At 43.1% G+C, this 144,179-nt stretch overlaps 1 protein-coding gene across 1 annotated transcript; it reads left to right on the plus strand.

The window, feature by feature from the left end:
* Nucleotides 1-5,370: 5,370 nt before the first annotated feature.
* LOC106604622 (protocadherin Fat 4) lies at nt 5,371-103,561 on the plus strand. Its single transcript, XM_014199440.3, has 17 exons — nt 5,371-11,038; nt 62,283-62,414; nt 67,065-67,326; nt 68,049-68,399; nt 70,021-70,943; nt 73,865-74,039; nt 84,513-84,693; nt 85,578-85,828; nt 85,956-90,302; nt 91,777-91,881; nt 92,165-92,472; nt 94,707-94,792; nt 95,462-95,641; nt 95,980-96,104; nt 96,254-96,471; nt 98,435-98,696; nt 100,428-103,561. Exons 1-17 carry the CDS (start codon nt 5,933-5,935, stop codon nt 102,329-102,331), a joined length of 14,916 nt encoding a protein of 4,971 aa, XP_014054915.3. The 5' UTR covers nt 5,371-5,932; the 3' UTR covers nt 102,332-103,561.
* The last annotated feature ends 40,618 nt before the right edge of the window (nt 103,562-144,179 follow it).

The following is a 144,179-nucleotide window of genomic DNA, read 5'->3' on the forward strand; positions in this document are numbered from 1 at the left end:
CAGATTGAAAATAATACATTTAAAAATGTATTTATACGTCTTTCGCAATCGCTCAATCTCCAAGAACTGATTCAATTTGAAGATACTATCTTCAAACAAAGTGAATACATAAAAGAGAGCGTGATCGTGCTCTTAAATTGATTGTGAATACTGGGAATACAATGTCTTCTTCATGTTCCATATGAATGCATAACTGTGGCAGTAAACTTTATACACTATCTACTCTACGAGCATTATATAGCGTGCAGTCCTCTGTTTCTCTATGCACCGTTTCTCTTTTATAGCATCTACTGTGAGGTTCCTTTTGAAATGTCACTTTCTTCTTCTTTTCTGTCACAAAGACTTTGTAATAATATGCCTATCCATCTCAAGTCCCTTTGCATGGTCACAGGAGCTGCATGCATGAGATACTTGAATATGACCGTGGTTAAAGCTACCGTCACACTGCATCTCATGGATTTTAACTGAAGTTCTACTCAGGGTCTGAAGTTTGAAAGGACATCTAAGGAATCCATATTATCCACCCCCAACGCGAGTGTGAAATGGATACGGACCTAATGAACAGAACCACACTCCACTTGCTGCAATTTGTCACTGTCCTCCTAACTCCTCTGCGCTGGGTTTAAGGTTTCAGATTGTTTTCAAAGGGATAAACGAATGTGATCTGTCTAATTGCCGTCATTATCTTATCTTGAAATATGATAATTCTTGTCAATGGAACAATTGTAAATGCATGTAATAGGATGGTTTAAATTACATTTCTGTGCATGGATGGAGGCCTGGTAAAGATGGAAAAAAACCATGACAAGCACTCCTCTTCTCCAGTGATACAATGGCGACATCTGGTGGGCAAATGCCGACATAGGGACAGGTTTTGGTGCTGCGTGGATTTAATGAATAACATTTATTTCTGGATGGACACTAAGGTTCATGCAAAACACTCTGTAGTGCTATCCACATCTCCTCACGCCCAGTCACTTCCAGTCCAAATATAAAATGTCTATGTAATGTTAGACTCTACACAAGTGGGATATTTCAAGAAAATGTGACCACAATACTCTGGTTTTCCTCCAAAAAAGACAAATGATCTCTTGTACCTGCAACACAGATGTATTCTAACGAGTTGGTTGATTGATATTTATATCCCGGTGCTGAGACCTGCTAAGCACAACTGGCCAGGGAGATGGAAATTCATAGTTGTACGCCACGGGAAAAACAGAGCATGTTGGGTAACAGGAGGCCCTTACATCTTACTGAGCAATAAGGGGTCCAGGGAAAATCCCTGAGAAAGCAGGGACGATAATTTAAAACCTGGAGGCATGTTAAACAAATACAGACACGCAATAGATCCACTGTCAGCGTTAATGCCTGGCCGTTCACACACTGGTTATTTGAAAAGGGGGACTGTTGTTTCACTGGCTCGTGCTTCCTGGTTGTACAATAACCTTTTGTGACTTTCACTTGAACTTATTCTGCCCTTGCTTGAACACTCAAATAAATTATTTGACTGTACAACGACGGATTTACCCTCTGTTTACTTGAACATTGAGGTGAAAGGAAGCCCTGAAACTATGTTCCACTCATTTGAATTAAAATAATGACTATACTTTTATTAACAGTATGTTCCTACCATATGCGTCCTTCTCCCATTGAGTTAACGCTTCACCTTTCAGTCCCATTCTGTCGGCTGATGACAGTAAAACTTTTCAATGAGGCACATCATGTCTGTTTTGGATTATGGCACTCCTTCATCCTCTCATTGACTGCTGAATTTGATCTTTATTACTGGGCCTTGACTTTACTGTATGTTGACAGATTTTACGAGTACATGTCCTGCAGGGTTTTGCTCATGTGTTTTTAAAAGGAAACTGGCTACAATGTTCCAGTCCTTGAGGGGGTCCAACAAGGTAATCAGATCAAGGGATTTCACTTGTGATTCTGAGACGATAGGTAGAGAAACATCTGTTTTCAGAAGTCTATAAGTGTGGTGGTGATGTGCTTAGATGCAATAGCCATAGCTATCAAACAAATGATCACTGTGATAAGGTTATATTGTCCCTGCTTAAAAAAAATACATACTGTGCACATTGAGATGTAAAAAGTTAAAGAACCCAAATTCACTGCTCAATAACAGAAACCTCATGACTCCAGTGACTGAGGGCAAAAGAGTGTGACACTGCCACAAAGGTGAGATGATAGGCACATACACACATATACAAGGCAAGATTAAACTTCTCCATGTGATGTTTGATTTTCATACTGTTTATGTGATGTACTGTACTGTATCTGCCTGCATGCATTATTTGCACTGACAAATCAAAGATGGCCATAGTCTAAAAATATAGACAATTAGGAATATATATTGCACATTTTTGTGGATTATTTTTATCCATCAAAGGAGTACATTTTTGTTGGTTTTGTGATGATGAACGCTAAGCCTTCTGAAGCATCTCTGCTCTCTGAACTCAGATTGATTGAATTTTGGACTTCCTTATTTAGTTGGACATTAGGATGGGACTTTTGGTTGGGATTGTATTTGTGATAATAACTTTTATTTTATTTGAAACTATGATTTTGTGACACTATGCTTATTTTGCTCACTTCATAACAGTTTGTCTGTTTTGTTTTTGTTGCGCTCTTATTAACAAAGTATTTCCTTGAACTTTAAATCTTTGTTAGTTTGAGATCCAAGCTGATTGTTACAAGAGGTAAGACTTGGGGAAAATATTCATCTGAGCCGGGGTTCGACTCCCCATATGAATTGAAAACCGTCAACTTTGAAATAGCTCATGAAGACATCAGTCCAAGTTCTTAAATAAATAGCACAAACACAATAACAAGATGGTTTTTGATTTTTAAAGCATCCTGCAAGCTTCAGGCTTAGCATAATCAGTTTAACTGACTGGCTGTCAGGCAGGAAAGACAGTGTGGGAAGCTAATCTGCTTTGATACGTTCTGTCTCTGTCTGGTAGGCTACTGGAACACTGAATGGGTGCGTGCATTGGCTGTCAGTCCAGGCAGTCTGTGCCAACTATCCCGTTTGTAATTCAATTAGTATGGTTGAGTCATGTCCTCGTTGATTCTCCAGCACATCTATGTACTGATCAAGACCTCACTGCGCAAATGGTCACATATGACTGCTACAATTAAACAGACACTGTTATGGTTCAAAGGTTTGGACACACCTACTCATTCCAGGGTTTTGCTTTATTTTTACTATATTCTACATTGTAGAATAATAGTGAAGACATCAAAACTATGAAATCACTCATATCTAATCATGTAGTAGCCAAAAAAGTGTTTAACAAATCAAAATCTATTTTATATTTGAGATTCGTCATTGCCACTCTTTGCCTTGATGACAGCTTTGCACACGCTTAGCATTCTCTCAACCATCTTCACCTGGAATGCTTTTCCAACAGTCTTGAAAGAGTTCCCACATATGCTGAGCACTTGTTGGCTGCTTTTCCTTCACTCTGCGGTCCAACTCATCCCAAACCATCTCAATTGTGTTGAGGTCAGATGATTGTGGAGGCCAGGTCATCTGATGCAGCACTCCATTACTCTCCTTTTTGGTCAAATAGCGCTTACACAGCCTGGAGGTGTGTTGGGTCACATTGCCCTGTTGAAAAACAAATGATAGTCCCACTAAGCGCAAACCAGATGGGATGGCAGATAGCTGCAGAATGCTGTGGTAGCCATGCTTGCTAAGTGTGCCTTGAATTCCAAATAAATCATCGACAGTGTCACCAGCAAAGCACTCCCACACCATCACACCTCCTCCTCCATGCTTCACGGTCGGGACCACACATGCGGAGATCATCCGTTCACCTCCCCTGCCCTCACAAAGACATGGTGGTTGGAACCAAAAATCTCAAATTTAGACTCATAAGACCAAAGGACAGATTTCCAGCAGTCTAATGTCTATTGCTCGTGTTTCTTGGCCCAAGCAAATCTCTTCCTATTATTGGTGTCCTTTAGTAGTGGTTTCTTTGCAGCCATTCAACCATGGCCTGATTCACACAGTCTCCTCTGAACAGTTGATTTTGAGATGTGTCTGTTACTTGAACTCTGTGAAGCATTTATTTGGGCTGCAATTTCTGAGGCTGGTAACTCTAATGAAGTTATCCTCTGCAACAGAGGTAACTCTGGGTCTTCCTTTCCTGTGGCAGTCCTCATGAGAGCCAGTTTCATCATGGCGCTTGATGGTTTATGCGAATACACTTGAAGAAACTTTCAAAGTTCTTGAAATTCGGTATTTTACCAATTAGGGCTATCTTCTGCATACCACCCTACCTTGTCACAACACAACTGATTGTCGTAAGCGCATTAAGAAGGAAAGAAATTCCACAAATGAACTTTTAATAAGACAGACCTGTTAATTGAAATGCATTCCAAGTCACTACCTCATGAAGCTGGTTGAGAGAATGACAAGAGTGTGCAAAGCTGTCATCAAGGAAAAGGGTGGCAACTTTGAAGAATCTCAAATATAAAATATATTTTGATTTGTTTAACGCTTTTTTGGTTACTACAGTACATAATTCCTTATGTGTTGTTTCATAGTGTTGATGTCTTCACTATTATTCTACAACATAGAAAATAGTAAAAAATAACGACCCTTGAATGAGTAGGTGTGTCCAAACTTTGACTGGGACTGTATATATTTAAAGTCACATGACAAACCAATTGAAAGTGAAAATGTTTAATGTTACATACTATTAACATATTGGAGTCATTTAGGTATTTGGAGTCATCTATTCAGTCACTTAAGAATATTATTGGAACGTTAGTAAACTACAGTATGTGTGATATTTTCGCTGCATATTGCCTTTTATCAATAGGTGGAATATAATTGTACCTTCTTGCTGCTTGATGATTTAATTAAGACACTAGATGGAGGTACATACCTATATGTAAACTCTACCTCATAAGAAGACGCATGATACTCTCTGTATATTAATAAATTTCCAAATTGCAATCTTGTTTTTCATTTTTACATTAGGAGTAACAAGATGCATTGGGTAACATATTTTTTTAAAATGTGTGACTATATGATAAATGCAATTGGTAGACTTCCTATTGAGTTTAAACTAGATACTTTTCTAATCAACCTGGCTAACTATGTGGTTTAGGTAGAACAGTGCATTCCATATTGTAACCTAATAAGCTGCATTTGTTACAAACTAACGGTGCAGTCATTACCTGTCTCTCATACCATAAAGATCTTTCTTTAATTTGATTGACGTTGTCCTCCACAAGCCACGAAAAGGGCTCCGGTTTACAATAGAAAGGAAAGGCAAGGAGGGCGAGCAGGAGCAGTTATCCAATGGGATCACAGGTGGGAGGGAGTTTGTCTAACTCGAGTTTTGTTCTAAGTTAGTAGGGACCTAAACGTGTATGATGTCTGAAACTTCTGCACCGTTATTCCACGGGACATTGTATTGGTACCACTGAGAGTATTTGTGCCTGGCTTTCCGTATTCTATATTCCGTATTCTATATTCTATTATTTAACCACTTTTAAGTTTTGGATACACTTTTGACAACGGAGAGGAATTAATATTGGCATGTATTTTTCACTTTTGTAGTTCCTATTCATCAGTAACTGTATTGCGCATATAAACCATAATGCATTGCCGCTCTCATACGATGCGTTTTGCTACAGGGGAGTAGTGGCGAAACTTAATTGACAAGCAAGGGACGTCTTAGCACCACGGATTCATTGCATCCCAAGGATTCAATTACTACATCTAGATACTGGAGAAAATACTTCAGGGTACTCAAACAGTGGAAATATCCGTATAATTTCTGGAATTGCCACGGTGAGTCGCGCACTTTTGGAATACAATGCTTTAGTGTTGGCCAAACTCGAATAAAGTTGATGCATCTTCGGCATGGACTTTTTCTAATAAAAGTGGACTTGGATTTTGACCATGGCGCTCACAGGTAGGGACTTAGGCCGGTTCCATTTGATTTTATTGATGCTATGGACTCTGTCGCAATATTCTTCATCCAGCCAAGTCCGTCAAGAGTTTCAGGTATTGGAGGAGCAACCGATTGGTACCTATGTGGGGACGATAGAGACGAGACCCAGCTTCACTTATCGCTTCAGTGAAAACCACAAACTTTTTGCAATTAATGGCACCACTGGAGCCATTTACACCTCCTCTGTGATTGACAGGGAGATTTTGCAAAGTAATGTCATCAATGTGGTGGTCCTCTCCAGCCAACCTACCTATCCTACCGAAGTTAGGATTGTTGTACTGGATATAAATGATAATTCGCCAGTGTTTCCCGACGCATCAATTGTAGTTTCGTTTAAAGAAGACGCCAGCAGTGGCAGACAAGTGATTCTGGACACCGCTACAGATTCTGACATTGGGAGTAATGGAGTGGATCACACCACCTACAGAATAGTGAATGGCAACGAGCAAAGGAAATTCCGTTTGGATATTACAGTCAATCCTAGTGGAGAGGGGGCATTCTTGCACCTCGTTTCAACTGGAGGCTTGGACAGGGAAATAACTCCCTTCTACCAACTCTTGATTGAAGTGGAGGACAAAGGAGACCCTAAAAAGTTTGGGTACCTGCAAGTAAATGTAACTATTCAAGATATCAATGACAACCCCCCTATGTTTGATCATGACCAATATCAAACTAATGTTTTTGAAGATGCAGCAGTGGGTTCTAGTGTTCTGCAAATAACAGCATCAGACCAAGACGAGGGAGCTAATGCAGACATCAGGTACTTTTTAGATGAGGGAACACCTTTTCAAATCGATCCTAAAGCAGGTACCATCATTATAAAAGAACGTTTGGATTATGAGAGTAAGAAAGAATACTCTATGACTATTCATGCTATGGACAACGGGGTACCTTCTCTGTCAGGTAGGTCAGAGGCCACTATCAAACTACTGGATGTAAATGATAATGACCCAGTTGTGAAGTTTAGATATTTCCCCACCACATCTAAGTTTGCCTCTGTTGATGAAAATGCTCAGATTGGTACAGTGGTAGCCTTATTGACAGTCTCCGATTCAGACTCACCCACAGCTAATGGTAATATATCTGTCTCAATATTGGGGGGCAATGAGCAGAGACACTTTGAAGTGCACACTTCCCCAGTTCCCAACCTAAGCTTGATCAAAGTGGCTAGTGTTCTAGATAGAGAGCGCATTTCCTCCTACAACCTGACTGTGTCGGTATCAGACAATGGCAAACCCATGGCCAGGTCCTCTTTTGCCAGCCTGGTTATTTTCGTGAATGATATCAATGACCACCCACCCATATTCCAGGAAGCCATGTACAGAGTAGATATCAGTGAAGACATTCCAAAAGGCAGCTACATTAAAGGGGTCTCTGCAACAGATGGCGACTCCGGGCAAAATGCCAACCTTCGCTACTCCCTGGTGTCTGGAAACGGTTTGGGCTGGTTTGCCATCAGTGAAAACAGTGGTCTGGTTACCAGCGCTGCTTTGTTGGATAGGGAGGTAGCATCTGAAATAGTGCTCAACATCAGTGCCAAAGACCAGGGGTTGCAACCCAAAATCTCCTACACTAAATTGATAGTCAACATAACTGACGTGAATGACCAAGTGCCCACATTTACACAGAGCATGTATCATGTGTCCCTGGTGGAGCACTCTCCGGCTGGTAGTGAGCTCCTAGTGCTGTCAGCCTCAGATGATGACCTTGGGGCCAATGGAACTATCCGGTTCTCTTTTGACCCGGAGACCCCGTCTAGTGTACAAGAGTTGTTCCGCCTGGAAGTTGTATCAGGCAGGTTAAGCACAGCCACAGAACTGGACAGGGAGGACCGAGGGAGTTATTTACTGTACATCCAGGCTACAGACTCCGGCTGCCCCCCTCTCCACTCCATTGGTAAAGTAAACGTAACTCTGAGTGATATCAATGACAATAGGCCAGTCTTCTACCCAGTCCAGTACTTTGCCAATGTCAAAGAGAATGAACCTTCTGGCTCGTTCATAACCACTGCATTGGCCACGGACCCTGACCTGGGGAGAAATGGCACAGTGAAGTATATCATAACTGCTGGAGACACATCTAAATTTCACATTAATAGTAACTCGGGCAAAATCACCACCCTGGTGCCACTGGATAGAGAGGAGAAGACCGCCTACCAGCTGCAGGTGACAGCAGCAGATGGTAGTGGGCTCCGTTCACACACCCAGGCCATCGTCACCATTAATGTCATAGACACACAGGACAACCCCCCTACCTTTAGTCAGAACGCCTACAGTTTTGTCATGTTTGAAAATGTGGGCATTGGCACAGTTATTGGTACTGTATCTGCCACCACTGTTGATTTGAATACAAATATCACATATTTAATCACCTCAGGGGACCAAAGGGGGCTATTTACTGTCAGTAGTGCAACAGGTCAAATCAAAGCATCCAGTCAGATAGACAGAGAGGAGCAGTCTTTCTATCAACTCAAAGTCATAGCCAGAGGTGGTGAGGTAACAGGCGAGGCCCTCGTCAACATCACAGTGAAGGATTTAAATGATAACGCGCCCCATTTTATTCACTCCACCGAGCATGTCAGTGCAGTGGAGAACTGGCGCACAGGGCATCTGATATTCCAAGCTAAAGCTGCCGACCCTGACGAGGGCACCAATGGCATGGTGGTCTATAGCCTCAAGCAGAACCCCAAAGGCCTGTTCCACATCCATGAGAAACATGGGCTTATCACGCTGACCGGGCCACTGGAGCTCACCACCAGCTCCTACCAGGTGGAGGTCCTGGCCTCTGATATGGGGGTCCCCCTGCTCACATCCACTCTAATGTTAACAGTCAGCGTGTACGACGTCAATGACAACTCTCCCATGTTTGATCAGCTCTCATACGAGGTCATTATTTTAGAGTCTGAACCTGTCAACAGTCGCTTTTTTAAGGTGGAAGCCATCGACAAAGACTCAGGCCTGAATGGGGAGGTTATGTATGACATAGTTGACGGGAACACAGCCGACGTATTTGGGATCTTTCCAGACGGGCAGTTGTATATTAAGGCTGAGCTAGACAGAGAAGTCCAGGACAGATATAACTTAGTGCTGGTGGCCACAGACAGGGCAGTGGAGCCACTAAGTGCCAGTGTCAATGTCAGTGTAATTCTGGACGACGTGAACGACAATCGCCCCCTCTTTAACAGCACTAATTATGTGTTCCACTTTGAGGAAGAGCAGAAGAGAGGGTCGCTGGTAGGGCGAGTGTTTGCAGTGGATAAGGACTTTGGCCCCAATAGTGAGGTCAGGTACGCGTTTGAGACTCAGCAGCCCAACTTTGAGCTGAACGCCATCACGGGGGAGTTGACCAGTACTCTGCAGTTGGACCGTGAGTCACTAATGAGACAGAGAGGCGCCGCGGTGTTCAGCTTTACAGTAGTTTCCTCAGACCAGGGGCTCCCCAAGCCTCTAAGAGACCAGGCTAAAGTGCAGGTATACATCCAAGACATCAATGACAACCCGCCCAAGTTCACCAAAGACATTTACCAGGCCTCCATCTCCGAGTCGGCCCAGAACATGACGCAGCTGCTGAGGGTGTCTGCCGTCGATGTGGATGAGAGCAAAAACGGACTGGTCCGCTATCACATAAAGGAGGGCAATGAGGAGAGCCAGTTCACCATCGACGGCAGCTCTGGACAGGTCACACTAGTGGGAAAGCTAGACTATGAGGCGACATCCTCCTACTCGTTAAAAATGATTGCTGTTGATTCTGGAACCGTGCCCCTCTCCTCCTCCTGTATGCTCAGCATTAGCATCCAGGATGAGAATGATAACTCTCCCTCCTTCCCCAAATCTGCCATATCTGTGGATGTTCTGGAGAACATGAGGATTGGAGAGCTGGTGGCCTCAGTGACAGCCACAGACTCCGATTCGGGTCATAACACAGACATAACATACAGCATCACAGCCACAAACAACCACGGGACATTTAGCATTAGCCCCAACACAGGTAGCATCTTCCTAGTAAAAAAGCTGGATTTTGAAACTCAGTCTTTTTACAAACTGAATATCACTGCAAAGGACAATGGGAGACCACCAAGGTCCTCAACAATTCCTGTGGTCATTCATGTCAGAGATTTCAATGACAATCCTCCTATATTTACCCCTGGTGACATTTTTAAATCCATTCCTGAAAATATGCCCCTCTCTGCATCAGTAATGACAATCACTGCTCATGACACAGATGCAGACATCAACGGACAGCTGGAATACTCCATAGTTCAACAGACACCCAGGGGAGGTCACTTCAGCATTGACTCCAGCAGTGGGCTCATATTCACAAACAAGGAGATTGACAGAGAGTTCTCCAATCTCTTTGAGTTGACAGTTAAAGCCACTGACCAGGCAGTTCCAGTGGAATTCCGGCGCTTTGCCTTGAAAAATGTCACAATATGGGTGACGGATCTGAATGACAATGTCCCCACGTTTGTTTCCCAGAATGCTCTGGTCGCAGAGTCCACCATAGTCATTGGCTCCATCCTCACGACGGTGGTGGCGTTCGATCCCGACGAGGGCTCCAACGGCGAGGTGGAGTACGAGTTGGTGAAGGGGGACTCGGACACGTTCATCATGGACCGCTACAGCGGGGATATCCGCTTGGCCTCACAGCTGGTGCCGTCTCGCCTCATCTACAGCCTGACCGTGTCGGCCACCGACCATGGCTCGGACAGGAAGACCTCCAGGACCGAGCTCGCCATAATCCTCCAGGGCGCCGATGGGCCTGTCTTCTCCCAGCCCAAATACATCACCATCCTGAAGGAGGGCCAACCACCGGGCACCAACGTCATCTCCCTGGATGCCTCCAGCCCCAGAGGCTCAGCCACCAAGGTGGAATTTTTCATCGTGTCAGTCCGCAGCGGCAGCAAGGCCATGGGACGCCTGTTCACCATAGGCCGCCATACTGGAGTGATCCAGACCGCAGCCGAGCTGGACCGGGAACAGGGCTCTGACCTCTACCTGGTGGATGTGTACGCCATCGAGACGGACGCCAGTCATCCCAGGACACAGAGAGCTGAGGTTAGTAGTGCGTTTATTTCTCTTCTCTTTTTGGAGGGCAATGGCTTCTTCACATTGTGGTCGATGGCTTCCAGACAGCATAATTGGAACCCGTACAGCCGTTGAAGTCGTTTAGTGGGATTAAATGAAATGAGATCAAGGTTTCGACTGGAAAACCTGGGAGTGAAAGGAAAATATCCAAGTCGCACATAAAACAGGTATACCTAGTGCATTCGTATGCACATTAATTACATTCCTTTTTTAAAATATATTGCTAAAAGTTCTGTGTTACATAAAATCTAAATTGCCTTGGACATGAGTAAGTAGGCCTTGGTTTTTGGCAAGATAATTGTATTGTTCCAGTTCCCAAAAAGGACTGGCCATAACAATCCTTCTAGCATTTGTCTGTGTTTTCTGGGAAGGGGAAATGAGTGCCTCGTATCCTGTGTTTCTGCTGTGCTCATGCTGTTATGAACTTGGATATTCTTATCAGTGAATAAGAACTACACAAATCAAAACTTAGCACTTTTTCTCTTTGCAGGCATTAATCATCATGGGTTGCTTCATATGATAAAGATCCATGATGAATTGTTCTAGGTTTCTATAGGTAGTAATGGAACACACAATGAAAATATCATGATGAGTTAGTGCAGGTAGACTATATCAGGCCAATATCACAGAGTTTTAAGCCTGAGGCTGTTTTGGTTTAAGGGTATTCCTGTGGTACTCTCCTCCACCACTGGGCCGGGCTCTGCAGGCAATATGTGACCATTAAAATTGCATGACCTCCTAAGACTGTGAAAAGATTTTTGGGGAGAGGAGAAGGGGAAGAAATCTCGGAAGACTGAAACCTAAGCTCTCTATTCAGTTTGCATTATGTGATGCACCTCTTCCCTTGGGGGTGGAGTTAAATCCTCTGAAGTTGAGTGCTGAAACTGTAAACCCAGCTTTGGGTGGTTAAGCCCTAGCCACTCCTCAAATTTGAAACATGTGATTCTATATGCTATATATGTGTTTTGGAAATTTCAACTGGAACCTAGAATTTCATGTTATTACAGGCTTGATGATACGCATTTATAAATTGGAGTTTTCTGAGCGCAACCAGAAAAGATTTTACTGCTGCTACCTTCAAGAAAATGTGTTTTTTATTATTGGAAGTTGCTTGCAAAGGGCCTATCCTGAAACGCTCTAACAGTATGACAGTAATCGGATGCTTTGACAGTTTTTGTGGATAACACTTCAACCATTACAAATATTGAAATTGAAATCCAATACAATAATCGGTTATTTGGAGGCAAACTCAAATATGATTAAAATCACAGATTTGGCAAAATGGCGTTAAGTCATTTAACTTAATGTTAGTATGGTCAAATAGGGATATCAAATGCTCTCCCGTTTTGCCTGCACCACCACAGATACTAATCTCTTCGTTTGAAAACTCTGCAGTCGATCAGAGAAATAATGCTTAACATATTTCTTAGGTTTTCCATGTACAAACCCTGTTCTCAAAGTCCAGTGACGTTTTATACTTTTTCTGTCCTCTGAGAGATGACTTAAACATACCCCGTGAATGTATAGACACTCTCTTTATTGTTCGTTCTGAAGTGTAATAGCTCTTTGATGGTTTTAAACGACCTTTCCTGTGGGTGATAATGGCCTTTTAGATATGCCCTACTTTACAGTAGTCTCAGGTACTGTACTGCTCAGCGGTGGGACATGCGACAGGCTAAGGTTTTGGGCTTAGACTGATACATTTCAAATAAAAACGTCACTTTTAAGGTCCCTAAAGAGGGAAACGGTTTCACTTTCTCAGCTTTAAATCCATTAGCCTTTTATAAGTAGTCATATTGATTATTGAAAAAACTTTGACAGCTGCTTTTCTTGTGCTTTGCACTGTGCACAATGTTTTGGATAGACTAGAAGAAAGAATTCAGTTGAGTATGCCGTATCAATGATTGGTATCATAAACAACCTGACATAGCGCTGAGCTTGCTATGAAACAGAAGTTGCTGCTGACTTGTTTTGAAAATGCCTCTTGGTATCAGATTAAGTGAGTATAATTGCCATTGATTGTTGATTTGTTTTTTTTCCGTCTTTTGGCATTCAGAGTTTGCTTTGATAGCAGAACATGTTGTAACAACCTGCTTAAGAACATGTTGTAACAACCTGCTTAAGAACATGTTGTAACAACCTGCTTAAGAACATGTTGTAACAACCTGCTTTAGAACATGTTGTAACAACCTGCTTAAGAACATGTTGTAACAACCTGCTTAAGAACATGTTGTAACAACCTGCTTTAGAACATGTTGTAACAACCTGCTTAAGAACATGTTGTAACAACCTGCTTAAGAACATGTTGTAACAACCTGCTTTAGAACATGTTGTAACAACCTGCTTTAGAACATGTTGTAACAACCTGCTTTAGAACATGTTGTAACAACCTGCTTTAGAACATGCTGTAACAACCTGCTTTAGAACATGCTGTAACAACCTGCTTTAGAACATGTTGTAACAACCTGCTTAAGAACATGTTGTAACAACCTGCTTTAGAACATGTTGTAACAACCTGCTTTAGAACATGTTGTAACAACCTGCTTTAGAACATGTTGTAACAACCTGCTTTAGAACATGTTGTAACAACCTGCTTTAGAACATGTTGTAACAACCTGCTTTAGAACATGCTGTAACAACCTGCTTTAGAACATGTTGTAACAACCTGCTTTAGAACATGTTGTAACAAACTGCTTAAGAACATGTTGTAACAACCTGCTTAAGAACATGTTGTATAACCTGCTTTAGAACATGCTGTAACAACCTGCATTAGAACATGCTGTAACAACCTGCTTTAGAACATGCTGTAACAACCTGCTTTAGAACATGCTGTAACAACCTGCTTTAGAACATGCTGTAACAACCTGCTTAAGAACATGTTGTAACAACCTGCTTAAGAACATGCTGTAACAATCTGCTTTAGAACATGTTGTCACAACCTGCTTTAGAACATGTTGTCACAACCTGCTTTAGAACATGTTGTAACAACCTGCTTTAGAACATGCTGTAACAACCTGCTTTAGAACATGCTGTAACAACCTGCTTTAGAACATGCTGTAACAATCTGCTTTAGAACATGTTGTAACAACCTGCTTTAGAACATGTTGTAACAACCTGCTTTAGAACATGTTGTAACAACCTGCTTTAGAACATGTTGTAACAACCTGCTTTAGAACATGTTGTAACAACCTGCTTTAGAACATGTTGTAACAACCTGCTTTATAGAACATGTTGTAACAACCTTGCTTTATAGAACATGTTGTAACAACCTTGCTTTAGAACATGTTGTAACAACCTTGCTTTAGAACATGTTGTAACAACCTGCTTTAGAACATGTTGTAACAATCTGTTTCAGAACACGTTGTAACAACCTGGTTTATCGCTTGACCTTTCAGTCAATATTGGTCAGGGTGTCTGGCCGTCTCTCTGTCTCTCTGTCTCTCTCTGTCTCTCTCTGTCTCTCTCTGTCTCTCTGTCTCTCTGTCTGTCTCTGTCTCTGTCTTTCTGTTATTTTCATTCTCTGCCCTTCTCGCTCTCTCTCCACTCTCACACTCTCAAGCCCACTCCCTTCAGCTCCAGCCTTAATTGTTTTCTTTTGCTCATTGTGAAAATGAATAAAGGATCTTTTAGGAGAGAGCTTGAAGTGCTACATCACTTCTTGCCCCGCCGAAAGCATTGTTCCTTCTGGAAATAAACACTGCCGACCGCAACAGTCCTTCCTTTGTTTTGCCTTCACAGATATAGTGTTGCTCCGCTCTGGCACTGGTTCAGTGGGCTTTGTTATTTTTTGTCTGTGCCAGCGTCATTCACTGACAGATTTAGGGTTGTGTATGGGACCCCCTCCTCCCTGACGGAGGAATAGGGAAGTGGGAGTTGGAGTGGAGAAAAAAAAGACTTGGGATACGTTTCGGATCATCTCACAAACTGTGGAGGGGGGCATCAGCATTCTGCCTGGTGGCATGGTGCTCCGGTGGCCTGGTGTTCCGGTGGCCTGGTGCTCCGGTGGCCTGGTGCTCCGGTGGCCTGGTGCTCCGGTGGCCTGGTGCTCCGGTGGCCTGGTGCTCCGGTGGCCTGGTGCTCCGGTGGCCTGGTGCTCCGGTGGCCTGGTGCTCCGGTGGCCTGGTGTTCTGGACATCGCAACAGGGGAATGCAGATGGCTAGGCTAGATAGACAGCTCTTATTAGTGTTTATTTTACTCAGGACAGTGGAGTTGACCCCCTTTCTTCATTATCTCTCTCCCATCTTTCTCTTCCTCACACATTCTTTTTCTTTATTCCCCCTCTCCTCTGCAAGGAACATTTTGTCCAGACAATAACCCTCTACCGTCTTGTATACTTCGAAACAGTTGGAAAAACAGACTGTTTATTAATGTAACCCCGCAGTTAGAAGCATGCTTACTGGACATGAATAGACTGCGAATCAACCTTGAATGTCTTGACATGCATGGTGTCAGTGCAGCACACTTAAACCAGACCTGGGTTCTAATAGTCTTTATTTCATTTGAAATACTGTAGCTGTGCTTGATGAAATGCTCGAAGTATTTGAAAGAAAACAACTACTGTTTGAACCCAGGTCCGATAAACTCCTCAGACTTGAACCGTGAGGAAATGTGATTAGGGCATTAGTAGCGGGTGGAGTGCTTAATGTAGTGTAGATAGAAAAGCACTATGAAACGTAAAACCTCTACAGGCAGGTCAACAAGGTAGAGCAAAGGGCTGCGCTGCCCTGGTACCATATGATATGATATAGAGCAAGGGCTGCGCTGCCCTGGTACCATATGATATGATATAGAGCAAGGGCTGCGCTGCCCTGGTACCATATGATATGATATAGAGCAAGGGCTGCGCTGCCCTGGTACCATATGATATGATATAGAGCAAGGGCTGCGCTGCCCTGGTACCATATGATATGATATAGAGTAAGGGCTGCGCTGCCCTGGTACCATATGATATGATATAGAGCAAGGGCTGCGCTGCCCTGGTACCATATGATATGATATAGAGCAAGGGCTGCGCTGCCCTGGTACCATATGATATGATATAGAGTAAGGGCTGCGCTGCCCTGGTACCATATGATATGGTTGTTGGTATGGGGGATGAAGCGTTTCTGAGGCAAGCGAGACAGTAAATTCACCGGGTAAATTGGCTGGATATGTGTTTTGTTACGGTCATCGCCAGGGTTGTCACAGCCTTCATGGAGTTGATGCGTATGCTGGTCCTCCCATGTAGGTGGTCCTCTCTGAGGTCAAAGTTGAGACAAACAGGAGGCTGTCTCTAAGTGCCTGTCTTTTACGAGACACAAACTATAAACCCCTCCTCACAGGCATGCAGGGAGAAACACACACACACACACACACACACACACACACACACACACACACACACACACACACACACACACACACACACACACACACACACACACACACACACACACATATATATACACACACACACACACACACACACACACACAGCTGCCCTATTCTTTTGTTTTCAGTGTTTTATTTAATAGGTGGATTACAGGGCTAGAGGTCAAGTAGCGTGTTCAAGTTCATACATATTATCTTCCATGCCAAGAAATCAACACTCCAGTTGTCATGCTACCACTTTAAAGCATTCCCCCTGGAAGAATTACTGTAACTATTCCAATAGCAATGCTGTTCCAGTGATAGCATTGTGGGGCATGTCCCCACAACACAGAAGCCACACTAAGCCGTCTCTGTTTACTTGTTAAACTTTCTCTTTATCTCCCCTGGTTTCAAAGCTAGGGGCAATCGTCCCTCACAATGAGCGTTTGTTTAGCAACGATGATACACTCAGGGCTCATGTTGAAAACAAGGCTGTAGGTCCTTATCCAGGCCATGTGTTGCTAAGTCTCTCTCTCCCCCCCGTACTGTATATACACCATAAAATGTGCTGACAAAATAGCAGATGAAACGTATATTTAGCACACATCAATTCAGTAGTTTTATTCATAGAATAGAAATGTCACTGAACATACATGCTATAAGCACTACATTAGGGCAACTAATGTCAACAAAGGGTCAACCTCAGACCACAGACTGACCATATGTTTTAAAACGGTCTTTAAACTCTCTGTCTGCTGCCTCATTCTGCTCCTCCGTTTGACTCGGTCGTCTTCCAAAGAGAGCACAGGTTTTCAGTTAGAATAATAAATGAATGTGGCGAGAGATGTGCACGCTCCAAAGAGCTTGCATGGACTTTATTTTGACTTCTGTGAATTTGGTTGTTTCGCCTCATTTGCAGGTCATTCCTCGTCTTTTCAGCACACATGGTCCGAGCACAGAGGCTGATCTAGTATCAGGTCCACTGGGAATGTCCTGCTGTGTTGGTCTATGGAACAAATGATCAAACAACAACAGGGCCATAGGCTTACTGGGTAACTTTGAATAGGATTGTCTTGATTGTCTAACTGGTGTAGGTGTAAGCTGTTGTTAGCATCCAGCCGATATAGAAACTGGTTCAAGCTGATAAACTGTGTCTTCAGGTGTTGTTTACGTTCTGTTATTAACATTACACTCACATTATTATTGTGTAGTAACAGGATAGTAATGTAGTCACCTACAATGTGGTTATTGTAATAGCTATGCTGCTCAAGTCCACTAAGCTTGACTGGTCTGTAAAGGAACTGTTACTGTAAATCTTGTCCAATTCCAGCAAAAAAGATTCCACTACTTGGACTAGTAAAAATTTAGTAGTCCGAGAAAGAGAGTGTGCAAGGGAGATTGGGGAGAGGTGGTGGGGCGGTGGGAGGGGTGGATTTTGGCTAATTTTCAATGCAGTAATAATTGATCCCAGCTACGGAATGATTTGTTCTACACGTGACTGACACTGCCCCCCCCCCCCCCACACACACACACACACACACACACACACACCCACACACACACACACACACACACACACACACACACACACACACACACACACACCTCCCCCTAGGCCTCCATTGTTTTCTCTGGACAAAACTACACTGCATCTCCATTTCATATTGAAAGAAAAACGCTCCTGTACTTTTAGAGATCTCGATTCCCAGACCCAGTATCATCAGCACCTTCCAGGTGCCATTAAGTCACGCCACCACCCCTGTGACATCAAACGAGTTGGGGGAAAGAGGATGTGAGTTTTTTTCAAAGTCTAAACCCCCTCCTCTTTTCTTTCAGCCTGCAGTTGATAGCCTTCCTGTCCCAGGAAGGCTATCTCCCGCAGGCAGACAGATAATTTAGGAGCGGAGAGAGAGATGGAAAGGAGGGAGGTAGAGAGGAGGGGGGGGGGGGATTGAGGTTTGAGCTGTGGGAGAGGGCCAGAGTGAGCTTCAGCAGCGTCAGGCCTGGAGACAAGGAGAGAGAGACTGGTTCCAGAGAAGAAAGTTCATGTTATTGTTGTCTTCCCTCTTATTTTAGGAGTTTTCCATCAAGAGGGGAAAAAGGTGCAGAGCAGTCTACTGTATCCTGGCTGTGTCAGAAGGTTTTGACGGTGAAGGGTGATTTAAGCTTTACCTGTTTTTACAGTGTTGGCAGGTGTTTATTTAAAAATTATGTATGGAGTAGTGTGTGTGTGGTGTGTGGGGGGGGGGGGGGGGGGGGGTGCATGTGTGCTTTGAAGCATCTCTCTAAATTCACTTTTTATTACCTTTCATTATACATGCACACCAGCGTGTAACTGAATAGTTATGGCATGTTTGGCAATTGATAAAAGAGGAACTACTCTTGAAAATATGTTGGCCTTTTCATATGACAGAAGTAATGCTCACTAAAGATAGAACATATTATGCTATATTAAAAGTGAGCTGAATCAAGCAGACAACTTTGGCTCATGAGATATTTTTCAAAAGCTATTCTCCCAAAACAAGTTTGTAGTCTCCCAAGAGTTTCTAAAGAAGATTTTAGAGGATGGCCAAATGATTTACATTGAAAAATGGAGTTAAGACTATTTAAGACTCAAAACAAATGGATTGAATTCGCACGGCAACAAATAAACCTTGCCTTAATAACAAAACAACACTTTTGTTTACACAATTCTAACTGACATCTCCAGTTTGAGTGAGAAACAGAGCTCTCCTCTCGGCCATTTTGGTGAGTGCAGCCTTTTTCTCCCCCCTCTGGTAAGGCTGCCTAATTGAAAACATCTGGGTGAAGCACTTTTTTCGGGGCAGCAATGTTGGGGCCAGCCAACGTGACTCAGGCTCTCATTCCTGATTGGGTACCTAAGCAGCTCTCTCTGAGCTTTGTTGTCAGGCAAAAGTTATGCTTTTATTAAACCAGACGATATCACAAGGAGCAAAGGGAAACTTTTTACTGTTTGTGCTCCGTATGTTAGGACACAGAAACAGTTCCTCTGTTTTCGATTACACACGTTGACATTGTGCTATTTCTTTTCCCTCTTCAACTTTTCCTATTGCTGGAGTGGCCTAGTTAGACCAGCTGTATTGTATCTGATTCCTGTGCGTGTGTGCGTGTGTGTGTGCGAAAGCGTGCGAATGCAGGTATGTTTATCACACTTAACAGAGGTTGTTAACTCAAGAATGCCTTATTTTTTGGCCAAAGGAGCATGCAATGTCCAACAGACGAAATATGCTGGCTGAAGCATTGTGTTCTGATATCGCCCCTGTTGATATGAACTTCCTAATGAAGTTTGCTCTTAATGGAATTAGTTTCCCTGGACATCATGCACTGTAATCATACATTGGGAGTAGTTTCCCTGGACATTATGCACTGTAATCATACATTGGGAGTAGTTTCCCTGGACATTATGCACTGTAATCATACATTGGGAGAAGTTTCCCTGGACATTATGCTCTGTAATCATACATTGGGAGAAGTTTCCCTGAATATCACTGTAATCATACATTGGGAGTAGTTTCCCTGGACATCATGCACTGTAATCATACATTGGGAGTAGTTTCCCTGGACATTATGCACTGTAATCATACATTGGGAGTAGTTTCCCTGGACATTATGCTCTGTAATCATACATTGGGAGAAGTTTCCCTGAATATCACTGTAATCATACATTGGGAGTAGTTTCCCTGGACATCATGCACTGTAATCATACATTGGGAGTAGTTTCCCTGGACATTATGCACTGTAATCATACATTGGGAGTAGTTTCCCTGGACATTATGCTCTGTAATCATACATTGGGAGTAGTTTCCCTGAATATCACTGTAATCATACATTGGGAGTAGTTTCCCTGGACATTATGCACTGTAATCATACATTGGGAGTAGTTTCCCTGGACATTATGCTCTGTAATCATACATTGGGAGTAGTTTCCCTGAATATCACTGTAATCATACATTGGGAGTAGTTTCCCTGGACATCATGCACTGTAATCATACATTAGGAGTAGTTTCCTTGGACATTACTGTAATCATACATTTGGAGTAGTTTCCCTGGACATCATGCACTGTAATCATACATTGAAAGTGACCACATACTACTTATATATCTCTATCTAGGGGTCTGTGCTGTTGGTCCTAACTTTCTGGACTTGCTCTGTGGTAGAACACACAGCAGAAACCTACAAGTGGGGGATACAAGTCCCAGTGCATTCAGTCTGTGTTATCATTCTGTTGCTGCCCCTCCATTGGAGCCAGGTGGTTGATGAAATCAGGCAGAACTCCTTTCTAAAGGATGGGATGTCCTTTACTTTATAAACAGACACATACTCCCATTGCAGTCTAGTTTCCATTCTGAGTATTGGCATGAAATGGATTACATAATTTTAAAAAATGAATATGATTCTAGCAACACATAAATGAGATAAAGGCCTTTGTCGCCTCACTCTTGGCTTGATAACGAGTTAAATCCCGTGAGGGAAGGTGATGAACATTCACACTGCAAAGGGTCAGGTTGCCAGTGAATGTAGCAACATTTGGCTTGCCTTGGCAGAGCCTGCAGCATTAGCGGAAGCAATGTCCCTTGGCAGCTGAACCACTGTGCCAGCTGTGTGTGTGTGACAGGGCCCTACAGTGCTGGAGACTGGCAGACCAGAGCCTGATCTCCCCATGGCGTCTTTATGCGTCTGACGTGTGACAAGGCTGACACGCTGTTAATAATGATGTGGTTATTACTTCCCATCATGCCTCACTGCAGGCCAGCCCATAAAACAGCTCTGTGTGCTCCTTTTGTTTCTGATTGGTTGCCCATAGAGCAAGTAATATTGTCATACGTACATCACATTATGGTTCTACTCAGGCCCAGGTGCTGGGTTCAACATTATTTATTTTAAGTTCCATTTTGATTTCGTAAAGTTACAGGCAATGCACCTTTATAAACTCAGCAAAAAAAGAAACGTCCCTTTTTCAGGACCCTGTCTTTGAAAGATAATTCATAAGATCAAAATAACTTCACAGATCTTCATTGTAAAGGGTTTAAATACTGTTTCCCATGCTTGTTCAATGAACCATAAACAATTAATGAACATGCACCTGTGGAACGGTCGTTTAGACACTAACAGCTTACAGACGGTAGTTATGAAAACCTAGGACACTAAAGAGCCTTTCTACTGACTCTGAAAAACACCAAAAGAAAGATGTCCAGGGTCCCTGCTCATCTGCGTGAACGTGCCTTAGGCATGCTGCAAGGAGGCATGAGGACTGCAGATGTGGCCAGGGCAATAAATTGCAATGTCCGTACTGTGAGACGCCTAAGACAGCGCTACAGGGAGACAGGACGGACAGCTGATCGTCCTCGCAGTGGCAGACCACATGTAACAGCACCAGCACAGGAGCGGTACATCCAAACATCACACCTGCGGGACAGGTACAGGATGGCAACAACAACTGCCCGAGTTACACCAGGAATGCACAATCCCTCCATCAGTGCTCAGACTGTCCGCAATAGGCTGAGAGAGGCTGGACTGAGGGCTTGTAGGCCTGTTGTAAGGCAGGTCCTCACCAGACATCCCCGGCAACAACGTTGTCTATGGGCACAAACCCACCGTCGCTGGACCAGACAGGACTGGCAAAAAGTGCTCTTTACTGACGAGTCGCGGTTTTGTCTCACCAGGGGTGATGGTCGGATTCGCATTTATCGTCGAAGGAATGAGCGTTGCACCGTGGCCTGTACTCTGGAGCGGGATCGATTTGGAGGTGGAGGGTCCGTCATGGTCTGGGGTGGTGTGTCACAGCATCATCGGACTGAGCTTGTTGTCATTGCAGGCAATCACAACGCTGTGTGTTACAGGGAAGACATCCTCCTCCCTCATGTGGTACACTTCCTTCAGGCTCATCCTGACATGACCCTCCAGCATGACAATGCCACCAGCCATACTGCTCGTTCTGTGCGTGATTTCCTGCAAGACAGGAATGTCAGTGTTCTGCCATGGCCAGCGAAGAGCCCAGATCTCAATCCCATTGAGCACGTCTGGGACCTGTTGGATCGGAGGGTGGCGGCTAGGGCCATTCCCCCCAGAAATGTCCGGGAACTTGCAGCTACCTTGGTGGAAGAGTGGGGTAACATCTCACAGCAAGAACTGGCAAATTCGGTGCAGTCCATGAGGAGGAGATGCACTAAAATACTTAATGCAGCTGGTGGCCACACCAGATACTGACTGTTACATTTGATTTTGACCCCCCTTTGTTTAGGGACACATTATTTAATTTCTGTTCCACATGTCTGTGGAACCTGTTCAGTTTATGTCTCAGTTGTTGAATCTTGTTATGTTCATACAAATATTTACACATGAAAATAAATGCAGTTGACAGTGAGAGGACATTTCTTTTTTTGCTGAGTTTAAGTCTTCACACCTATAACAATCATATTCTGAAAATCCGACAACTTAAAGTATTACAATTATTTGTACATTCTGTAGATTAAAGGTGCAATATGCAGAAATCGCTCCGCCATTTCCTGGTTGCAAAATCTCTAATAGTTCGCCTAATTTCAGTTTATGTGACAAAACAAGCAAGTATTGTGTAGAGAATCATTGTACTATCAAAACCGCTGTGAAATATACACTGCTCAAAAAATAAAGGGAACACTTAAACAACACAATGTAACTCCAAGTCAATCACACTTCTCTGAAATCAAACTGTCCACGTAGGAAGCAACACTGATTGACAATAAATTTCACATGCTGTTGTGCAAATGGAATCGACAACAGGTGGAAATTATAGGCAATAAGCAAGACACCCCCAATAAAGGAGTGGCTGATGTTTTGGTCACTTTTGAATGCTGGCGGTGCTTTCACTCTAGTGGTAGCATGAGACGGAGTCTACAACCCACACAAGTGGCTCAGGTAGTGCAGCTCATCCAGGATGGCACATCAATGCGAGCTGTGGCAAGAAGGTTTGCTGTGTCTGTCAGCGTAGTGTCCAGAGCATGGAGGCGCTACCAGGAGACAGGCCAGTACATCAGGAGACGTGGAGGAGGCCGTAGGAGGGCAACAACCCAGCAGCAGGACCGCTACCTCCGCCTTTGTGCAAGGAAGAGCAGGAGAAGCACTGCCAGAGCCCTGCAAAATGACCTTCAGCAAGCCACAAATGTGCATGTGTCTGCTCAAACGGTCAGAAACAGACTCCATGAGGGTGGTATGAGGGCCCGACGTCCACAGGTGGGGGTTGTGCTTACAGCCCAACACCGTGCAGGACGTTCGGCATTTGCCAGAGAACACCAAGATTGGCAGATTCGCCACTGGCGCCCTGTGCTCTTCACAGATGAAAGCAGGTTCACACTGAGCACATGTGACAGACGTGACAGAGTCTGGAGATGCCGTGGAGAACGTTCTGCTGCCTGCAACATCCTCCAGCATGACCGGTTTGGCGGTGGGTCAGTCATGGTGTGGGGTGGCCTTTCTTTGGGGGGCCGCACAGCCCTCCATGTGCTCGCCAGAGGTAGCCTGACTGCCATTAGGTACCGAGATGAGATCCTCAGACCCCTTGTGAGACCATATGCTGGTGCGGTTGGCCCTGGGTTCCTCCTAATGCAAGACAATGCTAGACCTCATGTGGCTGGAGTGTGTCAGCAGTTCCTGCAAGAGGAAGCATTGATGCTATGGACTGGCCCGCCCGTTCCCCAGACCTGAATCCAATTGAGCACATCTGGGACATCATGTCTCGCTCCATCCACCAACGCCACGTTGCACCACAGACTGTCCAGGAGTTGGCGGATGCTTTAGTCCAGGTCTGGGAGGAGATCCCTCAGGAGACCATCCGCCACCTCATCAGGAGCATTCCCAGGCGTTGTAGGGAGGTCATACAGGCACGTGGAGGCCACACACACTACTGAGCCTCATTTTGACTTGTTTTAAGGACATTACATCAAAGTTGGATCAGCCTGTAGTGTGGTTTTCCACTTTAATTTTGAGTGTGACTCCAAATCCAGACCTCCATGGGTTGATAAATTGGATTTCCATTGATTATTTTTGCGTGAAAAAAGTATTTAATAAGATTATTTCTTTCATTCAGATCTAGGATGTGTTGTTTAAGTGTTCCCTTTATTTTTTTGAGCAGTGTATTTTTCATAACCAAAGATATTGTATTTTCAGCTGTTTGAAGCTGGTGAACAAAGCCAAAAGTATAAGACGAAAAAAATTCTACTTAAGAACGGAAAGCATAGAAATAACATGCACAGAACAGATCTACCACTTCTTAGACCTCCTTTCAAAAAGCATGACAGATCTATAACTCACATTTCTATGTGAATTTGGTTGGGTCGCCCAAAAAGTTACATAATGCTTCTTTAATAATAGGAAAATGTGTGTTAGTGCTAGGTCAAATAGCACAGACGTGGTGAAAGGCAAGTTATCCAAAAAATAGCCCCAGACCTTCCTCGGTGCAGAGATCACACTGTTCCATATATCATTCATATTCATTGGCTGTCTTCATTGGCTGAGTATGAGGCCTGGCCATAATAGTAAACAGATTCAGATTTGTCTTTGAAACCTAATCTCTATTCACCAAGATCATATACCATCCTACTGTCAAGATACTAGTAAGTAAACCAAAAAGTGGTTGCCCTTGCTTGATGTCTTGACATTATTGGTCATATGGAGTCAATCAGAGAAGGCCATTTCTTTCTTCTGACAGTCAAATGCCCTGTCTGACCACTGCATTAGGTTTCATAGCAGCTTTGCAGACACTGTACTGTTTGGCATTAGGGACATGGTGACTCTGGTGCTTCTTAAAATCTGGATTTGTAGAAACTTGTTTGCCTCTAACATTTGCAAAATTAAGAAGGAAATGTTTATTAGTCTTAATCTTGGACATATGGTTTTGACTATGCTGTTGTCTTGATCTTTTCCCCCAATTCACTTACGCTACTGAATATAACATTGAAAGGAATTATGACATGGAAAGCATTCTGTTCGCAACTCTGTTGTGATGTAGGCTACTACAATGCTTGGCTAAGTATAAATTATGCACAAATTATGTAAAGAACAAGCAGTGGATAGAACCCTTCCACCCCATTTAAGATCCTCTAGTCTTCAAAAAGCCCTATTTTCCCTGCTCATTAAGCGTGCCAGTCATCTGATGTCCCATTCATATCATTATGACATAAATTAGCCTCTCTGATCATTATCCCGTCGTTGTTGTTGTTTTTCCACTCTGCATACATCAATTCGAGTACCACTTTAATTAATTTCTTACCTAAATCAGCGCTAATAAAAATACTCCCAGGATGATTCATTTAGGGTGGTATGATTAGCACAAGCAGTGAAGATCAGAAGCTCTTGTTGATCCTTCGCACCAACTTGGATTCATCCTCCCCCTCAACCCCCGCCCTCTCTCTCCATATCTTCATAATAGTCTATTCCGCAGTCTGGTTTCATTCTTTGCGATTACTAGACCTCCATCAGAGTTGGATGGAAATGAGGCTGGCTCTCCGTCGCTGGGGATTTGCTGGTCGGATGGATGGATGGAAAGATGGAAGGATAGAGCCTCGTCTGGAGGTCTCCTCTCCGGGTCTGTGGCTCGTTGGCCATTGAGAGGAGATTACATAGCCCCGCCGGTGGTTGTAAAATGCCGGCCGTCCTGGCAGACACCAAACGGGACTCACAGGAGTCCTTTCAAACATCACTATTGTTAGCCAGGGATTATGCTTTGAGTTTTATCCCATTAAACACTGTAATGGTAGACATTTTCTGCTTAGGATCCAGAGATTTCTTTGGGCAAAGAATGCCAGAATGTTTTAGAATCAGTTATCGACAATCTGTAAATTAGTAGCAGGATTAGGTATTGATATGTCATTCATTTTTTTCTTCCAGTTATAGAAATCAGTATTCCTGCTTGTTTTCCACCAAATTCAATGACGTGTTTTATTTACAATATGTGATAATATCGACCGGAAAGAAAACATTGTTGTAGAATTAGCTTTAAGCCTCTCTAAAGTTGTTAGGAAATGACAGAAGTAATTTAGTATTGAATGAAGAAGTAATTTAGTATTGTTCTTAAAGCAGTGGGAAAGGATGATTTTCTTAACTCCAGACTGAAAATTTAATTTTACATTTAGGTCAAATTCTTCACATTTTCAGGAAATACATTTTTTCTTAAAGTGAGCAAAAGGAGTCTCTTTTTTTTTATTTTTTATTAAACTCTGCCGTTGACATGGCTTTTCAAAGTAATGCTCTTAGCAGGTCATTAAGCTTTTTCAGAGTTTTTCTGTAAGTTTGCCCAAACACTAAAACCCTGTGTCTTTCACTTCTGATTAGTTACACTTTATTAAAGTTGTTTAAAGTTTAGTGGACTGAATTTTCCATCTTTTCTAATGTTTCTATGGTCACAGTGAAATAACCTGCATTCAGGCCTCTAGGCCATCTTTTAAATGCAAATCCTTTAAAAGTAACTGTGTAATTCTGTGTATTGGGACTCTCCCGACTTGGCTGCGAGAGATAGTGTTTATTATATAAGGCAACCGCGGCTGTTTTTCTTTCTGTCTTCTTGATCTGACAGCAATTGACTAAACCAGCCCTTAAAGCGTGACAAAAACTTGGCAAAATCTTTACATTTATTTTCCTTTTTTCTTTCACTGTTGCACTTTCCTTGGATGGGCATAGGTAGACAAAAGCTGTCTCTTCCACTTGATTGGGTCATAAGGCTGAAGTTAATGTGTGGTTGAAAATTGTCTTAACATTCCCTGCATTTTGTTTTCCTCTTCTGGGGAAGCCAGGAAAACTATGTCGAATCAGCCACAATCAAATAATTTACGGTGAACTCACAGAGAAGGAATTAATGCATTTTATATTGGGCTGCAGGGCTGGGCGAACTGCCCCCAAACACGTGAGAGAACCCCTCAGTCACCCACTTCACAAGGGGAGTGGGGAAGCAGGTCATTGACTTGATTTTCATGGGAAGGCTGGTTCGGCCATTCAGATCCTGATAGGTCCAGTATTGACAGCCTAGGAGAGTGGAGTGGAGCATGCCACCTTCATTGTACCATGGTTTGCTGAGGAAAAACAAGAGAGGCCCAGAGACAAAGCACTCAATGGGAACAGTAGACCCTGTGTCCCCGCTTCTGACTGCTGCTGGGGCTTGTGTCTCCCATTCGGCTGAAGTGCTACTCTCCTCCTCCTCCCTTCCACTCCCCTAACCTTCTCCCCCCTTTTCACTCTGTCAAGTGTCTGCAAAGGTGTTGCAGTCTCTCTCCCTGACACCGAATGCAGAGGTTGTTTGCCGCCCACATTTATAGGGGACTTCTTTAATGAACCTGTATGGTTCTCAGGCTGGTCATGCAGTATGTGTAGCTGTACTCCTTTCTCTCAAATATCAGCAGTAGTTTCCAGTGACTTACTGTTACAGAGAAACAGTTGGGCCCCCCACTCACCATCGCTGTAGTTCAGTAGTCTGGGTGAGGGATATCAGTTCAGGCTTATCAGTCTTTGAAGTTAAGTGTTAGCTCTGTTTTCCCTGGATGAAAACGTTGGTTGGCTATGGGATGTGGGCCAGGACTTCTGAGGGATGGAATATTATCTAGTTGATGTTTTGATGTTTTCAAAACACCATTGAATTATGAAGTATCTTTATCTGATAAAAAATACAAGAGTTAGATATATTCTATAATATACACTCAGTTGCCGGTTTATTAGGTACACCCATTTAGTTCCGGGTCGGACCCTCCTTTGCCTCCAGAACAGCCTGAATTCTGAGATGATGGGATTCTACAAGGTGTGGCATTCAAACGTTGCTCAATTGGGATCAAGGGACCTAACGTGTGCCAGGAAAACATTCCCCACAACATTACACCACCGCCACCAGCCTGTACCGATGACACCAGGCAGGATGGAGCCATGGACTCATGCTGCTTCCGCCAAATCCTGACTCTGCCATCAGCATGACCCAACAGGAACCGGGATTCGTCGGACCAGGCGATGTTTTTAGCTGGTAGGAGTGTAACCTAGTGTGATCGTCTGCTGCAATAGCCCATCCGTGACAAGGAAAAGGAAAGGAAAGGAGGATATCTAGTCAGTTGTACAACTGAATGCATTCAATTGAAGTGTGTCTTCCGCATTTAACCCAACCCCTCTGTAAGGATAAGTTGTGTGTTCCGAGATGCTGTTCTGCAAACCACTGTTGTACAGTGCTGCTATTTGTCGTTTTCTGGCCCATCTTGTTAGCTTGCACGATTTTTGCCGTTCTCCTTCGACCTCCTTCGACCTCTCACATCAAGAAGCTGTTTTAACCCACAGGACTGCCACTGACTGGATGTTTTTGTTTGTCGCACCATTCGGTAAACCCTAGACACTGTCGTGCGTGAAAAGCCCAGGAGGCCGGCCGTTTCTGAGATACTGGAACTGGTGCGCCTTGCACCGGCGATCATACCGTGCTCAAAGTCGCTCAGGTCACTCGTTTTGCCCATTCTCTAATGTTCAATCGAACGATAACTTAATGCCTCGATTCTTGTCTGCCTGCTTTATATAGCAAGCCACGGCCACGTGACTCACAGTCTGTAGGATCAAACCATTTTCGTGAACCAGGTGGTGTACCTAATAAACTGGCCAACACCAGAAATACTTTGTTATTGAAAAATAGCTTTATAATGGTGTAGAAACTCGATACAATTGTAAGAAGTTGCTCAGTAACTTAATAGTTTTGTACTCAATAACGACATTATCCTGTGATGTGTTTGGCTTCTAATCTCACATGCTGCGTATGTGTTCTGGTCAAACAAGGATTAGAAGAATGGCGGGACAGTAAACAAACAGGGAGAGTTATGAGATTATAAGAGATGATAAGGGATGAGGAGAAATCACATGATAACATTTATTTGGAGGTGGGGTTTTCTTAGGGTGGGGGGAAAGAACCACCACAGTGTGGGTTGAACTCTGACCCATCCTGACTGGGCTTCCGACCTCTCGGTACACCCTTTGACCTTTTTTAGTGCACGGGCCAACCCAGGAAACTGCTCTTCCCCCTGACAACTAATCAACACAGACCCTATTCCCTTGCATTCCTTTCACTCATTTGGTTAAAGTTATTACGAGCCAACTGATAGTAATTAGAGGCCATTGAAAAAGTCAAATGTTTAAAGAGCAATAATGTTTGGAGAGAACACACCACATGCTATTTCAACATCTTGGGTCCCCGTAGTCACGCACACACACATCACCCCCCTACTTCCACCCCTCACTCCCACTCTGTCTAAGACAGGGGTTCTTTTGAAGTGTGGATTTTCTGGAGAAGTTTTTTGCACCCCCCCATTGATGTATCAGTCCTGGCTTTCATATGGGGATATAGTTCTCTTTATTTGGTCGTGAGCTCTTTATCCTAATATACTGTATCAGGGAGTGCTTCCCTCTGCTATGTAAGGATTGAGAGGGCTGGTCATGTGCTGGGCTGATTAAGAAGTTGGTGGTGACCTAAGGTTAAACCCTCCAAGGAGGGGGGGACAAAAGCAGAATGAATCAAGCAGTCTGAGGGAGACGCTAAAAATGGGTCAGACCCAAACTTCCATGGAAGAAGTGAAACTTTCCAGGACACGAGGGAGTCATCTTACCTGCCACCTTTGTTCTGCTCACTCTGTCCATTACTTGGAAAAAATAAACTCTCTTTTGGATAATACCATTAACGCTAAACCTCAAACCCCTTTTGAGTTATCATTGAGGCCAGTTTTGGTAAACATTCTTACTCTCTCCTTATCATATTCCATTAATCGAAGATCACCTTTCTTTCTCCCCATCCTCTCTGGGTATGAAGTCACTGCTGGGTTGTTTTTGTAGCTGTTTTATCTCCGTGGACAATTTGGACGTCCTGAATGGTGACAGGTTTGCCAGCCAGGCCGTGAGTCTGTGAGTCTAGCCTGCTTTTTTTTTCTCCTTTCCCAGTGTCTGATGGGAGTCAGACGAGCCGGAGCTGCTTGAGTAAGTACAGAGGCCAGCTCTGTGCTCAGACGCTGCCTGCACTAGTGGCATAGCCTGGGACGGCCCAGATGATGTGTTAGCAGGTATTTTCTTGGTAGCCTTCAAAGGGAAACTTGGCCATTCTTTTCCACTATTCATTATCATCATCATCATGAGTCAAACGGACAATGAGGCCAGAGAGAGAGAATTGAGTCATGGAAGTGCAACACATCTGTGTAACTGCAGTTGAAATTCGAATGATTTTTTTTCTAGATTTTTTTTACTGCCCATAGACAAGGGCTCAACTGTGTGTTGTGTTTTGCAGGATTTCCGCTTTCCTTTTTGACAATTACTGAGTGCTGCTGTCATTGCTGGCAAAGCATTGGCATTAAAAGTCATTGAACTATTTTGATGGTTAACTCGACCCAGCTGAGCGACGCTTGCGATCAGATGTAACGGTATGTTGCATTTCATTTGGAAAAACTGTGTTAAGGGCTCCTTTCTTTTCACTTAAATCATTGTCGTCAGGACTGGGTCATAAAAACTCCTCCCTGCCAATTTGTAGCTATAGTGTAATTTTTTTTTACTGCGTCTACAACATCATGTTTACAATACTTTAAGCTTATTGTGTAGCGAAGACGAAGATGTCTTAACACTGTCATCATGGGCCTCTTCTGTCATTCAATAAGCACTGAAAACCAGACAAAATTGAGCTAAGTGGAATTAATTAGCGACTTTTCTCTGGAGGCACCTCCCTAGCCTCTCTCTTTTTGTCTGTTAAAGTGAACGTTTTTCACCACGGCCCCTGTGCCCTGGCATGGGCTCGCCAAGATCTCTCGGGTCCAACAGGTAATTCCCAGGCATTTCCCCTTGTTTGGCTAAGGAAAAAATGCTCAGCTTCATCCCTGTGTGTTTAAATCATCAGCCGAAGGGGGAAAAAGGAGAAGGAGGCTGTGGTTGCTGTGCGGCAGTCTAACCTTAATGCTCATTACTTCATTCAGAAAGGATGTATCCATCCTGGGAAATGTTTCAAACTGAGACATGGCGAAGAAGAGAAGCCCAAGATCTAAATGGCGTAGACTTTTTGATGTATGTGACGGTGCACTTAGCTCTTGGGAATTGGGAGAAGGTTTACTCAGAGGGGAAAATGTATGTATTAATCTCCAGCGTTTCCATTTCAATTCTGTGTATATTTCAGAATAAACAGTACTTTTGATACACTCATCTCTAAAGGATGGAGATGGATGATCGCTCTTGAACGAAATTGCATCATTATTTCGACCAAAGACACATTAAAGTTTTGTTTACACTGTCCTTTGATGGTCCAGCCGTTTTCCGAGAACGCGTATGGCGATTTATCCTCTGGACTAAACATCCCCAACCCATCGCAGACACACTTTCACCACAAAGATAGAGGGACAGTGCTCTTCCTTCAGTCTCCTGATCATACAGATACTATAGGTACTTACACAACCACATTCTTGGACCCTCCCTCTGTGGCGGCCATTGTGTACTTTATGATAGTATACTGTACCAGTCAAAAGTTGTAGAATAGTAGTGAAGACATCAAAACTATGAAATAACACATATGGAATCATGTAGTAACCAAATAAGTGTTAAACAAATCAAAATATATTTTAGATTTTAGATTCTTTATAGTAACCACCCTTTTCCTTGACAGCTTTGCACACTCAACCAGCTTCACCTGTAATGCTTTTCCAACAGTCTTGAAGGACTTCCCACATATTCTTGTTGGCTGCTTTTCCTTCACTCTGCGATCCAAATCATCCCAAACCATCTCAATTGGGTTGAGGTTGGGTGATTGTTGAGGCCAAGTCATCTGATGCAGCACTTCATCACTCTCCTTCTTGGTCAAATAGCCCTTACACAGTGTGAAGGTGTGTTGGGTCATTTTTCTGTTGAAAACAAATGATCGTCCCACTAAGCGCAAACCAGATCGGATGGCGTATCGCTGCAGAATGCTGTGGTACACATGCTGGTTATGTGTTATTTCATAGTTTTGATGTAGTCACTATTATTTTACAATGTAGAAAATAGTTTTAAAAAATGATGAAAAACCCTTGAATGAGTAGGTGTGCCTGAACTTTTGACTCGTACTGTATGTGTGATGCGTATGTTTGTATGATGCAAGTGCATGCGAAACATGGATGTATGTGTATGTGTTTGTATGATGTGTGTAGGATGTGTGTGTGAATGATGTGTGTTTGTGTGTATGATGTGTGTGTGCGTGTGTAGGATGTGTGTGTGAATGATGTGTGTTTGTGTGTATGATGTGTGTGTGTATGGTGTGCTTGTAAGACGGGGGGTCCAATGGGGTATGGGTGGGATCCCCCCGGGGGCCCGCTGGTGCAAAGATGATAAAAACCCCTACTGACACTGAGCCACCGCCTTAGAGGATTTCCACGGCCTTGAAAGGCAACTGTGATAATGCAGGGATGATCCTGCCCCGGTGGTCCCCCATTGGCACCCCTTAATAACTATATTAGTAATTAAAGGACAGACCCCTCTGCTCCTCTCCTCTCGCCCCCGGGAGACGAATGGCATTTGAGTTAATGAGCTGTGAGAAGACTTTATTCATGTTCCTCTCACTCCTTTTCTCCCCATAACAGATAACCCAAGCACAATAGATTATGTCCATTCACTATGATAATAGATATATGCTCTGTTTCCTTTCAGTCACCTTAGTCATAGATTGTGGAGTGTTATGTATGAAGGGGGGTTGTGGAATAAGATATTGAAATCAAGTGTGAGGGTTCATATCTTAAACCCCCCCTTTTTCAACACTTGGAGTCACCATGAGCGATATGCTCTTAGGCCCTAGGGATATTTCCTGGAGTTGTGGGTAACATTCTTTCAAGATAGTAATTAGATTTGTAAAAATGTTAACTGAATGTGCAAGAGGATCAGTTGCAGGTGTAATGCATGCTCAGGGTATTTGTGTAAGTGTACGGCATTGAGCTCAAACCCCTGGTAAACCTGACGTACAACAGCCATGTGAAGTGTCCTTCTAACATTACGCTCATGGTGATCCCTTGATTCAGTCTCTGGGGAGTAACTCTCCGACCAGTCTTTCCCCCCATGTCTCTGTCTACGTTGGCTAAGCGTTTTCATTAAACCAGGGGTCTCCAACCTTTTGTAGCATGAGAACCGCTTTTTAAAATAGGAAACATGTCGCCAGCTGCTCTTTCCTTTCTATCTTTCAAATAGGTACATGCTTTTCTTCTCCTCTCCCCTGCAACTCTTCCCCAGGTCCTTAGTGCACTACTTTCTCTTGTAAACTATGTTTTCTGTCAATATACCTGTCAAAATAATGGTTCATACGCAACTCTAAGGGGGGCCCTATAAAATCTGCAATTTTCTTTGTTTTATTTTTCCTGGTTTAGATTTTGGGGGGTTTCTCTCTCAAAATGACAATTGTTCATAGAGAAACAATGAAATTGGATGTTCTGAGTTGATGTCAATGCTTAAATCACATCAAAAGACACATTTTTTATGGCTGGAAGAAAACTAACATATTAAGATTTTTGAGTGTAATTCTCCTTTAATTGTGCATAATGTGTGCCGTCTAATGTTCCGGTCTAGTGATGATTCTGTACTGCTGCTGCTCATTTCATGGCAAAGTTTGCAAATAACAAATAATAGATACAAATTATATACTTACTCATGGTATACTTCTGCCAGGTAAGCCTACTTTACAGTTAACATTTGATTGAGAAGGTTTTGTGGAAAGTATTTCTGTCAACCCACAAGACGGTTATCACATCAACTGGTTACTAGTGATGGGCATTTTGGGAGGCTTTTCTGTGAGCCAGATCATTTGTTCGCTTCACCTATAACAGCCTGTAAGTCCCAAACAGCTCTTAGGTCAGTAATGCTTAGAAATGGGACCTAAAACCTTAATTTAAAGAAAATAATAACATTAAATCCTAAAACGTTGCCTACCATTATGTCAGATTGTGAAATGTAAGTAAAAAAAACATTTCCTGACCAAATGTTTAGATGACCTCCCCCCAAAAATGAAGACTGAATGAGGCTCACTATATTGTTCCTGCACTGAGGAATTACCATCTTCAGAGAATGTTTTTATAATTTATCTGCAGATAATCATTGTCTGGAGCTCAAAAAGAAATAGTAAAAGTATGCAAATCAGGGAGCCAAATGAACGGCTTTTTCACATATGCGATTCGGTTCCTGACGGTCATCAAAAAGTGCTGTTAAAAAAAGCAGTTAGTTCACAAACGACCCATCTCTACTGGCTACACATGGAGTAATAGACAAACGCCCACACCACACAGACCGAAAGGGGCAATATTGCTGGAAATTAATTGGCAGATATTGTTAGGTTTGGCTTTTTAAGCCAATAGCGGCTAACCAGGGGTTGCTTAATGTCAATGTTGCGTGTATTAGCTGGGAGCTTTATGTTTATGACAGTTTTTGATGGATCACATGTAAATTGCATGTACTTTCAGAATTGTTTGGCGAGCTACTCATAGGTGTTCTGCGAGCTCCTGGTAGTTCCTGGTAGCTGGTGATTGACCTGTTGGAGACCCCTGACCTAAACACACGTTTGCAGTCGTTCATGTTTTGGTTGGTTGTCAGGAAAGGCTTAGAGGATGTGTGATACATTTTTGGTACATTTTCTGACAAAAAACAATGACTTTAAATGATATGTCTTTAGTGAAAGGGGGATATTGTCATTTTTCCTCTCTCTTGCTCTGACACTTCTCGTCTGCCTCCCAGACACTCCCACGCACTACGCCCATCCCTTCCCACCACCTCTCTCGTCAGCAAGAGTGTTAGAAGTTATGGATGAGCATACTGATTCTGCTGACAAGCACCCCTAATAGAAAACAGAGGATTCTATCCTCCTCCCCGGGGCCCGTGATTGGGTAGGGGAACAGGGATGACAAATAATGGCTGAACTCTTGAATGCAAAGGTTCTGCTTCCCGGGGCTGTGTTTGCAGCATGGACCCCAGAGGCCATAGCTACGCCGCCCAGGGGGTTGTCAGTTACTGATGGCACTGTTGTTGGTTCCAGTGTGAAGGGGGCCGAAGAAGCCCCCTCAATCCTGCTTGTTAAATAGCATGAATTAATGAAGTGGCGGATCTGGGAACTTCCTACCCCCGAGCAACAAAAAAGGGCCACTTCCTTAGGATTTCTATGGGCCCCCAACTTCTTTTCATCCTATCTGATTTTTTTTCCAACCCAAAACTGTTTTTTTTTTTTTAAAAGTCCTTTAATCCTCAGGATTTATGCTGGGTCGGGAACTGCAACTGATAAGCGGTTCTCAATAAGCAAAAATAAACGGGGGCGGAGTCAAATCTAAATGCTAATGCAAACAGTGGTCATGGCTAACGGCATGGTGAGCCAAGATGAAACAAGTCGCAGATGTGAGAATGTGTTTCTATTTTTCAGCCGTTCACAGCCCCCTTCACACAACTTATTTTGCAGTTCACCAAGTGTTCATGCTCAAACTTTGTTTTACGTTTCTAGATTGTTTTGTGTGTGTATGGTTTTGTGGTACACTGGACCACAATCCGAGCATCTTATGGTCCTAGTCAAAACAACTGCAAACCTTATGCCCATGACTCTCAATGATACATTTAAGATGCTGTTGCGAGGCTAGGAGACTGAAAACTAGCCAGGCCTTGTAGGAGATATTCCCATGGCACATTATTCTCTTTTTATGGCCATCTTGCTTTCTTCATTTACTTCATTTTTTGTTACTTATGAGCTGGAGTCCTAGACACCTGATTTACAGACGGGCAAAGACAGAGGGACACTTTTATAGAACTGTAAACGGGTCCAATGATGCTGATGGATTACACTAGCAGTGTAGAGTCTGCCACAGACCTGGATGATGTAGTGTGGCCATCAATACCCATACCTGGGATCCTATGTATCAAGGCCTTAATAGAGTATTTTATTAAACTATTAGAGGAGAAAAACTTGTTAGGAATACTGCCACAACTTGTTTATGTTATAGGTTCATATTTTGCTGATTTAATGCAGTCTGTGTCGAGCACACAAACTAAAAAGCATCAATGTGCTATTTGAAAGAACACATGGCTCAAAGCATTCTGCCACCCCATTTTTTTTATTTTGGTGAAATGTCATTTTTATGAAGATGGATTAGCCTGAGATTCTGAGAGTACGGCTGATGATGGCCTGCCTCAAGGCAAGGCATAACAGAACAGAAGTCCTGCAGTGAATCAGTCCAGTGTAGATCCAGGCGCTGGACTGATAACACAGATCCCTTTGAGGTAATCCTGGTTGGCCGCCAGAGCCTAATGGGAGCCTGTTTATACTTTGGGTTTATCTCCCGTTTTCGACTGTGACGGCCCTCCAACGTACAAAGGCTGGAATTCGCCTCGTAAAGCAGATACCGTGCAAGCAAAATAAATAAATAAATAATCACAAGGTTGAGGGAGGGAAAACAACGTTACAGCTGCCGCACGGGACGAAACGCTCGATTGGTATCTCGCTCTGGACCAGACACACGCATGTACAGTCCACTCTGCCATGGCGAGGTGTGGAAACATTGTTTGAGGCTCACAGCGGTTCAGCTCTAGTAAGGGAAAACACTTAGGCAAGTTTCAGACGCTGATCGCAAGCCGTGATAAGGTTTCAATTATGCTTCCTTTATGAGAGTGCCACGTATCGTGGCAGCGTCTCTTAGCAGGGTGAAGTAACCGATGTAGACGTGCGGCTGTCTAACTGCACCAATTTCTAAGGCGCACAAGCAATTATATATCGCAGAAGGATTGCCTTCCTGCTACACTGTACAGCCATGGTTTGTTAATCATGGGTTATTTCAAGAATATTAACTTTTACTTCCAGTACCCATATGGAAGGAATAGCTTGCTTGATCTGATACCAAGCAAAAATTCAGACTCTAATATAACTGGAAATGATACCAAGCAAAGGCTATGCACTCAAAAAAATACCAAAACAACTGTACTTTTCCATGCAGAGTCATATCTATCCATCCAACCCACTCCCTGGAGCCCACGGTGCCACCTCAGGCTGAAATGACATGTAAGGCAATGGGGTCTTGCCCCTGGACAAAGCACTGGAAGTGACCAGCTCGGACTCTTCCCCATCTGGCCTGTGAAACTAAACTCTGGCTATTATATCCTCTCTGTTTCTCTCCAGGCTCCCCCGTGGTCTCTGTCTGACTCCCCCCGCTCCGACAAAGACCCAAGGAACTGCAGGTTGCAATGCTTCCCCTTCCCTCAAAACCCTCGCCAAAGCAGGGCCTTTTTACAAAGAGAGTTTATGAAATTAGCCAATTAGGATCTGCATGGGGAAGATGGAGAGAGGGAGGGAGAGAGAGAGGGATAGAGAAAGGCCTCTCTCACTCTCCCAAAGTCCCAGCATGGATTAATCACCCTGTCTGGAGAATGAATGGCCGTTCACATCCCTGGGCCTGTTATTTACAATGAAGTAGTTAGACAATAAAACTCACGCCACAGAGTCTGCTCTGGCCCTGCCTGCTCTCTCTCTCTCTTTGTTCACTCTCACCCTCTGTCTCTGTCTCTCTCTCTCTCTCTCTCCCTCTCCCTCTGTTGATAAGTAACAGAACTTTTGGAACCAGATAATGGAGCAAGACATGTCCAGGGCTATTAAGTTTTGATGAAGGAGAGCAGATTTGTATATCTTTTTTTGTTGTTGTTAGATTTACTCCGAGCCCTGCATACCCCTGTACACATATTTCTACTACTACACTCCTCCCAGTAAAGCTCAAGGGAAGGTGACTGGTGTCAGACATGCAGGGTCAGTCTAATCCCCTGGAGGGAATCAGCATTTACTACAAAACAAATAACAGGAAACCTGGCCGCGCTGCAACATTTACAACAATCCCAGCCGTTGTATTTCCACCCCCGCTCCTCTGTCTCTGTGGTGACTCTTGTTTTAGGACTTCCATAGACTCATATCGTTGTCGTCAAATAATGCACGTATCTGAAGGCGTGGTCTGGGTGTTTTTGATAGGAGGCTGCATTGCACATTGTTGATTGTTTAATCCACTGTGATTACGTTTGATAGGTCCTAATTTGGCTATAAAATGGGGTCAAGTAGTTATATACTGTAGTGTCAATATAGTCATCATGGGTACCCCTGAAATAACAAAGACGTCAGAGAGAATGTATAGTGAAGCCCACAATCTCAGGCTGCAGTTGGTTACCACATGAACTAAATCAGACTTAACCCTGTTTATTCTCCAGATTTGGCTACAGCATTGCTTTAATTAGCATCAATAGTGGTTTAATTATTCCATTTGTTTTCATGTCAGAGGTTATGTGCGGTGTAGTGCGTAACGCGCATACCGAGTGTTACACTTGTGGACGTGTTTCAAATGTCCAATACATAGTAAATACCCTGTCATTTGGAATCCCCACACTCAGACAAATGGGTATACCCTCCTTGATTAACTGGCAGAAGCGAGTGAATTCTTCTCTCTGTATTTATCTTACTCTAAATTTAGTGAACAGCGAGCAGGCTCGCTCGTTTCGGCATTCTAATCATAATACGAAACCCAAAATGTTTTTGAGGGGCCTAATGTTTCATACTTAAACATGAAGCAACGTTGGACAATGTCATCAAGCTCGAAATAAACAGTCGCTGCTGGCAACGCGAAGGCGTAGAGGGTTTGGAAAACTGATTACAGGCCTTAGATTTGAGCCCACTCTTGACCAAAGAATCAACATATTCACTGTATAATGTTTCAGGAATAGACGGAGAGAAAAATACCAAATAAAAGAGGGAGAAAATGTTCAACAGAAAATAGCATCACTCTTTTCGATTGCCAGTCCAGCAGTGTTCACCGAGAATAACAACAAGGGGAGTGTGTAGTTTAAGAGAGAAAGAACTCTTCGCTGGAAAAACAAAATAATATTATGGCCTTTGTTAAACTCCAGCAAAAAAAGGACTCCTCCTCATCCTGTCGCGTTCTGAATCGCGATCGCTCCACTGTGGGAAATGTTCGTGGGAAAGCTCCCTGTTTATCTAACCTTTTTCAACTTACAGAGTCTAGAGTTACCTCTTTAGAACGTATCTACCACCTGCATGTTTCCGAGACAACGTTTTAGAATGTGTGTATATACTTTTGCCCTCGTTTTGACTTATATAAGAGGAATTGCACCTGTAAACAATGGGGAGTGGACCTGGGGGAGAGAGTCAGAGATAATGCAGACTTCTTCTAGACTGAGAACTCAGATTAGGTGGGAGAATCGTGTTGAGCGATCCAACTTCTGTGTTATCTTACAGAATGGTAATTTGGACAGTTGAGAAAACATTTCTAGACTACAAATGATTCTCATCATTCCCATCACTGCCTCAATGGTAAATTGATGTTGTTATTTGGATGTATAACACGTACAGCATTGGACAGAAGTTAAACAAGCCAAGCATAACTTTGAGGTATGAACATTTCTCATCATTGGCAAACATTCACAGCTGTGTTCTATTGCACTTTGGATAGAGACCACAATGGATAGTGATGGAATTTAGTCAAGCAAATGATTGATTGGCCAAAGACAAAGGTCATGAACTCTTCTTTCACAGTATTTACCATGGCCAAACTATAATGAAGATCTGCAAATGCAACACAGCTTAATATCATTTCCCAGCCCTTTCCACCCCATACAGTAGGTGACATCACCATAACCATTCTCCTTCCTTCCCTCACTCCATTGTGTCCCAATGACATGTCTCCGTTGGCAGTTACTAGACACAATTCATTAGTCTGCCAGAGTTTCTAGCAGTGTGGAGTCTATTCTAAACACAGAAGAAGGCGTGAATACCGAGTGCCGTCTTAATGCTCTTCCCAGCTGCTAATGCACTAATTGTAGAGGGAGGCCTCCGTTCAGACGGAGTATCTGTCTTGGATGGGAAAGTAATGGATGTCGGCGAGCAGTGCTGATGAGACAACGTGAGCTTGCTGGACCCTGGTTAGAGCGGAGAAGCGCCATATATCACTCCCGGTTTCAAAAAATGGTTTCCTTCTCCAAACACAGCTGGCTCACTACGTTGTTCCTTCCTCACGACCCTTCTACGAAAGCAAAGACCCAGTAGGATAAATGTTAGCATCCCAATTGAAAACTTTCAGCGGAGCGCAGAGAGGGAGTGGCGATCCAGTATGTGAAGTGTTATCATCCGTGTCCACCTGACTAACGCTTTTTGACCTCCTGATCTGTCAATTAACACACAGTAGTCTGGATTGGATGTGAAAAGCTCCACAATGACATTTCAACAGATACAGCTATTGTTTTAAGACCATCTTCCCCTAACTGTCCTCCATTGGTCTCTCTCTGCAGTTTGTAATAGGTTCAACGTACCTACAGTTGAAATCGGGAAGTTTACATACACTTAGGTTGGAGTCATTAAAACTTGTTTTTCAACCACTCCACACATTTCTTATTAACAAACTATAGTTTTGGCAAGTCGGTTAGGACATCTACTTTGTGCATGACACAAGTAATGTTTCCAACAATTGTTTACAGACAGATTATTTCACTTATAATTCACTGTATCACAATTCCAGTGGGTCAGAAGTTTACATACACTAAGTTGACTGTGCCTTTAAACAGCCTTGAAAATTCCAGAAAATTATGTCATGGCTTTAGAAGCTTCTGATAGGCTAACTGACATCATTTGAGTCAATTGAAGGTGTACCTGTGGATGTATTTCAAGGCCTACCTTCAAACTCAGTGCCTCTTTGCTTGACATCATGGGAAAATCAAAAGAAATCAGCCAAGACCTCAGAAAAGAAATTGCAGACCTCCACAAGTCTGGTTCATCCTTGGGAGCAATTTCCAAATGCCTGAATGTACCACGTTCATCTGTATAAACAATAGTACGCAAGTAAAAACACCATGGGACCTCACAGCCGTCATACCGCTCAGGAAGGAGACGCGTTCTGTCTCCAAGAGATGAATGTACTTTGGTGCGAAAAGTGCAAAGCAATCCCAGAACAACAGCAAAGGACCTTTTGAAGATGCTGGAGGAAACAAGTACAAAAGTATCTATGTCCACAGTAAAACGAGTCCTATATCGACATAACCTGAAAGGCCGCTCAGCAAGGAAGAAGCCACTGCTCCAAAACCGCCATAAAAAAGCCAGACTACGGTTTGCAACTGCACATGGGGACAAAGATCGTACTTTTTGGAGAAATATCCTCTGGTCTGATGAAACAAAAATAGAACTGTTGGACCATAATGACCATCATTATGTTAGGAGGAAAAAGGGGGATGCTTGCAAGCTGAAGAACACCATCCCAACCGTGAAGCATGGGGGTGGCAGAGTCATGTTGTGGGGGTGCTTTGCTGCAGGAGGGACTGGTGCACTTCACAAAATAGATGGCATCATGAGGCAGGAAAATGATGTGGATATATTGAAGCAACATCTCAAGACATCAGTCAGGAAGTTAAAGCTTGGTCGCAAATGGGTCTTCCAAATGGACAATGACCCCAAGCATACCTCCAAAGTTGTGGCAAAATGGCTTAAGGACAACAAAGTCAAGGTATTGGAGTGGCCATCACAAAGCCCTGACCTCAATCCTATAAGACATTTGTGGGCAGAACTGAAAAAGCGTGAGCGAGCAAGGAGGCCTACAAACCTGGAGGAATGGGCCAAAATTCACCCAACTTATTGCGGGAAGCTTGTGGAATGCTAACCGAAACGTTTGACCCAAGTTATAAACAATTTAAAGGCAATGCTACCAAATACTAATTGAGTGTATGTAAACTTCTGACCCACTGGGAATGTGATGAAAGAAATAAAAGCTGAAATAAATCATTCTCTACTATTATTCTGAGATTTCACATTCTTAATATTAAGTGGTGATCCTAACTGACCTAAGACAGGGAATTTTTACTAGGATTAAATGTCAGGAATTGTGAAAAACTGAGTTTAAATGTATTTGGCTAAGGTGTATGTAAACTTCCGACTTCAACTGTATTTGATGCATTTACCACATTTTAATCACACACGTCCAAAGAACATGGTGTAAGCTTCTCCTGATGTCCCATGTTCGCGCTGCATCCAACGACAGAAATGACATAAACCCGTTATTTTCACTGAGACAGAGGTTTTTTATGTAAGGCAGCATTGTGTGTTTAAGGTCAGCATGTGTCTCTTAGTAAGGGTGTTTGTGTGTGAGTGCGTGTGTGTCCATTCATGTGCGTTTAAGAGAGAGTGACACAGCGGTCTTGGTCTATGAAACTGATACCGCAGTTTGGCAGTGTCGGTGACAACAGCTATCAATCCAACAATTTTCGTGTTGTATCACTAATAGATGTTCAGTCATGAAGGAACACAGTCAAATTTTACACACAGAACTTTTCACACACTATGCATTTATGCCCCAACAAACAATTGTTGAATGGGATTATGACAAACCTCAGTGCTCTCACACTGTGAAAAGACCATCCATGTTGTGGTGTCTATTTCCTACGAACTCGTTTGACCCTTTGCCAAAAGTATCCGATGTACGCAGCTTTCAAAGCGAGTGCTTTTGACAATTCCATTCCCTGTCTGTCTGACAGGGAATGGAATTGGATTAATCTGGATTAGTGATTTCATTCAGTGGATTACTGTAGTAACTTGCCATTTAATTGAACAGTATGCTGTTTAATGAGTTGGTATCAAGGTATTGCAAAGAGCCAACAGCTACAGAAGCTTTCAGAGAAAGACACATTTTAGGCATCAAATATGAAATGCAAAATGTCAAATAAGATTACTTTCAAGAGTCAATTTAGTATGAAAACCTTCGTAATAATATATTGTCGTTAAATTATGCTAAATTCTTGTCAACGGACATCATTAATCACCTTCAATGTTATTTTGATGCGTGGCCAGTTCTATTGTTAAACCAAGGTGTAAAGAACCAGGCCCAACATCACTGTCATAAAACTTGTGCTATGGATATCCCAAATGAAAGAAGATATCAACTACAGTGGAAAATAGTAGAGGGCTAAAGAAGGGAACGGGGGGAGAGGAAGAGTAAGAAGAAAGAGAGAACCCTTAAGGAGAGTGGGGGACAGCTGAGAGGAAATGACAAATAGAAGTAGAAAGTAGAAGAGAGGGTTTGAGGAGACAAAAGTAGAAAGGACAAGAAATAATTAGAGGGGAGAAGAGGAGAAGAGAAAGGAGGAGAGAAGAGAAGGGGGAAAGAGAAAGGGGGAGGGAAGAAGAGGGAAAGAGAAAGGAGGAGAGGAGCGTAGGGGAGAAGGAAAGAGAAATGAGGAGAGGAGTGGAGAAGGAAAGAGAAAGGAAGCTAGGAGACTAAAGAGGAGGAGGCCCAATTGAAATGTGTCTCTGGGCCTCTTTCAGCCTCTCTCCCCTCTCTCCCTCTCTCTCTCTCTCTGCCTCTGTCTGCCTCTCTCCCCTATCTCTCTCTCTCCCTCCCTTCCTCTCTGGCCAGTGCCAAGTGGTGGTTTCGGGCTTTGCGTGCCGCGGTCTGGGGGAGGTGGAAGTGGTGGCTGCTCCTGTCTTTGACTAGATCATATGTGACATTGTAAGCCCTTTTACCCCAGCGCAGCCCTTCTTAAATCCTCTGTCCTCCACTGATTGACATCGACCAGACGATCGGATTAAACCAAACATGTTTTTGTGTGCGTTTAGTTGAATGAATAAAGTGTGTTTGCAACTTAGTGTCCAGAACTTTGGGTTAAATAGATAGAATATAGTGTTATTTGTTGCAAAAGTATTGATTATTTTTATGTCAGTACAGTCATGGTTGTAACGTGACATAAACAGAATGGCAGCCATCTCTGATTTAGAGTTTTCTCACGGCATCTCAAATACCTGATTGTTTCTTTGACATTAAATAATGTGGGGAATACCCCTGCCTTTTGCCAGCCTCTAAAGACAAATGCTTTATTTGACTCATCTTAAGACTGGAGAGAAAACATACAGTATCTCACAAAGGTTGGGGGTAGACATTAATTGGTAATTTTTTGTGTGTACTGTCACAAAGGTTGAGTAGATGTTGAATTAATAAGTAAATGACCACGGTCCATTTGGTAGTGAGTTTGTGGGCGTGTACCTATGCTTTCTGTGTATCTTGGATTGCATATCCCAAGGAGCATTGTCTGCCATTGTTATGTCAATGACTTTCAGTATTTGTTGCCAGACTAAACAGTTCCTTCATTAATAAACACAACTTTATTTATTGTGACGGACTTAATTTACAGTGCCGGATTAGCCCTCCCACTACAGTCACCAGAGAGACAGTTGGAATGTTGTTTGAGTATTTATGCTCAAATTCTCTGTAAACCACAAACTTTTTATTTTGTACAGTTTGTCAACTTGTGTAATAAAAGGGGGATGGTTTTGGTGAATAGCAATACAAATGAACAACAGAGCCAGTCCCCCCATTCTCCTTTCCTCCATCTTCTAGACAACTGGAGAATGGAGGAATGGACTTAAAATAGAGGTCAGGGTTTGCAGTAAAGGTCAACTAACAAATGACAGTGTTTTGCTAAACTGGGGTCCTGACCCCCAAGTATCCAGGAGCTCCCACAATGCCAATGCTCTTCTGACCCTGTGAAGTGACCCCAAAACCCCCAGAAAGCCCATAGGTGTTATGGATGATAGCAAAGACAGAGGGAGGAGAGCGGTAGCTAGCTAAAGCTCAGTAGGAACGTATGAGTGGCTTCCTACCCCAAAGCTCGTTCTGTGGGTTCATGAGTTCACAATTAATCGTCTATATACGTTTCTTGAATGGGAATTGAGACGGATTGTTTTGAAGCCATTCGGCTGCAGTCAAGCGCGCCACGAGAAAAAACAGGGTGGCTCTGAAGCTGGATCTTTTTGATCCATTTCCTTTTTGTTCCTCAGACAGGCCCGAAGGGAAGACCCTACTGCTCTAGTCACCAATTCAGCATGTGCCAAACTAAACGTGCTAACTAATACTAACTAAAATAATCCAACATTTATCTTTTTAAACAGCATTTTCTGGTTTGAAAATGATTGGAAACTGGTACCAACTGAGTCTAACATGTTTGTTCTTGCTGAAGAGACAGTAAATATAATGATCCATTTGAGAGGTTCCAACAGGACACCATGTACATCATTCATTTATGCTATTGGGACAGTGAGCCCTTCACGCTACAGACAGTAAATCAAGAGGAGAGCGCTTCAAATTAAGGTTACTCAGAATAACTTACTTAGAAGGGATGGAAAGTGTCAGTATGTGGAAGATGTGCATCATGTCTTTATAAAAGAAACTTCATTTTTTTTAAATATTTTTTTTGAAGTAGCAAAGATTTACATTTTACATTGAAAATATATAATAAAAGTCCTTGATAGTAGTTAACATGCACTGGCAACATGGTGGAGCCATTTACGTTTTAATCCAGTAATGATCTCAGTGATTCGAGAGCTCATCTTTAGCCAGTCGATTGCTTCCCATGCTAGCATTGACGGTGGCTGAAGTGCATACAAATGACGAGTTATTTACGATGGATGGTATTCAGAGAGAGCCCGTCTTCATGAGTGAACATTAAACATGAAACTCCTTTTGAGGGTGGTTGAAAAGCAGGCTGCTCAGTGGAGACGACAGGCTAGCTCCAGCCACAGTCTGCTGCTATGAATGGCCTCTGTAGGGGGAAACTGTCTCTTATTGTCAAGTTATTTGGCAGAACTCTTAAAAAAAAATAAAAAATTGTCTCATGTTAAATGCATCAACATTTCTCCGATTTTTTTTGTTCTTTTTTTTTTTGCCCCTCAAAATGTCTTCGGATCAGACCATCTTGCCAAACGGTTCCTGTCAGGTTCCTAAATGACCGACGCAGATGTATGGGACGCAAAATGAGAAATAGCTGCATGGTTACGAAGGAGAAAAAAACTTGCTTATTCTTTGGATCAGGAATTACCAAATGTAATTTTATGATTGAAGCAGTGTTTAACTCAAGCTAGCTCTTCAGTAGTAGTTGCAGTGGTAGACTAAGGGTCCTTAATAAAATCTAAAACGTCATTGCACATATGCTAGGCTAATATTTTCAACTCAAATGAATAACCGTCCTTCTAGTCTTATTACTACTGTACAATACTAGTGTAGTGTATGATAATACTGTCATAGATGAACGCTGTGTACTTCAGTTTCTTTACTAAAAAGCTAGCAGCAAGTCTCTCAGAACTACATTTCAACAAATGTTTCTACATTATCATTTGTTGTCTGGGACTGAAAAAAAGTGAACTCGTCAACCCGTTGGTGACTAGTAAACACATAAAAGTGTGATTGTGGTTTGCGATTTGCATGTTTGTGTCCTTGCGGCGATCCTGGAGCGACTGTTGGCCAGAGCATGTCTGCTCCTTCCGAGTTCCCTCTAAGGCTGTTAAACAGTCAGGGAGCTTGGAGAGTCACTGCCATGCACAACCATTCCTGATTAGGTACCGACCGCTGGGCTCTCTTTCTCTCTCCCCCTCTCTCTTTTTCCCCTCACTCCTCCCTCTCGCTGTCTTTCTCTGTTCACTCTTCCCATTGTTACTGTTTTCGGGGTTTTCACATAAACAGAGGCTGCATGGGGTGCCCAGAGCTGTTCTCACACAGAGTTTGTCCTGTTTTAGATTTAATCACTCCGCACACACACACACACATACATACATACATACATACATACATACATACATACATACATACATACATACATACATACATACATACATACATACATACATACATACAGTCACACAGTCACGCACGAGCCGGAGGGTACACACACAAACATGCGCGCACACACCCACACACACACACACACACACACACACACACACACACACACACACACACCACCCTCCATTCACCCTTGTAGAATAAAATGCACACAAGACTTCAGTATCCTTCCTCATACCCCAATCCCTCCTCCTTCCTCCTTCCCCCACCCAATCCCTCCTCATTTTTCACCTTCCCAATCATATTCTGTTAGTGGACTGGGGAGAAGTCATGTGGTCAGCTCTTGCCTCCCCTGATGCCCTCGAAGCCACATCAGGGCCCTCACTTTTTAATGACAATTTCTTAGCTTCCATAATAGTTTAACCGAGTGACGTACATCACTGAAAATAAATGAGCAGCCTCTGCAGATTTGACTGTCTTCCATGCATAGTTTGGACAACTCCAGACGAGCATATCACCAGTGCCTTTTCTGCTCCCTGCTTCTGAAAATCTTACGCATCAATCACTTGCGGACAGCGACTATTAAATGGATGCCGGAATAGTCTTTAAAGCCTTCTCCTTCCAGAAGTCTTGGAGCCTGACTTTGGCTTGAAAGAGACATGCCTTGTATCTGTATCCCTTAGATTTAGTAGTTGTCTTGTTGAAATCCCCTGGGTTGAACTTGAAACTGCATGCAGGGGCACTCAGTATTATCTTCCAGTATTTATGATGACTCTGAATCACTATCAGTTGGCAATGGGAAAGACAATTGTACTGTACTCTGTCATTTTTTCTTCAGCAGTTTTCGAGGGTTAACAGCAGGCAGTGGTAGGAAATGGGATGAGTTGAATTTTTTGTAAAGAATTTTTTAATGCGCAATTAGCATGGTGTTTTATTTCTTTCCTGCATGCTCAATGTGGTTTGAATGCGATAGTGGATGGTGATAGTGAATAAAGTGTAGTTCTAAGGCCATAGGCTCACGCAGGGCCCGTAGCTCCAAGATGGAGATGGAGTTGTTCTCCCATAAGTCAATTTCCATTTTGTCAGGAGCCTAAGAACGACTGCGAAAAATGTGTTTTTGTAAACTTCAAAGCAGAATTTTTGCAAATCCTGTTTTAGTTTTTTACCTTATCGTTCTCTCTTGGGGAGAAATAAGGTGCGCATGTTTTGATGTTCTTAAATTTCTCTAACCTTTTATCGTTGGGATATGTAGTTTGTAGGCTATGGTGGTTTTTTGAGGATAGCTTTGTAGTGGGCTGGGGCCTCAAGGAGAGGTAAACTTTGTCTCTCGTCTGTTTCGTTAGCTCTGATATAGTTCAACTACTAATTAAACTTTCCACTAAACTCTCCCTGGTACCAACAATATAGAAGAAATATGACTGTTTATGGAGAAAAATAGCAGCGCTGCATTCACATTCTGGATAATGCAAGACCTTGGACCATTAAAAACGACAATTCATCATGATTTGTTTCAAGTCTTTATGTGGGGACAACGAGCCCAGAAACTCTATGAAACAATACTCCGGTCCAAAAAGACTATGGGTTATTAGTTTAGGATTATATATACCTCCTAAACACATTGACGGAACCTTGCTTGGCAGAGGCTGCAGGGGGTTTGGAGGGCCGACTGTAGACAAACTATCTTTTAACAGTTGCTGAAGTGCTCCTCTGAGAGGACGGTGATCCTCTTTATTAAAGCCACTTGTCCGGCATTGTCTCTCCACCACTCGTTGGTTACATAAGAACGAGGTGCTTTGTGATCGTTTGCAGGCACTCTTGTTTTGTTTAGTTTTCTCTCCGTGGATTTTTTCCGGCTGGAGAAGATTTGGAAGCTCGGGGGATAGGACCGTATTCTGACTTCTCCCCAGCACTGTGTGTTGGGGTCTGGCGGCGTTCCAGCTTTGTCTAGCTTTTCCCGTGTACATTCCCAGTCCTGGCACAGTCCAATTCCCATCTCTGGAGCACACGCTGCCGGCTGCGGTCAGGAAGATTGATCGTGGCGGGGGCTTTTGTTTGACAAATCAAGCCAGTCGTGATTGCGTATGTGTAAAAAGCAGGAGGATAAGATAATTTATACCTGAGCCGTCACCTTTATTATTTGCTTATGTTTCCTTTTGCTCTTAAAAACGAAGCCTGGAATGGCACTTGGAGTTGTGCTTGACCCACGGAACTCGCCGGTCCCTAAGCCGCCATGGCCATAAATCTGGGGCCCAAAAATCGCTGACGTTATATCTAAACAGTTAAATGAGTAAAGGAGAAATGGAGGGAGAGAGAGATGGGGAGAGAGAGTGAAGATAAAGTGAAATAAAGATGGTCTTTGTCTGCAAGTCTCAGGAGCCACAGGAAATAAATAATGTTGAATGTGCCGTTGTATCACCCCAGTCTGCCTTTACATTCTCTGAGCTATAGCAGGGCATTCATCAGACGTGCATGGACCATGACATACGCTTTTCAGATTAAGCAATGCAAACACAGACACCGGGCCTGGGGTTTTCTAGAGGGTCGGCCATCCATTCCCAGAGTCAGGAAGATGACAGAGCCCTTCAAACAATACAGTGCCTCTTAAATACTACTGAATCTCATGGAAGGGTATGATCTCACTAACGCATAGGGTTGCTTAGAACCATGGAAGGTGTGTTCATTGTATGAAATGACTGTCTTTATTCCTTCAAGTTTAGTTTATTAGGATCCCCATTAGCTACTGCACATGCAGCAGCTACTCTTCCTGGGGTCCACATAAAACGTACAAATACATGACGAAGTACAGAACAGTTATAGACAAGAACAACATAACATATTAAATTGAAAATAAAAAATTAAATAAGAGTTATTGCATTACATTTAAAATTACATTACTTTGAAAATAATATATGCAGTTATATTAGGAAGACACCAAGAGACAACAAAAATACTATTTACACACTATTCATATATACATATTAATATTCTTACAGTACAGTTAAATTAGATCTCTAGAAAGAGGAGAGGTGCTATGATACAAGATGTTCATTTTTTCTAAGTGTCTTGGCTGACCTTAGTAATGGGGAGTTAGAAGGTGGATTCAATCCATAGCGCCGAAATATTAGCATTACCTGCATTCACGGTAAATCGAAAATGCCCTTTACATTTCAACCACGCAAAAACTGTGATCTTCGTCGCGAGCGGATTGCATCCAGTCCTTAGTGCTTGGAAGTCAGAAGTGAATGTGAGATGCTCCAGTGATGGCTCCATTTCCTCTCTTTCCCAACATGCTCTCTGTCCATACTCCAGCTACCTCAAGGCCCTATTGAATTATTGGCCAAACATAACAGCAGATGAACGTAATTTCACCGAAAACAAATAGTGCATTCGGCCTCCGCCAACATTTTTTTCTAATATTTTTTTATAGAATCAACACGTTTTAAAGGTTTTAGTATCGAGTTCATTTTCTGGCGATACAAAACATTCTTTGTACCCTTTATTTTATTCAAAGCCAACGTCTGAGTAATTTCTTTTAACTGCTCATGATTTTGGCCTTGTGCTATGATGAAGTGTTACAGTGAAATAGCCCTGGTGATCCAGGTTTTCGGCACATTACTTCCAAGTACACTACTGCTACAAAATCATTTTTTGGTTATGAAGAATGGAATTATTCAATTTTCAAAAGGCCAAAAAAATAATGTGCTGGAAGTCGATACCTCCAAGAACTATCACCTCAAGCCGTCAACAATGTCTAATGAGACCTGTAATCATTTTGAAAGGATTATTCTCTACACGAGACGCACCCCTTTCCCCTGTCAGTTTTTATGATCAATTGAACCGGACTTGGCTTTCCAACATGTTGTATCAGAGGTTATAGTGTTAGAAAGAGAGACGTTACTTTGCTGATGTTTATTTTGCTCTTTTCGGGTGGAGTCTTTGCGATCACAGTAATGAGTAGGAGTAACTGATGGGTCACTTATTACTCATCTTTAATGCAGACCAGCATTGAGTTAATTAATTAGCAGCCTCCTCCACTGGTAGAAAACTGACTGACTCACTAACTCACAAAATATGTGTACTGACTATAGGGGGTAATATTCAAAAGACTGCATGTCTTTCCTCCATGACCCCTTTCCACCCCGTCACCCCATCTCTGTGCAGTCATCTTGGCACGGCTGCAAGTATGAGACATGGGGGGAAAGTGTGTGTGTGAATCACTCCCAGTGCTTCCACCTTTTACAATATGAGGATGGTAAGAAGGGAAATGTAGTGTGCTCTCTGGGATGCAGGCGATGCCTATACCATGGAAACCAGGTCCTATGTTTCTCCTCACCGTGCACCACACGGCTCAAGCGCACTACGATGGAGTGGCTGTTTCAGTACATTTTGTTACTGTTAGTGAGAGGGAGTGAAACCGTTGGAGTGTTCAGTGTCTGCAGTCTCCGCCTTTTTTTTTGCTTGAAGATATGGCTTGCTGAGACTGCAAATTGAGCTTATGAAGTGTTTAAATCCCGCAAGGTTCCTAGTAGCTCAATGGATGAAGTGTGTGCAATACTTCTCTTATAATTGGCAAAGGGCTGCAAGGTTTGGCCAGAAGGTTGAATGGAATGGTACATGGAGGATTTTATGAATCATCTAGAAGAATAGGAATCCTCCTTACTGTGTTAAGAAATATGTGCCCTTGATTTATCGATTTGACCGACTAGACTGTGTGAACAATTCCTGTTGGATAAGAAATCCTCTCTCCAAGTTGCAGGCTTAGACGGGCGTAGACCCTGGCAAATAGTCCTCGGCCACTTAAGGTATCATAATCGACAGCATTCAGGAGTGGCTCGGCCTGTGAAACATTCATGGCAGGCATAAATAATGGAGCATAGTAGCCAGTTAGCAGCTGCAACTCGAAATAGTAGTGGCCTGAAACACAATCTTTTCCCCTGTAAACTATGTGTTTCACCTGCACCACACCGGGGCATCTGTGCCTGAGTGACAGGTTTGAGCAGGGGAACGAAACAACTCCTTCCTCCCTCCAGACCTCGCTTCATCTTCCTCCGATGAATTTTTCACCAAAGCCTCTTTGATATCTCTCCCCCAGGGGAGCTTGGGTAATGTAAACTATAATTATTTCTCATAACCGCACTGCTTCTCTAATTAGTTCACTCCTCTGAACTGGACCTTGCATTTTTTACACATCAAGAGGACATGGGTCGGAAGATAAATATGCATTGTTTGTTGACTTTGCCGAGTCCCTCGGCTCTGCAAGTGATGTCGTCTCCCGTCTTGTTTTTACCTGGTAAATGGCGCCCCGGCCGGGATGGCCGGCGAGGCCCAGCGTTAAGTCCAATTATTTGGACCCAAGGTCAGATCCACCACATCCTCATCCCAGACAGAGACCACTGAACAGTCCAAACCTCTGATTCAGAATCAGATTAATAAGCGGTCAGCGTGGAGACACGTTGTAATCATAGTCTTTTCAAGACTGCTCTTGGTTTTGGACAGCGTTAGTAAACATTCAGACTTACAAATCCAATTTTCATCTGGCTTTGGAATGTGTGAATGAAAATAGTTATAGCAAAGCAATGATAGTGCTCAAGTCATCAATGAGAAGTCTCTCAATTCAATTGATGTATGTTAAGCCCATCTCTGTCCAGGCGTCTTAAAGCTTTTCAAACTGGGTCATCTGTAATGGGCTGCAGCTCTTGAAAAGGGTCTGGATGGTGGCGTTTGCTCATAGATCCTGCATGCGGCTTGTTTTAGAGTGGATTTGCAGGAGCACGTGAGGTCTGTTTTTCCTGTCAATGGCAGGCATGAATAGACTCCTGTATCTTCCCCCTCTTGGTGGTCCTGCGGCCTTGAAGCCAACTGTCTGCATAGTAAATGCCTGTGGGGGAAACTTCTGTTGGTGGACGTGATGCAAAGTTTATTGGTCGCGTACTAAGGCTGGCCCCATTTATTCGACTGGACGATTGTTTGGTCGATAGGCTGTTTGTTGGTCAACCAAGATTTTTTGGGGCAACCAGTGGCAAATATATATATAAAAAATGTATGGCACACAAGACACCTGTTTGACTCATGCCTGTCGGAGTGGACTAATCCATTGCGGAGGCCACGGGAATGGCACACCAGTATCACCAGTTATACATTTACGGTTAATCATTTATAATCCACAATGTTTGTTTGGTGACGATCATTTCTGTTAATGCATTCAATATATTATTATTACTGTCTTACCGTTGTTATTGTAGGAATGGACACATTGTTTGCAGAGCGCACAACCTAGGCTACACTTGTGAGGAAGAAGTTTTGGTTTATTTCATTCCATTTTCAATTTATTCATTGTCTTTTGTTTGGAGCGCTCCTGTCAATCTTGAGTAAGGACATGCACCTGATTACGTGTAGAACTAGGCCTACCTGGCCTTTGCACAAATGTAGGCTTTTAAATGTGTCCAGTTGGGGATCTGATACTATTTATGATTGTCTTAACTCACCGTCACTGTGGATCTTCTCAAAGAAATGTTTTCTTTGCCTCTAAAAACAAATAAACAAAGTCTGTTTTTACATCCATTGATAATGATAATAGTTCCTCAATGTAGCCTATTTGAAAAATCTTTCCAGCTCTCTCCCTTTCGATAACCACTCAGCATGAAAGGGGAAAAAATGTCATGCTCTGATCTGGTGGAAATGTCATAAGAAAAGGCCTGCCTGATTACTTCTTATCCCTTGTGCAAATAGCCTACAGCTGTGTGTGTCTGTCCAGAGCTCACTGGCACAGGAAACTCTGAGGACCCAGAATATTTTATACAATGTTGCAAGTTTGCTAGCATAAGCTTCAGGCCTGACCCAAGTTAATAGTTGATACAATGTTTCAAGTTCCTTGCAGACTGGCCATGCAGAGCCAATGTGATTTATAGGATATTTATTTGTATCATATTTTTTACCTGCACGCTGCAATGTTTTTATTTGTTGGCTTTATGTAGGCTATTTTTTACATATTGGCAATGGCAATAGAAGTTACTTTTAGATTTGTATAATTTTCATTTACATATAATTTTGATTAACCACATGACATTGATTTTGAAATATGTGACTCAAAATTTGAATTTCTGTTTTTTACATTGGATAAAAATAGAGACTCAGAGCTACAAAATGGTATATCTTAATGGCATTTTCGAGGAACAATGGGAAAGTAATTATGCTTTGAAAGTTGATACATTTGTAAACACACTTTTGAGAAAAGGGCCTTTGACTGTTTTGGTACCTACTGGAGACCTCTACTTTGTCTACACCCATTCAGCATTGTTCACACCCTCTTAAGCTTTAGCCCCACCTATCTCTTTAAGGATTCACATGAGGTCATGTGCTAAAGGCTAAAAGTGGTAGTAGCCTACAATAAGGAAAAATTCCAGGTAAACAGAAAGTGTCCAGATAAAAATAGATGACGCTTACCCAGATACACTTGTCTAAATTGATGGGTCATGTGAAAGAAATGGGATAACCCCCAGCCACATCCAGTGGTGGAAAAAGTACTACATTGTCATTCTTGACTACAAGTATAAATAATTTCAAGTTCCTTATATTAAACTGTATTTATAATTGTATATTAAAAAGTATAATAATTTGACGGATAGCCAGGGGCACAATGTACTTAAGTATCAAAAGTAAAAATATTAACCATTTCAACTTCCTTATATTAAGCAAACCAGACGGCACAATTGTATTATTTTTTATTGTCAGATAGCCAGGGTCACACTCCAACACTCAGACATAATTAACAAACAAAGCATTTGTATTTAGTGAGTCTGCCAGATCAGAGGTAGTATGGATGACCAGGGAAGTTCTCTTGATAAGTGTTTGAATTGGACAATTTTCCTGTCAAAATGTAACAAGTACTTTAGGGTGTCAAGGAAAACATATGGAGTAAAAAGTACATTATTTTCTTTACAAATGTAGTGAAGTAAAAGTTGCCAAAAATATATATTGTAAAGTAATGTACCACATAAAACAACTTAAGTAGTAGTACTTTAAAGTATTTTTACTTAAGTACTTTTCACCACTGCCCAAATGCCTTCACACCAGCACATTAGCAAACTTTATATACTGTTACACACGCACTTATCACATAGTATTCCATACATAAGTTAAGGCCATGCAACCTGAGTTGAAACCTGAGTGAGGTACACATCTGCAGTTGAAGTCGGAGGTTTACATACACCTTAGCCAAATACATTTAAACTCAGTTTTTCACAATTACTGACATTTAATCCTAGTAAAAATTCTCTGTCTTAGGTCAGTTAGGATCACCACTTTATTTTAAGAATGTGAAATGTCAGAATAATAGTAGAGAGAGTGATTTATTTCACCTTTTATTTCTTTCATCACATTCTCAGTGGGTCAGAAGTTTACATACACTCAATTAGTATTTGGTAGCATTGCCTTTAAATTGTTTAACTTCGGTCAAACGTTTCGGGTATTCTTCCACAAGCTTCCCACAATAAGTTGGGTGAATTTTGGCCCGTTCCTCCTGACAGAGCTGGTGTAACTGAGTCAGGTTTGTAGGCCTCCTTGCTCGCACACGCTTTTTCAGTTCTGCTCACAAATTTCCTAAAGGATTGAGGTCAGGGCTTTGTGATGACCACTTCAATACCTTGACTTTCTTGTCCTTAAGCCATTTTACCACAAGTTGGAAGTATGCTTGGGGTCATTGTCCATTTGGAAGACCCATTTGCGACCAAGCTTTAACTTCCTGACTCATGTCTTGAGATGTTGCTTCAATATATCCTAATAATTTTCCATCCTTATGATGCCATCTATTTTGTGAAGTGCACCAGTCCCTCCTGCAGCAAAGCACCCCCACAACATGATGTTGCGGTTGGGATGGTGTTCTTCGGCTTGCAAGCCTCCCCCTTTTTCCTCCTAACATAACGATGGTCATTATGACCAAACAGTTCTATTTTTGTTTCATCAGACCAGAGGACATATCTCCAAAAAGTACAAGATTTGTCCCCATGTGCAGTTGCAAACCGTAGTCTGGCTTTTTTATGTCGGTTTTGGAGTAGTGGCTTCTTCCTTGCCGAGCGGTCTTTCAGGTTATGTCGATATAGGACTGGTTTTACTGTGGATATAGATACTTTTGTACCTGTTTCCTCCAACATCTTCACAAGGTCCTTTGCTGTTGTTCTGGGATCGATTTGCACTTTTCGCACCAAAGTACGTTCATCTCTAGGAGACAGAATGCGTCTCCTTCCTGAGCGGTATGACGGCTGGGTGGTCCTATGGTGTTTATACTTGCGTACTATTGTTTGTACAGATGAATGTGGTACATTCAGGCATTTGGAAGTTGTTCCCAAGGATGAACCAGACTTGGCTGATTTCTTTTGATTTTCCCATGATGTCAAGCAAAGAGGCACTGAGGTAGGCCTTGAAATACATCCACAGGTACACCTCCAATTGACTCAAATGATGTCAATTAGCCTATCAGAAGCTTCTAAATCCATCACATAATTTTTAGGAATTTTCAAGGCTGTTTAAAGGCACAGTCAAATTAGTGTATGTAAACTTCTGACCCACTGGAATTGTGATACAGTGAATTATAAGTGAAATAATCTGTCTGTAAACAATTGTTTGAAAAATGACTTGTGTCATGCACAAAGTAGATGTCCTAACCGACTTGCCAAGATTATAGTTTGTTTAACAAGACATTTGTGGAGTGGTTGAAAAACGAGTTTTAATGACTCCAACAAAAGTGTATGTAAACTTCCGACTTCAACTGTACATACAATCAGGGGTAAAGTGGCTGAGCAGCAGGATAACACAAAAAAATAGCAGCAACGTATGTGTTAGGAGAGAGTCATGTGAATAGAGGCACTGCAGATTGTGCTGATGACTGGACCGTCCAAACCAAGCATGAACAAAGGAATCTATATTCAGAGAGCCTGTTTCTGTCCTGCCCTTGACTTTGGTGCAGGGCGTGTGATGTCCATAGCCTCTTTGTCGCAAAACTCCCATATCTTGTCAAAATGATGTTGTCTAGCTGTGTCCAGTCCAGATGGTGCTTTTACAGGCAAACCATCTATGGGAGGAAGGATGTCAGCATTGCGCAGCAGCTGAAACCTGGTCCTGACAGTCCGAACGCTCCTTGGAGACAACACCAGGCTCCAGAGCATCAAAGCTGTAAAACAGGGAATAACAAAAAACTCTGAAAACATTACAACCCTGCACAACATCAATTCACCTCCCAAGTTTAGATAAGAATAACCTCATACAAATAATAATAATAATTTTTACCTGAAGTGCTGGTACTGCTTGATCTGTGGCAGCGGCCTGAAGTACGGAGTCAGGTGTTGTTGTCAGCCATAGCTTTCCAGCAGCACCGTACCATCCTCCAGTCCAACCAGCTCTGGGATGTTGACCCCTGTCACAGTGCTGTTCTTCACAACACCAGCAATCTCAGACAGTGTTCACTCTGGTCTGTCTGAAGCACTGCTTGATGAGGCTGAAGCACAAGTCAGTGGCAAACTTGGTGTGGCCTGTGGAAGTGAAGGTCCAGATTGTGGTGGAGCTTGTGCATGGTCCACCAGGCACAATACCAGAGCACAAACTTGTTCTTGTTTTGGCCACTGCAGTTATCACAATTCAGGTCCACACGTGTTTTCCCAACTCCATAGTTGGTGAAGAAATGGTGCATGTTGTTAATGACTGCGCTGCTGCCTTTGCTTGCTAGGGCCAGCTCTCTTTTTGATGACTGTATGACTGGTGGATTAGTCAGGCGTGTTCTACTGATTAATGCTGAAAGACAAATTCCACACAAATATTTTAGATTTATTATACAATAGATGCGGAATGGCATTGAGAACATCACTACACACAGTTCATACAGGTATTGTTAGCTACTGTAGCTAGCCAGCCATCTAACGTCAGCTGGCTAGCTAATAGCAAGCTTTAACTAGCAATACAAAGCAATTGTCATAGCTAGCTGAAGTTAACCAATAAGTTCAATATTAGCCAGCTAACATTAGGCTATAACTAGCAATGCGAAATGGCATTCTGAGAAAACATCACTAACGTTACACACACTTCATACACATAAGTTAATGTTAGCTAGCAAGCCAGCCACCTAACCTCAGCTAACGTTAGCTAGCAAACAGCAAGCTTTAACTTGGGATCTTTTGTTTAGACATGTCACGTTAACGTTAGCTAGCTAGCTAAAAAATGAACTATAATCCCAATCCATAGAGTAACGTTACTAACAATACAAACCGATTGTCGTAGCAAACTAAAGTTAACCAAATAACGTTAGGTTCGTTGTTAGTTAGCAAGCCAGCCATCAAACTTCAGCTGGCTTGCTAACAGCATGCTTTAGTTTGCAATGAAACAACTTTCTGGCAAAATTAGAAACGCATAATATCTGAATCTGTAGCTAGATTCTTACCTGTATACATGGATGAAAGCTTCACGGCAGACTGCAACCGCTTTTATAAGACATCCTGTGTTGTTTCCGTTTAGTTTGCACAGCTTGTTTGGCCCGTTGTGTTTCACTGATTTCAAAACATGTTATAAAATGAGAGAGTCAGCATTGCATGGCATGATCGTCATCCATAAAGTAGTCCATCACAACTTTTTCCCACTGACCTTTGTCGATAGCGCCTTATAAATTCAGGGATGCAATGTTATTGAGAGCAGTAGCAACATATTTGCAATTGTCCATGGCTAACATAATATCTTTCGAGAAAACTGCAGTAGGAAGGATTATTTACGCATTACGAGCAGCTTATTTTATAGACACAAGATGCAACACCGCAGACCAATCCAAACTCATCTCTCGGCATGTCCAGCCCAATCATTATCGCAGCCAATCATGGCTAGCGGGAAGGTTGCTGACTTTTTCTTTGGCTAAACCAACTAGGCTCGTAATTTAACAATTTAATTTGTATTTACAGATGACATACACGTTTGATATTAACCCCTGTGCGGCATCCAGCGAAAAATCATATCGCCATTAGCATAACAAAATTTAATAATAAAAAAATAAAAAAATTCAAATTATATTGTTTTATAGATACACCTCTCCTGAATCCAACCACGTTGTCCGATTTCAAAAAGGCTTTACAGCAAAAGCAAAACATTAGATTATGTTAGAGGAGTATATCGTAAAAGTAGCCACATAGCCATTTTCCGACCAACCACATGCATCACAAATAACCAAAAAACAGCTAAATGCAGCACTAACCTTTGACAATCTTCATCAGATGACACACCTAGGACATCATGTTACACAATACATGCATTCTTTTGTTCGATAAAGTTCATATTTATATATAAAAACAGCATTTTACATCGGTGCGTAACGTTGACTAACTATTTTCCCTCAAATGCATCCGATGAAACAGAGCTACAATTTACTAAATTACTATTCGAAAACATTTTTAAAATGTAATATTGTCATTCTAAGATTTATAGATTAATATCTCTTGAAAGCACCTGTAATGCCAGATTTAAAATTAACTTTACTGGGTAATCATACTTTGCGATGAAAGGGGATGCGATACTCTGAAAAATAGGCTAACGTTACAGGTCATCGCCATCTTGGAACAATCGCATATCACATCTAGTCTTGTATACTATTGTCAATAATCCCTTACCTTTGGTTGTCTTCATCAGAAAGCACTTCCAGGAATCCCAGGTCCACAACAAATGTATTTTCGTTCGAAAAAGTTCATCCATTATGTTCCATTAGCTTGTTCTTGTTAGCGCGTCTGAAGGCTGATCCAAATCCTCCGTCGGCCACGGGACAGCCATTTCGACAAAAAGCATTTTTTCCCATTTAGGTTCGTTCAAACATGTCAAACGTTGTATAACATAAATCTTCAGGGCGTTTTTCAACAAGAGAGCCAATAAGATTCGAGGGGGACGATTGCATTGTGTTTCAAAACGTTTCGAAAGGGGAGGGTAACCAGGGGCGCCGGCGTCATAATGGTGATGGCCCTCTCCGTGTGACCACGTTCCACAGCGTCTCATTCATTCAGTTTTCACAGTAGGAGTCTCAAATCACTTTGTAAAGACTGGGGACATCTAGTGGAAGCAATAGGAAGTGCTCAATGAACCATAGCTCACGGTGTGATTAATAGGCAACGTGATGAAGTTGAGTTCGCAATTCAGAATTCCACTTCCTGTTTAGATCTGTCTCGGGGTTTTGACTGCCATATGAGTTCTGTTATACTCACAGACACCATTCAAACAGTTTTAGAAACTTTAGGGTGGTTTCTATCCACAAGTATTAATTATATGCATATTCTAGCTTCTGAGATTGAGTAGGAGGCCGTTTAAAATGGGCACAATTTTTTTTCAAAAATCGCTTTAGCGCCCCCTATCCTAGGGGAACGCCAAGAGGTTAAGGCACATGAAAGTTCACATGTTCGAGAAGGCATTTCTGCCAAAAAAACGCATTTTGATGAAAAATATATTTTTTACGTTCAAAAGGCGCTCCTGTGAAGTCGTGATTTGCGACATACGCCTAGTTTCCTGAATTGGGTCACATATGAAGACTATTCTAAATTATTTTCAGATATGAAGACATAAATTAAATGAAACTGTTCCACAAAAATATGCATATGAAAATCATAACTGGCTCGCAGATCAGTAGAAATGGTATGATAACTTGGCACTCCAAATGGAAAAGGTTGTCGACTGCTGGTGTAGCCTATTATCGGCAACGTCAGGAGTTTAATGGCAGAATCTATGAAGGCCAGCAGCAGCGGGCAGCGGGAGGAGGAGGGTTGGGAACAGATTTTTTTTATTCTGGCTAGACTATATTGATCTCTGGCTCCCTCTTTAGTAATTTGTCTTCATTTTTAATCGCAATGCTTAAAGCATCAGACAAGCTCAGTAGCCTACATATAGTTGCTTTTATTCAAACATAGGGTGTGTCTATATATGGAAAAATGCATGTTTTAAAATTTCGACCAATCGATTCGTCGAAAGAACACACGACTCTCGGTCGACCAAGATTATTTTTTGTTGGGACAGGCCTATCGCGTACACAGATTTGCAGATGTTATCGCAGGTGCAGCGATATTATAATGTTCCTAGCTCCAACATTGCAGTAATATCTAAATCCTTATGTCTCTAACTCCAACAGTGCTGTAATATCTCAATGATTATGTTTCTAGCTCCAACAGTGCTGTAATATCTCAATGATTATGTTTCTAGCTCCAACAGTGCTGTAATATCTCAATGATTATGTTTCTAGCTCCAACAGTGCTGTAATATCTCAATGATTATCTTTCTAGCTCCAACAGTGCTGTAATATCTCAATGATTATGTTTCTAGCTCCAACAGTGCTGTAATATCTCAATGATTATCTTTCTAGCTCCAACAGTGCTGTAATATCTCAATGATTATCTTTCTAGCTCCAACAGTGCTGTAATATCTAAATCCTTATGTGTATAACTCCAACAGTGCTGTAATATCTAAAGGATTATGTTTCTTGCTCCAGCAGTGCAGTAATATCTAAAGGATTATGTTTCTAGCTCCAAAAGTGCAGTTATATTTAAATCCTTATGTTTATAGCTCCAAAAGTGCAGTAATATCTAAATCCTTCTGATTCTAGCTCCAACAAAGCAGTAATATCTAGCAGCACAATATCAATATACACATGATCCAAAAGGTGTATATATATATTGTTTTTGGGGCCTATTGCGCCTCAGCAACACACATCAACCCGCTCAGTGCCAGATTCAACTGGAGGACTGAGTAAGACTGCATAGAGATGCAAATAATTACCATAATCACTGTCAACATTAATGGAGATGGCAACGCTGGAGAATTCAAACCCGACTTTTCCATATTTATAGAAGCAATAAACAAAGAATGCAAACGGAAATGTCTGTTATGATTCAAAGTGAACACTGTTTACTGGCATTGAAATGCATATTTGGGTTAGGGGATGAGATTGGATTGTGGAGTATGAGTGGAACTGTCCCAGTCTAATGCATTGATAACTACACTCTACATTTGGCATCAAACTACCATTGATCTCTACACTTGACATTAAAATAAGACTATTCAGAATGTGAATATGAAACACTTGACATTTCAGTAACTCTCCTCTCCCCAGCCCGCTGCAGTTTTATGAAGAGTGGAAGAATGATCACTTGTCCCTGCTGGGCGCATATCTGTCAGAAATGCGAGCAGGACGTTTCACAGTGAACCTAACGGCTATAGCAGGCATTGTTTGGCACTGTTTTCATGGAAATGGTGGTGTTTTTTCTTTCTCTCCAGGTGGAAATTACGCTCCAGGACGTCAACGACAACCCACCTGTTTTCCCGAACGATCTTCTTGACGTGACCATCGAAGAGAACATCAGTGATGGCTTCAAGATAATGCAGCTAACAGCCACAGATGCAGATGAGGTAAAGTCTCCCAGGATTGGCCTTTTCTATATTCTGTCTGTGCGGATGCCTATTTGAATGAAACTCTGGCAGATAACTCCCCCGTCCCCTATGCTAGAGGGAAGGATCAGCCAAAAGGCAGCCATTACAAAAAGCAAACGTTATCTCTGTGTTACCATCAAAATGTACATCTTGACTAGATTTGGTGCCGTACTTAAATCTAAAGTGCTCAACCTCCTAAATACATTCTATTGCTCTTATCTGGAAATGAGCAGATGTGAGCCTCTGTTAGGGGATTTCTTAAAGTGGCTGCAGGTAGAAACGTAGTTTCCAATATCCCAAAAATTAAATAAGAATTCCGTCCAATTAATGCGCTCTGAAATTATTTCACCAAGTATCCGACCACAGCCACTGGCGTAACGCAGTTTGATCAGTCACATTCCTGAAGCCCGAGAAACAAACACTTAGCGTCCTAGTACATATGGAAATGAAAAAGTTTTATGAATGACTTTTTGCAGGGTTACTGTCAAAATTATTTATTAAGTAAAAAAAAATTGACAATCGATGATGGGCCTCCAGTGCTCGTGCACCCTCAATCCTTGAGGGGGCTGCGGGGTTGTCTGGTACACCAGTGACCACAACTTGTAGTTGGAGAAATTACAGCACTTTTTCTTGCTCACGCACACAGACACACACGGTCCCCAGCGATCACGTGTTTTGATGTTACCTGAGATGGCTAGGAGCCACGGGTGTCACCGAGCCCTGAGGAGAGCAGCTAACGATTGGCTCCTCGCGCCGGGCAGATTGTCCCTCTGCGGGCCTCTGTAGTTCACATTACATCACTGGCTTCGCCCTTGATTAGAAAAAGGCTCCATCTTTCGCAGCTTAGGCAGGATGTGGACATAAAATCCAGCACTGAACGAAAATCAGGTCCTCCCAGGATCTCCAAGGCCTGCGGTTCCTTGGCCCTGCCAATGAGACAGGGGAGCTGAATGGAAAGAACTGGGGCCATTGTGAGGAGGGTTTAGTGTGTGAGAGAATATGCACTCATACTTAACGTTAACTTATGAGGCCACACATTTTTATTACACAGCTGTTACCTCACCAACCTCGCCAGTTAGAATGTGAGAAAAATCATGCACAGTCCATTTCTGGAATGGTCATTGTATTCGGAATAGAACATTGACTGTAAACCCTGGAGTCAGGTCAATATTTTGACTAATAGGGCGTTGTAAGGACATTTGAGTAACTTCTCTTGGACTCAAGTGAACTTGAACTCGGAGCTCTGATCTTGAAGGATTTTAAATGAAATGGACTTGGACGGTTTCCGTTATTTTCTTTATCACTTTTTCCTCATAGTCAAAATCAAAGGGAAGAAAGACTTGAGCTGTGTTCCAGTAGTATCGAATAGCTGCCTTCCCTTGCCTCCTCTCTTTCATGACCACTGATCCAAAAGTACCTGAAAGGGGAAAGCAATATGATGAAACCTATCCAGTCATTTTACCTAGTATGGGTCATGAAGGAAATTATAGTTGGAAAAGGCACTTGTTTAGAGTATTGGGACGCAGCCTCGGACAAAGTAGTTGCACTCAGATATGATCATTAAACTGAACTCCAGATAAAGTCGGCCAATTTCTGCCCACATCCTAACGCAGGAAGCGCAAGTTGCGCTGGTACTAAGTGTATGGAATGCATTCAGGCCCTGTTCAGAAATCCCCATGTGATCCACGGAGCCGTAACCAGGCGTGGCAAGCTGTTGGCCAGCTAACTGGCTGAATTCAGACATCATAATGATCCCATCCAATTGAACAGTGCTGCATGTGGGAGTCATGTGTGAGCATATTAAAATGCTGTTTCTATGCATCCGTTTTTCGCTACTCCCGAAACGAAGGGAACGGTTGCATTCAGTTTGGAAAAGAAAAAGAATAAAGCTTTGCTCTCTCCTGTAATGAAGGCCTCTTTTGGAGAAAATGGTTCTCACCTGATTATTTGAAAGAATATAAAAAAAGCTGCACTTTTTGTCTTTTTGGAGAGAACATTCTCGTTTTATTAGCATTCTGACACAGAGTGGAAAATATGCAGGTACCAAAAGCAAGCCTAACTAGGAAAAGTATCTTGAACAATGGGTGCTAAAGAAGCAAAACAACAACGTAACAGCCAAAAAGACTGCTGAAAATACAAATGAGCGTGACTGAAGTGAGTTCCTACAAGACAGTTACTAAAGCCTTGTATGATGTACCCCACATGTAAATACACAGTCAACAGTCCTAGAGGGGAAGATAACTTTCAAAGATCCTTCTTTTGGTACTGTGCATCACCTACAAATCTAGTTCTTAAATGACTGTTCAGTTTAGATTGATGGATTGTAAATAGAAGCATTAGACCACATCACCTCTCAACACGTTGCTGTGATTGGACTTTTAACACCTGTCTTGTGATTGGCTCACACGGCCTAGTTTTGTTTCAGGACAAGGCCGCTTCTCGACAGCTCTAGGAGTCTCTCTCCTCACCCCGAGCTGCTGCTGCAACTCATCTGCTAAATGAGTTTCCTTATGCCCAAGTCTGGCCCGGAATCCTGCTCTTTAATTGGTTGCTCCCCCCACCCCCCTCTTTCTTCCCTCTGTGCCTTGGAACGGCTGTAAACTAGTCAGTCTTTTTACAAGGGAAGGTCAGGGGAATGGTCAGTGTCAGGGGGAGACGTTGGACCCGCTACTCCTCTCCTCCTCTCTCCTTTTGGTCCCCCTACTCCTCTCCCCTCCACTCCCCCTCTTGTTCCCTCTCCTCCTCTCTCATTTTGAACCCTATCAGATAATTAATTAGCAGACGAAGGGTGTCTGGTTCCAGTTTGCAGCCCAGGTGGCTGATGGGAATCCCAGATCAAGCATTCCGATTGATGACAGGGGCCTGTTAGATGAACACAGCCTCAATCTGACCTCTCACAAAGAAATGTACCACTCTGTAGGTCTGGGAATGAGAATGGGCTCTCTGGAATTGCAATGGGGGTAACTCACAATGATGAGGTTTTTGTCCTTGGTAAACTAGCAATAAACTATTACTACTTACTAAATGGGAGATACATCAACTTTATTTTATTGCGTCAACTCCATTTTATTGTATATTGTCAAGATCAAAAGTACCCTTGAAATCACCCTGAAATGAAAGATGTTTTTAGCTTTTGACAAGTCAAAACATAATTCCTCTGTTGAAAAGTGGTAGCTTTTGAAGTTGACTTTTTTCCCTCACTTAGCATCAGACATCAGGAGAGAGTCACCTGCTCTGGTATTGTGCTCAGCACAAACATAAATGTCAAGCTCTGTCGCCACTGTTATTCAGTTGTCATACCACGTTCAGTCCTCTACTCCAATTGCAAAGGACCACTATGGCTTTCACATGTGTACTGGGTTGTACTTGTCCAAGGTATCAAGGGATCTATTAGTTGCGTTTATAGAGGAACTCTATAGCCCCAGAGTTCAAAGACCAAGAGTAAGGCCCAAGAGAATACTGCCATTCAGCTCCTGTGAGTTTTTCTTTCCACCGATATGACCATTCTATTCTGTGAGGAGAATAGTGATGCGTTTGCGATATATTTCACTCATTGAGATTTCTAATATAATAATGTATAATCTATTAGCCCTAGAAGAAGGTATTTGATAGAAGTGTGAACGCGCGCAGTGGGTGGTTGTGAACATGAATTTCACTCTCACAAAGAAAGTAGTATGATGTCCCTCTCTCCCCCTTCAGGACTTTGACTAACCATAACCCTTAACCTATGTTAATCATCACGGTCTCATGTAAAAGGATCCGCCCCTTTTTTTCAATTTTCGTCTAAAACTGCCTGTAGCTCAGGACCTGAAGCAAGGATATGCATATTCTTGATACCATTTGAAAGGGAACATTTTCAAAGGGAAACAGTTTGTGGAAATGTTAAATTAATGTAGGAAAATATAACACATTAGATGTGGTAAAAGATAATACAAAGAAAAAATGATTTTTTTAAATGTATTTTGTACCATCATCTTTGAAATGCAAGATAATTATTCCAGCCCAGGCACAATTTAGATTTTTGCAACTAGATGGCAGCAGTGTATGTGCACAGTTTTAGACTGATCCAATGAACCTTTGCATTTCTGTTCAAAATTTTGCATCAAGACTACCCAAATGTGCCTAATTGGTTTATTAATACATTTTCAAGTTCATAACTGTGCACTCTCATCAAACAATAGCATGGTATTCTTTCACTGTAATAGCTATTGTAAATTGGACAGTGTAGTTAGAATAACAAGAATCTAAGCTTTCTGCCAATATCAGATATGTCTATGTCCTGGGAAATTTTCTTGTTACTTACAACCTCATGCTAATTACATTTACATTTTAGTCATTTAGCAGACGCTCTTATCCAGAGCGACTTACAGTAATGAATGCATACATTTCTTACATTTCATGCATTTTTTTTTTGTACTGGCCCCCCGTGGGAATCGAACCCACAACCCTGGCGTTGCACACACCATGCTCTACCAACTGAGCCACAGGGAATCACGTTAGCCTACGTTACCTCAACCGTCCCGCGGGGGACCCACCAATCCTATAGAGGTTATTAAAGCCTCATAATAAAAAATCTATACTGAATCTTTCTGCTGTTAGAAATAACCAATTATATTTGTATTTCTTCAGGGTCCTAATGCGCTGGTGACCTACACCATTATCAACGGTGCCGATGACAGTTTCCGGATCGACCCGGAATCGGGGGACCTGATCGCCACCAAGAGACTGGACCGGGAACGTCGCTCCAAGTACTCCCTGCTGGTCCGAGCCGACGATGGAAAGCAATCCTCAGATATGAGGCTGAACATCACTGTCAGTGACGTCAACGATCACACGCCTAAATTCTCCCGTGGAACGTACTCCTTCGACATTCCCGAGGATATGACACCAGGTAAAAGGCTTAATGTCACATGGCATTGCTTGTAACTGCCAGGTTCTTTCATGCTTATTCAGTGTGAAAGTTCACAAATTAATTTCTGCTAAAGTTTATGCCATTCCACATGAATGTGGTCTATCTATATCTTAAAGGCTTTTAATGCAAACGTTTTGCTAGTTAGCTAGGTCAACAAAGATTGTAACACTTTATTTTAAGTGTTTATGAATCATTATTCCTATATTTGTAAATGTCAGATATTCACACATGTATATATAGTTCGTTAAACATCCTTTGTTGTGTGCTTGTTCTATTACCAGGTACTGCAGGAATGTCTACCAATGGCATGCCCATCTTTTTATGAGAAATTACACTAGTCACTCAAAACATTTGAAGTATTTCTACATTATAAATGGCAATCACTTTAGATTAGGGACTGCAAAAATACTTTAATAATGATTAGTAAATGGTTTATTAATGTGGGAGTAATTATTAATAAATGGTGAACACACAATTTATATATTCCTTATAAATGGTTTATTACAAACCATTAAAATAAAGTGTTACCGGGACATTGAATCTGTTCATCAAACTGTGGCACTTGGAAATATGAAATATGTTGTATTTTTTTATATGGTAGTTGAAGGAGTTGGTAGGCAAACGTGAGGGAATCCCAATCCAACAATCCAAAAACCCTCTCAAATGCTCACTGTCTGACTGTCTGCTTCTTGACTTGTCAGGCTCCATCGTGGCGGCGATCCTGGCTAGTGACTCGGACTCGGGGGTGAACGGCGAGATCACGTACTCCCTGGAGGAGGAAGACGAAGACGAGACCTTCCTGCTCAACCCCATCACGGGGGTCTTCAACGTCACGCGGCCCCTGGACTATGAATCCCAGCAGTACTACATCCTGACCGGGAGGGCCCAGGACGGCGGTGGTCAGGCCAGTGCGGTCAGGGTCTACTTCAACGTCCTGGACGTCAATGACAACCCTCCCATCTTCAACGCCACCTCTTACAGCACTTCGGTCACCGAGAGCCTCCCCCCTGGCTCCAGTATCATCACCGTAGGGGCCAGTGATGCAGATGACGGTATGTATGTCCCTTCTGTCAGTTGCTGATTTCCATAATAGGATCATCTGCCACACCGATGACGTAAAATGATGGTTCATGAAAAATGCAGGTGAACATGGTCAATATAGCATGGCCCATAACTATTTTTCTATGACGTAATACCTGTAATGATCATGCAGTGAAGGCAGTTAGCTAAACATAATATTAAGTCATATATTTATTTTCCATTTTTCATTCCTGTCACATTGGAATCATGGTGTGAAATACGGTCCACTAGGCTTGAGGAATTTATCCATTTCAGGTGGTTACGTTAGACTGCTTCATGCTATTATAACAGCCCTGCCGTCCCTTTCCGACTGCAATTACCACTCTGACCATACCAGGCCTAATGCGGTTACTGTGACCCACATTCCTGGGGCAGAAGCCTGTCTTGTGTCTCCCAACGTCAGGCTTCCTCTCCTCCACTGTCCACTTGCTCTCATTGACCCTCTCTGTCGATAGTCAGTCACCGTTCTCTCTCTGTGACCTCAACGTTTTCTCAATGTTCTCTCTGTGTTATCTCAAATTTCTCTCAACGTTCTCTCTCTGTGATCACAACGTTCTCTCAATGTTCTCTCTGTGCGATCTCGACATTCTCTCTCTCAACGTTCTCTCAACGTTCTCTCTGGGATCTCAACGATCCCTCTGTGTTATCTCAATGTTCTCTCAATGGTTTCTCTGTGTTATCCCAATGTTCTCTCAGCGTTCTCTCTGTGTTATCGCCCCCCCCCCACCCCCCACTAATCATTATTGTTAGCACTTACAGAAGTTCCTCAATCCTTGACCCCTGTAGATGTGGTTGTAACCTAAGGATAGAAGTAGACTTGGCCTTTTGATAAGGGATTACCTGTTCAGTAAACACGTCTGCAGTGTGGGAAGGTGCTGGGCCGCTTTCCACATGAATACCTCAATGACTTGAATTACAGATGCAAAATTTAAGCTCGTTTTCCACCGGCTCCAGGGGAGGAACAAGGATTAAGCTAGATTTCAAGGTCTAATAGTTTGCATTTGTGCGGTTTCTGTAGTTAGTTATTTCATTGAAATTAGTGTTTCGATTGTGAGGGAAATCCCAAAATTGTAGAATGCGGCCTACCAGTAAAGGAGGTGATTTTAAGTTGCTGTGCGGTTTCTCTTTGGAAAAGGATCAATTACCCTGCATAAAGGCATCCTCCGTTTGGAGGAAGAAATTGGAAGGCTGCTGAGACAGGTGTTTTTGTGAAGACATTAAGACAATATGTGGAAATGCATGTTGATAGCTAATATAACATTATAATTCAGACCATACAGTATGTAACAGTCATAAACAACCTGGCATCAACATATGTCAGTCCAAATTATCTACGCTTGATTTGTTTTAGGTACAGTGCAGTATATCACATGACATGTTCTCTGTGATATTTTAAGGTTATCTAATCCTACCCCTTTCAGATGAATACTTCTCGACTTGAAACAGAAAGAGCCATTATACTGTAACTACCCCCTACCATAACAAACAACTGAAGCAAGCACACAAAGCTTCCTCAGAACTTCACATTTTCTAGTACAAGTAACTAACGCAAGGTAACCAACTCCAAATCTATTGCTATGGCTTGTCTTCCAGGTCCGAATGCCCAGCTACTCTACTCCATCGCATCGGGAGATCCTCAGAGCCAGTTTGACATCACCAAAGCTGGGGTACTCCAGACCAGAAAGGCCTTGGACCGGGAGGCCCAGTCCTTCTACAACCTGGTGGTCATTGTCCACGACCTGGCCCTCGCCCCCATGACTCGCTACACCAGCACGGCCCAGGTGTCTATCATCCTGCTGGACGTCAACGACTGCCCGCCAACCTTCACCTCCCAGAAGAGGACCTATATCCAGGAGAATACTCCAGTGGACACGGTGGTCTTCACTGCCCAGGCCATTGATGCAGACAGCGGGCCCAACAGCTACGTGGAGTACTCCCTGAAAAGCCCCTTTGGGAACAAGTTCAGCATAGGAACTATCAGTGGAGACGTGAGGCTGGTGGGCGAACTGGACCGGGAGGAGATGTCCAATTATACATTGACTTTGGTGGCCAAGGATAAGGGCGAGCCGCCTCTGTCTTCAGCCATGGATGTGACGATGCTGGTGCTGGACGTCAACGATAATACGCCCAGTTTCTCGCAGAACATCTACGACATCGAGATTGAGGAGGACACGCTGACGGGCTCCGACGTCATCCAGGTGTTTGCAAGCGACGCTGATGAGGGAACCAACGGGCAGATCCGTTTCTCCATCGCTGGGGGCAACATCAACTCTGATTTCAGGATTGACTCGGTCACCGGATGGATCTCGGTGGCCAAGCAGCTGGACCGAGAGGTACGGTCGTCTTATTCGTTGGTGGTCCAGGCTGCCGACCGCGGAAGCAGCTCGAGGGTGGACCGCGCCACAGTCAACATTGTGCTGTTGGATGTGAACGATTGCCCGCCGGTGTACCAGCTCTCTCCTTACTCTGTGAACGTTCAGGAGAACGTGGGGAGTCTCCCCAGCAACATACTACAGGTCAGTGAGATCTTTCACTTTTAGTCATTCTAGACAATCATGATCAAACATTATTGACATTTCTGGACTGGGAATTTAAGTCTCATAAACAAAGCACTAATTCCTATTCCAGGCTTTAGACCTTCAACAAGCTAATGGCTTAACTTCATTTCTAGGAATATTAATCCATGAAGTATGTATGGTATCAGTTTACAAACTGAGCTGACAAGGTAAAAATCTGTCATTCTGCCCCTGAACAAGGCAGTTAACCCACTGTTCCTCGGAAGCAGAAGTCATTAAATATAAGAATTTGTTCTTAACGGACTTTCCTAGTTAAATAAATAAAAAAACATCAGGCACGGTGGTCTTGATTTTGTAAATAGGCAATAAAAAGATAAAGAATGATAGCAATGAGTGCTGCTAGTTTCACTCTTTTTTAGATTAAAAATTATTGCTTTAGAAAATTTCTTTGAGGTATTACAATCCAAAGTATCAAATTGAAGTGAATGAGAAAGGACGTCTCCACTGCAGAGCACACACACAAAGGACCTGTCTCCACTGCAGAGCAGACACACAAAGGACCTGTCTCCACTGCAGAGCAGACACACATAGAACCTGTCTCCACTGCAGAGCAGACACACAAAGGACCTGTCTCCACTGCAGAGCAGACACACATAGAACCTGTCTCCACTGCAGAGCAGACACACATAGAACCTGTCTCCACTGCAGAGCAGACACACAAAGGACCTGTCTCCACTGCAGAGCATACACACAAAGGACCTGTCTCCACTGTAGATCAGACACACAAAGGACCTGTCTCCACTGTAGATCTGTCATGTCTGCTCCCACTCTCCCTCCCTGGCGCTCAAGGGCGCCGGGCTGCCCTGCATTACGCACTCCTGTCACCATCATTACGTACACCTGCTTCCCTCGTCACGCACATCAGCGATTCATTGCACTCACCTGGACTCAATCTCCTGTGTTATTTCCTTCCCTATATCTGTCTGTTCCTCAGCTCTGTTCCCCGCTTCAGCATTGATTGTCGTATGTCTTTGTATTACCCGGTTCAGATGCTGTTCCTGTCCTGTTCCATGTCTGTGCTAAATTAAGTGTTCAACTCTCCATTCCTGCTTCTCATCTCCAGCGTCAGTTCTTACAAGATCAGACACACAAAGAACCTGTCTCCACTGCAGAGCAAGCACACAAAGGACCTATCTCCACTGTAGATCAGACATACAAATGACCTGTCTCCACAGTAGAGCAGACACACAAAGGACTTGTCTTCACTGCAGAGCAGACACACAAAGGACCTGTCTCCACTGTAGATCAGACACACAAAGGACCTGTCTCCACTGTAGATCAGACACACAAAGGACCTGTCTCCACTGCAGAGAAAACACACAAAGGACCTGTCTCCACTGTAGATTAGACACACAAAGTGTCTGTCTCCACAGCAGAGCAGACAAACAAAGGACATGTCTCTACTGCAGACACACAAAGGATCTGTCTCCACAGCAGAGCAGACAAACAAAGGACCTGTCTCTACTGCAGACACACAAAGGATCTGTCTCCACTGCAGAGCAGACACACAAAATACCTGTCTCCACTACAGCGAGCAGACACACAAAGGACCTGTCTCCAATGCAGACACACAAATGACCTGTCTCCACTGCAGAGCAGAATCACAAAAGACCTGTCTCCACTGCAGAGCAAACACGCAAAGGACCTGTCTCCACTGCAGACACATAAAGGACCTGTCTCCACTGCAGAGTAGACACACAAAGGACCTGTCTCCACTGCAGCGTGCAGACACACAAAGGACCTGTCTCCGCTGCAGATCAGACACACAAAGAACCTGTCTCACTGCAGTGTGGAGACACACAAAGGACCTGTCTCCACTGCAGCGAGCAGACACACACAGTGTAGCTTGTCTGTATACTGTTCCTACAAGGAAAGTATTTTGCAGATGTGTGGAAACGGCTCCAGCAGCGGTGGGTCGCCACACAAGAACATGTCCCAATGCCAACCTGATGTGGCCCTCTATCTGTGCCCCGGCGGCATTAACGGCAGCGCCCATAATGCACTGTCACAAGCAGTGTAAAGTACTTAAGTAAAAATACTTTAAAGTACTACTTAAGTAGTTTTTTGGGGTATCTGTACTTTACTTTACTATTTATATTTTTGCCTACTTTTACTTCACTACATTCCTAAGAGAAAATAATGTACTTTTTACTACATACATTTTCCCTGACACCCAAATGTACTCATGACATTTTCACACGAAAATTGTCAAATTCACACACTTAACATCCCTGGTCATCCCTACTGCCTCTGATCTGGCGGAATCACTAAACACAAATGCTTCATCTGTGAATTATTTCTGAGTGCTGGAGTGTGACTCTGGTTATCCGTCAATAAAAAAATGTAATAGAAATTGTGTCGTATGGTTTGCTTAATTTAAGAAATGTTAAATGGTTAACACTTTACTTTTGATACTTAAGTACATTTTAGCAATTCCATGTACTTTTGATACTTAAGTATATTTAAAACCAAATACGTTTAGACTGTTACTCAAGTAGTATTTTACTAGGTGACTTTCACTTTTACTTTAGTCATTTTCTATTAAGGTATCTTTACTTTTACTCAAGTATAACAATTGAGGTTTTTTTCCACCACTGACTGGCACTCACAAATGAGTCCTTTTGGTCTGAAGATTTATGCCCAACCTTACGGCATAAGGAGAGGAGGTTGGAAAAGACCAATATCATATCTGACATTTTTTTGGCACATTTTCTGTAATGTCTATCCTCCCAGACAGATGTTACAGTCTTATATTTTTCTGATCTGAGAAAAATCTATTTTTACGGTGTCCATATTAGGATAGCCTCAGAGTCATAAGGAGTGCTTCACTCTGACTGATCCGTCTCATCTTTGCTCTCTAGGTTATGGCCAGGGATGATGATCTGGGTTCCAATGGCCAGCTGAGTTACATGCTGAGCGGTGGGAACGAAGAAGGAGCCTTCAGTCTGTCGTCCAATGGTCAGCTGATCCTCACCCAGACCGTGGACCGCGAGGCTCAGGGGAACTACACCCTCATCATCACGGCAACCGACTCCGGTAAGACCAGCTGAGAGCGGTCAACTTGTAATCTTGAAGTGCGTCTAGCGTTTTTGACATGACAGCATGAAGATGGACAGTGACTGTTTTATTATGTGTCGTCATCCGTTGGCGTTCGAAGTGCACTCCTGTGCTAAATGCATACCATATTCAACATGTTCAACTTAGTGTCTATCATCTCCTTGAAAAGAGAGCCGATATCTGGCGAAGGAAGAGCGATGCTTCGTAGGATGCATCTGTGTTCCATCACATGGACATAGACCCAAGAATCTTGACATAAAGCAAATATTTCAACAAATCATGGAGTTCATTCTTATTTCACACTGTAAGCTACGCATTGTTTTGTCATGCAAATGTCAATATAGGGATACTACGTTTGACGGTATATCGTGTCGTTTTGACAGCTAGTTGTCTGTACCTGCACCGAAACTCCAGTGTTTTTCTTTCATCGCTTGTTCTCCAGCTTCTTTTTAAATAGGGAGCCAATTTGTTTCCAGCACTTTGATTTTCATGAGTGATCAAAACTCATTTTCTCATGCTCTCTCTTGTCCATCTGCAGCAGACATATGGTGAGCAGTACATCTAATCGCAATAAATTGGAACATCGAATCGCAATAAAATTATTGTATCGAATCACAATACATATGGAATCACAATACATATCGTACTGGCACCTAAGTATCGTGATAATATGATATTGTGAGGTCCCGGGTAATTCCCAGCCCTAATTATTTCCGCTCAAGGCTTTTTAAGTATATCCCGGAAAACCTTGTTGCAGCATTTGATAGAATAGGGCCCTTCTCTGTTTGTTTGGATACAGTGGTGGAGCTTGTTTTATCCAGATAAAAGGTTAGGTTGTTATTCCATAGAGGTCAGTAAATGTGCAGTTAAGCGAGTACATGCGTATCCTCGTCCGAGCCAAATCACATGGTATGGAAGTTAAGTATATGTTTCTTTGGTCTACTCTGGCATGGCCATCATGGTGAAAGGGTGGTTCTGTTTCATTCCTGGACTGACCATGTGACCAGTAGTAATGATGGGTATTTTTGACTTGGCATTGACTTTGGTGAGAAATTTTACAGTAAAGAGATTCACTCTGTAGTGTGCGATAATGTTGGCTAGTGTGCATTAGGATAATGGATTATAGTAGGGGCTTCCCTCTTTGCAATGTCTCAAAGGTGTATTGTGTCAGACCCTGGGTGGCATCTTGCCCCAATCTTTGTTTCGGACATGTGCAAAGGATTTAAAGGCACAATCTATAACTTTAATATCCAGCCAAACGTACTGCCTCTGCACTTGCCTTTTAAAACTGTGGCAGTGACAAAGCCATGAAATGTGACACAACTATACTTATTTTGTTTGATTTGTTACTCACAATAGCCTCAAATTCAGATATTTTGAATATCATGATTAACTAGACAATTCTAAACCAATTATTACAATCATTGTGTTCCTTTTTATATCTGCTCCAAAACTATGCCATTGCTTAAAGCCCTGTCAACAAATGCAAAATATTTTGATAGAACATTTTGGAAGTTTTACCAAGGAAAATGCAAAAAGAGGGATTTGAGTAGAATATTGAAAAAGCCATAATCACAGTACAGTTGAAATGACCCTGTTGAGGCTGAGGCTGAGATAGGGAGGGAAATTGTTATCTCATTTACTATCTGGCAGGACATCTTTAAGGTAGATGTTGAATATGCTAATTTTAACTAATTGTTTACTGCAAGACCACTTCTTAAAAGGTTAGTTACAGTAGTTTTGGAAAGTGTTTTAACTGCACAATTCAGAACTAGCTGTCTTGTCAAATTGATGATGCCTTTGGGTGACTTAAAGTTGGCCTATGATTAGTTATGTGTAGTTAAAGTATGGTTGATGTGTGGATCATGGAATGAATTCCACTTCAGGGCTTGTTTTGCACCTCTGTCTTGTGGCTGCCACTCTTTCAGGGTCTGTCTGAGGGTTTCATCGAAGGTAAGCTCATTAACCGGTGGCTGAGTGGAATTTCAGGGCCAACTCTGTTGGGTGAAATCTGTCATGAAATGTATGGAAACAAAAGAGATCTCTGGTCCTGGTTCTCATAATGCTTCCTGGCTGGGGAGCAGGGAGTTTGGCACACTCCTGTCAATGTTTGGAACTCCGCGCTCCGGCCCGAATTGTGGCACAAATACAAGCTGCATAAAGGTGTTTTACAAGGAGGCTTGTTGAAAGGAAACTTGAAGATCAGATCCCCTTGCAGTGGAAAGTTGTTGGCATAATTTCTGAGGGAAAAGTGTGACCAAGAGAGAAAGATAACAGGACTGTGGAGTCCCAGGCAACTGTAATAGCTATATGGGGTTTAACATCAAACATCTGGCATCAACTGAAGGAAAATCAGATTTGTAGCCCACTGCCTAGCCACATACCAGTACAAGTTATCCCCCTCATAGAAAAATGTAGAACAATAAAAAATCTGAACACATACACACACATACAATAGACATTGGACACACACACACACGCTACAATATGTTGGCAATGACTGATACTGGAACTGTTTTTCTCAGCCACCACAGTTTCAAAAAACACATTCTCTGTATGACATGTTGGTAAGTTATGGTAGCAGCAAACCTTGAGAATGCATCGTTAACTTTCATAGAGTTGCTTCTCACAAAACAGGAATTTTAGAAGGCCATATGTTTACAGTGTAGCTCATGTATTAACGCAGATTGTTTTGTTTGTTTACATTTACAGTAACACTAGCAGAAGTTCTACAGTGGTGTGAAGAAGAGAAAACAAAACACTGATGTGGTTTACTGCTTAACCTTATGTTCTTTCCTTACGGGGGGGTTGAAATGAAGGGGGAAGACGTGTTATAGTGTGGACACTTTATAAACAATTACATTGAATATGTATTGTACTTACCTGCAGTATAGTCGGATTGCTATTCATGTGTGCATGGTTGTTATTGGCATTGGCATTGACCGTGACCTTTGATGAGGTCATCACCCGGAGACAGATCTGTACAAGGCGACTCTATCACATGTTGAGTTGGCTGTATCGTTTGCTGTATTTGTACCGTTTGTACAATGGCTGTACACCTTTTATTTCTTAGGTTGAAAATAATGGAAAGTAATATAGAAATGCATGTGGACATTCCTTGTCAAGGTACTACACTGACTGTTGATGTAACCTGAGTGCATTATACACGCTTTCATTTAGGCTGTCTTGGGAGCCGTTCTCCGTTGTGAATGCTTATAGCACACTTATAATGCACGATAGACTACTGCCTTTGTGTAATGCTAGATGACGTTGAACGTTAACAAGTTGTGCTCACTCTCATACTGTAGAATTTCTCCATTGTCTAGTGCCTGTGTGTGTGGTGAGAACGTCCCCTGAGGAATGTTGACATGCATCACGTTTGGTCTCATTTCTTAAAGAGGAGGACACAGTAAATCCCCCAGCCCATGCCTATGGCGGCACTTACCATCGCATAGAAATCCCCTCTTTCACATCTCGCCATAGGGCCAAAGTGTGTGTACTTTCTCCCTTTCAGGTCTAAACGGCCGCTTAGCAGATAAAGGATTGTAATGAACGTCCTGTTTGAATGCAGGATCTTTTATGAATCTGGTCTGTAAATCTCCTAGGTTTCTTAAGTATTTCCTGCGTAGGATTCATCCCTGTTAGGAACGAATGGTCTGGTCATCTTAAAGATGATCTTTGTCTTGGATTATAATTATTGCTTTTTAAAGAGGTTTTTGAGAGATGTCTCACCTCGCCCCTACTGTGCTTTAGTACTTAGCTCAGTAGAATGATTTCAATGGAAAGTGAAGCTAACAAAGCTTGGAGAATTACTGATACATGTTGTAAAAGCATAGATGGGACCTTGCCAAATCATTGTCCAAAGCTGGCCACAATAAATATTTAATGGGGTCCATTTCTGAAGTCCTCTCCAAGGCAGACTAGTGGCAACACAAGACGAGGCCAAATAAAATATCAGGTTCCTCAAATGAACTTTAACAGACCTGTAACATTCTAGATCAACTCTTAAAAACCGGCGCAGTAACAATGTGGTCTTGCAGGACGTTTTTTTTCCTATGCCTCATTTTTCCACTCCTGGTTTCTGGTCCGCTTAACAATTGCGGGAACATAATGTTTGTGTAAATAGCTTTAGTGTCTAATAAGTGTTTTAAAGAGGTGGTGTGGGTTGGATGATTAGTGCTTTGCGGCAGCCAGGAGATCCACGTTTTAAAAACCGTGGCTCTCTGTGACCCTGAGGCAGTCTTCTCAACCATGATCACACCACTAACACACAACACAGTTCATCTCAAATAAGCGATTTGCCCGCCACAATAATTCCAATAATGTCTTCTAAGTGGTACTCCATAGGCATCGAAAACTAACGGCATAGACGGCTCTTCAGTTGTCACTCTTTTTCACTTTTGGATACAGCAGGAAAAACATGTCATTTAAAAGACCTGTGGGCCTACTGGACGACAACAATGTCAAAACCATTGAACAGTTCAGCAAATGAAAAGCGCCTTGGTAATAAAGCACAAAAGGCAAATCACTTCATAAACTCCCAGTACGTGCCCTGCAGTAGGAGAAAATGGCAGTTTGTCTATGAATGGACTTTTCCTGTCTGTCTGCAAACCGCCAACCCCTATTCATAACATAATGGGGGAAAAATATGTCTAACCATTCAGACACAGCACTCCATAAATAACTGAAAGCTCTATAACATTTTAGGTATAATTTGATGAATACTTCTGAGATTGCTGTATTATTAGAAATAGGGTTTTGAAACGGGGAGTGGTCTGTTGTGTATAGCTGGGAATGTCCTTTTATATTATCTCGCTCATTAAGTGTGAGAAAAATCCCTGTTTACTTTGTTACATTTGGCAAACGCAGCAGTGGGATAGCTCGCACCCTACAAACACAGCTTCACCATCCCCATTCAGGCGTGTTGTAGCGGGCGCATTAAAAGGAGCTTTGGTCGCAAAGCAACAGGTTCTCAGGAGGAGAAAAATGTCAATGTCAGGCGAGATGGCGGCCAATTCACTGTGAGTAATGATGTGTTTTATTTACGCCGTCCCAAAAGAACACAATCTAGCCGCTGTCCATAAAGCGTAATTAACAGTTTAGCCTTAACCTCCCAGCTACAGATGGCTGTCAGATAAATGTACACATCCATCCTTCTTCCTAAGTCAACCTGTCTGGAGCTTCCAACTTTAATGAACCCTAGATTTTGGACAACGATGCTATTGTTCTGATGAACCAGGGTGTTCAACGAGAGATCACTCAATGGTTTTGAAGGCAGAGATTATCCCCAGTGTCAGTAAGACACCCAAACCCAGCTCTTACCACTGCTCAGACTGGCCAATCCCTGGAGGACACAACAACCTTTCTCAGGGGGATGCAGCCATTTCCTTCAAGTCAACTCCCTGCACGGATCTCCGTGTGTGGCATATGCTCACCAACCAGCTTCAGATAGTTTAATTGTAATTATATGTCTTTTGTACTCCCTCCAGCTCTGAAAGGATGGCCCATGCCACCTTTTCCAGGGCTAATGTGATTTGTCCTCTGGTAATGTACACTAATAAGGTGCTTAGACTCTGCCATATGTTTATGCTAGACAATGCTTACTGGGGAGGGCTTATGGCCGGCTTACAGGGAAAGCTGTCAGTGTGTGTTTAAGCCAGAGCAGGCAAAGCAGATGGAACACAGCGCTCCCAGTGAGTCTTCAGGGCTTGTTATTTTGGACGCTGACACCTAAGGGTTATTTAGGGTTCTCCCATTCGCTCATTTGATCCCACCAATAACAAACATTTTAGGCGCACAGGCTTAAATGCAATAATTGCATATTAGGAAGGAATTGAACATTGTTCTTCTCACGACCACACCAGTCTCTTTGGTATAATTTAGAAATATCAAATACAGTTATGTTTTGGTCTCAGCTGGCCAAATTGTCATTGAGCGAGCCTAGGGGGAATGAATCATGCTTAAATTGGTATTGCTTTTCTGATTGAATTAAAGTGGTGAGGGATCTTCATACTGCATTAGTGCTTAAAGTATTTATCTGAGGTGTTGTGTTTCTGCGTGTGAAATCGGCTATGATGACTCAATGTCTCTATCATTGTCTTATTTCTCCCGTACTGTAATGGCTGACGATGGAATCTACAGGGTTATCTGAATACCATCAGCCTGTAGTCTTGGAAAATAAAAAGTTAACTGTGGAGACAGGCCTCTCGTCAGGACTTAGCTTGGGCTTAGAATGTAGCAACACTATTGCAGAGCTTGCTGACACCACTATGAGTCTCGGGGCAATCCTTGTCTTGGAGATAAAATATTTTCTGATTGAAAGAGCACATTTCTTGTGCCCAAACCCCATTTCTTCATGTTGTAATCTCCAAGACATATTTTTATTAAATATATACACTTTGAGCCAGTCGCCAAACAATGAGTGGTGTTTTATATACAAGTAATATATACAATGTGTCTCCCAAAGATGTGAGCGGTGTTGTTGATATGTCCCGGTGTGAGGTAAATACTGATCTATAAAAGTGTAATCATCAGGACAGGATTGTCAGGTCAGAGCAGTTTTCCTACACTCTTCGAAAAAAGGGTTCCAAAAGGGTTCTTCGGCTGTCCCCATAGGAAAATCCTTTTTGGTTCCAGGTTGAACCCTTTTTTGGGCCCATGTAGAACCCTTCTGGGTTCCATGTAGAACCCTCTGTAGAAAGGATTCTGCATTGAACCCAAAAGGGTTCTACCTGGAACCAAAAAGGGTTATTCAATGGGTTCTCCTATTGGCTAAGCTGAAGAACCCTTCAAGATTCTAGATAGCACCTTTTTTTCTTAGATTAACCTCGGTGTAAGATGATGCTAATGAGGCTAACTCAAGTCCAATAGAGCAGAGGTGATATCAGACCTTTCCAGCTCCTCAAGTGTAGTAAACAAGGTTCAGAAGGTTGATTTCAGCCTAGTCTTTTTAGTTGAATCTTAAGTTAAGTAATTTTTTTAATCATGTAACTGTCCCTCGTGATGAATATGTAAGCCTTTTTTCCAGTGGATGTAATGAAGTTAGGCCCTACCCTGGAGTATCACCGGAGATGGCACGAAAAACATGATGCGGTTTCATACTAGCTCGTAAATAGTGTCAAATACACAGAACTGCTGGGGCAGCAGGAAGAAAGAGCTCTCTGGGAACACGTTTTGTCTATGGAAACAATACTTTTTAACCACAATGAATGGCACCACCACCGGTGCTGCAGACATCCCAGTATAACTTTCCACCAGCTCTCTTTCCATGGCACGATGATGTAATTTGTCATATATCTGCAGGCCAGACAAGGTTTGCTTGCAGCCAAACCTACTGTATGCCTAGTTCTGCCATATCTCCCCAGGCTCAAGCTATTGGTCACAAGTGGTGGAAACGTTCACCATTCAAGTCAGCTAAATTGTTGACCTTGATACTTTGGTTGCCAGATTCCAGTGCAGACCGTTTGGATGAGATGCTGGCATTTTCAACAGCAGTTTTTTTGGAGAGAGCATCCTATTGAAACAGCGTCACCTTCTCACTTTTTTATTACTCCATTCACAGTCACAATTTTGAACTTGTCTTGTTATCAATATGGGTGGGAACTTAGCATTATATTGGTGTGGGTGGTAGCTATGCTGTCTTCCTCCCGTATTCAATGTCACAGAAGCAGTCATGGAATGTTTTCTCCTAACCAAAACTATGCATCAGCACCATACTTTGCATACTTGTATTTGCACACAGTATTTTATTCCATGATGACTGGATCTGTGAGCCCACAGAATGTAGTAAGAGATCTTCAGAACTATGTACACATTATGTACACACAGCAGGTCAAAATGAAGAAACTATTGTTATGTGGTAGCAATGATCCCTGGGAGGTTAAGAAGTAGACTGTGGAGAGAGTAGGATGGTGTGAGACTGATCCACACAGAAAGATGTGGAAAATACCTGATTTGAACCATGGCTATCAACAAGGGTGAGTTCAATGCAGGTTTAGAGTCAGAGAGGAGGGTTTTGTGGGGTTTTAGGCCGGGGGGGGGGGGCTTTCTTCAGGCTTACCCGTGGATTAGCTAGGGTAACAGAGTCTGTCCCTAGCACCCAGCCCCTGATGCACTGGTGGTGGGGTGCTTGGCACCGGGTCAGGGGTCACACAAATGCAATGGCTGCTTCGGTTCTCCGGTGGCGGTGCGGCAGGCTGTCGAGCTGAGGCCGTCTTCTCTCCTGTTCGGGTAAACAAGTTGTGACTTCACATCCTCCCGAAAAGTGAAACGTCTGGACAGAGGCCAAAAGTATCCCATCTAAAAATACAAACAAGCCCATTCAAAAGGGAACAATTCTACGACACTACTATGGCTACACTCTGACTTTAAGGAGCCAATTCTATGTGCTGAAAAACATTAACTAAACATGTTTTTATTTGAATTACTTCTAGATAAGTTAAACAGATATCAATGCTCCACTGAGTTAATGACTGTCGCAGACAAAATCAATTGGTTTTAAAAGCCGCTAATCGGTCAAGGAGTTGCAGACCAGAACATCCTTAGCAGGCGACATTGCAGGGCTCTTACAAGTTGTTGTCTGCCAAACAGAGCTTGCCTGGAAACAGTGGCTCAGCGTTCCCTACCTTAAACTGATGCAGACACCTCCTGACATGGATTAAGAGGATCAGTTGTAGAGTGGCAGCCATTTAATCTGCTTCCATAACAACCCGTGAAACAATGACTCCATTTTGTCAATCCCGTCACGTTGCACGCTTGTATGGGTGATGACACTAAGCATAGAGACCGACATGTAAATCACATCGGACCACTACTAAGCAGTTTGCTGACTCATATGTTTTGATACTGGTGCCACTGGTTATGTCATTTAATGATGACAATCCAACTTAATGCTATTTATAGTATTCAGTGTTCCATGCATTTAATTTGGGGGGATCTTAAAAAATGTATTGCTTTTGTATGAGCAAACACATAAGTAAAGTCTGCCCTATTTTCTACTTTGAAATACCTTGCTTGAAATTATGTACTGCATGATGGTGAATTACCTTGTCATATGCACTTTTCAAAGTCTAACAAGGCCTAGAGTTGCTAACAAACATACAATTGTGAAAATTAGCAACTTTTCTTGAGGCAAAGCAGTGAATGGCCCATCCTTGTAATGACTCACCAGTATGAAGTTTGCGGTTTCTGTGCCTGGTATTTTGGGATAAAACTGTTGACTTTTTCGCTGTGTATGTTATCATTTATTTCGTACTGGAATGCATTTTTTGTTTGGGGTGTTTGTAACAATTTGAAGTGTGTTTGTGCTAACAACTGCTGTGCTGATCATAGCAGCTGAATGCATGAAGGACTTAGCTAAATCTGCAGGTATTAGATTAAGTTATTTCATTTAACATAAGTATTTGGGAAGGATTTCTTGCAGAAGTGCCATCACCCCACCGCTCATTCAATAAATATAAGGCTCTTCGCCGTACCATAATCCCTTTGTCATCCAAATGAGCAGATAAGCATTAGTTATGCGGCAAAGAGCTTATGAGCATGTGTTATTAATGAACATGATCTTTACACATCAAGAGAGTCCTCCTGTCTCTAAGGGATAGGCTCCATATTGTCCCCCTGCATTACATTCTGGAGTTTCTGTATGTTTTGATTATGCACAGGCTCCAGATCAAGAGAGATTATTCATGGCCTCTTTCCAAATGTTTATTTTATTATTGTATTATTAATCCGTACCTCTGCACAAGATTCAATTATTTGATGTTAACAGCTGAATATACAGCTGCATATTAGCCACAAGTTCATTGGTAACACTTTACATTAACGGGCCATCTAAAGAGAAGTTTGTGAAGTGGCAACTTGAGCCAGCAGATATTTGAACCTCTCTGCATTTCTGCTTTGCAGTTGGTTTTCATCTACTATTGATTTAAATCCATCCCTCAGGGCCCGGAGAGCCTTATTTCGTCACTCGCTTGGCGAAAGAACGGCTAGATTTTTGCTGAAAATAGACATGTTCTGTTCTCTCGATTTCCACAAAGTAACTCACTGAGTGCTGCTTGCCTCAAAATAGATACCGGTACCTCAGCAACCAGATTACATCTATGATGTCCAAGACCCAGGGAAGGACACGTTCTAAGGTTTCTGTTTCAGAGCTATTGATGTATTTTGACGTGTTGTGTGTTGATGTGGCAGCATTGCTCAGAAAGCAGGACTGGTGGTGACCGAAGACGTTTGCTGGATTAAATGCAGGGATCTTGTGGTGCAGTCCCTGCAAGGATATAAATTGCTTCAGCATGTAAACGATAAACCCGCACAATAACTCATCTTTCACACAAAATGATATTCTAACTGCGTTCATATGGAACTGCCTTAGGTATTTCAAATAGAGTTTTCTCTTGGTCCTTTGATATCCTCTCATTCCCTTTTTGTCTTTTTTCCTCCCCCTTTTATGACCAGGCTCTCCTCCCCTGAGTGGAACGGGTACGGTCACCGTCTTGGTAGATGACGTCAACGACAACGTCCCTGTGTTCACCTCGTCCACCTTCCACACCACCATTGCAGAGGACGCCCCCACCGGCACTGACGTGCTCCTGGTTAACAGTTCTGACGCAGACGTGGGCCTCAACGGTATCATAAGGTACATTCCAGAGCCAGACGCCCACCCCACTCTGTCCCTAGGGTCATAGGCGGGCTCCTGTATCGCAAGTCGGACATTTTACTCAGATCGCACCCCCGCCTGTTCACCCTCCCCTCGACCCGGTACCCCCAATGGGGATGCGCATGGGGGTAAGGCAACTTGCCCCACTTTCCTAAAACATTGTAATGAGGATGTTAATTGGCTATGACAGAAGTAGTATCGGGGGTTCCACAGGTTCTAGGCCTTACTGGAAATCAGAACCAGTTGCCATCAGTTATTAGTTTCCATTCTCACAGCCCATAAACTTGGGCTTTTTTACTTCTGCTTCTGGACTGTTTGGACCACTTCTGGTTATAGACAGTTTGGTTGTTTGTTGTCCGAATAAGTCTGTGTTCCGTCTGTGTTCACACTTTATTCCATAATTTGTCACCAGTTTCAGGGGAAATGCTTTTCTGGGAAGCTTTTTCAAAATATGTGCTCTTGTGTACATGTATATGTCAGTATACGTTTGTGTCTGCGACTTACTGGAAACTTCTGAAAAATGGAGTGAAACACTATCCTCTTTGGGAAACCAAAAAAGTATGGCTCTTTGGTCACAAAGAATTCCGGGGTGTCTCCAACCCTGAACTTCAGCAGAGAGCAGCTTGAATTAGAAGCCTCTGTGAGAATGAAAAAATACAGGAGAAAATGGAAGTACTAACATGGATAGAATATTAAGATGGATACCTTAAGAATTGGGTAATGCTTTGCGTGATAGATGGTGCTTTCTTCAAACCAAAGAAACAGTAAGGAAGTTATATTACATCTGTGTTTTTCTATTAAATGTACTCTCTGCCTCTTTAAAGCTGTGCCCTCCACATGTCCTCTTCTGTGTGTCCCTACAGTTACAGCTTGACTGGAGGCAACGGTCAGTTTTCCATTAACCCAGGTACAGGCCAGATCATCACCAGCTCCCTACTGGACCGGGAGGCCAGAGCCAACTACCAGCTCCTAGTTGTGGCCACAGACGGGGGGCAGCCCCTGGGCATGTCCAGCTCCGCCACTGTGTCAGTGGTGATAGCTGACATCAACGACAACCCTCCCCGCTTCCACCACCACCCCTACGTCACACACATCCCCGCCTTCACCACAGCAGGTGGGTTCAGATTTGATAAATTCATCTTCATTTCAAATATGAATGTTCTTCTATATCGAATTATATCAGGCTTACACAGTATAATATATGATTTTGTCTCATTTCATCCACTCATTCTCATTTTCAGGCAACTTGGTATTCGCTGTGACGGTGACAGATGAGGACGCTGGACTCAATGCTCAGCTCCACTACTCTCTAACTGGCCGCAACTCTGACAAGTTCAAGATTGACCCCGTAAGAGGAGCCATAACAGCCAATGAGAGGTTGACAGGCAGCTCGGAGGTTACCCTCACTGTCCGAGTGAAAGACGGAGGAACCAATCCCAAAACAGACTCGACCACTGTGACCGTCCGGTTTGTGACCGGGGGAGACTTCCCTGTCATCAAGCTGAAGGATACTACTTTCACATTCCCAGAGAGCCAACCCACAAACACGATCGTTACCATAGTGACCGGGGCCTCTACACGTGGTGGGGCCCTATCATACTACATCGCCAGTGGAAACCTGGATAATGCCTTTCACATTGACCAGTTGACTGGAGAGCTGTCAATCAAACATTCACTGGACTTTGAACACATTCAGAAATATGTGCTCTGGGTTGAGGCCAGGGACCAAGGATTCCCCCCCCATTCCTCCTATGAGAAAGTGGAGATCACAGTGCTGGATGTAAACGACAACCACCCTGTATTTGACAGGGAACCATTCCATGCCGATATACTGGAGAACCTGTCCCCTCAGCGGGTGCTCATGGTGTCTGCCATGGATCAGGACAGCGGCCCTAATGGTCAGCTGGAATATGCCATTATCGACGGCAACAAGGAGAACAGCTTCAGCGTCAACCGGGCCACTGGTGAAATCCGAACGACCAGGCCTCTTGACAGGGAAAAACTAGCTCAATATGCCCTCAAAGTGAAGGCCACCGACCGTGGCAATTCTCCCAAAAGCACAGCTGTGAAAGTCCTGATCAATGTATTAGATGTGAATGATAACGCTCCCAGGTTCTCTAAGATCTTTAGCGCCACAGTGCCCGAAAACGCCCCAGTGGGTTACACTGTCACCAGGGTTACAACCACAGACGAGGACGCAGGTGCTAATGCCATAAGCAAATATTCAATCACAGACGCAAGTATACCGTTCACTATCAATCCAAGTACTGGAGACATAACTATCAGTAGACCACTCAATAGGGAAGACACTGGCCATTACATTGCCAAAGTTTCTGCCCATGACTCTGGCTGGACAGTTAGCACGGATGTCACAATATTTGTAACGGATGTAAATGATAATGCCCCCCGATTCAGTCGACCATCTTACTACCTGGACTACCCTGAGCTTACAGAGGTGGGGTCACTCGTTACTCAGGTGTCTGCGACCGACCCCGACGAAGGTGTCAATGGCAAAATATTCTATTTCATCAGGTCCCAGTCAGAATATTTCAGGATCAATTCAAGCTCGGGAGAAATCTTTATCAAGCAGCATTTAAAATATCAAAACTCAACTGGCAGCAACATAAACATAAATCGGCACAGTTTCATCATTACTGCTTCAGACCGTGCGACCAAGCCATTGATGAGTGAAACTACAGTCATTGTAAACATAGTAGATAGTAATGACAATCCACCCAAGTTTGAATCCTCTAGCTACTTTACCCCTGTCACTAAAAGCGTCAAAGTTGGCACCAAACTTATCAGAGTCATAGCACTTGACCTTAAAGATTTTGGCCTCAACTCTGAGGTGGATTACATAATATCAGGAGGGAATAGCACTAGCAAGTTCAAGCTGGATAAACAAAGTGGATGGGTCGCTGTCGCCTCCTCACTCACCTCAGATATGAACAAGGTGTTCCTCATGGATGTTACAGCCAGAGACAAAGGGAACCCCCCTCTGAGTGCGAGAACCACTGTGAAAGTGGCAGTCACTGAGGAGAACCACCACACACCGGAGTTCTCCCAAAGCCAAGTCACAGCTACCATACCTGAGAGCCTTGCCGTGGGGACAGCCATCAGGACGCTCTCTGCCAGGGACAAGGACAAAGAGATGAACGGGCTTATCACATACAACATCACCACAGGTAATGACAAGGGCCTGTTTACCGTGAACAGTAAAACAGGAGTCCTATCTCTGGCCAATCATCTGGACTTTGAGGAAAAACAAAAGCATGAACTCAGAGTGACAGCCAACGATGGGGGATGGATCGCAAAGACCAGCTACGTCATGGTCACAATCTATGTGACCGATGTTAACGACAACCCACCTATATTTGAACCTGATGAGTATTTCCCTGTGGTACAGGAGAACGTTCCCAGTGGCACAACGGTGGTGAAAATGAATGCCACAGACAGAGATACAGGGCCCAATGCCGTCATGGCTTACGTGATCCAGTCGTCAGACAGCGACCTCTTTGTAATTGATCCAAACACAGGCGTAATCACCACCCAGGGTTTCCTGGATTACGAGGCTAAGCAGGTCTACCACTTAACAGTGAAGGCCTTCAATGTCCCAGACGAGGAGCGCTGTAGTTTTGCCAATGTCAACATTCAGCTCAAGGGAGCCAATGAATACGTTCCCCGCTTTGTCTCGAAGCAGTATTACTTCGAAATCTCTGAAGCAGCTCCAACAGGCACAGTGGTGGGAGAGGTGTTTGCCAGTGACCGTGACCAAGGGGATGACGGAGTGGTTTACTACCTAATTTTCGGGAAGAGCAGAAGAAAGGGCTTCGGCATCAACAGGAAAACAGGACAGATCTACGTCACAGGCCCCCTCGATCGTGAGAAAGAGGAAAAGATCTCACTCAAAGTCCTGGCGAAGAACGCGGGAAGCATCGGTGGGGCTGATATTGACGAGGTCTTCGTGAACATCACAATCCTGGATGCCAATGATCCTCCTGTTTTCAGCCAGGAACTGTATGATGTTCAGATCAGTGAGGGTCTTTCCTCTGGCAGTCTGGTCACCTTCGTTAGTGCCCAGGACTCTGACTCTGTCCCAAGCTGGAGCAGATTCTCCTACTCCATAGCCTCAGATTTAGAGAAAAATGTCTTCACTATCAACCCCCAGACTGGCCAAGTGTCTGTAGCAGCTGAGCTGGACAGGGAAACCACTCCTGTGTTCAGCCTGACTCTGCTAGCTGTGGACTCTGGCTCACCCTCCGCAACTGGAAGTGCCACCCTGGTTGTGAATCTGGAGGACATTAATGATAACGGTCCTACTCTGAAGACGGTGAGTGCAGAAGTCATGGAGAACCAGCGAGCTGGGACAGATGTCGCAACTCTTACTTCAACCGACCCAGACCTGTCACCCAATCAAGGTCCATTCTCATACAGTCTGCTCAGCGCCGGCTCAGCCAGTAATTACTTCAGCCTCAGCCCCACTGGAGTGCTGACCACCAATCGAGAGATTGACAGGGAGCAGATCAGCGACTTTTACCTCTCTGTGGTGATTAAGGACTCCGGTGTCCCTCAGATGTCCTCAACTGGAACGGTCCACGTAAAAGTAAACGATCAGAATGATAACCCATCAGAGCCACGCTCCGTGGAGATCTTCATCCACTATTTCGGAAACATGTTCCCCGGAGGATCCCTTGGGGTTGTGAAGCCCCAAGACCCAGACATCCAGGACAGCTTTCACTGCTCCTTGACCCCTCCGTCATCCAGTCTGTTCACCATCCCAACAGGCACCTGTGACCTCAACTCAAAGGCCCGCTCAACAGACGGAACATTCGAATTAGCTGTCCGAAGTAGTGATGGTGTCCACGGCTCTGTCAGCAGTAACGTCCGGGTCTTCTTCATGGGGTTCACCAACGCCACTGTGGACAATAGTATCCTGATTCGCCTCCGTACCCAGGGGGTTACCACCTTCCTCACCAATCACTACCTCAGCTTTGTCCGTATCGCAAACTCACAGCTGGCAGGGCTTGGCACTGGAGTACAGCTGTATGGCGCCTTTGAACTCAACAACCAAACATTCCTGATGGCTGCCATAAAGCGAAGCCACGGACAGTATGTCAACCCCAGTGGAGTTGCCACCTTCTTTCAGAGCATCAAAGATGTTCTGCACAGGCAGAGCGGTGTGCACATAGACTCAGTGGATCACGACCCCTGCACACGTAACCCATGCCAAAATGGGGGAAGCTGCAAGAGGCGCCTTAGCGTGGGGCCAGATATGAAGACAGAGGATAGTGTCCCGGTGATCCTTGTCTCAAACCACCCCCATCAGCCCTACGCCTGCAGTTGCAGACCAGGGTATGCAGGGGCGCTGTGTGAGATGGATATAGACGAGTGCCTGCCATCTCCGTGCCACAACGGCGGGACCTGCCACAACCTAGTGGGGGGATTCTCCTGCACCTGCCCAGAGGGATTCACAGGCATGGCCTGCGAGAGGGACGTCAACGAATGCCTCTCCAACCCCTGCAAGAACGGAGCGCTGTGCCAGAATTACCCCGGTGGATTCAACTGCCTCTGCAAATCTGGCTTTGCAGGTACCGTACACCGCCTTAGGAGCCATTTAGATTTTATGAGCAACACAACCACAGATGTTCAGCTAGGCTCAAGTATACACACACTGCACATGACTCACGCTTTTTTGTCCAAGTACAATATTTGCCTCCAAACGAATGCAAGAGGTGTTGTAACCCTAGCATACAGGCTTGACTGCCAAAAACCCAAAACTGTTTGGTTTTACGATTACAAGTTGGGGGGTATCAGCTTTGATCCATATCAGCTTGTCATGTTTACTTTAATAAAAAGGATGATGCGAAATTGACCCCAGTAAGGGCCTTACTGTGGACTGCACACAGTTCACTAGTCTCATATAGTCTCATATTCCTCTGCATGCCTTTCTTTCTACAGTACTTAAGCATATTTTTAATATTTAGGGCTCTGCTCATCTTTCTTATGTTCAAACATTGAGAGGTTTAGTATGTATTAAAGATGGATCCTTCCAGATCCTTAAAGATACTTTAAAAAAAAAAGTGAACTATAGATAATTAGCCACTCTATTTTTGTGTAAATCACTCCCTCCCTACTTGAATTTGATGCTGTGATAAATACAATAATATTACTCTTAATGAAGGGAGTGCACATGGAGAAGCATAAATGAGAACAATAGTTTGAATCATGTCTGTTTGATCAGCTGCTGGCTGTAGTGGCTGATAGACACTTCCAATGATCAACAGCAGACATTTTGCCTCAGCACCAGTCATTACTGTCTTTTTTGATTATGGCCATAACAAATGACGACACACGTTGTCGTTTCATCAAGACAAATGGCCCTCCTGAAGAACTGCACCTTTTGACTTACAGAAATGTGCATGCCCTCCCTTTGAACTCTACACTTCCCATTTCCCATGCCTGGTTGTGGTGAAATCATTTTTATAATGGTACAGGAGTCTTAAAAATGCTTAAAAATACATAAGCTGCAGGCCATTGTCAGTGTCGCCCCTTGCATACCTTGTTCTGTCTGTTATTGTACTGTCTTATGTTATTCATCATATTTTCATCATGCTTTAGTTCATTGACTTCAGAGATGAAGTCTACAGTTCTAAAATCTCTATATATTTTTCTACTTTTTCACACATGCAAGTTTCAAAGAAGCTCATAAGATTACAATAGCCTAGATCAAGGTTTCCCAAACTCGGTCCTGGGGCCCTCCCTGGGTGCACATTTTGGTTTTTGCCCTAGCCCTACACAGCTGATTTAAATAGCCAACTCCTCATTAAGCTTTGATTATTTGAATCAGCTGCGCTAGGACAAAAACCAAAACGTGCACCAAGCGGGTGGCACCAGGACTGAGTGGGAAACCATGGCGTAGACACTCTGTGATTTTAAGCATCAGTGACAGGGTGCCATAGGAAGAAAAAAAACATGAACTGTGTTTGCCCCCACATCTTCCTGTGTTTGCCCCCACGTCTTCCCACCTCGTTCATTTTAATTTGTGTTGTTTTGTGAACCCAGGAAAAACATGTGATTCCATCATCAATCACTGTGAGTGTAACCCATGTTTTAATGGCGGCTCCTGCCAGAACAGAGTGGATGGGTATAACTGTCATTGTCCATTTGGTAAGTATTAACTTAGAGGAAACTGCTACATGATTGAAAACTATCTGGATTTGCAAAATGACTGGGGATAGCATGACACTGTGGATAGCATGTCTCCATGTCACATTTATTCACATACTGTATGTTGTGTAACTGTTTCTCTCTTCTATGCATGATACCCTTATGGTTAGCCTATGATAGCGGATGACAACAGATTCCCAGCTATGTGCTGATTTTGTAGATGCAGTATGGTGAATTATTCATGACATCCCTGTTTCATTTTTTTCATTCCTTTCCTCCTCAGGGGTCTTTGGAAAACACTGTGAACTCAACAGCTACGGCTTTGAGGAGCTGTCCTACATGGAGTTTCCGAGCCTGGATCCCAACAACAACTACATCTACATCAAGTTTGCCACACTAAAGAGCAACGCTCTCCTCATGTACAACCATGACAACCAGACCGGAGACAAGGCGGAATTCCTGGCTCTGGAGATCTTTGAGGGACGGATGCGCTTCTCGTTTAACTTGGGAAGCGGGACCTATAAACTAATCACCATGATAAAAGTTTCAGATGGACAGTTCCACACAGTCATCGCAAGGAGAGCTGGAATGGTGAGAGGCATTTTTGTTATATATGGCTTTATTACCAAGCTGTTTTTATTTGTTTTGCACCATAAACAGTTGGAAAATATATTTGGTTTGAAGTCAATGGTTTTATGGACCTATAATTGCACATATGTAGAGTAACATTCTAAAGCCCCCACATGTAGGCCTATATAGAAGACTAGTTTATGTTTCAATAGCAGTTATGACCTCCTGGGTTTTTATAGCTGAGAGCAGCGTCCAAATTTGGCCTCATATTCTTTTTTTTGCACCGTGAGATGATAATTAAACTGCCCACACACTGGTAGTCCTGCATATAGTTTTCATAGTTGTAATTATATTTGATTGCTTGTTGTGATTTACAATATGGCCTCCAAAATAGCCTCAGACTCTGAAATTCCTTCTATTTGCTCCGAATCTAGTTGTTTCTCTGCCAGTTGTTCAATGGTGGGGCTAAAAAAATTACCAGCCTGTCCAAAGTTGTATAAGTCTCCTGCTGGACTTCAGATTTGTCATTTCCCACCGTGCACTGGGATTTCATAGGAAACTGGCAAAATCATTAAATTGTCAGCTTTGAGAGAGTGACAGGATAGACAGGTGCACAACATGTAGTGAGAAATGCGATGCGCTGCAAATATTATGTGTAGGTTGAGGAATTACGATGTTGAGGTTCTTAACCGAGCTAGAAGAACGAAAACAGAGCGTATTATCTATTTCTCTCCGCTCTGCTGACGAGTATTTTTTCTCCAATATATCAGGGGGTGCTGCAGCACCCTCGGCACCCTTACTTCCCGCGGCTGTAACTGTGAAGGGCATTTTTCAGTTCCTCCACTTTTGGATTCTGAGCAGATGTGATAACCAGACACCAGTCATAGTCCTAGTAATGTAGGAGACACCGAGAGAGTCAAGGACACTGTTGTTTATATGTAAATAATATTCTAGTTCACCCAACTGAAAGCTGCACCCCAGCAAGCATAATTTCTATTATCTATACTCTGTATTATAACAGCAATAGTTATGAGTATGACCTCTAAGAACACTAATGCAGCTTACATTTGTAATACAGTCATTTGCAATTTGTTGTAACGTTCTTCTCAAGGCTATTTTTGCCTTATTTCCTATTCCATCCCATTGTGAGGAATGAGATTGGTTTTAGGCCTCACATAAATAATTTACAACTAGTCACACCCTTTAGCATCCACATTCTGTTTTCATCCTCAACAAGTGTTGAACCTGACTTTTTCACATAAATAATAATGGCGAATGGAAGACAATAGCATGGATTTGTCATCCAGAAAGTTGGTCGTTGGAAAAAGTTGATCTCCAGTGACACTTTTCCGCCCTCTTATGTTGTGACATCGCTGATCTGCGGTGTTTACTCTGTTCCCTGAAAGTTAAGCAAACAGAAACAATGCTCCTGGTCTTTTGTCACATTTTATATCCATTTTCAGAGGGTGTTTCCTCGAGAAAACCCTTCGCCACTCGTGAGACACTTGACAGTGTGTGTACGCTGTGGTTAGGCTGCAGGGGCTTTGATCTGAGAGAAAGGCATTAATAAAAATGCCCATCTGGCGCCGAATGGTAGCCCTTGCCCTTCAGCGACAAAGCCCTGAGACAAATGAATCTTTTTTTCCCTTGTTGTTCTTTTGCCTCGTAAATTGTACGTTTCTGTGTTAGCGATTAGCGCAGGAAGGGAGGGTGGGGTCACGCTCTCTGGCATCTCTTGGATGATTTGTGCTCACGTTCCGAGCAGGCCGCTCCGTGTTTACCTAAGATCTTGGTATATGTGGAGCATGCTGTCATGGTTTTTCAACACGTTCACACACTTTTCATTTCTCCTGCCACCTCTTTTTTCACCTCAGTCAAGCTTCAGAGACCACAGAATTAAAGAGAAAGTAGAACAATTATTAGCCTTGGCTAACAGTAAAGGTCATATCTTAGGGAATTTTAGATTTCCATGTAGGTCTACTGCGTCTTCATAATGATGGTTTCAAATACAGTATGCTATCGAAAATAACATTAATTGTAACTTACAAAATCCGTCATGTAGTTGTATTTACTGTTGTCTGTCTGTCTTCCTGCAAACTGGAGTGCTCATCTGAGTAAGATATTACTGTCTGTGCTGGTACAACCATCAGGAAGGTGCAACGTGTGTGGTAATTTGTTTTGTGTTGTATGTGTGCTGTACAGTCAAAGCAGAATAACATGTGCGTGACCGTGTCTCTGCTCCTCTCGTCATTCAGGCTGCGTCCCTGACAGTCGATCTGTGTGGGGACGATCAGGAGCCAGGCTACTGTGCTGTGAGCAACGTGGCTGTCCATACTGACTGGTAAGAACACATAACATTACATAGAGCTTACCACACAGTCCATCCTGGCAACGTACACCCAGCTGTCAACTACATAGTGAAAGGCTCAGTTCGGTAGAAGATACTTTGGGTATAAGGGAAACATTTATTTCCAGATGCAAATAGCACTTTATTTCCATGATATACTGTAGTAAATAAACATAATTCCCTGAGAGAGAGAAACATAATGCCATTTGAAGCTGTTCACTGTCAGAGTAGCTCTTTCTGGCCACCTTCAATTTATACAAACATCCTCATCGGTCACTATTGGTTCTCATTCTGGGAAGTTGAAAATATCAACAGTACAACAATATCTCATGTCTCTGCAAAGAATGGAACGGTCTGTGGACCCATCCATCATGTCGACTGTTCTCAATGAACCCTTGCATATGCACGTTGGCTTGTGTAAACCATAGTGTCTGTAAACACATACATGGACATCACGTGTACCGTTTAGCATTGTGAGAGGCCCAGAGTGAAAAACTGTCTGGATCCATAGGGGGAGGACTGTGTGTGAGACTGTCTGAGTGAGCGATCTGGCAGATGAGGAGGGTCTGCTGCAGTTTATTTGCGGAGGGCCCGGACCCCTGTAGGGCCATGTTGTTGTGAGAGGCGCTGACCCCCAGTGGCTTCTCCTTCTCCTCCTTGCAGGATCCTGGACGTTGGGCCCAACCGGCTCTCGGTGGGAGGCGTCAGGTCAATAGAGCCCGTCCTTCATCACCGTGGCCAGGTCGCCACACACGACTTTGTGGGCTGCATCATGGAGTTCGCCGTCAACGGCCGCCCACTGGAGCCCAGTCAGGCCCTGGCATCCCATGGCATCCTTGACAGGTTTAGCTCTCTCCCTACCTCTTTCTTTCCTACATCCTTCCATCCTACTCAACCCCCAAACTCTCCCAGCAGGATATCTGGTCATTCTCTGTAGCTCTCAACCCTCAAGAACCGCTGAAAAGCCATCTTTGATATAAATAGCAGACATACAGTTTTTTTGGAATAGTAGAATGGAGATTTTTTCTTTTAGTTTGTTGTGAATAGTGGCGAGGACAGATCTTTTAATATGCTAATTCCCTGGGTCTTTTATGTTTTTTGTATTGGAGGAGTTGCATCTGCCGGGTCCTATAGAGGGCCCGCTGTCCACCATGGGGGCTGACTTGTCTGTCTGTCCGTAGATGTCCCAGACTGGAGGGAGCCTGCACAGCCAACGCCTGCAGACATGGGGGCACCTGTATTGACTACTGGTCCTGGCAGCAGTGCAAATGCATGGAGGGCTTCACCGGCAAAAACTGCGAGAAATGTAAGAATCCCTTTGGAGGGGAATTTTGGCTGACTGTGCTTGCAGTCTGAGTCACACACTTCTTGTGAATTTGACCATCACTCAGATGCAGATTGTATCATTTCCTTTGATTTACCCTGCCCTGACTTGTGCTTCTTATTCTTTCATAGACATCACGGCCGACACGGCTCTCTCGCTGGACGGGACTGGTCGGCTTGACTACGCCATGCGCCAGAGCCCCAAACGGGACGTTCTGCTACGCCAGAGCCTCATGGGCTTGACCTCTGACCTCTCTGGGCCCAGCAGCCTTGAGGTCAAGTTCCGCACCCGCAGCAAGAGTGGCACCCTGCTCCATGTCCAGGAGAGCAGCAACTACACCACCATCAAGGTAAAGGGAGGCTCCACGGAGCGATGCCAGAGACATGCTAGAATGTGTCTGCTGTTCCCAAAGCATCCGGAGGCACAAGTGAGCGTACATACAGGCATGTTAGTATATTTGTCAGTTTCTCCATTTGCTACTCGGTCGTCATCCTGAGATCCACACGTAAACATGTCACACATACACACAGTCCTCCCTTAGCTCCCCATCCCTGAGTCAAAGCTATAAGGGGACCTGTCTTCATCACCTCCTCCCATTACCCATATATATATATATATGCTCCATATGCTCCTTCAATCTGCTGCTATACACTTCAAGGCTCTGAGTGATTCGGGGCAGCTGCCCAAGGGCCTGAGCTCGCATTCATCCTCTTCCATTTTCCCCCAGTCCACTTCCTTTCCTCCAGGACACACCGGGTCTCTCTGGTTGTGTTTTCCAGTGCAGAGCAGGCCCCCAGAATCCCCCCTACCACTACTACCATACAGCCCAAAGAGCAATATTGAATGTACTGTGTGACCCTAGAAAAGGAGAATAACTTGTACAGGAGTATAAATAATGTAAAAGAGATAAGTTTAATTGGTTCTCCAGATCTCTTTTCCTGTGTTTTTGGCTCGCGGGACTTTTCTTTTCCAGATTTTGTCGTGAACCTTTAAAATCAATTCCTCCTGAAATGTATGAGATTACCATACACAATGCCTGGCACACATTCATTTTCTAAGAGAAAGTCATATTGGTTCATTACTTTTATACAATGAACTCTTATTGCGTGTGGATATAGTTTATGTATATTGAAAGTAATACCATTTACTGGTCCTGCATACATATCATGATCATAATAATAATATCAGTCTGGTTTACTGGTATTTGGCACATGCAACATTTTCCTCTGCACTGCAACTAGGGTTGCAAAGTGACTGGTAATTTACCAAAGTTACCGGAATCTTCAGTAATTTTGGTAATTAACAGCAAATCAATGGAAATCTATCGTAATTTTGAATAACTTCAAAGAAATATGTATTTATATATAGTGTTCATTTATTATATCTGTGTTCATATTGTTTCTAGTAGATAGACCATATGGTTCCAGAGAAAATAGCTTATTTAATGAAAAAATCATCAAGTCAACAATGGCATTCATTTCCAACTATTGACTTGTTTCACAACTACCACCAGTTTGATGCGAAAACATTGCCAACAAATACATATTGACATAGTAAAATGAATAAAAGTTAGTAAAAAAAATGTATAAAGACATTTCATGCTAAAACCCTCATTCCAATGGTATTCACTAAGTTGATGGTTTATATTTAGGATAATGTTTTACAGCTGTGTCATTCTATTTTGTATTATTTAATCATTTCAGATATTTTACATGATAAGGCCACACAGAGGGACACAGATTATTGGGGACACCTGTGATAATCTGAAGTACCCAAAAGGGCCACTAGATGTCTTGTGATAGATTACGTAAAATCCTTGAAAGATACCACAATTCTGGTAGTTTACTGGTAAACTTCTAAAGTTTCCAGTAATACACCCTGCCTTTGCAAACCTAACTGCAACAGTCGTTATTGTAAAGGAAAATGTGTTTTCAATCAACTGTCCTACCTGTTACAGTAACGATACTGTAAATAGAATTCCAAAACAAGAACAACTCTCCGACTGAAATGAAACATCAACAACATCCCAGAGTTGAGCATTATCAGAGCCTGAGCATATAATCATATCATCATGCTTGTCCATTTCTCCAAGCTCTCCTTCCCAACAAACATATACAATACAGTATCTATGTCTGTCCGCCCATCTGCGTCCGCCCATCTGCGTCCGTCTGTCTGCGTCCGTCTGTCTGTGTCCGCCCGTCTGTGTCCGTCTGTCTGTGTCCGCCCCTCTGTGTCCGTCCATCTGTCTACATGTGCATCTATCCATCCATCAATCCATCCATCTAACTTCATCTCTGTCTCTTTCCCCCCAGCTAAAAAATGGCAATGTCCACTACATCTCTGACGCGGGTGTGGGGGGCAAGGTGGAGAGGACCCTGGGGGAGATGGTCCTATCAGATGGCCAGTGGCACGTCCTGCAGATTTTCAAAAACGGCTCAGCCACCTCCCTTCATGTGGACGGAGCCCTCCTCAAGCTCATCCAGCACCCCACCCAGGACTTTGGGGGTCTTAACGTCCTGACCATGTCCCTCGGTGGTGTCCCCTCTGGCCCCACCCAGCAGAAAATTGCATCAGGTGAGTTGGTGATATGTGAAGTTGCTGTTATTGTAATACACTGAGTGCACAAAACATTAAGGGACACCTTCCTAACATTGAGTTGGACCCCCCCCATTTGCCCTCAGAACAGCCTCAATGCATCGGGGCATGGACTGTACAAGGTGTTGAAAGAATTCCACAGGGATGCTGGCCCATGTTGACTCCAATGCTTTCCACAGTTGTGTCAAGTTGGCTGGATGTCTTTGGTGGTGGACCATTGTTGATACACACGGGAAACTGTTGAGTGTGAAAAACCCAGCAGGGTTGCAGTTCTTTACACACTCAAACTGGCACTTACTACCAGACCCCGTTCAAAGGCACTTAGATTTTTTGTCTTGCCCGTTATCCCTCTGAACGGCACACATACACAATCCATATCTCAATTGTCTCACGGCTTAAAAATCCTTCTTTAACCTGTCTCCTCCACTTCATCTACACTGATTGAAGTGGATTTAACAAGTGACATCAATAAGGATCATAGCCTTCACCTGGTCAGTCTGTCATGGAAAGACATGTTTTGTACACACAGTGTAGTATGTGAATGGTAGATACCTTTTTCACTGAATAAAAGGTATTATGTTGACCATATTAGGTGGTGTTCCAGTCCTGCTGTCTGGAGCTAGTGTAAATTGTGTTTTTGACGTTGGACACATATTTGCCTGTGAGATATTTACAGTAGAAGAGAGTTAATGTTGCTCTCTTTGACGGATCATTTCTAGACAATAACTAATGTGAAACTAGTTGAATTAGGTGGGGGAGCCCCGCCTTTGATGCTTTCATGTTTTCATCTCTTTTCTCTGGAACCTCGGCTTTGGTTAGGCCTAAATCACGTATCAAATGTCCTCAACTCTGACTTGAAAATAGTTTGGATAGGGTGAACGAGAGGGCTTCCAGAGGGAGGGATGCACCGCTGTAAATGTCTGACTTTTAGGGGAAAGAAAATGACTTAATACTATGGACTGGACTAATATGGTAAAAAAAATGAGCAATTTGAATGATTTGTTGGCCTCTTTCACACAGCAAGGTCCAGGATATATTTCAAAATAAACACGCTCTGAACACGCAGATCTATGGCAGGCTGCCTTGCCTAGCACACTGATAATCTGGTCACGGTTTCTTGGGGCCACGCCTGCACCAAATAAGAACTGACCCTCGCTCAATATGCGTATCGAAGCAGTTGTGTGCATTCAACTAGTAAGATTATAATGAATAGGACAAAATGGTTTTCATTTATATTGGGATAAATTCAATAAACATGTTTACATCTGTGAGGGACATTGTGAGGCAATATGAAAGCAAAGGTTTGAATTGGTCACCAAAAAATGTCTTCCACATGGATGTCTTGAAGCAATATGAGGTCTGAATTTAGATTGTCTGGCATCGACTTCCCATGTTTTAGTAAATAATCATATTGGTTTCTCTCAGAATTTACCCATTTGAGAATGTGATCTGTCGAGGTATTTTCCATGAAAAAATTTCATTGAGATTTTAATCGATGCTGAACCAATAGCCGACAAAATTCCCCCAGTTCTGATTATAGCTTTCAGTTCCTGTTAATTATAAGGAGGCGATCCCAGCCTCATTGCAAATTCTGAAAAGCAATCAAACTTGTCATTCGGAAACTATGATCTTCCAAGCCACTGTGTTGTCTTAATAACCATCCAGGACTACTTCCTGTTTACTGAACACCTCTTCCTATTCTTCCTGCAGGCTTTGACGGCTGCCTGGCCTATGTGAAATACAATGGGGAGAATCTACCATTCAGTGGAGATCACAGCGCCATCACCATCTCCAAGACCAGCTCAGCCGTTAAGATCGGCTGCAGAGGGCCCAACCTGTGTGAGAGCAGCCCTTGCTGGGACGGCCTGATGTGCGTCAACCAGTGGTACACCTACCAGTGCCTTCCACCCGGCGAATGTGCCTCCAGCCCTTGCCAGAACCGAGGGAGCTGCGTCCCTGGTCCCCGTTCTAGTTACACCTGCGTCTGCTCTGAGTTCTATACTGGCAAGACCTGCGAGACCCTGGTGGCGTGCCTGGGGGTTCAATGCCCTCAGGGCACTCTCTGCAAGACGGCCAACAATGGCGGCTTCATCTGCAGCCCGAGCCCCACGGCCAAGGAGCTTACCTTGCCCATCTGGGCAGTGCCGGCCATTGTGGGAAGCTGTGCCACAGCCCTGGCCCTGGTGGTGCTCAGTCTGATCCTCTGCAACCACTGCAAGGGCCGCAACAAGACCAAAGTGCCAAAGGAGGAGAAGCAGCCTAAGGAGAAGAAGAAGAAGAAGAAAAAAGGGAGCGAGAACGTGGCCTTTGACGACCCAGATAACATCCCGCCGTACGGTGATGACATGACGGTGAGGAAGCAGCCTGAGGGGAACCCCAAGCCTGACATCATCGAGAGGGAAAACCCCTACCTGATATATGACGAGACGGACATTCCCCACAACAATGAGACCATCCCCAGCGCCCCCTGTGCCCCCTGCCAGATGCCTGAGGCAGACATGGAGCACTATGACATAGACAACGCCAGCAGCATCGCCCCGTCCGACGCCGACATCATCCAGCATTACAAGCAGTTCCGCAGCCACACGCCCAAGTTCTCCATCCAGAGACACAGCCCTCTGGGCTTCGCCAGACAGTCTCCCCTGCCATTGGGGGCCACCAGCTACACCTACCAGCCCCAGTACAGCCAAGCCCTGAGGTCCACCCCTCATAGCCACTCAGCCTGCCCCACTCCCAACCCCCTCTCCAGGCACAGCCCGGCCCCGTTCACCAAGCCCTCGTCCTTCTACCGCAACACCCCCACCAGAGAGCTTAACCTGGCCCGCAGGGATGGCAGCCCTCTTGACTTGCACCACAATGAGATGGGCCAGCAGGGAGCCATGTTCAACTATGCCAACCGGCTGGGCCGACGCAGCAAGAGCCCCCAGACTATGGGGGGCCACAGCTCCAGGCCTGGCAGCCGGCTCAAGCAGCCCATCGAGCAGATCCCCCTGGAGACAGGGCCCCCCGTGGGGCTGTCCATTGAGGAGGTGGAGCGACTCAACACGCCGCGGCCCCGCAACCCCAGCATCTGCAGCGCCGACCACGGCCGCTCCTCGTCTGAAGAGGACTGCCGGAGGCCCCTGTCACGGGTGCGCAACCCAGCCGATGGCATCCCTGCCCCGGAGTCGTCATCTGAGAGCGACTCCCACGACTCCTTCACCTGCTCAGAGATGGAGTACGACCGGGAGAAGCCCGTGGCCTACAGCTCCAGGGTGCCCAAGCTGTCGCAGGTCAACGAGTCAGATGCCGACGATGAGGACTACGGCGGTCGGCTCAAGCAGAGGCGCTACTCCAGCCGGAGGACCGAGGGCGGGCCTGCTGCACAGGCACCGATGACAGACCACTACACTTTGCCCCATAAACTGGGCCAACAAGCCGGGGGCTTCAACTGGGACAACCTGTTGAACTGGGGCCCAGGCTTCGGCCATTACGTAGATGTGTTCAAGGACCTGGCCCTGCTGCCGGAGAACGCAGCCGCGAAAGAGATGAACATTGAGATGAACATTGAGATGAACAGTGGGGATGGGTCAGTGACCATTCTGAACGAAGGGGAGGCCGAGCAATATGTATGAGACTATTTATTACAATCCTGTACAGTATGGTATGTTCTCTAAAAGAGAAACTAAGCCGATGTAGATAAGAAGCAGAGAACATTGGGCTAGCCGTCTCCGTTAATTTCTTTGTGGAAATAAGACAAACTTCAATGCAGTAAAGCAGAAAATGACACCTGTAATATTACTTCTAATGGAGTTAGCCCCTTGGAAGAGTATACCAGTCCTTTCCAGACCACTAATTGTACAATCGTCTCTGCGGTCTCATTATGCGTTATACATTAACACTGAATGGTTGGAACAAAAATCCTGTGTCTGAATTCAATTTGATGACTGCAAAGCTAAAGTTGATCTTCATCAAATGTAGCTGGTCTGTATTACCAATAATGCCGCTCCTTTGCGAAACTTCTGTCACATTCACCAGTGAAAGATAAGAAGAGCGATAGCATTGAAACACTCACAAGAGAATTTCCAAAGGCCATAGCAATAGAAACCCCAGCCTGTGTCTTTTTTGTCCCATTTCTCATTTTTAAAAGGAAGCATATGTGTATGATCCTACTGCACCTCTAGGCATCAAGATACAGCCCTCGTGTAAAAATGAGCACACCACTTTGCTTGCACGGTAATCGAGGCCTGCCAATGTTATGACCCAAGCACGATAACCGCTCTCTGGCTGTATGTGTTCTCTCAGATGACTGGCTAAGCACTCCAAGAGCTAGGATTAATCAAGTCCCTGCCTTATAGACATTTGAGGATTTAAGGATGCTGAGGATACTATTGTTTCTGTTGGCGGGGTTGGGACGGGAAGGTTCTGTGATGAATAGTCTGGGTCACAATCCCCCGAGCCTGAGTGTTATTTGACCAGCCAAAAGGTTCGGCCGATGATAGCTGATCCATCCCGTCATGACGTGAACCCCACCCTACTAAGACTATGAACTTGTGTACATTTCTTTCTATTCATGGGAAATCATGGATGTCATCGTTGTCAGTGTTTTTGTGCATTATTTTTAAATGTATGGTTTCTACTTTTTGTACTGTTTATTAACTTAAATTACTTAAAATGGGTTTTTATGGATATTTTCACATTCTGAAGTGTGTTCTTACTTTCAGGGAAAGTAAGATTGAAGACTTATCTTTTACATTTGTTACATATGTAACGTCAGTATTTTCCACTTTTGATAAAACTATAACACACTTTATGCTTTGTACATGTAAAAAGCCAATAACAGAATAAAAAAGTATTTATTTAAAGGTCTCTTTCAATACAAAGTGAGCATGTCATGTGGTAAGCAATCTCACTGCAATCTTGTGGGGGGGGGGCACCTTTTGTGCTCAGATTGCAGCTCAATAATGTGGGTGGTATGGTATTTTATACTCTAAGGACTCTAAGACTGTTGTGAGCAGAGTTTAAATAAAGCATGTGCTGAATTGAACAAAACATTTTAAAAGGCCATTGAGGACCTAAATGAAACTGAGCCACAGTGCTGGCAGCCAAGCACAACATCCCGCGGACTCGGCGACGCAGGGCCCTCTATTGCTTTCAACAATTATTTACATCTGGCTTATTGAGTAGAACTATTTTTTTGTAGCCTGGTGATCCGGTATGCAACATGCTTATCTTCTCCGTCATCGAGAGAGAGGGGCCACGAAGAGAGAGAGTGGGGAGCCATGAACCAAGCGAAAAGTGACAACCCAAATCTGGTAGATTACTGTGGACTCCTGGAGAGGTTCTGTCCTGCCGAGACCAATGTTGACGTAGACTGCTTGGGAATGCTGTACCATGCCGATGCTGAAATAATAACACTCACAAGGATAATGATAGTAAGTGAAAAAGGACCTCGTGTAAATACAAGAGATGAATTCAAATAAACCTCACAGCAGCTCTCTCACTCTACTGTGTGAGATTGGCATGGCAGGGTATCAAAATGAAACCGAGAGTCGAAGATTGCATAGCATGCACTCCTCTCTAACTACATGTGAATTAGAAAGGGAGACATACCCCCATAGGTGAGAGGGAGACAGGCAGGGGCGGATGGCAAAAATAAATACCAGCCCATCTGGCATTTGCCAGATGGGATGGTATTTCTTTTCCTTAGTGGGCCTTTTTTTTTGGTGGGCAAAATGATCATTATCTTGCTAATAATGAGGGCCTCAAGGGAACAAAATGGCCGGTGTGGGGGCCTGAGGGAAAGAAATGGTCCGGTGTGTTAGATTTCTGGTCCCAGTCAACCCCTGGAGACAAGGCTGCTTCATAAAGGTAGCATTGTCCTACTATATAAAGTAGATATATTTGCCCAAGAAGGATTTGTTGTTGTAAAGTTGCAAAAATTGGGTTGCAGCATTGTCTTTTTGTAATAATTTACATTAGCTGGTTATGAAATGTAATTACTCCAGTGTATACTGTATATTTCTGAGGAACATACCATATATAACTGAGTAAATACAGTTAATGTTATTTCAATAGAGTAAAATGGACAATCACTCAGTCTAGAATGACTTCTCATGATTAACAATGTCAATTTAGCAGTGCAGTGTGACTACGTTATCAACATTCGCCACATGAAGTTACCAACGTGTAAAAAAAAATTCCCTCTTAGGTCAGTTAGGATCACCACTTTATTTAAAGAATGTGAAATGTCAGAATAATAGTAGAGAGAATGATTTATTTCAGCTTTTATTTCTTTCATCACATTCCCAGTGGGTCAGAAGTTTACATACACTCAATTAGTATTTGGTAGCATTGCCTTTAAATTGTTTAACTTGGGTCAAACGTTTTGGGTAGCCTTCCACAAGTTTCCCACAATAAGTTGGGTGAATTTTGGCCCATTCCTCCTGACAGAGCTGGTGTAACTGAGTCAGGTTTGCAGGCCTCCTTGCTCGCACATACTTTTTCAGTTCTGCCCACATGTTTTCTATAGGATTGAGGTCAGGGCTTTGTGATGGCCACTCCAATACCTTGACTTTGTTGTCCTTAAGCCATTTTGCCACAACTTTGGAAGTACACTTGGCGTCATTGTCCATTTGGAAGACCCATTTGCTACCAAGCTTTAACTTCCTGACTGATGTCTTGAGATGTTGCTTTAATATATCCACATCATTTTCCAGCCTCATGATGCCATCTATTTTGCGAAGTGCACCAGTCCCTCCTGCAGCAAAGCACCCCTACAACATGATGCTGCCACCCCCTGCTTCACGGTTGGGATGGTGTTCTTCGGCTTGCAAGCCTCCCCTTTTTCCTCCAAACGTGACGATGGTCATTATGGCCAAACAGTTCTATTTTTGTTGCATCAGACCAGAGGACATTTCTCCAAATAGTATGATCTTTGTCCCCATGTGCAGTTGCAAACCGTAGTCTGGCTTTTTTATGGCAGTTTTGGTGCAGTGGCTTCTTCCTTTCTGAGCGGCCTTTCAGGTTATGTCGATATAGGACTGGTTTTACTGTGGATATAGATACTTTTGAACCTGTTTCCTCCAGCATCTTCACAAGGTCCTTTGCTGTTGTTCTGGGATTGATTTGCACTTTTCGCACCAAAGTACGTTCATCTCTAGGAGACAGAACGCGTCTCCTTCCTGAGCAGTATGACGGCTGCGTGGTCCCATGGTGTTTATACTTGCGTACTATTGTTGTATAGATGAACATGGTACCTTCAGGCGTTTGGAAATTGCTCCCAAGGATAAACCAGACTTGTGGTCTACAATTTATTTCTTTGCCGATTTCTTTTAATTTTCCTATGATGTCAAGCAGAGGCACTGAGTTTGAAGGTAGGCCTTGAAATACATCCACAGGTACACCTCCAAATGACTCAAATGATGTCAGTTAGCTTATCAGAAGCTTCTAAAGCAATGACATCATTTTATGGAATTTTCCAAGCTGTTTAAAGGCAAATGTAAACTTCTGACCCACTGGAATTGTGATACAGTGAATTATAAGTGAAATAATCTGTCTGTAAACAATTGTTGGAAAAATTACTTGTGTCATGCACACAGTAGATGTCCTAACCGACTTGCCAAAACTATAGTTTGTTTAACAAGAAATTTGTGGAGTGGTTGAAAAACGAATTTTAATGACTCCAACCTATGTGTATGTAAACTTCCGACTTCAACTGTAGCTTAGTGCTGAGCGAAACTATTTTTAAATCCACAAGTGTCATAGAATAAAAGTCAAATTAAAATAGTTTTGATATCTTCTCTGTTTACTTTGACTTCTCCCACATGTTTATAAGAGGATGTGGTGTGGCGAAATTGCCTTTCTTAAATTATCCAGTTCCTTCAAAATCTGCCCAGAGTTTGTTTATAAAGATTGATTATTCCTAAGATTCCGGCGTCATGGTGTTTGATTAAACAATAACAGCTTAAATGATGTGGCTTTTAATTAAAAGCATCGTCATATGACCATGATCCTTATCCACTAACAAGAGTCAGAGTTGTTGGTCAATCCTAAAACCTATTCATGTCGTTAAAGCTGAAGATGATCATCTTCTAATTGAAACGTCATACAATGACTATCTTTTTGAAGCAGGTGTCCAGGTATCCTTACAGAATCATAAGGCCTTGATGGATGCATGGAAGACAAATCACTGGCTCATTCGTGAAATATGCGCACGTGAAATAACAGCAAAAGACACATCTACAAATTATTGCTTCATCTTAATAAGGAGTGTTCATGTTCACATCTGCATCAAAGCTGTGTCGTTGCCTTCTAAAGTGTTTGTCGGTGCTGTGCGTACTGCAGCCAAGTCGATGCCTTTCAACTGACATGAAAGCATCAATTAATTAAACTGTAAGGAAAGGGAAACATAAACATATTTTCTATATCTGCACATCTTTGGAATATAATAGATATTGTTTCTATGACTTGGCACATTTTCTAGTCCAAGGGGTAGTATTATGTAGGCTTATACGCTACCCTCTTGAAAACGTTAACAGAAGTGTCTGTTTAGTGCTAAGCAGCGAACATCAACTGGTACCAAACATCCCATTTCAATGCTACTACACAGTCAAACGATGTGACATTACTGGCTTAGCATTTTGTTTTGTTTTCTAATTCAGGGGGATGCTGACTTAAGTGCCACCTAGCTCTCCGTGCTTGGCAAAAGGTTGAGGTAGTGTCCCCTGGGAAAAAAGAACACACTGTACTGTATTTGCCATGGGGTTTTCTGTCATCTTTCCTTGGACTTGGAAAGATAGTCATATCTCTTTCTCTGGTTGACACTGATTTAGGATGAGATACAATCAGCTATGACTCCAGTAACTACAGTGGACAGAGTCTTCAACCCATCACAGAGAGAGAGAGGTCTCCTTCAAATCATCAATGATCTCAGCTTCAAGACAAAAACATAGAAAAAGAGATTGTCAACAAGCAATGGTCAACAAGCAATAACCAGTCAGACCGAACATAAGATAACACGTAGAAACGTGGGCCAAGTCCTTACACTGCCAAAATTCCTCTGTGGGTGGGTTGCCTATCTAAATGTTTACTCACTCACTCTGGTCACCACCTCATCATAAAACATTGAATGCATACTGATAATCCTTCCTCCATATGATGGAGCGTATGCTAAATCCCTTTTGGGGGAATTTCTGTAGAGCAAAGAGACAACTGAGACCAAGTCAATGCTGCTAAGACCTAGCTTGGCAAAGAACACAGAACATCGTAACTGGAGACACAACTCAATCGAACTTGTACCACAGTTTCCTAGGTACGTCAAGCAATCACTCTTTGCACTATACATCGGTTTAATAATCAAATCAAATTGTATTTGTCACATGTGCCGAATAGAACAATGAAATGCTTACTTACAAGCCCTTAACCAACAATGCAGTTTTAAGAAAATAACAAAAAAAAGTAAGAGATAAGAATAACAATTAATTAAAGAGCAGCAGTAAATAACTATAGTCGGGCTATATACAGCAGGTACTGGTACAGAGTCAATGTGCGGAGGCACCGGTGTTTAGGTAATTTAGGTAATATGTACTGTACATCTAGGTAGAGTTATTAATGTGACTATGCATAGATAATAACAGAGAGTAGCAGCAGCATGGGGGCGGGGGGGGACAATGCAAATAGTCTTGGTAGCCATTTGATTAGCTGTTCAGGAGTCTTATGGACTGGGGGTAGAAGCTGTTTAGAAGCCTCTTGGACCTAGACTTGGCGCTCTGCTACCGCTTGCCGTGCGGTAGCAGAGACAACAGTCTATGACTATGGTGGCTGGAGTCTTTGACACTTTTTTGGGCCTTCCTCTAACACCGCCTGCTGTAGAGGTCCTGGATGGCAGGAAGCTTAGCCCCGGTGATGTACCAGGCCGTATGCACTACCCTCTGTAGTGCATTGCGATCGGAGGCCGAGCAGTTGCCATACCAGGCAGTGACGCAATCCATTAGGATACTCCCGATGGTGCAGCTGCAAAAACTTTGCCAAATCTTTTCAGTCTCCTGAGGGGGAATATGTTTTGTCATGCGCTCTTCACGACTGTCTTGGTGTGCTTGATGTGGACACCAAGGAACTTGAAGCTCTCAACTTACTCCACTACACCCCCATAGATGAGAATGGGGGGGTGCTCGGTCCTCCTTTTCCTGTACCCCACAATCATTTCCTTTGTCTTACCTTGATCACGTTGAGAGAGAGGTTGTTGTCATTGCACCACACGGTCAGGTCTCTGACCTCCTCCCTATAGGCTGTCTCGTTGTTGTCGGTGATCAGGCCTACGACTGTTGTGTCATCAGCAAACTTTTTTATTTTATTTTTATTTCACCTTTATTTAACCAGGTAGGCTAGTTGAGAACAAGTTCTCATTTGCAACTGCGACCTGGCCAAGATAAAGCATAACAATTCGACGCATACAACAACACAAAGTTACACATGGAATAAACAAAACATACAGTCAATAATACAGTAGAAAAAAAATAAAACAAAAAGTCCTTATACAGTGAGTAAAAATGAGGTAAGATAAGGGAGTTAAGGCAATAAATAGGCCAGTAATTACAATATAGCAATTAAACACTGGAATGGTAGATGTGCAGAAGATGAATGTGCAAGTAGAGATACTGGGGTGCAAAGGAGCAAGATAAATAAATAAATACAGTATGGGGATGAGGTAGATAGCCCATCTGTAAACAGCCCATCTATGTACAGGTGCAGTGATCTGTGAGCTGCTCTGACAGCTGGTGCTTAAAGGTAGTGAGGGAGATATGAGTCTCCAGCTTCAGTGATTTTTGCAGTTCGTTCCAGTCATTGGCAGCAGAGAACTGGAAGGAAAGGCGACCAAAGGAGGAATTGGCTTTGGGGGTGACTAGTGAGATATACCTGCTGGAGCACGTGCTACGAGTGGGGGCTACTATGGTGACCAGTGAGCTGAGATAAGGCGGGGCTTTACCTAGCAGAGACTTGTAGATAACCTGTAGCCAGTGGGTTTGGCGACGAGTATGAAGCGAGGGCCAGCCAACGAGAGCGTACAGGTTGCAGTGGTGGGTAGTATATGGGGCTTTGGTAACAAAACAGATGGCACTGTGATAGACTACATCCAATTTATTGAGTTGGGTATTGGAGTCTATTTTGTAAATGACATCGCCGAAGTCGAGGATCGGTAGGATGGTCAGTTTTACGAGGATATGTTTGTCAGCATGAGTGAAGGATGCTTTGTTGCGATATAGGAAGCCGATTCTAGATTTAATTTTGGATTGGAGATGCTTAATGTGAGTCTGGAAGGAGAGTTTACAGTCTAACCAGACACCTAGGTATTTGTAGTTGTCCACGTATTCTAAGTCAGAGCCGTCCAGAGTAGTGATGCTGGACGGGCAGGCAGGTGCGGGCAGTGATCGATTGAATAGCATGCATTTAGTTTTACTAGCATTTAAGAGCAGTTGGAGGCTACGGAAGGAGAGTTGTATGGCATTGAAGCTTGTCTCGAGGTTTGTTAACACAGTGTCCATGGAGGGGCCAGAAGTATACGGAATGATGTCGTCTGCGTAGAGGTGGATCAGAGAATCACCAGCAGCAAGATCGACATCATTGATGTATACAGAGAAGAGAGTCGGCCCAAGAATTGAAACCTGTGGCACCCCCATAGAAACTGCCAGAGGTCCGAACAACAGGCCCTCCGATTTGACACACTGAACTCTATCAGTGATAGACTTAATGATGATGTTGGAGTCGTGCCTGGCTGTGCAGTCATGAGTGAACAGGGAGTACAGGAGGGGACTGAGCACGCACCCCTGAGGGGCCCCCGTGATGAGGATCAGCGTGGCGTATGTGTTGTTACCTACCCTTACCACCTGGGGGCAGCCCGTCAGGAAGTCCAGGATCCAGTTGCAAAGGGAGGTGTTAGTCCCAGGGTCCTTAGCTTAGTGATGAGCTTTGAGGGCACTATGGTGTTGAACGCTGAGCTGGTAATCCGTCTTGCCCTGCGGCCTTGTGAATGTTGACCTGTTTAAAGGTCTTACTCACATTGAATGATAAGAGAGTGTGATCACAAAGTCGTCTGGAACATCTGATGCTCTCACGCATGTTTCAGTGTTACTTGCCTCGAAGCGAGCATAGAAGTTATTTAGCTTGCCTGGTAGGCTGGTGTCACTGGGCAGCTCTCAGCTATGCTTCCCTTTGTAGTCTGTAATAGTTTGCATGCCCTGCCACATCCAACTAGCTTCAGAGCTGCTGTAGTACGATTCGATCTTAGTCCTGTATTGACGCTCTGCCTGTTTGATGGCTCGTCGTGGGGTCATAGGGATTTCTTATAAGCTTCCGCGTTAGAGTCCCGCTCCTTTAAAGCAGCAGCTCTACCCATTAGCTCAGTGCGGATGTTGCCTGTAATCCATGGCTTCTAGTTGCTGTATGTACAGTTGAAGTCGGAAGTGTACATACACTTAGTTTGGAGTCATTAAAACTTGTTTTTCAACCACTACACCAATTTCTTATTAACAAACTATAGTTTTGGCAAGTCGGTTAGGACATCTACTTTGTGCATGACACAAGTAATTTTTCCAACAACTGTTAACAGACAGATTATTTCACTTACAATTCACTGTATCACAATTCCAGTGGGTCAGAAGTTTACATTCACTAAGTTGACTGTGCCTTTAAACAGCGTGGAAAATTCCCAGAAAATGATGTCATGGCTTTAGAAGCTTCTGATAGGCTAATTGACATAATTTGAGTCAATTTGAGGTGTACCTGTGGATGTATTTCAAGGCCTACCTTCAAACTCAGTGCCTCTTTGCTTGACAACATGGGAAAATCAAAAGAAATCAACCAAGACCTCAGAAAAAAATTGTAGACCTCCACAAGTCTGGTTTATACTTGGGAGCAATTTCCAAACGCGTGAAGGTACCACGTTCATCTGTACAAACAATAGTACGCAAGTATAAACACCATGGGACCACGCAGCCGTCATACCGCTCAGGAAGGAGACGCGTTCTGTCTCCTAGAGATGAATGTACTTTGGTGCGAAAAATGAAAATCAATCCCAGAACAACATCAAAGGACCTTGTGAAGATGCTGGAGGAAACAGGTACAAAAGTATCTATATCCACAGTAAAACGAGTCCTATATCGATATAACCTGCAAACCTGACTCAGTTACACCAGCTCTGTCAGGAGGAATGGGCAAAAATTCACCCAACTTATTGTGGGAAACTTGTGGTAGGCTACCCGAAATGTTTGACCCAAGTTAAACAATTTAAAGGCAATGCTACCAAATACTAATTGAGTGTATGTAAACTTCTGACCCACTGGGAATGTGATGAAAGAAATAAAAGCTGAAATAAATCATTCTTTCTACTATTATTCTGACATTTCACATTCTTTAAATAAAGTGGTGATCCTAACTGACCTAAGAAGGAATTTTTACTAGGATTAAATGTCAGGAATTGTGAAAAACTGAGTTGAAATGCATTTGGCTAAGGTGTATGTAAACTTCCGACTTCAACTGTACGTACAGTCTCTGTGGGGACGACATCATCAATGCACTTATTAATAAAGCCAGTGACTGATGTGGTGTACTCCTCAATGCCATCGGAAGATTCCTGGAACATATTCCAGTCTGTGCTAGCAAAACAGTCCTGTAGTTTAGCATCTGCTTCATCTGACCATTTTATATAGACTGATTCACTGGTGCTTCCTGCTTTAATTTTTGCTTGTAAGCAGGAATCAGGAGGATAGAATTACGGTCAGATTTGCCAAATGGAGGGCGAGGGAGAGCTTTGTACATGTCTCTGTGTGTGGAGTAAAGGTGGTCTAGAATTTGTTTTCCTCTGGTTGCACATTTGACATGCTGATAGAAATTAGGTAAAACTGATTTAAGTTTCCCTGCATTAAAGTCCCCGGCCACTAGGAGCGCCGCGTCTGGATGAGCATTTTCCTGTTTGCTTATGGCGGTATACAGCTCATTGAGTGTGGTTTTAGTGCCATTATCAGTCTGTGGTGGTATGTAGACAGCTACAAATTATACAGACGAAAATTCTCTAGGTAGATAGTGTGGTCTTCTGCTTACATTTACATTTACATTTAAGTCATTTAGCAGACGCTCTTATCCAGAGCGACTTACAAATTGGTGGATTCACCTTATGATATCCAGTGGAACAACCACTTTACAATAGTGCATCTACATCTTTTAAGGGGGGGGGGGGGGGGGGGGGGGGGGGGGGGGGGGGGGTTAGAAGGATGACTTTATCCTATCCTAGGTATTCCTTAAAGAGGTGGGGTTTCAGGTGTCTCCGGAAGGTGGTGATTGACTCCGCTGTCCTGGCGTCGTGAGGGAGCTTGTTCCACCATTGGGGTGCCAGAGCAGCGAACAGTTTTGACTGGGCTGAGCGGGAACTGTGCTTCCTCAGAGGTGGATGAACGCAGTGCCCTTGTTTGGGTGTAGGGCCTGATCAGAGCCTGAAGGTACGGAGGTGCCGTTCCCCTCACAGCTCCGTAGGCAAGCACCATGGTCTTGTAGCGGATGCGAGCTTCAACAGGAAGCCAGTGGAGAGAGCGGAGGAGCGGGGTGACGTGAGAGAACTTGGGATGGTTGAACACCAGACGGGCTGCGGCGTTCTGGATGAGTTGTAGGGGTTTAATGGCACAGGCAGGGAGCCCAGCCAACAGCGAGTTGCAGTAATCCAGACGGGAGATGACAAGTGCCTGGATTAGGACCTGCGCCGCTTCCTGTGTGAGGCAGGGTCGTACTCTGCGAATGTTGTAGAGCATGAACCTACAGGATCGGGTCACCGCCTTGATGTTAGTAGAGAACGACAGGGTGTTGTACAGGGTCACGCCAAGGTTCTTAGCACTCTGTGAGGTGGACACAATGGAGTTGTCAACCGTGATGGCGAGATCATGGAACGGGCAGTCCTTCCCTGGAAGGAAGAGCAGCTCCGTCTTGCCGAGGTTCAGCTTGAGGTGGTGATCCGTCATCCACACTGATATGTCTGCCAGACATGCAAAGATGCGATTCGCCACCTGGTTATCAGAAGGGGGAAAGGAGAAGATTAATTGTGTGTCGTCTGCATAGCAATGATAGGAGAGACCATGTGAGGATATGACAGAGCCAAGTGACTTGGTGTATAGCGAGAATAGGAGAGGGCCTAGAACAGAGCCCTGGGGGACACCAGTGGTGAGAGCACGTGGTGCGGAGACAGATTCTCGCCACGCCACCTGGTAGGAGCGACCTGTCAGGTAGGACGCATCCAAGCGTGGGCCGCACCGGAGATGCCCAACTCGGAGAGGGTGGAGAGGAGGATCTGATGGTTCACCGTATCAAAGGCAGCAGATAGGTCTAGGAGGATGAGAGCAGAGGAGAGAGAGTTAGCTTTAGCAGTGCGGAGAGCCTCCGTGACACAGAGAAGAGCAGTCTCAGTTGAATGACCAGTCTTGAAACCTGACTGATTTGGATCAAGAAGGTCATTCTGAGAGAGATAGCAGGAGAGCTGGCCAAGGACGGCACGTTCAAGAGTTTTGGAGAGAAAAGAAAGGGATACTGGTCTGTAGTTGTTGTTGACTTCGAAGGGATCGAGTGTAGGTTTTTTCAGAAGGGGTGCAACTCTCGCTCTCTTAAAGACGGAAGGGACGTAGCCAGCGGTCAAGGATGAGTTGATGAGCGAGGTGAGGTAAGGGAGAAGGTCTCCGGAAATGGTCTGGAGAAGAGAGAAGGGGATAGGGTCAAGCGGGCAGGTTGTTGGGCGGCCGGCCGTCACAAGACGCGAGATTTCATCTGGAGAGAGAGGGGAGAAAGAGGTCAAAGCATAGGGTAGGGCAGTGTGAGCAGGACCAGCGGTGTCGTTTGACTTAGCAAACGAGGATCGGATGTCGTCAACCTTCTTTTCAAAATGGTTGACGAAGTCATCCGCAGAGAGGGAGGAGAGGGGGAGGGGGAGGAGGATTCAGGAGGGAGGAGAAGGTGGCAAAGAGCTTCCTAGGGTTAGAGGCAGATGCTTGGAATTTAGAGTGGTAGAAAGTGGCTTTAGCAGCAGAGACAGAAGAGGAAAATGTAGAGGAGGGAGTGAAAGGACGCCAGGTCCGCAGGGAGGCGAGTTTTCCTCCATTTCCGCTCGGCTGCCCGGAGCCCTGTTCTGTGAGCTCGCAATGAGTCGTCGAGCCACGGAGCAGGAGGGGAGGACCGAGCCGGCCTGGAGGATAGGGGACATAGAGAATCAAAGGATGCAGAAAGGGAGGAGAGGAGGGTTGAGGAGGCAGAATCAGGGGATAGGTTGGAGAAGGTTTGAGCAGAGGGAAGAGATGATAGGATGGAAGAGGAGAGAGTAGCGGGAGAGAGAGAGCGAAGGTTGGGACGGCGCAATACCATCCGAGTAGGGGCAGAGTGAGAAGTGTTGGATGAGAGCGAGAGGGAAAAGGATACAAGGTAGTGGTCGGAGACTTGGAGGGGAGTTGCAATGAGATTAGTGGACGAACAGCATCTAGTAAAGATGAGGTCAAGCGTATTGCCTGCCTTGTGAGTAGGGGGGGAAGGTGAGAGGGTGAGGTCAAAAGAGGAGAGAAGTGGAAAGAAGGAGGCAGAGAGGAATGAGTCAAAGGTAGACGTGGGGAGGTTAAAGTCACCCAGAACTGTGAGAGGTGAGCCATCCTCAGGAAAGGAACTTATCAAGACGTCAAGCTCATTGATGAACTCTCCAAGGGAACCTGGAGGGCGATAAATGATAAGGATGTTAAGCTTGAAAGGGCTGGTAACTGTGACAGCATGGAATTCAAATGAGGAGATAGACAGATGGGTCAGGGGAGAAAGAGAGAATGTCCACTTGGGAGAGATGAGGATTCCAGTGCCACCACCCCGCTGGCCAGATGCTCTCGGGGTATGCGAGAACACGTGGGCAGACAAGGAGAGAGCAGTAGGAGTAGCAGTGTTATCTGTGGTAATCCATGTTTCCGTCAGTGCCAAGAAGTCGAGGTGCTTGAGGGTAGCATAGGCTGAGATGAACTCTGCCTTGTTGGCCGCAGACCAGCAGTTCCAGAGGCTGCCGGAGACCTGGAACTCCACGTGGGTCGTGCGCGCTGGGACCACCAGGTTAGAGTGGCAGCGGCCACGCGGTGTGAAGCGTTTGTGTGGCCTGTGCAGAGGGGAGAGAACAGTACTTATCATGAGATACAGTACTCTACCTCAGGCGAGCAAAACCTCTTCCTTAGATATCGTGCAACAGCTGTTTACATATATGCATAGGCCCTCGCCCCATGTCTTACCAGAGGCTGCTGTTCTATCCTGCCGATAGAGTGTATAACCCGCCAGCTGTATGTTCTTAATGTCGTCATTCAGCCACGACTCGGCGAAACATAAGATATTACAGTTTTTAATGTCCCGTTGTTAGGATGTACGTACCTTCAGTTTGTCCCATTTATTTTCCAGTGATTGAATATTAGCTAGCAGGACGGAAGGAAAAGGCAGATTAGCCACTCGTCGCTTGATCCTCACAAGGCACCCTGATCTTTTTCTACGAAATCTCAGTTTCCTTCTCCAGCGAATGACGGGGATCTGGGCCTGGTCGGGTGTCTGTAGTATATCCCTCCCGTCTGACCCTTAGAACAAAAACTCTTTGTCTAATCTAAGGTGAGTCCTCTCAGTTCTGTTGTTCAGAAGCTCTTTTTGGTCATAAGAGACGGTAGCAGCAACATTGTCACGGGTGTCGTAGGGCGTAGATCAAACAGCAGCGGGAAAATGTATACTCATCTTCTTTTTATTAGTGAAGAAGGAAAACACAAACAACGTATACAAAAACAAACAAACTAGACAGTCTCGTCAGGCACACAGCTAAACAAGAAACAATCTCCCACAATTCCCAAAACAAACACACTACTAAATATAGGACCATCAATCAGAGGCAACGATAGACAGCTGCCTCCAATTAAAGGCCCCAATCCCCATTTCCAAAACATAGAAATACAAATGCCTAGACAGAACATAGAAATAAACTAACATAGAATGATAACCCAAAAACCCCAGAATACATAAATCAAATACAAATACTCCTCTACATACACAACCACCACGAACCATAGACACCAAATACCCCCTCTACATGAACACATACACAAACACACCCTGAACCACATAAAACAAATACCCTCTGCCACGTCCTGACCAAACTATAAGAACAAATAACCCCTTTACTGGTCAGGATGTGACAGTACCCCCCCTCCAAAGGTGCATACCCCGGATGCACCTGACAAAAAAAACTACAAAAATAAACCCCTTACAAAAGGGAGGGAAGGGAGGGTGGCTGCCGTCACCGACGGCTCCCGTGCTACACCCCCCCTCCCCAAACCTCCTACAGTGGAGGTGGCTCAGGCTCAGGCCTACCTGACCAATCCACCCCCACTAAATACCTTTGCCTGAGGCCATTCACTGCAGACCCTGGACTGTCCTCTGGGAGCTCCGGAATGTAGGGCGATTCTGGGAGCTCCGGACCGTAGGACGACTCTGGGAGCTCCGGACCGTAGGACGACTCTGGGAGCTCCGGACCGTAGGACGACTCTGGGAGCTCCGGACCGTAGGACGACTCTGGGAGCTCCGGACAGTGGGCCGTCTCTCTTGGTTCCGGACAGTGGGCCGTCTCTCTTGGTTCCGGACAGTCTGGACGAGGCACTGTTGCCGGACACTCTGGACGAGGCACTGTTGCCGGAAGTTCTGGACGAGGCACTGTTGCCGGAAGTTCTGGACGAGGCACTGTTGCCGGAAGTTCTGGACGAGGCACTGTTGCCGGAAGTTCTGGACAAGGCACTTTCGTCGGAAGCTCGGGACTGGGCTGACGCACTGGAAGCCTGATGCGTGGGGCTGGTAGTGGAGGTACCAGACTGGGGACACGCACCTCAGGGCTAGTGCGGGGAGCAGGAACAGGACTACTGGACTGGGCTGATGCACTGGAAGCCTAGTGCGTGGGGCTGGTACTGGAGGTATCAGACTAGGGACACGCACCCCAAGGCTAGTGCGAGGAGCGTCAACAGGACGTACTGGACTGGGCTGACGCACTGGAAGCCTAGTGCGTGGAGCTGGTACTGGAGGTATCAGACTGGAGACACGCACTTCAAGGCTAGTGCAAGGAGCAGGATACACTGGACCGTAGAGGCGCACTGGCGGTCTCGAGCGTAGGACTGGCACCGCCCGTACTGGCTGGGTGCCCAATTCCCCCTGGCAAATGTGGGGCGCTGTCACTGCGCTCACCGGCCTGAAGATACTTGGCCTCGCCACAGTACACATTAACCCGAAGCACGGGACCTGTCCAGTCAAAGGTTGCTTAACAAAAGCACGGGGATTTGGCTTGGGGCTTAATCCTCGCCCAGCCAAACTACCCGTGTGCCCCCCAAAAAACAATTATTGGGGCTGCCTCTCCGGTTTGAACGCCAACCGTGTTCCCCTGTAACATTCCCGGTTCTCTTTCGCCTTCCTCCATGGGCCCACTCCGGCCTTAATCTCCTCCCAGGTCCATGACTCCTGACAGTCCATCTGTTGCTGCTCCCTCCTCCGCTGCTTGGTCCGTGTTTGGTGGGAGATACTGTCACGATCGTCGTAATAGATGGACCAAGGCACAGCGGGTACGTGAATGCTCATTTTTATTAATCCAAAACAAACACGAAAACCGATAAACGGCCGACAAAACAGTCTTGTAGGCAACACACAGCAATACAAGAAACAATCTCCCACAAACCCCAAAACAAACATACTCCTAATTATAGGACCTTCAATCAGAGGCAACGATAGACAGCTGCCTCCAAACTGAAGGCCCCAACACCAATTAGCAAAACATAGAAATACAAACGCCTAGACAGAACATAGAAATAATCTAACATAGAACGATAACCCAAAAACCACGGAATACATAAATCAAATACCCCTCTACATTTTTTTTTATTATCACACTCACGGTTAGTCCTTTTCCCATTACTTTTCCCAAAGAAGACACCAGTTTTAAGTTGAGGTATACACAGTCTCATTGTAATGCATATCTTTATAATATTCCCTTTTTTCAGTGACTGTGAGGCCCAGACCGGACAGCTCTGAATTATGAGTTGCTGATTTGTTCTCTCAACTACAATAAGAAACGTAGAAACAGCTGCCTTCTATGTAATCACCACGTATTTCAGTACAGCATGGCTGTTATAATGTTTATGAAATCATTCTATAGGGTGATTTTACACACAATGACCTTCTGGGCAGCAATTCTGAGCAGTAACTCTTCCAGAGGACCTTTTCAATACTTCCTGTGGACTTGTATTTTATGGACTTGTAGTATTGTACTCTACATTGACTCTTAGAAGAATTGGATGAGGGTCATAATGTAAAATACCACCATTTAATAATTTATTTCCTTGTTAGAATTTGGCTGCACTGGTTGGCATCCCAAGTAGGACTTTGGATCCCAAGTAGGGCTATGGATCCCAAGTTGACCTAATTCTGTACCTGAGGGGATTTTGTACTTCAATAGTTTGCTTTCACCCTACTTCATCAGTCTTTTCCTCTTTAACAGGCTTGCATGTACATATAGAGGGGGTAAACAAAAGTCATGTCCAAATAAATGCTTCTCTTCAGTGTGAAGGAATGCACAGACACTTGGCAGCTGTTTCAGGCACATTAATTTTCACAATAACATTCATTGCCTAAATGTCCACCTTCACTCATTGGGTATACTTCAGCCGCTCTGTATCCCCTTTGGACTTTCCCATGCCCCCACTATCTTTTCTCAAGTCTTCATCTTTTCATGCTTTCAGGCGAGCTCTCGGCAGCCTCATTGCTTGTTCCAAGGTCTGGGCTTCATGCTAATTGTGTGTCAATGGCTGGGTTACCTCCCAGCTACATAATGCACCTTGTTTCCTCAGCTCAATCTGGACTGAACCATTTGTGGTCTCATTAAAATGCAGGAGGAGAAGAAAGGGACTGTATAAGGCAAGCCATGCTCCGAGCATTTGATGTAAACTACGATACAAGAAAAACGTGATTAGTGGTCTTGTTTTGGAGGGAAACGGATAGCACAATTTCGGATGGGGGTCAATCACTGTATTAAGTTCTTAAAGGATGAGATTGGACATACTTTACTTTAATCCATAAGGAGTTTGTTGTATTAAAATCATCTGAGCATATCTTATTAAAAGTTCTTCACTTGTATTGACCGAATCTGTCAGTTTGAATGGCAGTGCTATCATGCACTTGATTTTGAAATTATCCTTAATGACTGTACAAGGTAGCACAAGAGGTAAAGCCCCTTTCGTGGGTTAAGTGGAAGTTCCTAAGTGAATGGCACACATAAATTGTTCTAATTGTGTCCACATAAACCCCAACCACTCAGCATGACCATCTAGTCAAGTGGGCTTCCTTTGATCTTCTCATAAAGAGAGCAAGGGGAGAGCACAGGGGTAGAAAAAATGGAAGAGAAAAAACATCAACAACAATTAAAATGTGCCCAATTATTGGACCATAAATAAAAGCCTAATTAGCATAAATTGCTTCCACATTGTTGCTATTTTTATATTATTATAATTTATTTTTTTGGAACAGTCTCTAAAGTATTCAACATTAGTGTAATGTTTGCTTGAGTTATGATGGAGATGCTTCATTTCATAGTGAAATTGCTGCCTAATGAAAACTGGTGGGGAAATATTTACTTCTCCCATTGCAATATCCACATCTGTTTTCATTTTTTGGGACACAGCGAGCATTCACAACTCGTGTTGACTCAATTGCAAAAAACAGATGATTTTGTTTCTCTGATTGATGGTCCGAGTGTCATCAAGGGTGATTATCACAATATGGTATTGATTTTGATTCCTATCAGGGAAAACTCAATGACGCTTCAGTGACTATGATGTATTTCTTCTATGATGTCATGAGCACGGAGGCAATTATAGAATGTTATGAGAGAATCTGTGTTGACTCAATAAACGTTCCTGATTGTAGCTCCTACCAATTGATGAAGAGCAGAGGAGACTTGCTTAAATATAGATATGGAGTGATGTGAAAATACCACTCTCACCAATTAGACTAGAGGTAGGTGTGAAGTTAATGGTAGGCTGCTATTAAGATGAATATGTGTTCTGTTAAGCATGATGTTATGACCATTCTAGGAGAGGACATTTAGAGTACATTATGGGTTACTTGGTTGGGATGTGAAGACACCCGTTCTATTGATTACCAAATCACCATGGTAATGGAACTTTTTTTCAAATACAAAGGCCTGTCCAAACATAAATGTCCTCAGTAACCTCTTGTTTTCACGGACGTAACTATGCATCCAAAAATTGATAAAACAGCTTAGAAAACAACTGTTTCCTGATGATGAATTGTACTGGATATCATTAATGATAGGGCTATATAGTTGCCTCTTCTCAAAAAGCGTGGAGAATAGCATTACGTTCTATGAAGACTTCCTTTGACGCCATTTGGTTGAAACCTCAACCCAAAGAGATGGTCCAATGACTACTCCCAAACACTTAGATGGAGTGAGCTGAAGTTTCAGCCTTCGACTTCCAGTGTCTTTTGTTCTCTGTTGTGGGTTTGGTTGGTTTAGTTTTTATTACACGCCTTGATTCATGTAACTCCAATTTATAATCACCAGTTCCAGCATGGAAGGATACAATAATACGCCGTAATTCTTTTCTCAAGTTTGAATGTTTTCCTTGGTCGCTGTTGATGTCACCGGGCCATTAAAATGCCAAAAATGACTTAATTGTAATTTCCTTCCAACTTTGAGGGGAAAACCTTACTGTTGTCCCTATTATTACTCTTCTGGCATGATATTTCAGGTCGTTCCGGATTGTAAATTCTATAGGTGTATAAAAGTTGCCTTTCTCATTTTTCATAAATTGGGATGTGGCTAAATGTAGCACGAGGACATTGAGAATGCATATCCTATAGGAGCCTCATCCACCTCTTGACCTTGTGATTGTAAGATGACAATGAAAGTATGCTAAACAATGGCTTTTGGTTTGCGCCAGAAACAAGAGCCAAGAACATGAAATAGAATAGGGGACCTTGTGTACGGCATACTTGACATTGTACACAAGGGCACCTCCACATGTTTATCAATGAAGGCAAACTAAATTATTACTTAATTCTCTAGTATAAACGTTTAAAGTTCAACACGTCTCTTGTAGCTTCCACCGTGGCTGGCCTGAAGCTGAACTCAATTCTGTCCCATCACGATTGCCAATACAAGCAGATGCCGCTCAGGATACTGTATAGCTCTGCTATTTCAGAAGATGATGATAAATACATCTCCAATGTGATACTCTCCAATGCAATAATAACCCATGATGCTATAAAGAGCACTACTTTATTTTCTCTATGGATTTTTGTAGCCACCCAGAATTCACAACACTGCAGTTAAGCCTCGATTCAGGCCCACACAGTATGGAGCGATTCTTGGTCCTCAATCTGCTGGTCCTGGATCAGGTCTTCATGTCTCCAGCTGGGAACACTCAGTCGTCCAAACTGCTTATGCGGGCAGCTTTAGAGAAGATCCGTAAAACAGCATCTGAATGAAATCCTCTCTCCATGGTTCCATAACACAGGTTTTATGGCATGAAAAAAGCATAAATCTTTTGTTAGTGCTGCAAGGGGATACTCTTTTATCAAAAAAGTACCCTGAGCTATAAATCAAAGACAGTTTTAAAAAGCCCCAATTAGAAATGTAATTGTTGCGGAGTTATAAAGAACAAAACAGTGATACATGATACTGGGATGTATGCACGAATCGAAGTAAACAATGTGAAATGAAATCCTTGTTGAAGTGTTTATACACCCAAATTTCTACTCATTCAGTGTACTGTTGAAGTTTATTATCATGATGTCCTCTCTTGGCAAGGTAGAACAGCCTTCTCTAAGATATTATTTCAATTAATATTTTTCCTCAGAATCATAACAAATAAATAAAAAAATGGCTTATTCAAATGTTTTATTGAGTAGCCTACTTACGTCTAACTATTCCAAATTCATAGCATGTGTCATTAATGACAATGTATTTACATAGTAATTACATATAGAGAGATACAGTGTAACTACATTGCAGATAGACATTGTTTCTTGTAACTGAGAAACCTGTTTGCGGGTTGAATAACATTTACATGTGTACGTGCTCTGTGCTGTAATTATGTTCTACCTACTTAAGTAATTATTTAGTGACACAATGTAAAATGAGACCAAATGGGGTACTAAAACAAGGCTACCACATGTACAGTAAAAATACATATTTTTTTGTCAATGTTGGCTTTGGCTGTGGTATGATTCTGAAAGGCAGCGGTTCATACAGTAATTATCAAATAGCTCCGTAACGGCAATGAGCAAGTAAGAGGTTTGCCGGGGAGTGTGTTGAAGTTCAGCAGGTTAGTCAAGGAGGCTTAGCCTGAATATTTTCAGGCTATTAAATTCAATGGTGAGATTCTTGTGAAGAGCCTCCAAACTCCAAACCTGGTTCATATTCCACCTGGACAATCTGCTTTCTTTGGACACCACATCTTCCTCTTATTTGATTTCAGCTCTTTGAGATATAAAATACATGCTGATATTTAAAAGTGTCTTAGGGGACATCTCGAGGTAGAAAGCAGCGTTTTGAACCATTTGGAAAAGTAATTTATTATATGCCTTGGCTTCAGTGTGAATAATGCCAGAGTTAGAACTGTTCTGGATGAGACAGAAATGCACATAGTCTGTGTTACTACACAATTACTGGGATCCATTAATGCTTTTTTTGTACAAGTACATCTTGGAGTCCATTCAGGTATTTTTATAAACCAGATCAAAAGATTTATGGCACCATATTTTCCTCACACAGTTCTCGTCTTTGCGGAAGAGGGTCAGCGAAGTCATTATCTGGTCAGTTGTACATTAAGATGGAGAAATGTACAGATACTGTATCAATCGGTCACCGTTTAGATCCTCCATAATTTTTCTAGCATGTAATGGAAGTGTCTTTAAGGTTAACTGATTGCACTAAATGATGGTGCTTGATGTTGTTATCTTGAGTTAGGGGGCAAATACCACATTGAGTTTGGTTACGCTCCCTACTCTTGCTGGCTATGTGTTAGGGTATAACTACTATCATAATCAATGCATAGTGAACAACTAAATAAATGCCTGTATGTGTAAATTGTACCAATCTAATCAATACTGTGTGGTGGCATGGGAACTGCGGTGACCTGCTTGACTATACGTTCATTGGATTGTAAACTCTGTAGAAGATACTCAATGTAGACATCTGAGAAAATAGCTTAAAAAAATAGCCTTTATGGTTTACTTCTTAGAAAATATAGCTGTACATTGACCACAGTGATGCAAATGTGGTCCAATGTGGTCCAATAATTGGGGATACTCATAATTGGGGATACAGATATTATGTCCCATGAAGATTTAGCGGGCTCTGATGGTTTTCCCAAACACTCCTTCATTGGCTTCTGAGACTAAACCCTCAGTTTCTGAGAGAATCCAACTGAACACCCAGACCATGCAAGCCAGGCACAAGTCCTGAATCCAGCTGAATACCCAGACTGTGCAGGCCAGGCCCAAATCATGAATCCAGCTGAATGCCCAGACCATGCAGGCCAGGCCAAGTCCTGAATCCAGCTGGTACGCCCAAACCATGCAGGCCAGGCCAAAGTCCTGAGTCATCAGTCTGGCCACTCCATTGATGAGGTGCATCAATGAGATATTTCCTCATGAAGGCACTTTAAGGAAAGTGGACTGCTGTTGTCCTGAGTTGTTTTTCTTTTTAGCCATTGAACCTCCCCCACAACATAGCCTTTCCGTGACAGAAGAACACACTTGGTTAAGACTGTTCAAGAGATTGTTGTTTCTCTGGTAATGTAGTTGGTGGTACGAAGTACTCCACTTAGAATGTGTGAGGGGGGCTGCTCTCAAACGTCCTGTAAGAGGGGCAGGACGTTTGAGAGCAGCCAAGAGGCCTGCGTTTTCCTGGCACACAATGACAGGAAACCCTGCCACACTATGAATGGAAGCCAAAAAGTGGTAAAACTCAGTCAGCAGGGCCTCGTCCATTATTTAAGGAGGTTTTATTGCTTTCTGCCACTCTTACAACAGTTCCATTGTGATGATATAAAGAGATAAAGAGAGAAGCGAATACCATGAATATTATACATGCCGACCTGGTTAGTCGCTCTCAGTGACCATGTGTGAGTGCAGATCCTCACTTTGAATGTAATTTATTAGGGCCCTATGAATGTCATTATCAATCTCACCAAGTCTTATCATGTGCATTGGAGTAACTTACTGCCATGACCTTTGAATGACTCTGCCTTACTGTATACAGAAATCCCATTGAGTTTTGAGGCATCGCGTTTGCTTTGTTGAGCCTTGTCTCTGGCCGACGTCTCTGCTTTATAGTTTAAAGGTGTGTGGCATTCTCTCAGGAGTACATGAAAAACCTCACAGCCTCCCCAAATGTCAAGGACAAACATAGTGAGGGCGGCAGGCTAAGGGAGAGAGAATCTCCTCGGCCGAGTAGCACTGCTTGAAAAATACAAGGGCAAAGACAGAGGGTAACATGTCCATGATTCACAACAAAAATCAACAAACATACTTTTGTTGAGTTAGTAAGACTAAATCCAAATTGCACTGGAGCGATGCTCAGAGATGTTCATGTGACCAGTCAGAGGTCTCTGTAGGGAAAAAAGGTAAATCAATTGAAGTGCCTGATATTTATCTCATCCCTATCCCTGGGATTAACTTTTGACCTTCTATGAAATAGACAACAAAAGTAGGTGAATTTGAAGAGAGATCTTTGTCTTGGAATTTTGACATATTTTGACACAACATACAATATACCTCGCACATTCCACTGTGTCAGTTTGCCTCAACATTAGTACCATGGTAAATAATAGTTATTTTCATAATTTTATGCATTTCAGAATTCATTTTAATTCTCAGGACAGCTACTGTAAATTACACATTTGCTATCCAGTGTAATATTATCTTACAATCCAAAACGTCAGTGTACTTGTGCTGTTGCATTCTTGTGTTAAAGCTAAGACTTTTGATAAATCACTGTACGACAACCGAATCCAGCAGTTTTTTTCCCTAAGCCGCACAATCAACTATAAAGTCAAATTCTTCTGCATCCACGGAGGAGACATAATATAAGACAATAAAAAAATACAGCAGCTTTAGAAAGTTGAATTAAGAGGTTGCCATAACAGATAAGGTGAAACATACACCAGGGAAAATGTGGCATTTCTTTACTCTCAATTACCTTAACATAGTGATGGAGACTTATCCAGGCCGTCTGTTTGGACAGCATCATTCTCTGGGTTCCTATCTGCAGACCAGAGAGTTGGTTTTCCACTTTGAAACTCAAGTGGCAAATCAAATGCTGGCAAGTAGCTGCCTGCAGCCAGTGCCAAGGGTAGGTCTAGGTCTGTGGGTCATCTTGCCATGCGGTGGCGCAGCGTGTCAACCAGATGTTCAATAGGAAACTAGTAACCAAGTACATTGAAGTGACCTGGAAACTGATAACATTCACTTAACACCCTTCAAAATGAACTAGACACCTTGCAAGATTTTACTTATTTACTACTGTTATCACACATTATCTGCAACACATCAGTGACCATGGAAAGAGACCAGTGATGCATGAAAACACAGCAGAAGGTTGGCCTTCTTATACTTATACCTTATACCTTATACCTTATCTCTTGAGGACAGAAATCCCCCCATCCCTCAAAGAAATCTTACACTCCTTTCACAAGTCATTTAAAAAACGGTCTGCACTGCTTCACTGTTTCCTCTCCATGAAGCTACCTTAGTGCCTCACTAAATGACTTCCTGTACTGGCAGGAAATGTAGGCCTATTAATCAAGGTTCCTATTGTACAGACAATGTTGAGGAATTGACCCCTCCCAAAAAGGACATGTTCAACAAATGTTCTACCACAAGTAAGATTGGCTGCAGAAACATTTATCTATTGTGTTATGCTTATATCTGTGAAATATTTGAACTTGATGCAAAGAGAACTGTATCATCAGCATACAAATGAACATGTGAATCTTCGTTAATTAGAGATAGTTGAACATAGAAAAAATAAGGGGGGCAAAACTGAGGTGCATCATAACGGTGTTGGGTATATCATTGTATATTGACTCAAAATTGCACCTGTCCTTACAGCTTCAGATTCATCTTGACAGTTTCCTCCTGACTGAATCTTGTGTGGATAGATTTACTTTATCTGAAAATGATTGAATTGAGGCCCAAGTTCACATTCCCAGCCCGAATAAACTGCACCTGAGATTGAACCAGTATTTTTTGGGGATCTTTTTATTTATTTTCAAAGGAACACAGACAATAACAACAAGCAGGTAGGTACTGTAGGTACTGTAGGTACTGTAGGTATATACAACTACAATAGACATAGGCTATACACATAATATTGTCCACCCGAGTTGCATCAAACCACCCCCAACCCCTCCTGGTGACCACCCCCACCCAACCTGATTTCTATGAAATTAAATACAAAATCCAACAATTGTGATAGAATCAGCTGGGTACACTTTTGCACATGAGACAGAACATTTACAAATGAAGAATATGCTAATAAACAGGCAATCTGTTGGGAAATAAACACCCTACAGTACTTATTTGATGCTACAGTACTTATTTGATGGTTTCAGCTGCAGATAATCAAATGTCAATTGTTGCTTGGCTAGCCCTATGGATCCTAGCAGTGGATAGCTCAAAATAAATGATTTCTATAAAAGTGTGGATCCAATGGGGCATAGCCAAAGAATGTGGAGGTTGCCATCTTAGTGCCAACATCTTTGTAGCTGATGTCAAATCTGACAACATTATACATGTTTGCTGTCATGACATGATAAGTGATGAATTATAAAGTAATAACTGTTTGGTGATATCAAGTACATCAGATAAGATAACATATATCCACAGCTGGGCACTCTGAGTCCTAGCACACATGCATAAAGGAGTCTACGGCACCTTGGTTACATAGAGCACACAGAGGATGGGTTGTGATGTAGGTGTAAGGTATACCTTGTGAATCAGCTGATGACTGGGATTCTCAGATGAACCCACTAAGTTCTTCCATATGGATATCGTCAGTAGATAGTTCTCTTATCCATTGATTCGTTACTGATTTGTAAGCTGCAACTAACAGAACCGTATACAGATCAGTAACCAAACCCTTTGTTACCATGTCTATCTAATATTCTTTGTAGTTTATGTTGTGGGAGGGATGAGCCCCAAGGGACAATGGTGGTGGTATGGTGATAAAATAATAAAGACGAACCAGGTAATTGAAATATTGCCCTAAGATCATTAAAGGCTTGCAGACCTTCATCTCTAAATATACTGAACAAAATTATAAACGCAACATGTACATTTTCCATCCACACAAAAAGCTTATTTTTCTCACATTTTATGTACACATGCACACATTTGTTTACATCCCTGTAGGTGAGCATTTCTCATTTGCCAAGATAATCCATCCACCTGACAGGTATGTCATACCAAGAAGATGATTAAACGGCATGATCATTACACAGGTGGACCTTGTGCTGGGGACAATAAAAGGCCACTCTAAAATGTGCAGTTTTGTCACACAACACAATGCCACAGATGTCTTAAGTTTTGAGGGAGCGTGCAATTGGCATGCTGACTGCAGGACTGTCCAACAGAGCTGTTGCCAGAGAATGTACTGTTCATTTCTCGACCATAAGCCAATCCAAAACATGAACACCCCTATCCTCCCATTGAGTTAATGAAAAGGGGATACCCCCAGAAAGAAGGGATTGTGGAAAATTGGTGACTGAGAATGCCACTTCTGTATTGTGTTGGTTTACTTTTCTACTAAGCGTCATGTTGTGAGGAAGAAGGAAATGAATGGACCAAGATGTAATTTAGCATGTTTTAATGCTCCTGCAGAATATACTATATCCTGAAGTCTGGGTGGTAATGCCAAATTCTCTTCTATAGGTCTCCAGGAGACTAAAGCGTTCGGATCAAACCATGTTAAGAGCACAAAAGCTTTAGAGCCCAAAAGTCAAAATGAAAGTTAGTCAGAGAAAGCCCACCATCTTCCTTGTTACACTGCATAGTAGATAGTTTAATTTGAGGTCGCTTTCCTTTCCATACAAATGTAGAGACTAATGAGAGATATTGTCCCAGTATTTCTTAGGTGGAGCTAGTGGACTCATTGCATATAAAAAGTGAATTTGGGCAAGAATATTCATCTTAATGATGGATAGTCTAGCTTGTAGAGAGTTTGGAAGCTGTGACCATTATTAACTTACATATTCCTTGGAGAATCTTTAATGTCGTGTAGGAAAATATCTCGATACCCAGATATTTAAAGAGACCAATGAGATGTGATTGGGTACCATTGATGGACTGAATCCTAAGCTTAATGACATTATAATTTTGTACACTGAGAGGGCGATAAAATCATCAAATGTAGAGAGTATGTGGTAATGAAGAGACAGTATTATCAGTGTACAGACGCGTGCCATCAACAAGGATATGTGATGGGAGGTATTATTTAAACTATATTGGTACGGTCTGATGTTCTGTGCTAGCGGTTCGATGGAAAGAGCGAAGAGCAAAGGCGAGTTTGGGCATCCTTGGCGACAGCCTCTGGTTATGGGGAATTGCGTAGAGCAATTGCCCCCTGTGGTCACCATGGCAGAAGGATTTGCATATAAAACGTTAATCATGCTGATAAACTCAGTTCCTTAATTAAAGTGCTCTAATACCGACCATAGAAAATCCCACCAACCTATCAAACGCCTTCTCAGCATCCAAGGAGAAAATGGCACATGAAGGTTTAATGTCATTAGCGGCATTAACAACATGTAATAAACAACACATTGTCTGAGGCATAATAAACCCAGTCTGGTCGTGATGCTTTAGTGTAGTCATATATGACTCTAAATGGGCTGAGAGAACTTTAGCATACAAGTTAACCTCAGAACACAACAATTACATAGACAAAGGTCTATAGTTACCAATTAGAGTGTGATCTTTATTGGGCTTCGAATGTACTGCAATCATTGCAGAGTTTACAGTACATCATTATGAAAATATCAATTTTCAACAGAAGTCATGTAAAAATGGTCCTCATCTTTGTTAGGGCTTCTTCAAGTTCGTCAAATGAAATGGGTTTCCAAGGGATTCTGATTCTTCGTTGGAAAGGTAAGGAAGATCAAGGTTCTGAAAAAATTCCGCCAAGGCATCTTTATCCAAAGTAATTTATAGAGCATAGCGTAAAAATAAACAGATAGCTCAAGCTTAAACTGACAGATTTGTATGTCATTTTGATGGTATTATGCTAATTAGATCTCAGCAGGGCGTGGACATCGACTCTAGGGGTTTAAACAGGTTAGCTGTAAATAAATCCACTGAAATGGTTCAGAAGAAATAAAGGTAAACGTAGAAAAATTTGGATGCAAGGGATAGTCTAATGCAGGTCACGTGACTCCCTGGGACTGAACCAGTCTAATGCAGGTCACGTGACTCCGGGGACTGAACCAGTCTAATGCTATTCCTCAGAGTTGCTCTTCCAACATCAAGAGAATATTGTTATGATTACTGTTGCTAATACTAATACTTTAAATAGAACCGAAGCATAAGGATTCTTGGACAGTGTGTGGAATTATAACACTATGAGGGTGGGCCCCCTCCCTTGGGTAAACATTAGCTTTGGTGAGATATTTTTAGTGAAGCACACCTGTGTCACTGCCTAATTCATAACATTTTCATGTATTACTGAGCGATGTTAGGAACCGATTTGAAACTTAAACAAAACCAAATAGACTAATAGATTTGTTGATACGATTTCAGTAGATTTCTTTTGTACATTTTTACATCATCCTAAATAGACTCCATACCTCTCTGTAATTGGTCTCAGATCTGATCTGACCTATACATTTGCTTTGAAAACAGATTCACACAAGAACATGAAACAAAATCTGCATCGCTAATAATTAAATTTTTTTAACTGTACTTTTTTTGCAAAGCTTTTTCTGTAAGGCGCTGTGCATTGTAAACAACACATTCTATAGAAGGACAACCGCTGTGTTTCACAGGCTTCATAAACTGCTAGTTCTAATCAGCTTGTAAGGTGCTCAGAACATCAAACCCTAGCAGGGCTTCTCCACCATGTGTGAATACTTACACCTCGCTTGATGTACAGTAATGTATTGTGCCTGTACTTGAGGCTCTTAAAAAACTTGACTGGTTCTTAAACAGGGGAGCAGATCTTTTCTAGACACTATATGGTGTGAATCTATTTGTGTCAAGAATGTTTTCTATAATAAACCCCAAAAGTACAGTTTTTTTGCAGTACTGTAGTTCACTTGTTGTGTGTTTCTTCCACCTGCATGAAATGGTTTCGTGAAAAAAGTAAAAGGGGGAAACATACACACATGTGGTGATGCTAACTTGGAAATCCTGTCCTATAATGACTCTTAAACACCTTGAATCTCCCGACTCCTGAGCTCAGTCCCACATTAGGGCTATGCCTAAAGTTTAAGCACATTCCTAGACTAAAACAAACTCATTATTTTAATTTCCCATTGAGCCCCACTTTCTAAGAGACAGCCCAGCGTGGTCCATTATTTAAATATTTTGCTGCTTTAATTACACGTGGCTACGTGTTAATTACCGTGATAATACACTGGCACTTATTTTCACACATGACTAGGCTTGTCATGGCGATGGTTTTCACTTCATTTGGTCTCTTCAGTCCAATCTAAAGAGAAAACAATGCTCCATCCTCCTTCAATGACTTTGAACTCCCCTCAAAACACGTTTAAGATGCTGGTTCTCACACACGATGGCCTTGGAGGGGAGATTTGTGAACGGAGACTTAGATTGAGAGCCTCCGGAAGGGAGTTCTAATTAGCTCCGATGTCCAGGACACTACAGGGCTCCACACCGCCTCGGGATGCTGAGAGGAGAAGAAAGGCGGGGGTAGCATATGAATACTAATATCCTGCAGGACTAGCTGGTCAAAGTCCAAAACATACTAAAAACTGAATGGAAATGACAATGAAGTGATCTGTTGACATGGATCAGCAAGAAAGTTGGTGTAGATTAATTGACAGGTCACAACAGGATAACAGCATAAATTCACATGGGATGTTTTTAGACAGGGGAATTCCCGTGTTTGAACTGTATTAAGCAGTGGAGGCCTCAGGCCTCCCGAGTGGCACAGCGGTCTAAGGCACTGCATCGCAGTGAGGCGTCACCACAGACCCGGGTTTGTTCCCAGGCTGTGTCACAACCGGCCGTGACCGTGAGTCCCATAGGGTGGTTCATGATGGCAAGAACCTGGAAAAAAGGGCTGAGATGTGTCATGTCATGTGGAAGTGATGTCTGGCTCTTGTGTTATGCGGTCAAGCAAAGTCAGGGGAATGATTTTTCACTTATAGGCCAGTATGCTCTCTCATTGACTTTGGTTCAGTGTAACATCCAATCAACTACATTCTCCCATTAGGAAGGTATCCTTTTTAATGTTCTTGGCTTCCCAGGCCATAGAAATTACATTTCTCAATTATACTGTCAGAAGGACAATATGGCATGATACGCACCATAAGTCGGGGTGCCTTGTAAGGATCTAACGGCGAGTGGATTATCTGCCTCTACCATCAGTCCTATTAGCCAATGTACAATCATTGGATAACAAAATATACGAACTACAATCACGAATATCCTACTAATGGGATATTAAAAACTGTAATAGCTTATGTTTCACCGAGTCGTGGCTAACATGCAGCTGATGGGGTTTACGCTGCATCGGCAAGATAGAAGAGCTGCCTCCGGTAAGACAAGTGGTGGCGGTCTGTGTATATTTGTAGACAGCGCCTGGTGCACGAAATCGAATAGTAAGGAAGTCTCAAGGTTTTGCTCGCCTGAGGTAGAGTATCTCATGATAAGCTGTAGACCACACTATTTACCGAGAGAGTTTTCGTAGCTGTCTATTTATCACCACAAACCGATGCTGGCACTAAGACCGCACTCATTGAGCTGTATACAGCCATAAGCAAACAGGAAAACGCTCATCCAGAGGCGGCGCACCCAGTGGCCAGGGACTTTAATGCAGGGAAAATTAAATCTGTTTTACCTCATTTCTACCAGCATGTTAAATGCGCAACCAGAGGAAAAAAATTCTAGACCACCTTTACTCCACACACAGAGACGTGTACAAAGCTCACCCTCCATTTGGCAAATATGACCATAATTCTACCCTCCTGATTCCTGCTTACAAGCAAAATCTAAAGCAGGAAGCACCAGTGACAGTCAATGAAGAAGTGGTCAGATAAAGCAGATGCTAAACTACAGGACTGTTTTGCTACAGACTGGAATATGATCCGGGATTATCCAAAGGCATTGAGGAGGAGCGGGACTCCAACCCAGAAGCTTATAAGAAATCCCGCTATGCCCTTCGACGAACCATCAGACAGGAAAAGCGTCAATACAGGACTAAGATTGAATCGTACTACACCGGCTCCGAAGCTCATCGGATGTGGCAGGGCTTGCAAACTATTACAGACTACAAAGGGAAGCACAGCCACGAGCTGCCCAGTGACACGAGCATACCAGACGAACTGAATTATTTCTATGCTCGCTTCAAGGCAGTGTTTCTATTATCTATGTATAGTCACTTTAACTCTACCTACATGTACATATTACCTCAATTACCTCGACTAACCTGTGCCCCCACACTTTGACTGTGTACCGGTACCCCCAGTATAAAGCCTCGCTATTGTTATTTCACTGCTGCTATTTAATTATTTGTTATTATTATTTATATTTTTAACTCATCTATTCTCTATTTAACACTTATTTTTCTTAAAACTGCATTGTTGGGTAATAAGGGCTTGTAAGTAAGCATTTCACTGTAAGGTCTACACCTGTTGAATTTGGCGCATGTGACAAATAACATTTGATTTGATCCGTACATCACAGTTATTCTTAGGTTGTTGCTGCTGATTGTTGCAAATCATCCGTCCAGCAAAATAATGCATTATTGTCATAGTATTGAAGAGAACCTTTGTTCGACTCCATAATTTGGATTTGACACACATTCTTCCGGTTTGAGAATGGATGCTTGTGGATATCTTGTGGATAGTGCAACAACACTTAATGGGTCCTGCTGTTACTCAACATAGTTTAGTGGAAAACCAGCTGTCTGAGTGTGAAAACAAAACAAGAGCACATACGATGGTGGTGTTGAAGAGTTCAGAGTTTTGTCATGCTTATGTCCCTACAGGTTAAGACAATGAATGTGCTGCTTAGGCTCTGGGCAAGTCTGTTATACCAAGCCTACTGTGATAGCAGCCAAGGGGATTGGACCAGGTTGTATAACCAAAATAAAAATAAATGTTGTCATTTAGCTTCGCTACGGTGATCAATCAAAACAAGTCAAAATGTGAACGAGTGTTTCGCAGTCTGGCTTCGTCAGGTTTGGTCTCTTTTGCTCGTTTGCCACTCTCAAAAAGTACAATCTCTTAATACTACTATGATACCACAGCTATTTATGCTCTTCAAATTTGACAATATTTAAATATATTGCTTTTAGCATATTGTTTCATACCCATAAGCATAGCCAAGTTGAACAATAAACACAATAACTTTTATGCCTCTCAAAAATTCTAAATTGCTAATTCTTCATTCTCAATTATTAATTACCCCCTTGAACCTTTTGCTGTATTCAATTATATTTGGACGACAACAACAACATCTGAAAGTTTCTTAAGTAAAAAAATGAAAATAGCTAATAATGATTAGAATCTAAATTCATCTAGGTCATGTCCCTGTTGAATTTTCCCACAGAAAATGATATTACAACTGGGCTTTGATGGTAGTTACTCACATGCATAGGATTCTTTACTAGTACACTCGCCAGAGAATGGGTGCTGATATGATCTCAAGCAGGACAAACCTTTTTAGAAATGGACATGGGAGAAAGTTAAGAACTTCAAGGAGCATCACGTTTAAGTAAACTGAATGTTTTCCTGACGTAATGCTTTTACAATTATTTTCATACATTTTGTTACTGGTCAATTCATTGTTCATCTGAGGTACACAGTTGTGTCGTTCTCATTGGTCACAAAGTGTCAACTAACAATCACCGACACTGATTGAGCAAGTGTTCATCAGAATGTTCTGTACTGTTCTATATTAATGGAATTGGCACCAAAGCTAATCACTAATGGTCCTAGTAAAAGGACTGCATCAGAATGACCCAATGATGATTTACATAAACATGTGATCACACAGAAACACTCTCACACATCACAACCAATTCTTAGTGACTTAGACACCCAGCTGGACACAGTTCAACTCCCATGAATGTTTGATAAAATGGACACCGTACATGTTGGTATTGCATGGGTTGAAATGTTGTCAATGTTTCGGGGAGACTTTTTAATATTCCGCTCGTTCTTTCCCTTACGTTTCATATTATGTAAGATGATGTTTGCAGTGTGTTACAGTCAGCAAGAGTCTTAAGGTCAAACAAAAGGGCAAAACATAAAAGAACATCCTATAACCAAAAGCAGAATTTCTCAAAACCCTGAGGGTCATATTCACCGTCATCCTTCGGTTGATTAGCATAAGGCCATTATATTCCTACGGTTAATATGAATGCTGTAATCCTTGAGGTGCTTATTTAGCATTTCGTAATTTGGGTAGTACAATTAGAATCACCCTGAACCTAATCAGATTTAAAGTTACAGAGTTCCTTTTGAAGTTCATGAAAATATGGAATCCATTAAAGTGCACACCCATTCATTTGTGCGTTCCTGGAGTTGCTGTAAATATGTCAGTGTACACGGTCGCCCTGTTTCTAGCTCGTAGCCAACATTGCAGTATTTTGTTTTTCTTTGTGTTCTGTTGTTTACTCACTGTGTATGTGGGTCTTTCTATAAATAATGGGGCCAATGTGGTTCAAAATGTAAAAAAAAAAAAGCATTGTCATGCAGTTCCACATGTCTACCAGAGGAATAAAAGTGAATATATGCAAATTGGCCCATAACTCGACCTACACAACAACATGAGCCTAGGAATATACACTGCTCAAAAAAATAAAGGGAACACTTAAACAACACAATGTAACTCCAAGTTAATCACACTTCTGTGAAATCAAATTGTCCACTTAGGAAGCAACACTGATTGACAATAAATTTCACATGTTGTTGTGCAAATGGAATAGACAACAGGTGGAAATTATAGGCAATTAGCAAGACACCCCCAATAAAGGAGTGGTTCTGCAGGTGGGGACAACATACCACTTCTCAGTTCCTATGCTTCCTGGCTGATGTTTTGGTCACTTTTGAATGCTGGCGGTGCTTTCACTCTAGTGGTAACATGAGACGGAGTCTACAACCCACACAAGTGGCTCAGGTAGTTCAGCTCATCCAGGATGGCACATCAATGCGATCTGTGGCAAGAAGGTTTGCTGTGTCTGTCAGCGTATTGTCCAGAGCATGGAGGCGCTACCAGGAGACAGGCCAGTACATCAGGAGACATGGAGGAGGCCGTAGGAGGGCAACAACCCAGCAGCAGGACCGCTACCTCCGCCTTTGTGCAAGGAAGAGCAGGAGAAGCACTGCCAGAGCCCTGCAAAATGACCTTCAGCAAGCCACAAATGTGCATGTGTCTGCTCAAACGGTCAGAAACAGACTCCATGAGGGTGGTATGAGGGCCCGACGTCCACAGGTGGGGGTTGTGCTTACAGCCCAACACCGTGCAGGACGTTTGGCATTTGCCAGAGAACACCAAGATTGGCAAATTCGCCACTGGCGCCCTGTGCTCTTCACAGATGAAAGCAGGTTCACACTGAGCACGTGACAGACGTGACAGAGTCTGGAGACGCCGTGGAGAACGTTCTGCTGCCTGCAACATCCTCCAGCATGACCGGTTTGGTGGTGGGTCAGTCATGGTGTGGGGTGGCATTTCTTTGGGGGGCCGCACAGCCTTCCATGTGCTCGCCAGAGGTAGCCTGACTGCCATTAGGTACCGAGATGAGATCCTCAGACCCCTTGTGAGACCATATGCTGGTGCGGTTGGCCCTGGGTTCCTCCTAATGCAAGACAATGCTAGACCTCATGTGGCTGGAGTGTGTCAGCAGTTCCTGCAAGAGGAAGGCATTGATGCTATGGACTGGCCCGCCCGTTCCCCAGACCTGAATCCAATTGAGCACATCTGGGACATCATGTCTCGCTCCATCCACCAATGCCACGTTGCACCACAGACTGTCCAGGAGTTGGCAGATGCTTTAGTCCAGGTCTGGGAGGAGATCCCTCAGGAGACCATCCGCCACCTCATCAGGAGCATGCCCAGGCGTTGTAGGGAGGTCATACAGGCACGTGGAGGCCACACACACTACTGAGCCTCATTTTGACTTGTTTTAAGGACATTACATCAAAGTTGGATCAGCCTGTAGTGTGGTTTTCCACTTTAATTTTGAGTGTGACTCCAAGTCCAGACCTCCATGGGTTGATAAATTGGATTTCCATTGATTATTTTTGTGTGATTTTGTTGTCAACACATTCAACTATGTAAAGAAAAAAATATTTAATAAGATTATTTCTTTCATTCAGATCTAGGATGTGTTGTTTAAGTGTTCCCTTTATTTTTTTGAGCAGTATATATCCTTTAAGCAGGGTTCATAAAGACATTGGCAAGTCTAATTCAAGGACTTTCAGGGACTTTTCCAAGCACTTCATTGTACTTTTCAAGGAACTCAATGTTATAAAATTGTATAATTTAAATAAGCGTACATATTGGGCTTGAAATTGAACACCCTTCCCCCAAAAATTATGCAATTTCTTTTTCTATTACCACTTTAAGAAGAAATACTTTTTTAGGCCTTGCCAATGCATTGATATTCAAGTGATTATTACATTCTGAAATATGTGACAATAATGTGGACATTGCCTGACATAGATTGGATGCATGGCAATGTTTCTGTAGCCTATGTGGCAGACGCAAGCACACATAATAAAGCCATGAATAGCGGTAGCATTAATCTCACCATTTGAATCTCAACATCGTTTCTACCATAATTACAAATCTTTCAACCACCAACTTGAGGAAATGTCTGATTTTCAAGGTAGGACTATACCAGTACTTGAATTTCTGAGCTCCAAGTTCAAGTTCAAGTAAGCTACTTCAAGCAACTTGTGTTGTTTAAAATTGCAGGTCTAACATGGAAAACAAAAAGTATTTGTCATATTTCATGATCAAATAATTTGTTGTCGTTAAATCCAGAATAATTAACAGGAATACCGTTGGGCAATAGTCTATCCTACACAATTGTGCACAATAGACTAGGTGTCCAATCCAAGGCACAAACATATGAAAACATGAACTCGATACCTCAATGCTTTCTCTGTTAAATCTAATGAGACCCTGATGTAAATCAAACAGATGATCAACATCAATTCGCTAGGGATATTAGATCCAATGTGGATCCAGGCACAACTGTCTTCACCCGCATAATGAATGAGACACCAAAATATTATTGACATTCGTTGCGAACACCTTTTTTCTAGCACTTGGGCTGTTGTTTCATCACATGTGCTGTCACAAAAGCTGTTCGTCACCTGACTGTCATTTGGGAAAATTCCTTCCGGGATCAGATGATGATGTGTGAAAATATCACTGCATAACTAATCACCTGGACACATCCAACAAGTATTATGCATTATTATTGAAGAACCACGTTTATGACATTATCGATTTAGGTTGGAAGTATCAAATTAAGGTGACTCTTTCAGTTAGAAGCATTACATTTTGCAATTGCATACATCATTTTGGATTTGTGTACCCATGAAAAAACTGTTTTCACCCCATGACATAAGGAGACACGAAATGCTACGTAGCTTACAATGCATTTCGGAGATTTCTATACAAATAGCTGTCCAACAGCTACATCCAGGATTCTTCCAGGGTTCAAGTTAAATATCTAATTTAACTGATTAATGCTTAATAGATGATTTAATGACAACTTACACTGCCATAAATGCAAGGACAGAAAAGTTATATTTGATGTATATTTTATGTCGTGAATTTTATTTAATATAGCTATGATCCCCCATTATATCCTAATATAGTGACATAAAAAAGACAATTATCAATGACTTATCAACATCTGTAACAAGTTGTCCGGTGTAGGAAATCCTCACTGGTACCCTAGTTTAACCCTCCTGTTGTGTTCGTTTCATGTTAATTAATTCTGTGTTGCCGGTCCAAAATGACCGCCCCGTTATAGCTGATTATAAATCCATAATAATACATATATTATCACCTAATGTTGGGCTAGATGTTTTTATCAACTTAAGTTCTTGTGAACATTACAAGTTTGGAACTTCATTGACCTGAGCTCATACAACTCTTTTTTTTTTTTTTGATTATTTTGACTATGACAAATACTCAGATGAAACATATTGTGCTATTTATCACAGACTACTTTGCGTCAAAGTTTAACAAGGACATTTGTTTTGAAACCATTTCACATTTTTAAATAGTGGCACAAAATAACATCTGTTGTGTTCCCGGTCAAAACTGACCGGTAGGATTTTATGAGTAAAGAAAGGACATAGGCCCAAAACTACACATGAAAACTTTACTATATTACAAAATTAATGTCTGAACACATTAAAGAACAACAGTAATAATATCAGCATTACTAAATGTTCACAATCCGTCAATAAATGGTGGTTACATTTTGTGTGTTCTCATGCACATGTTGGACAATATGTGGTGGTTGCTGCATGTACCTTGCAAATATATGCACTGCATTTATTGCACATAATGCTCGTTTTGACATCTCTTGGTGCACACAGATTGCACCTCTTCCTTTTGTCTCTTCTGTCTCTGGCGGCCGGAGATCTTGCTTCTGGCCCTTGTATATCTCTCACCAATCCAGCAGAGGGTGGTGTTCGAGGAAGGTGTTGGCGCCTTTGAATGAGGGGTGTCACCATGGCTTTCCCCAACTCTTCTAGGAATAGTCTCCTCTTGAAGAATTTCTCCTGCTTCCAGCCTGGATTCACCACCATCCACACCACAAACGCGTTGTAGGCCGACACATCTAGGATGTTGAAGACCACCACCATGGGCGAACGTACGGTCATCCTCTTACAGGAGTATGTGCCAGTAACCTGCAAATTCGCAACAATCAGTCAATAAAAGAATGAGTGCATACAAGTGATACTTCATGTCTTGCATAGTAATGTGAAAAATTGCATCAAAGCGTTGTTTTAATTTATCACATCTAAAACATATTTACATATTCAATATTACATATTACACATAATTACATATTGTTCACAAATTCAATGAGCATTTCACCAAACAACAACATGTCTTATTTTTTATGGTGCAGATAAAACAATCTGGTAATAGAAAAGAGAAGTACATGAGACCTGAATGATAAAAAGTAACATACCTTGTGAAGGTTGTCAACTCCCCCTTTGTTCCTGTTGTAATCCAGGACAGCATTGGGCTTCTTGTCCTCCCTGGTACTCACAGCGGCATCCCTGTGCAGAGTTGTCATCAGGAGCACATTCTTCTTTTTCCTAGGGCAGTAGGACACAAGAGTGTGTGTATCAGTGAAGGCAAATTTCGAGGAAAAATTAACCCTGTCCTTGGTAGTGAGTAAGGCAGGAGGCAACTGAGGCTTGTTCCTTCTGACCGTCTGAGCAGCTCCTGACCAAGAGCATATGAGGTGAAGAAATTGTCACATGTTATGTTGTGCCCCTGGAGACCTGCAGTCATTTCCAGGACCACCTGCTCTCCCTGGTTCCTTTACGGGAACACCGTCAGCAGGTTTCCCGGTGTAAGCCTGCATGTTCCAGGCATAACTGGCTGCGCATATCTTTATTCCATATTTAGACAGTTTGCTTGGCATGTACTGTTTGAATGGGCAGCGTCCCCTAAAAGCAACCAGACGCTCATCCACTGTGATGTCTGGACTCGGGTTATAGATGAGTAGCAGACGCTCATCCACTGTGATGTCTGGACTCGGGTTATAGATGAGTAGCAGACGCTCATCCACTGTGATGTCTGGACTCGGGTTCTAGACGAGTAGCAGGCGCTCCACCCACTGGTGCCAAACATCTCTGATCGCTGCCAGCTTGTCTCGTTGACGTCAACCTGGTCTTCTATCGTTGTTGTCGAAGCGAGTCAACCGTGACAACACATGAAATGTCTGGAGTGACATAGCATGAAAAATTGCCCAACCAGACTCTGCATCCCATAAACTGGTGGTATATTAGTTTCTGGATCTGTACACACCAGCCAAAATCAAGAGACCCGTGTCTGCGTGGACGTCTGTCCGGTCCACCTCCTTCCAGTTGTCTTTGTAAACGCGTCTCCCCTCCAAGTTGGTCATGTTTAGCGCTATAGTTTAGATTGACTGTCAGGAACAGTTTGAACCAGGATTTTATGACATCAACCCGGGATATGGCGTATCTCGATGGTCCTGGGATCATCCTGATAACATTTTCAACTGACAGCCGACCTCTCCTCTCAGGTGGGGATGAAGACCAGGACAAATTCCCATTCTTTGACCGGAATGTAACAACAACCTCAGCAGGGCCCTGTTCCTCATCACTGGATTGTTCCACATCGTTTGTATCTTGGTCTGGATCATATTCTGTATTGTCTTGAACTTCTGACGCTTCCTCCTCTAATGCATCTTCACTGTCAGTTTCCTGGCCTCTCTCCTCCTCACCAGTGTCATGATCAAAGATATGATCAAGAGCCTAACATACAGTATACCGTTTGGTCATTGTGCTGCCACAGAATGAATTGTAAGCAAGGCCTGAAAAAAGCTTTATATATTATTGAAACAATGTTGCGATTGTTTGTGAGAATGCCAACAGGTGTGGTTCCCGTGGGGGAAAGATTCTATTGGGGAAAGGTTCCCATGGGGGTTGCCATGGAAGCCAAGAAGGGGAGTGAGGTATGTATGTGTGTGTGTGTGTGTGTGTGTGTGTGTGTGTGTGTGTGTGTGTGTGTGTGTGTGTGTGTGTGTGTGTGTGTGTGTGTGTGTGTGTGTGTGTGTGTTCAAACACAAATGCATGTGGGGGTCTGTGAGAGGAAGTGTGTCCATCTGATGAATGGGCATGTGCATCATGGGCATCAATTTTATACACTAATTGTAGTCTCATCCATTCATTTCTAATGACCGGTCATTTTTTTCCCGGGAACACCACAGTCAGATTAAATGAACTACATTTTTCAGAGAGAAAACTTGTAAATCGGTCCAATTCAACTGGAATACAACAGGAGGGTTAAAGAAAGACCAATGTTTATACTGTATTCTCGACATTGCTCATCCTAAAATACCTGCTACTGTACAGTACATACAGTACCAGTCATTTTCTAATTATGTACTGTCTATACACACCACATATTTATATTCTGGATTCTGACACATGCTCACTCTAATATATCTACCTCTGGATGATTCATTGAACTCTCTGTCATTTCTTAATTTCTTGTTTAGATTTTGTATTATTTGTATTTGCAAGACATTCTACTGCACTGCCTGAGCTAGTAACATAAGCATTTCACTGCACCTGCTATAACACCTGCAAATTTGTGTACACGATAACAAACTTTGCTTTGATTTATACTCTGAGATTCATTCGCTTCGGTACAGACAGAGGCCGGCCTTCCAAAAACCCTTCCAGCTTGTTAGTACATCCTGCCGAGTCTACTTAATGTGCCCACCTGTTCGTTTGATAGCAAAAACACTTCCCTCTTTTTCATCTGTATCATGTTTACAGTGACTGGTAGGCTCCAATTTATGCTTGGTTTTCTTCACTTCCCAGGCACTTTGGATTATGAAGTAATGACCTATTATTGCTACTTGATATTTCACAGGAGTGATATGGATATCTGTGAAATGGGATTTAATTTCTGGTCATTGACCCTCAATTTACATAGTGCTCAGTTCTCTGTCTTATGGAAATTATTTTAAGGGAGGAGACACTTGTCTGGTGATAGAACAGTTAGAAGTTGTGGTGTCGGAGGTCCAACAAACAGAGGAACTGAAACATCAACGGGTGGTGTCAATGTTTGGTGAAGCAAACCTATAATTGCCTAAGAAATGTAGTATGTTTTGGCTTGACTGTAGACTGCCAGCATGTCCCCCATCGAAAATGATGATGTTACCTGGATGAAAGGGTGTCCATCTTTGAAAGTGACAGAGATTAAAATGTGAAAGAGCATTGCCAGCACAATTCCACGTGTTTCCCCGTGCCATCTCAACTGTTTCAAATCAGTTCAAAGGTTTGGAACTGTTATGGTAGGAGGGCTCCTGCTGAGGTCTCGTCTGAACTGCACGCGGATCCCTAACTCAAACAGACATGTTAACTTGGGCAAAAGCAAAGATTTGACTACTGGCTCTATGAGCTATATATTGAAAGCTCTTTCTTCTCCTAATTGCACATTGTGAGTGATAGAGGAGGAGGCTTATGCCTCAAGAATTGTTCATGCACACAGACTTTGCAGTTTGGTTTGACACCCATGTAAACCACAACATAATTCAGGAGGAAGATATAGCCAAGTGTGGCGGGTTACTGAACCAGTTGTGATATCTCACTCACTCACTCACTCACTCACTCACTCACTCACTCACTCACTCACTCACTCACTCACTCACTCACTCACTCACTCACTCACTCACTCACTCACTCACTCACTCACTCACTCACTCACTCACTCATATATATGTACCAGTGAAAAGTTTGGACACACCTAATCATTCAAGGGTTTTTCTTTATTTTTACTATTTAGAAAAATAGTGAAGACATCAAAACTATGAAATAACACATATGGAATCATGTAGTAACCAAAAAGGTGTTAAACAAATCAAAATATATTTTATATTTGAGATTCTTCAAAGTAGACACCCTTTGCTGGTTGAGAGAATGCCAAGAGTGTGAAAAGCTGTCATCAAGGCAAAGGGTCGCTATTTGAAGAATATAAATATCAAATATATTTTGATTTGTTGAACACTTTTTTGGTTACTACATGATTCCATATGTGTTATTTCATAGTTTTGATGTCTTCACTATTACTCTACGAGAGAGAGAGAGAGCGAGAGAGAGAGCAAGTGTTGTTTTTTGGGGGGGGGGTCGAGGTAAGGAGGGGGATTATTTAAGATACTCTATGAAGAGGTAGCTTTTCACGTGTTTTCGGAAGATGGGCAGGGATTTCAGGGGTAAGCTGGTTTCACCATTGGGGTGCCAGGACAAAGCTTGGACTTGGCTGAGTGGGAGATGCCCTCCCGTAGGGGTGGGAGGGCCATGAGATCAGAAGTGGCAGAATGGAGCGCAGGGTTTGAGCATAGCCTGAAGGTAGTGAGGGGCAGTTCCTCTTTCTGCTCTGTAGGCAAGCATCATGGTCTTGTAGTGGATAAGA

Source organism: Salmo salar, chromosome 05 (assembly GCF_965601325.2).
Source record: "Salmo salar chromosome 05, fSalSal1, whole genome shotgun sequence".
Classification (NCBI taxonomy): domain Eukaryota; kingdom Metazoa; phylum Chordata; class Actinopteri; order Salmoniformes; family Salmonidae; genus Salmo; species Salmo salar.

Excerpts from the sequence above, each read along its gene's own strand:
- LOC106604622 (XM_014199440.3), top strand. The coding sequence starts at position 5,933 with ATGGCGCTCACAGGTAGGGACTTAGGCCGGTTCCATTTGATTTTATTG. Across the intron at positions 96,472-98,434 it reads GCAACTACACCACCATCAAG|CTAAAAAATGGCAATGTCCA; the intron begins GTAAAGGGAGGC and ends CTTTCCCCCCAG. Across the intron at positions 98,697-100,427 it reads CCAGCAGAAAATTGCATCAG|GCTTTGACGGCTGCCTGGCC; the intron begins GTGAGTTGGTGA and ends TTCTTCCTGCAG.